Consider the following 144,179-nt stretch of genomic DNA (forward strand, 5'->3'; position numbering starts at 1 on the left):
TCCCATGGTGGAAAGTGCGCATGGTGACTGTTGTATTCAATCCCGATGCAATTTCTGTGTTTCATCAACACTCTGATAGTCCACAGTTTACAGAATGCCTCCAGATGTGCATCTGAAACTATTACTGGTCTTCCAGGGAACGATCAAAGCGTAGACTGTTTGAGACATTACTCCCATGGAGGAAAGTGCGCATGGTGGCTGTTGTATTCAATCTCGATGCAATTTCTGTGTTTCATCCACACTCTGATAGTCCACAGATTACAGAATGGCTCCAGATGTGCATCGCAAACTACTACTGGTCTTCCGGTGAATGATCAAAGCGTAGTCTCTTTGAGACATTACTCCCATGGAGGAAAGTGCGCATGGTGACTGTTGAATTCAATCCCGATGCAATTTCTGTGTTTCATCAACACTTTGCAGGTACACAGATTACAGAATGCCTCCAGATGTCCATCGGAAACTACTAGTGGTCTTCCAGGGAACGATCAAAGCGTAGACAGTTTGAGACATTACTCCCATGGAGGAAAGTGCGCCTTGTGACTGTTGTATTCAATCCAGATGCAATTTCTGTGTTTTATCAACACTCAGACAGTCCACAGATTACGGAATGCCTCCAGATGTGCATCGGAAACTACTACTGGTCTTCCAGGGAACGATCAAACCGTAGTCTCTTTGAGACATTACTCCCATGGAGGAAAGTGCGCATGGTGACTGTTGTATTCAATCCCGATGCAATTTCTGTATTTCATCAACACTCTGATAGTCCACAGACTACATGATGCCTCCAGATGTGCATCGGAAACTACTACTGGTCTTGCAGTTAACGATTAAAGCGTAGACTGTTTAAGACATTACTCCCATGGAGGAAAGTGCGCATGGTGTCTGTTGTATTCAATCCCGATGCAATTTCTGTGTTTCATCAACACTCTGATACACCACACATTACAGAATGCCCCAGATGTGCATCGGAAATTACCACTGGTCTTCCAGGGAACGATCAAAGCGTAGACTGTTTGGGACATTACTCCCATGGACAAAAGTGCGCATTTTGACTGTTGTATTCAATCCCGATGCAATTTCTGTGTTTCATCAACACTTTAAAGGTCCACAGATTACAGAAAGCCTCCAGATGTGCATCGGAAACTACAACTGGTCTTCCAGGAAACGATCAAAGCGTAGACTGTTTGAGACATTACTCCCATGCAGGAAAGTGCGCATGGTGACTGTTGTATTCACTCCCGATACAATTTCTGTGTTTCATCAACACTTTGAAGGTACACAGATTACAGAATGCCTCCAGCTGTGCATCGAGAAACTACTACTGGTCTTCCAGGAAACGATCAAAGCGTAGACTGTTTGAGACATTACTCAAATGGAGGAAAGTGGGCATGGTGTCTGTTGTATTCAATCCCAATGCAATTTCTGTGCTTCATCAACACTCTGATAGTCCACACATTACAGAATGAACCCATATGTGCATCGGAAACTACTACTGGCCTTCCAGGGAACGATCAAAGCGTAAACTGTTTGAGACATTACTCCCATGGAAGAAAGTGCGCATGGTGACTGTTGTAATCAATCCCGATGCAATTTCTGTGCTTCATCAACACTCAGATAGTCCACAGATTACAGAATGCTTCCAGATTAGCATCGGAACCTACTACCGGTCTTGCAGGGAACGATCAAAGCGTAGACTGTTTGAGACATTACTACCATAGACAAAAGTGCGCATGGTGACTGTTGTATTCAATCCCGATGCAATTTCTGTGTTTCATCAACACTTTGAAGGTCCACAGATTACAGAATGCCTCCAGATGTGCATCGGAAAACACTACTGGTCTTCCAGGGAACGATCAAACCGTAGACTGTTTGAGACATTACTCCCATGGACAAAAGAGCGGATTTTGACTGTTGTATTCAATCCCTGTGCAATTTCTGTGTTTCATCAACACTTTGAAGGTCCACGGATTACAGAATGCCTCCAGATGTGCATCGGAAACTAAAACTGGTCTTAAAGGGAACGATCAAAGCGTAGACTGTTTGAGACATTACTCCCATGGAGGAAAGTGCGCATGGTGACTGTTGTATTCAATCCCGATGCAATTTCTGTGTTTCATCAACACTCTGATAGTTCACAGACTACAGAATGCCTCCAGATGTGCATCCGAAACCACTACTGGTCTTGCAGGGAACGATCAAAGCATAGACTGTTTGAGACATTACTCCCATGGAGGAAAATGCGCATGGTGACTTTTGTGTTCAATACCAAGGCAATATCTGTGATTCATCAACACTTTGAAGGTCATCAGATTATAGAATTTTTCCAGATGTGCATCGGAAACTACTACTGGTCTTGCAGGGAACGATCAAAGCTTTGACTGTTTGAGACAATACTCCCATGGAGGAAAGTGCGCATGATGACTGTTGTATTCAATCCCGATGCAATTTCTGTGTTTCATCAACACTTTGAAGGTCCACAGATTACAGAATGCCCCAAGTTGTGCATCGTAAACTACTACTGGCCTTCCAGGGAACGATCAAAGCGTAAACTGTTTGAGACACTACTCCCATCGAGGAAAGTGCGCATGGTGAATGTTGTATTCAATCCCGATGCAATTTCTACGTTTCATCAACATTCTGATGTTCCACAGATTACAGAATACCTCCAGATGTGCATTTGAAACTACTACTGGTCTTCCATCGAACGATCAGAGCGTAGACTGTTTGAGACATTACTCCCATGGAGGAAAGTGGGCATGGTGTCTGTTGTATCAATCACTATGCAATTTCTGTGTTTCATCAACACTCTGATAGTTCACACTGTACAGAATGCCCCCAGATGTGCATCGGAAACTACTACTGGTCTTCCAGGGAACGATCAAAGCGTAGACTGTTTGAGACATTTCTCCCATGGAGGAACGTGCGCATGGTGACTGCTGTATTCAATCCCGATGCAATTTCTGTGTTTCATCAACACTCTGATAGACCACAGACTACAGAATGCCTCCAGATGTGCATCCGAAACTACTACAGGTCTTGCAGGGAACGATCAAAGCGTAGACTGTTTGAGACATTACTCCCATGGAGGGAAGTGGGCATGATGTCAGTTGTATTCAATCCCAATGCAATTTCTGTGTTTCATCAACACTCTGATAGTCCACAGATTACAGAATGCCTCCAGATGTGCATCGGAAACTACTACTGATCTTCCAGGGAACGATCAAAGCGTAGTCTCTTTGAGACATTACTCCCATGGAGGAAAGTGCGCATGGTTACTGTTGAATTCAATCCCGATGCAATTTCTGTGTTTCATCAACACACTGATAGTCCACAGATTACAGAATGGCACCAGATGTGCATCGGAAACTACTACTGGTCTTCGAGGGAACGATCAAATCGTAGGCTGTTTGAGATATTACTCGCATTGAGGAAAGTGCTCATGGTGACTGTTGTATTCAATCCCGATGCGATAACTGTGTTTCATCATCACTCTGATAGTCCACAGATTAGAGAATGCTTCCAGATGTGCATCGGAAACTATTACTGGTCTTCTAGGGAACGATCAAAGGGTAGACTGTTTGAAACATTACTCCCATGGTGGAAAGTGCGCATGGTGACAGTTGTATTCAATCCCGAAGCAATTTCTGTGTTTCATCAACACTCTGATAGTCAACACATTACAGATTGCCTCCAGATGTGCATCGGAAACTACTACTGGTCTTCCAGGGAACGATCAAAGCGTAGACTCTTTGAGACATTACTCCTATGGAGGAATGTGCGCATGGTGACTGTTGTATTCAATCCCGATGCAATTTCTGTGTTTCATCAACACTCTGATAGTCCACAGATTAGAGAATGCTTCCAGATGTGCATCGGAACCTACTAGTGGTGTTCCAGGCGACGATCAAAGGGTAGACTGTTTGAGAAGTTACTCCCATGGTGGAAAGTGCGCATGGTGACTGTTGTATTCAATCCCGATGCAATTTCTGTGTTTCATCAACACTCTGATAGTCCACAGTTTACAGAATGGCTCCAGATGTGCATCGCAAACTACTACTGGTCTTCCAGGGAAGGATCAAAGCGTAGACTGTTTGAGACATTACTCCTTTGGAGGAAAGTGTGCATGGTGACTGTTGTATTCAATCCCGAAGCAATTTCTGTGTTTCATCAACAGTCTGATGCTCCAGAGATTACTGAATGCCTCCAGATGTGCATCGGAAACTACTACTGGTCTTCCGGTGAATGATCAAAGCGTAGTCTCTTTGAGACATTACTCCCATGGAGGAAAGTGCGCATGGTGACTGTTGAATTCAATCCCGATGCAATTTCTGTGTTGCATCAACACTTTGCAGGTACACAGATTACAGAATGCCTCCAGATGCCCATCGGAAACTACTAGTGGTCTTCCAGGGAACGATCAAAGCGTAGACAGTTTGAGACATTACTCCCATGGAGGAAAGTGAGCCTTGTGACTGTTGTACTCAATCCAGATGCAATTTCTGTGTTTTATCAACACTCAGACAGTCCACAGATTACGGAATGCCTCCAGATGTGCATCGGAAACTACTACTGGTCTTCCAGGGAACGATCAAAGCGTAGTCTCTTTGAGACATTACTCCCATGGAGGAAAGTGCGCATGGTGACTGTTGTATTCAATCCCGATGCAATTTCTGTGTTTCATCAACACTCTGATAGTCCACAGACTACATGATGCCTCCGGATGTGCATCGGAAACTACTACTGGTCTTGCAGGGAACGATTAAAGCGTAGACTGTTTAAGACATTACTCCCATGGAGGAAAGTGCGCATGGTGTCTGTTGTATTCAATCCCGATGCAATTTCTGTGTTTCATCAACACTCTGATACACCACACATTACAGAATGCCCCAGATGTGCATCGGAAATTACCACTGGTCTTCCAGGGAACGATCAAAGCGTAGACTGTTTGGGACATTACTCCCATGGGCAAAAGTGCGCATTTTGACTGTTGTATTCAATCCCGATGCAATTTCTGTGTTTCATCAACACTTTAAAGGTCCACAGGTTACAGAAAACCTCCAAATGTGCATCGGAAACTACAACTGGTCTTCCAGGGAACGATCAAAGCGTAAACTGTTTGAGACATTACTCCCATGGAGGAAAGTGCGCATGGTGACTGCTGTATTCAATCCATATCCAATTTCTGTGTTTCATCAGCACATTGAAGGAAAACAGATTACAGAATGCCTCCAGATGTGCATCGGAATCTACTACTTGTCTTGCAGGGAACGATCAAAGCGTTGACTGTTTGAGACATTACTCCCACGGAGAAAAGTGCGGATGGTGACTGTTGTATTCAATCACGATGCAATTTCTGTGTTTCATCAACACTCTGATAGTCCACACATTACACATTGCCCCCAGAAGTGCATCGGAAACTACTACTGGTCTTCCAGGGAAAGATCAAAGCGTAATTTGTTTGAGACATTACTCCAATGTAGGAAAGTGCGCATGGTGACTGTTGTATTCAATCCCGATGCAATTTCTATGTTTCATCAACATTCTGATAGTCCACAGATTACAGCATGACATCAGATGGGCATCAGTCTTCCCGGGAACGATCAAAGCGTAGACTGTTTGAGACATTACTCTCATGGAGAAAAGTGCGCATGGTGACTGTTGTATTCACTCCCGATGTAATTTCTGTGTTTCATCAACACTTTGAAGGTACACAGATTACAGAATGCCTCCAGCTGTGCATCGAGAAACTACTACTGGTCTTCCATTAAACGATCAAAGCGTAGACTGTTTGAGACATTACTCCCATGGAGGAAAGTGCGCATGGTGACTGTTGTATTCACTCCCGATGCGATTTCTGTGTTTCATCAACACTTTGAAGGTACACAGATTACAGAATGCCTCCAGCTGTGCATCGAGAAACTACTACTGGTCTTAAAGGAAACGATCAAAGCGTAGACTGTTTGAGACATTACTCCCATGCAGGAAAGTGCGCATGGTGACTGTTATAATCAATCCCGATGCAATTTCTGTGTTTGAACAACACTCTGATAGTTTACAGATTACAGAATGCCTCCAGATTTGCGTCGGAAACTACTGCTGGTCTTTCAGGGAACGATCAAAGCGTAGACAGTTTAAGACATTACTCCCATGGAGGAAAGTGCGCATGCTGACTGTTGTATTCAATCACGAAGCAATTTCTGGGTTTCATCAACACTTTGAAGATCCACAGATTACAGAATGCCTTTAGATGTGCATCGGAAACTACTACTGGTCTTGCAGGGAACGATGAAAGCGTAGACTATTTGAGACATTACTACCATGGAGGAAAGTGCGCATGGTGGCTGTTGTATTCAATCCCGATGCAATTTCTGTGTTTCATCAACACTCTGATAGCCCACACATTACAGAATGCCCCCAGATGTGCATCGTGAACTACTACTGGCCTTCCAGGGAACGATCAAAGCGTAAACTGTTTGAGACACTACTCATACGGAGGAAAGTTCGCATGGTGAATGTTGTATTCAATCCCGATGCAATTTCTACGTTTCATCAACATTCTGATGTTCCACAGATTACAGAATGCCTCCAGATGTGCATTTGAAACTACTACTGGTCTTCCATCGAACGATCAAAGCGTATACTGTTTGAGACATTACTCCCATGGAGGAACGTGCACATGGTGACTGCTGTATTCAATCCCTATGCAATTTCTGTGTTTCATCAACACTCTGATAGTTCACAGACTATAGAATGCCTCCAGATGTGCATCCGAAACTACTACTGGTCTTGCATTGAACGATCAAAGCGTAGACTATATGAGACATTACTCCAATGGAGGAAATTGGGCATGGTTATTGTTGTATCAATCACTATGCAATTTCTGTGTTTCATCAACACTCTGATAGTCCACACTTTACAGAATGCCCCCGGATGTGCATCGGAAACTACTACTCGTCTTCCAGGGAACGATCAAAGCGTAGACTGTTTGAGACATTTCTCCTATGGAGGAACGTGCGCATGGTGACTGCTGTATTCAATCCCGATGCAATTTCTGTGTTTCATCAACACTCTGCTAGTCCACAGACTACCGAATGCCTCCAAATGTGCATCCGAAACTACTACAGGTCTTGCAGGGAACGATCAAAGCGTAGACTGTTTGAGACATTACTCCCATGGAGAAAAGTGGGCATGGTGTCTGTTGTATTCAATCCCAATGCAATTTCTGTGTTTCATCAACACTCTGATAGTCCACACATTACAGAATGACCCCAGATGTGCATCGGAAACTACTACTGGCCTTCCAGGGAACGATCAAAGCGTAAACTGTTTGAGACATTACTCCCATGGAAGAAAGTGCGCATGGTGACTGTTGTAATCAATCCCGATGCAATTTCTGTGCTTCATCAACACTCAGATAGTCCACAGATTACAGAATGCTTCCAGATTACCATCGGAAACTACTACCGGTCTTGCAGGGAACGATCAAAGCGTAGACTGTTTGAGACATTACTACCATGGACAAAAGTGCGCATGGTGACTGTTGTATTCAATCCCGATGCAATTTCTGTGTTTCATCAACACTTTGAAGGTCCACAGATTACAGAATGCCTCCAGATGTGCATCGGAAAACACTACTGGTCTTCCAGGGAACGAAAAAAACGTAGACTGTTTGAGCCATTACTCCCATGGACAAAAGAGCGGATTTTGACTGTTGTATTCAATCCCTGTGCAATTTCTGTGTTTCATCAACACTTTGAAGGTCCACGGATTACAGAATGCCTCCAGATGTGCATCGGAAACTAAAACTGGTCTTAAAGGGAACGATCAAAGCGTAGACTGTTTGAGACATTACTCCCATGGAGGAAAGTGCGCATGGTGACTGTTGTATTCAATCCCGATGCAATTTCTGTGTTTCATCAACACTCTGATAGTTCACAGACTACAGAATGCCTCCAGATGTTCATCCGAAACCACTACTGGTCTTGCAGGGAACGATCAAAGCGTAGACTGTTTGAGACATTACTCCCATGGAGGAAAATGCGCATGGTGACTTTTGTGTTCAATACCAAGGCAATATCTGTGATTTATCAACACTTTGAAGGTCATCAGATTATAGAATTTTTCCAGATGTGCATCGGAAATTACTACTGGTCTTGCAGGGAACGATCAAAGCTTTGACTGTTTGAGACAATACTCCCATGGAGGAAAGTGCGCATGATGACTGTTGTATTCACTCCCGATGCAATTTCTGTGTTTCATCAACACTTTGAAGGTCCACAGATTACAGAATGCCCCAAGTTGTGCATCGTAAACTGCTACTGGCCTTCCAGGGAACGATCGAAGCGTAAACTGTTTGAGACACTACTGCCATCGAGGAAAGTGCGCATGGTGAATGTTGTATTCAATCCCGATGCAATTTCTACGTTTCATCAACATTCTGATGTTCCACAGATTACAGAATGCCTCCAGATGTGCATTTGAAACTACTACTGGTCTTCCATCGAACGATCAAAGCGTAAACTGTTTGAGACATTACTCCCATGGAGGAAAGTGGGCATGGTGTCTGTTGTATCAATCACTATGCAATTTCTGTGTTTCATCAACACTCTGATAATCCACACTTTACAGAATGCCCCCAGATGTGCATCGGAAACTACTACTGGTCTTCCAGGGAACGATCAAAGGGTAGACTGTTTGAGACATTTCTCCCATGGAGGAACGTGCGCATGGTGACTGCTGTATTCAATCCCGATGCAATTTCTGTGTTTCATCAACACTCTGATAGTCCACAGACTACAGAATGCCTCCAGATGTGCATCCGAAACTACTACAGGTCTTGCAGGGAACGATCAAAGCGTAGACTGTTTGAGACATTACTCCCATGGAGGAATGTGGGCATGGTGTCTGTTGTATCAATCACTATGCAATTTCTGTGTTTCATCAACACTCTGATAGTCCACACTTTACAGAATGCCCCCAGATGTGCATCGGAAACTACTACTGGTCTTCCAGGGAACGATCAAAGCGTAGACTGTTTGAGACATTTCTCCCATGGAGGAACGTGCGCATGGTGACTGCTGTATTCAATCCCGATGCAATTTCTGTGTTTCATCAACACTCTGATAGTCCACAGACTACAGAATGCCTCCAGATGTGCATCCGAAACTACTACAGGTCTTGCAGGGAACGATCAAAGCGTAGACTGTTTGAGACATTACTCCCATGGAGGAAAGTGGGCATGGTGTCTGTTGTATTCAATCCCAATGCAATTTCTGTGTTTCATCAACACTCTGATAGTCCACACATTACAGAATGACCCCAGATGTGCATCGGAAACTACTACTGGCCTTCCAGGGAACGATCAAAGCGAAAACTGTTTGAGACATTACTCCCATGGAGGAAAGTGCTCATGGTGACTGTTGTAATCAATCCCGATGCAATTTCTGTGTTTCATCAACACTCAGATAGACCACAGATTACAGAATGCCTCCAGATTAGCATGGGAAACTACTACCGGTCTTGCAGGGAACGATCAAAGCGTAGACTGTTTGAGACATTACTACCATGGACAAAAGTGCGCATGGTGACTGTTGTATTCAATCCCGATGCAATTTCTGTGTTTCATCAACACTTTGAAGGTCCACAGATTACAGAATGCCTCCAGATGTGCATCGGAAAACACTACTGGTCTTCCAGGGAACGATCAAATCGTAGACTGTTTGAGACATTACTCCCATGGACAAAAGAGCGGATTTTGACTGTTGTACTCAATCCCTGTGCAATTTCTGTGTTTCATCAACACTTTGAAGGTCCACGGATTACAGAATGCCTCCAGATGTGCATCGGAAACTAAAACTGGTCTTAAAGGGAACGATCAAAGCGTAGACTGTTTGAGACATTACTCCCATGGAGGAAAGTGCGCATGGTGACTGTTGTATTCAATCCCGATGCAATTTCTGTGTTTCATCAACACTCTGATAGTTCACAGACTACAGAATGCCTCCAGATGTGCATCCGAAACCACTACTGGTCTTGCAGGGAACGATCAAAGCGTAGACTGTTTGAGACATTACTCCCATGGATAAAAATGCGCATGGTGACTTTTGTGTTCAATACCAAGGCAATATCTGTGATTCATCAGCTCTTTGAAGGTCATCAGATTATAGAATTTTTCCAGATGTCCATCGGAAACTACTACTGGTCTTGCAGGGAACGATCAAAGCTTTGACTGTTTGAGACAATACTCCCATGGAGGAAAGTGCGCATGATGACTGTGGTATTCACTCCCGATGCAATTTCTGTGTTTCATCAACACTTTGAAGGTCCACAGATTACAGAATGCCCCAAGTTGTGCATCGTAAACTACTACTGGCCTTCCAGGGAACGATCAAAGCGTAAACTGTTTGAGACACTACTCCCATCGAGGAAAGTGCGCATGGTGAATGTTGTATTCAATCCCGATGCAATTTCTACGTTTCATCAACATTCTGATGTTCCACAGATTACAGAATGCCTCCAGATGTGCGTTTGAAACTACTACTGGTCTTCCATCGAACGATCAAAGCGTAGACTGTTTGAGACATTACTCCCATGGAGGAAAGTGGGCATGGTGTCTGTTGTATCAATCACTATGCAATTTCTGTGTTTCATCAACACTCTGATAGTCCACACTTTACAGAATGCCCCCAGATGTGCATCGGAAACTACTACTGGTCTTCCAGGGAACGATCAAAGCGTAGACTGTTTGAGACATTTCTCCCATGGAGGAACGTGCGCATGGTGACTGCTGTATTCAATCCCGATGCAAATTCTGTGTTTCATCAACACTCTGATAGTCCACAGACTACAGAATGCCTCCAGATGTGCATCCGAAACTACTACAGGTCTTGCAGGGAACGATCAAAGCGTAGACTGTTTGAGACATTACTCCCATGGAGGAAAGTGGGCATGGTGTCTGTTGTATTCAATCCCAATGCAATTTCTGTGTTTCATCAACACTCTGATAGTCCACACATTACAGAATGACCCCAGATGTGCATCGGAAACTACTACTGGCCTTCCAGGGAACGATCAAAGCGAAAACTGTTTGAGACATTACTCCCATGGAGGAAAGTGCTCATGGTGACTGTTGTAATCAATCCGGATGCAATTTCTGTGTTTCATCAACACTCAGATAGTCCACAGATTACAGAATGCCTCCAGATTAGCATGGGAAACTACTACCGGTCTTGCAGGGAACGATCAAAGCGTAGACTGTTTGAGACATTACTACCATGGACAAAAGTGCGCATGGTGACTGTTGTATTCAATCCCGATGCAATTTCTGTGTTTCATCAACACTTTGAAGGTCCACAGATTACAGAATGCCTCCAGATGTGCATCGGAAACTACAACTGGTCTTAAAGGGAACGATCAAAGCGTAGACTGTTTGAGACATACTCCCATGGAGGAAAGTGCGCATGGTGACTGTTGTATTCAATCCGGATGCAATTTCTGTGTTTCATCAACACTCAGATAGTCCACAGATTACAGAATGCCTCCAGATTAGCATGGGAAACTACTACCGGTCTTGCAGGGAACGATCAAAGCGTAGACTGTTTGAGACATTACTCCCATGGACAAAAGAGCGGATTTTGACTGTTGTATTCAATCCCTGTGCAATTTCTGTGTTTCATCAACACTTTGAAGGTCCACGGATTACAAAATGCCTCCAGATGTGCATCGGAAACTACAACTGGTCTTAAAGGGAACGATCAAAGCGTAGACTGTTTGAGACATACTCCCATGGAGGAAAGTGCGCATGGTGACTGTTGTATTCAATCCCGATGCAATTTCTGTGTTTCATCAACACTCTGATAGTTCACAAACTACAGAATGCCTCCAGATGTGCATCCGAAACCACTACTGGTCTTGCAGGGAACGATCAAAGCGTAGACTGTTTGAGACATTACTCCCATGGAGGAAAATGCGCCTGGTGACTTTTGTGTTCAATACCAAGGCAATTTCTGTGATTCATCAACACTTTGAAGGTCCACAGATTATAGAATTTTTCCAGATGTGCTTCGGAAACCACTACTGGTCTTGCAGGGAACGATCAAAGCGTAGACTATTTGAGACATTACTCCCATGAAGGAAAGTGGGCATGGTGACTGTTGTATTCAATCCCGATGCAATTTCTGTGTTTCATCAACACTCTGATAGTCCACAGATTACAGATTGACACCAGATGTGCATCGAAAACTACTACTGGTCTTCCAGGGAACGATCAAAGCGTAGACTGTTTGAGACATTACTCCCATGAAGGAAAGTGGGCATGGTGACTGTTGTATTCACTCCCGATGCAATTTCTGTGTTTCATCAACACTTTGAAGGTACACAGATTACAGAATGCCTCCAGCTGTGCATCGAGAAACTACTACTGGCCTTCCAGGAAACGATCAAAGCGTAGACTGTTTGAGACATTACTCCCATGGAGGAAAGTGCGCATGGTGACTGTTGTATTCAATCCCGATGCAATTTCTGTGTTTCATTAACACTCTGATAGTCCACACATTACAGAATGCCAACAGATGTGCATCGGGAACTACAACTTGTCTTCCAGGGAACGATCAAAGCGTAAACTGATTAGGACATTACTCCCATGAAGGTAAGTGCGTATGTTGACTGTTGTATTCAATCCCGTAGCAATTTCTGTGTTTCATCAACACTCTGATAGTCCACAGATTACAGAATGACACCAGATGTGCATCGGAAACTACTACTGGTCTTCCAGGAAAAGATCAAACCGTATACTTTTGAGACATTACTCCCATGGAGGAAAGTGCGCATGGTGACTGTTGTACTCAATCCCGATGCAATTTCTGTGTTTCATCAACACTTTGAAGATCCACAGATTACAGAATGCCTTTAGATGTGCATCGGAAACTACTACTGGTCTTGCAGGGAACGATCAAAGCGTAGAATGTTTGAGACATTACTCCCATGGAGGAAAGTGTGCATGGTGACTGTTGTATTCAATCCCTATGCAATTTCTGTGTTTCATTAACATTTTGAAGGTCCACAGATTACAGAATGCCTCCAGATTTTCATCGGAAACTACTACTGGTCTTCCAGGGAACGATCAAAGCGTATACTGTTTGAGGCATTACTCCCATGGAGGGAAGTGCGCATTGTGACTATTGTATTCAATCCCGATGCAATTTCTGTGTTTGAAATACACTCTGATAGTTTACAGATTACAGAATGCATCCAGATGTGCATCAGAAGCTACTACCGGTATTGCAGGGAACGATTAAATCGTAGACTGTTTGAGACATTACTCCCATGTATGAAAATGAGCATGATTACTGTTCTATTCAATCCCGAGGATATATCTGCGTTACATCAACACTTTGAAGGTCCACAGATTACAGAATGCCTACAGATGTGCATCGGAAACTACTACTGGTCTTCCAGGGAACGCTCTAAGCGTAAACTGTTTGAGACATTACTTCCATGGAGGAAAGTGCGCATGGTGACTCTCGTATTCAATCCCGATGCAATATCTGTGTTTCATCAACACTCGGACAGTCCACACATTACACAATGCCCCCAGATGTGCATGGGAAACTACTAATAGTCTTCCAATGAACGATCAAAGCGTAAACAGTTTGAGACATTACTCCTATGTCGGAAAGTGCGCATGGTGATTGTTATATTCAATCCCGATGCAATTTCTGTGTTTGAACAACACTCTGATAGTTTACAGATTACAGAATGTCTCCAGATTTGCATCGGAAACTACTGCTGGTCTTCCAGGGAACGATCAAAGCGTTGACAGTTTAAGACATTACTCCCATGGAGGAAAGTGCGCATGCTGACTGTTGTATTCATCCACGAAGCAATTTCTGGGATTCATCTACACTTTGAAGATCCACAGATTACAGAATGCCTATAGATGTGCATCGGAAACTACTACTGGTCTTGCAGGGAACGATCAAAGCGTAGACTATTTGAGACATTACTACCATGGAGGGAAATGCGCATGGTGGCTGTTCTATTCAATCCCGACGCAATTTCTGTGTTTCAACAACACTCTGATAGCCCACACATTACAGAATGCCACCAGATGTGCATCGTAAACTACTACTGGTCTTCCATCGAACGATCAAAGCGTAGACTGTTTGAGACATTACTCCCATGGAGGAACGTGCGCATGGTGACTGCTGTATTCAATCCCGATGCAATTTCTGTGTTTCATCAACACTCTGATAGTTCACAGACTATAGGATGCCTCCAGATGTGCATCCGAAACTACTACTGGTCTTGCAGGGAACGATCAAAGCGTAGACTATTTGAGACAGTACTCCCATGAAGGAAAGTGGGCATGGTGACTGTTGTATTCAATCCCGATGCAATTTCTGTGTTTCATCAACACTCTGATAGTCCACAGATTACAGCATGACATCAGATGTGCATCGGTCTTCCCGTGAACGATCAAAGCGTAGACTGTTTGAGACATTACTCCCATGGAGGAAAGTGCGCATGGTGACTGCTGTATTCAATCCCTATGCAATTTCTGTGTTTCATCAACACTCTGATAGTTCACAGACTATAGAATGCCTCCAGATGTGCATCGGAAACTACTACTGGTCTTCCAGGGAACGATCAAAACGTAAACTGTTTGAGACAGTACTCCCGTGGAGGAAAGTGCGCATGGTGAATGTTGTATTCAATCCCGATGCAATATCTGTGTTTGAACAACACTCTGATAGTTTACAGATTACAGAATGCCTCCAGATGTGCATCGGAAACTACTACTGGTCTTCCAGGGAACGATCAAAGGGTAGACCGTTTGAGACATTACTCCTATGGAGGAAAGTGCGCATGGTGACAGTTGTATTCAATCCCGATGCAATTTCTGTGTTTCATCAACACTCTGATAGCCAACACATTACAGAATGCCCCCAGATGTGCATCGTAAACTACTACTGGACTTCCAGGGAACGATCAAAGCGTAAATTGTATGAGACACTACTCCCATGGAGGAAAGTGCGCATGGTGAATGTTGTATTCAATCCCGATGCAATTTCTGTGTTTCATCAACATTCTGATGTACCACAGATTACAGAATGGCTCCAGATGTGCATCGGAAACTACTACTCGTCTTCCAGGAAACGATCAAATCGTTGACTGTTTGAGACATTTCTCCCATGGAGGAACGTGCGCATGGTACTGCTGTAATCAATCCCGATGCAATTTCTGTGTTTCATCAACATTCTGATGTTCCACAGACTACAGAATGCCTCCAGATGTGCATCCGAAACTACTACAGGTCTTGCAGGGAACGATCAAAGCGTAGACTGTTTGAGACATTACTCCTATGGAGGAAAGTGGGCATGGTGTCTGTTGTATTCAATCCCAATGAAATTTCTGTGTTTCATCAACACTCTTATAGTCCACACATTACAGAATGCCTCAAGATGTCCATCAGAAAACGCAACTGGTCTTCCAGGTAACGATCAAAGCGTAGACTGTTTGAGACATTACTCCCATGGGCAAAAGAGCGGATTTAGACTGTTGTATTCAATCCCGGTGCAATTTCTGTGTTTCATCAACACTCTGATAGTTCACAGACTACAGAATGCCTCCAGATGTGCATCCGAAACCACTACTGGTCTTGCAGGGAACGATCAAAGCGTAGACTGTTTGAGACATGACTCCCATCTAGGAAAATGCGCATGGTGACTTTTGTGTTCAATACCAAGGCAATTTCTGTGATTCATCAACACTTTGAAGGTGCACAGATTATAGAATTTTTCCAGATGTGCATCGGAAACTACTACTGGTCTTGCAGGGAACGATCAAAGCGTTGACTGTTTGAGACAATACTCCCATGGAGGAAAGTGCGCATGATGACTGTTCTATTCACTCCCGATGCAATTTCTGTGTTTCATCAACACTTTGAAGGTCCACAGATTACAGAATGCCCCCAGATGTGCATCGTAAACTACTACTGGCCTTCCAGGCAACGATCAAAGCGTAAACTGCTTGAGACATTACTCCCATGGAGGAAAGTGCGCATAGTGACTGTTGTACTCAATGCCGATGCAATTTCTGTGTTTCATCAACACTCAGATAGTCCACAGATTACAGAATGCCACCAGATTAGCATCGGAAACTACTACCGGTCTTGCAGGGAACAATCAAATCGTAGACTGTTTGAGACATTACTACCATGGACAAAAGTGCGCATGGTGACTGTTGTATTCAATCCCGATGCAATTTCTGTGTTTCATCAACACTTTGAAGGTCCACAGAATACAGAATGCCTCCAGATGTGCATCGAAAAACACTACTGGTCTTCCAGGGAACGATCAAAGCGTAGACTGTTTGATACTTTACTCCCCTGGACAAAAGAGCGCATTTTGACTGTTGTATTCAATCCCGGTGCAATTTCTGTGTTTCATCAACACTTTGAAGGTCCACGGATTACACAATGCCTCCAGATGTGAATCGGAAACTACAACTGGTCTTCAAGGGAACGATCAAAGTGTAGACTTTTTGAGACATTACTCCCATGGAGGAAAGTGCGCATGGTGACTGTTGTATTCAATCCCGATGCAATTTCTGTGTTTCATCAACACTCTGATAGTTCACAGACTACAAAATGCCTCCAGATGTGCATCCGAAACTACTACTTTTCTTCCAGGAAACGATCAAAGCGATAACAGTTTGAGACATGACTTCCATGCAGGAAAGTGCGCATGTAGACTGTTGTATTCAATCACGATGCATTTTCTGTGTTTCAACAACACTCTGATAGTCCACAGATTACAGATAGCCACCAGAAGAGAATCGGGAACTACTACTGGTCTTCCTGGGAACGAACAAATCGTAGACTGTTTGAGACATTACTCCCATGGAGGAAAGCGCGCATGGTGACTGTTGTATTCAATCCCGATGCAATTTCTGTGTTTCGTCAACACTCTGATAGGTTACAGATTACAGAATGCCTCCAGATGTGCATCGGAAACTACTACTGGTCTTCCAGGGAACGATCAAAGCGTAAACTGTTTGAGACATTACTCCCATGGAGGAAAGTGCGCATGGTGACTGTTGTATTCAATCCCGATGCAATTTCTGTGTTTGAACAACACTCTGATAGTTTACAGATTACAGAATGCCTCCAGATGAGCATCGGAAACTACTACTGGTCTTCCAGGGAACGATCAAAGCGTAAACTGTTTGAGACATTACTCCCACGGAGGAAAGTGCTCCTGGTGACTGTTGTATTCAATCCCGAGGCAATTTCTGTGTTTCATCAACACTCAGATAGTCCACAGATTACAGAATGCCTCCAGATGTGCATCGGAAAGTACTACCGGTCTTGCAGGGAACGATCAAAGCGTAGACTGTTTGAGATATTACTCCCATGGACAAAAGTGCGCATGGTAACTGTTGTATTCAATCCCGATGCAATTTCTATGTTTCATCAACACATTAAAGTTCCACATATTACAGAATGTCTCCAGATGTGCATCGGAAACTACTACTGGTCTTGCAGGGAAGGATCAAAGCGTAGACTGTTTGGGACATTACTCCCATGGACAAAAGTGCCCATTTTGACTGTCGTATTCAATCCCGATGCAATTTCTGTGTTTCATCAACACTTTTAAGGTCCACAGATTACAGAAAGCCTCCAGATGTGCATCGGAAACTACAACTGGTCCTCCAGGGAACGATCAAAGCGTAGACTGTTTGAGACATTACTCCCATGGAGAAAAGTGCGCATGGTGACTGTTGTATTCAATTCCGATGCAATTTCTGTGTTTCATCAACACTCTGATACACCACACATTACGGAATGCCCCAGATGTGCATCGGAAACTACTACTGGCCTTCCAGGAAACGATCAAAGCGTAGACTGTTTCAGACATTACTTCCATGGAGGCAAATGCGCATGGTGACTTTTGTATTCAATCCCGAGGCAATTTCTGTGTTTCATCAACACTTTGAAGGTCCACAGATTATAGAATTTCTCCAGATGTGCATCGGAAACTACTACTTGTCTTGCAGGGAACGATCAAAGCATTGACTGTTTGAGACATTACTCCCATGGAGAAAAGTGCGGATGGTGACTGTTGTATTCAATCCCGATGCAATTTCTGTGTTTCATCAACACTCTGATAGTCCACACATTACACAATGCCCCCAGAAGTGCATCGGAAACTACTACTGGTCTTCCAGGGAAAGATCAAAGCGTAATCTGTTTGAGACATTACTCCCAAGTAGGAAAGTGCGCATGGTGACTGTTGTATTCAATCCCGATGCAATTTCTATGTTTCATCAACATTCTGATAGTCCACAGATTACAGCATGACATCAGATGTGCATCGGTCTTCCCGGGAACGATCAAAGCGTAGACTGTTTGAGACATTACTCCCATGAGGAAAAGTGCGCATGGTGACTGTTGTATTCACTCCCGATGCAATTTATGTGTTTCATCAACACTTTGAAGGTACACAGATTACAGAATGCCTCCAGCTGTGCATCGGAAACTACTACTGGTCTTCCAGGAAACGATCAAAGCGTAGACTGTTTGAGACATTACTACCATGGAGGAAAGTGCGCATGGTGACTGTTGTATTCACTCCCGATGCAATTTCTGTGTTTCATCAACACTCTGATAGTCCACACATTACAGAATGCCAACAGATGTGCATCAGGAACTACTACTGGTCTTCCAGGGAACGATCAAGGCGTAAACTGATTAGGACATTACTCCCAAGAAGGAAAGTGTGTATGGTGACTGTTGTATTCAATCCCGATGCAATTTCTATGTTTCATCAACACTCTGATAGTCCACAGATTACAGAATGACACCAGAAGTGCATCGGAAACTACTACTGGTCTTAAAGGAAACGATCAAACCGTAGACTTTTTGAGACATTACTCCCATGGAGGAAAGTGCGTATGGTGACTGTTGTATTCAATCCCGATGCAATTTCTGTGTTTCATTAACATTTTGAAGGTCCACAGATTACAGAATGCCTCCAGATGTGCATCGGAAACTACCACTGGCCTTCCAGGGAACGATCAAAGCGTATACTGTTTGAGACATTACTACCATGGAGGTAAGTGCGCATTGTGACTGTTGTATTCAATACCGATGCAATTTCTGTGTTTGAACCACACTCTGATAGTTTACAGATTACAGAATGCCTCCTGATGTGCATCAGAAACAACTACCGGTATTGCAGGGAACGATTAAATCGTAGACTGTTTGAGACATTACTCCTATGTAGGAAAATGAGCATGATTACTGTTCTATTCAATCCCGAGGCTATATCTGCGTTACATCAACACTTTGAAGGTCCACAGATTAAAGAATGCCTCCAGATGTGCATCGGAAACTACTACTGGTTTTCCAGGGAACGATCAAAGCGTAGACTGTTTGAGACGTTACTCCCATGGAGGAAAGTGCGCATGGTGACTCTTGTATTCAATCCCGATGCAATTTCTGTGTTTCATCAACACTCGGACAGTCCACACATTACACAATGCCCCCAGATGTGCATGGGAAACTACTAATAGTCTTCCAATGAACGATCAAAGTGTAAACTGTTTGAGACATTACTCCCATGTCGGAAAGTGCGCATGGTGACTGTTATATTCAATCCCGATGCAATTTCTGAGTTTGAATAACACTCTGATAGTTTACAGATTACAGAATGCCTCCAGATGTGCGTCGGAAACTGCTACTGGTCTTCCAGGGAACGATCAAAGCGTAGACCGTTTGAGACATTACTCCCATGGAGGAAAGTGCGCATGGTGACAGTTGTATTCAATCCCGAGCCAATTTCTGTGTTTCATTAACACTTAGAAGGTCCACAGATTACACAATGACTCCAGATTTGCATCGGAAACTAGTACTGGTCTTGCTGGGAACGATCAAAGCGTAAACTGTATGAGACATTACTCCCATGGAGGAAAGTGCGCATGGTGGCTGTTGTATTCAATCCCGATGCAATTTCTGTGTTTCATCAACACTCTGATACCCCACACATTACAGAATGCCCCCAGATGTGCATCGTAAACTACTACTGGTCTTCCAGGGAACGATCAAAGCGTAAACTGTATGAGACACTACTCCCATGGAGGAAAGTGCGCATGTTGAATGTTGTATTCAATCCCGATGCAATTTCTGTGTTTCATCAACATTCTGATGTTCCACAGATTACAGAATGGCTCCAGATGTGCATCGGAAATTACTACTGGCCTTCCAGGAAACGATCAAAGCGTAGACTGTTTGAGACATTTCTCCCATGGAGGAACGTGCGCATAGTGACTGCTGTATTCAATCCCGATGCAATTTCTGTGTTTCATCAACACTCTGATAGTCCACAGACTACAGAATTCCTCCAGATGTGCATCCGAAACTACTACAGGTCTTGCAGGGAACGATCAAAGCGTAGAAGGTTTGAGACATTACTCAAATGGAGGAAAGTGGCATGGTGTCTGTTGTATTCAATCCCAATGCAATTTCTGTGTTTCATCAACACTCTGATAGTGCACACATTACAGAATGCCTCCAGATGTTCATCGGAAACTACTACTGGTCGTGCAGGAAACGATTAAAGCGTAGACTATTTTAGACATTACTCCCATGGAGGAAAGTGCGCATGGTGTCTGTTGTATTCAATCCCGATGCAATTTCTGTGTTTCATCAACACTCTGATACACAACACATTACAGAATGCCCCCAGATGTGCATCGGAAACTACTACTGGTCTTCCAGTGAACGATCAAAGCGTAAACTGTTTGAGACATTACTCCCATGGAGGAATGTGCGCATAGTGACTCCTGTATTCAATCCCGAGGCAATATCTGTGTTTCATCAACACTTTGAAGGTCCACAGATTATAGAATTTCTCCAGATGTGCATCGGAAACTACTACTTGTCTTGCAGGGAACGATCAAAGCGTTGACTGTTTGAGACATTACCCCCATGGAAGAAAGAGCGCATGGTGACTGTTGTATTCAATCCCGATGCAATCTCTGTGTTTCAACAACACTCTGATAGTCCACACATTACACAATGCCCCCACAAGTGCATCGGAAACTACTACTGGTCTTCCAGGGAACGATCAAAGCGTAGACTGTTTGAGACATTACTCCCATGGAGGAAAGTGCGCATGGTGACTGTTGTATTCAATCCCGATGCAATTTCTGTGTTTCATCAACACTCTGATAGTTCACAGACTACAGAATGCCTCCAGATGTGCATCCGAAACTACTACTGGTCTTGCAGGGAACGATCAAAGCGTAGACTGTTTGAGACATTACACCCATGGAGGAAAATGCGCATGGTGACTTTTGTGTTCAATACCAAGGCAATTTCTGTGATTCATTAACACTTTGAAGGTCCACAGATTATAGAATTTTTCGAGATGTGCATCGGAAACTACTACTGGTCTTGCAGGGAACGATCAAAGCGTTGACTGTTTGCGACATTACTCCCATGGAGGAAAGTGCCCATGGTGACTGTTGTATGCAATCCCGATGAAATTTCTGTGTTTCATCAACACTCTGATAGTCCACACATTACAGAATGCCCCCAGAAGTGCATCGGAGACTACTACTGGTCTTCCAGGAAACGATCAAAGCGTAGACTGTTTGAGACACCTCTCCCTTGGAGGAAAGTGCGCATGGTGACTGTTGTATTCAATCCCGATGCAATTTCTGTGTTTCATCAACACTCAGATAGTCCACAGATTACAGAATGACACCAGATGTGCATCGGAAACTACTACTGGTCTTCCATGGAACGATCAAAGCGTAGACTGTTTGAGATAACACTCCCATGGAGGAAAGTGCGCATGGAGATTGTTGTATTCAATCCCGATGCAATTTCTGTGTTTCATCAACACTTTGAAGGTCCACAGATTACAGAATGCCTCCAGATGTGCATCGGAAACTACTATTGGTCTACCAGGGAACGATCAAAGCGATAACAGTTTGAGACATGACTTCCATGCAGGAAAGTGTGCATGGTTTCCGTTGTATTCAATACCGATGCAATTTCTGTGTTTCATCAACACTCGGACAGTCCACACATTACACAATGCCCCCAGATGTGCATGGGAAACTACTAATAGTCTTCCAATGAACGATCAAAGTGTAAACTGTTTTAAGACATTACTCCCATGTCGGAAAGTGCGCATGGTGACTGTTATATTCAATCCCGATGCAATTTCTGAGTTTGAACAACACTCTGATAGTTTACAGATTACAGAATGCCTCCAGATGTGCGTCGGAAACTGCTACTGGTCTTCCAGGGAACGATCAAAGCGTAGACCGTTTGAGACATTACTCCCATGGAGGAAAGTGCGCATGGTGACAGTTGTATTCAATCCCGAGCCAATTTCTGTGTTTCATTAACACTTAGAAGGTCCACAGATTACACAATGACTCCAGATTTGCATCGGAAACTAGTACTGGTCTTGCTGGGAACGATCAAAGCGTAAACTGTATGAGACATTACTCCCATGGAGGAAAGTGCGCATGGTGACTGTTGTATTCAATCCCGATGCAATTTCTGTGTTTCATCAACACACTGATAGTCAACAGATTACAGAATGCCTCCAGATGTGCATCGGAAACTACTACTGGTCTTCCAGGGAACGATCAAAGTGTAGATTGTTTGAGACATTACTCCCAAGGAGGAAAGTGCGCATTGTGACTGTTGTATTCAATCCGGATGCTATTTCTGTGCTTCATCACCACTCTGATAGTCCACAGTTTACGGAAAGCCTCCAGATGTGCATCGGGAAGTACTACTGGTCTTCCAGGGAACGATCAAAGCGTAGACCGTTAGAGACATTACTCCCATGGAGGAAAGTGCGCATGGTGACTGTTGTATTCAATCCCGATGCAATTTCTGTATTTCATCAACACTCTGATAGTCCACAGATTACAGAATAACCTCCAGATGTGCATCGGAAACTACTACTGGTCTTCCAGGGAACGATCAAAGCGTAAACTCTTTGAGACATTACTCCCATGGAGGGAAGTGCGCATGGTGACTGTTGTATTCAATCCCGATGCAATTTCTGTGTTTCATCAACACTCTGATAGTCCACATATTACAGAGTGCCTTCAGATGTGGATCGGAAACTACTACTGGTCTTCCAGGGAACGATCAAAGCGTAGACTGTTTGAGACATTACTCCCATGGAGGGAATTGCGCATGGTGACTGTTGTATTCAATTCCGATTCAATTTCTGTGTTTCATCAACACTCTGATACCCCACACATTACAGAATGCCCCCAGATGTGCATCGTAAACTACTACTGGTCTTCCAGGGAACGATCAAAGCGTAAACTGTATGAGACACTACCCCCATGGAGGAAAGTGCGCATGTTGAATGTTGTATTCAATCCCGATGCAATTTCTGTGTTTCATCAACATTCTGATGTTCCACAGATTACAGAATGGCTCCAGATGTGCATCGGAAATTACTACTGGCCTTCCAGGAAACGATCAAAGCGTAGACTGTTTGAGACATTTCTCCCATGGAGGAACGTGCGCATAGTGACTGCTGTATTCAATCCCGATGCAATTTCTGTGTTTCATCAACACTCTGATAGTCCACAGACTACAGAATTCCTCCAGATGTGCATCCGAAACTACTACAGGTCTCGCAGGGAACGATCAAAGCGTAGAAGGTTTGAGACATTACTCAAATGGAGGAAAGTGGCATGGTGTCTGTTGTATTCAATCCCAATGCAATTTCTGTGTTTCATCAACACTCTGATAGTGCACACATTACAGAATGCCTCCAGATGTTCATCGGAAACTACTACTGGTCGTGCAGGAAACGATTAAAGCGTAGACTATTTGAGACATTACTCCCATGGAGGAAAGTGCGCATGGTGTCTGTTGTATTCAATCCCGATGCAATTTCTGTGTTTCATCAACACTCTGATACACAACACATTACAGAATGCCCCCAGATGTGCATCGGAAACTACTACTGGTCTTCCAGTGAACGATCAAAGCGTAAACTGTTTGAGACATTACTCCCATGGAGGAATGTGCGCATAGTGACTCCTGTATTCAATCCCGAGGCAATATCTGTGTTTCATCAACACTTTGAAGGTCCACAGATTATAGAATTTCTCCAGATGTGCATCGGAAACTACTACTTGTCTTGCAGGGAACGATCAAAGCGTTGACTGTTTGAGACATTACCCCCATGGAGGAAAGAGCGCATGGTGACTGTTGTATTCAATCCCGATGCAATCTCTGTGTTTCAACAACACTCTGGTAGTCCACACATTACACAATGCCCCCACAAGTGCATCGGAAACTACTACTGGTCTTCCAGGGAACGATCAAAGCGTAGACTGTTTGAGACATTACTCCCATGGAGGAAAGTGCGCATGGTGACTGTTGTATTCAATCCCGATGCAATTTCTGTGTTTCATCAACACTCTGATAGTTCACAGACTACAGAATGCCTCCAGATGTGCATCCGAAACTACTACTGGTCTTGCAGGGAACGATCAAAGCGTAGACTGTTTGAGACATTACACCCATGGAGGAAAATGCGCATGGTGACTTTTGTGTTCAATACCAAGGCAATCTCTGTGATTCATTAACACTTTGAAGGTCCACAGATTATAGAATTTTTCGAGATGTGCATCGGAAACTACTACTGGTCTTGCAGGGAACGATCAAAGCGTTGACTGTTTGCGACATTACTCCCATGGAGGAAAGTGCCCATGGTGACTGTTGTATGCAATCCCGATGAAATTTCTGTGTTTCATCAACACTCTGATAGTCCACACATTACAGAATGCCCCCAGAAGTGCATCGGAGACTACTACTGGTCTTCCAGGAAACGATCAAAGCGTAGACTGTTTGAGACACCTCTCCCTTGGAGGAAAGTGCGCATGGTGACTGTTGTATTCAATCCCGATGCAATTTCTGTGTTTCATCAACACTCAGATAGTCCACAGATTACAGAATGACACCAGATGTGCATCGGAAACTACTACTGGTCTTCCATGGAACGATCAAAGCGTAGACTGTTTGAGATAACACTCCCATGGAGGAAAGTGCGCATGGAGATTGTTGTATTCAATCCCGATGCAATTTCTGTGTTTCATCAACACTTTGAAGGTCCACAGATTACAGAATGCCTCCAGATGTGCATCGGAAACTACTATTGGTCTACCAGGGAACGATCAAAGCGATAACAGTTTGAGACATGACTTCCATGCAGGAAAGTGTGCATGGTTTCCGTTGTATTCAATACCGATGCAATTTCTGTGTTTAATCAACACTCTGATAGTCCACAGATTACAGAATCCAACCAGACGAGCATCGGAAACTACTACTGGTCTTCCAGAAACGATCAAAGCGTAGACTGTTTGAGACATTACTCCCATGGAGGAAAGTGCGCATGGTGACTGTTGTATTCAATTACGACTCAATTTCTGTGTTTCATCAACACTCTGATGGACCACAGATTACACAAAGCATCCAGATGTGCATCGGAAACTACTACTTGTCTTCCAGGGAACGATCAAAGCGTAGGCTGTTAGAGACATTACTCCCATGGAGGAAAGTGCGCATGGTGACTGTTGTATTCAATCCTGATGCAATATCTTTGTTTCATCAACACTCTGATAGTCTACAGATTACGGAATGCCACCAGATGTGCATCGGAAACTACTACTGGTCTTCCAGGGAACGATCAAAGCGTAGACTGTTTGAGACATTACTCTCATGTAGGAAACTGCGCATGGAGACTTTTGTATTCAATCCCGATGCAATTTCTGTGTTTCATCAACACTCTGATAGTCCACAGATTACAGAAAGTATCCAGATGTGCATCGGAAACTACTACTGGTTCTCCAGGGACCGATCAAAGCGTAGACTGTTTGAGACATTACTCCCATGGAGGATAGTGCATATGGTGACTGTTGTATTCCATTCCGATTCAATTTCTGTGTTTCATCAACACTCTGATAGACCACAGATTACAGAAAGCATCCAGATGTGCATCGGAAACTACTACTTGTCTTCCAGGGAACGATCAAAGCGTAGGCTGTTAGAGACATTACTCCTATGAAGGAAAGTGCGCATGGTGACTGTTGTATTCAATCCCGATGCAATATCTTTGTTTCATCAACACTCTGATAGTCTACATATTACGGAATGCCACCAGATGTGCATCGGAAACTACTACTGGTCTTCCAGGGAACGATCAAAGCGTAGACTGTTTGAGACATTACTCTCATGTAGGAAACTGTGCATGGAGACTTTTGTATTCAATCCCGATGCAATTTCTGTGTTTCATCAACACTCTGATAGTCCACAGATTACAGAAAGTATCCAGATGTGCATCGGAAACTACTACTGGTTTTCCAGGGACCGATCAAAGCGTAGACTGTTTGAGACATTACTCCCATGGAGGAAAGTGCATATGGTGACTGTTGTATTCCATTCCGATTCAATTTCTGTGTTTCATCAACACTCTGATAGACCACAGATTACAGAAAGCATCCAGATGTGCATCGGAAACTAGTACTGGTCTTCCAGGGAACGATCAAATCGTAAACTCTTAGAGACATTACTCACATGGAGGAAAGTGCTCATGGTGACTGTTGTATTCAATCCCGATGCAATTTCTGTGTTTCATCAACACTCTGATAGTCCACAGATTACAGAATGCCTTCAGATGTGCATCCGAAACTACTACTGGTCTTCCTAGGAACGATCAAAGCGTAGACTGTGTGAGACATTACTCCCAAGTAGGAAAGTGCGCATGGTGACTGTTGTATTCAATTCCGATTCAATTTCTGTGTTTCATCAACACTCTGATTGTCAACAGATTACAGAATGCCACCAGATGTGCATCGGAAACTACTACTGGTCTTCCAGGGACCGATCAAAGCGTAGATTGTTTGAGACATTACTCCCATGGAGGAAAGTGCGCAAGGTGACTGTTGTATTCCATTCCGATTCAATTTCTGTGATTCATCAACACTCTGATAGACCACAGATTACAGAATGCCAGCAGATGTGCATCGGAAACTACTACTGGTCTTCCAGGGAACGATCAAAGCGTAGACTGTTTGAGACATTACTCCCATGGAGCAAAGTGCGCATGGTGAATGTTGTATTCCATTCCGATTCAATTTCTGTGTTACATCAACACTCTGATAGACCACAGATTACAGAATGCCACCAGATGTGCATCGGAAACTACTACTGGTCTTCCAGGGAACGTTCAAAGCGTAGACTGTTATAGACATTATTCCCATGAAGGAAAGTGCGCATGCTGACTGTTGTATTCTATCCCGATTCAATTTCTATGTTTCATGAACACTCTGATAGTCCACAGATTACAGAATGCCACCAGATGTGCATCGGAAACTACTACTGGTCTTCCAGGGAACGATAAAATCGTAGACGGTTTGAAAATTACACCTATGGAGGAAAGTGCGCATGGTGACTGTTGTATTCAATCGGATGCAATTTCTGTGTTTCGTCAACACTCATTTAGTCCACAATTATCAGAATGCCTCCAGATGTGCACCGGAAACTACTACTGGTCTTCCAGGGAACGATCAAAGCGTAGACTGTTTGAGACATTACTCCCACGGAGGAAAGTGCGCATGGTGACTGTTGTATTCAATCCCGATGCACTTTCTGTGTTTCATCAACCCTCTGATAGTCCACAGATTACAGAATGCAAGCAGATGTGGATCGGAAACTACTACTGATCTTCCAGGGAACGATCGAAGCGTAGACTGTTAGAGACATTACTCCCATGGAGGAAAGTGTGCATGGTGACTGTTGTATTCAATCCCGATTCAATTTCTGTGTTTCATCAACACTCTGATAGTCCACAGATTACAGAAAGTATCCAGATGTCCATTGGAAACTACTACTGGTCTTCCAGGGAACGATCAAAGCGTAGACTGTTTGAGACATTACTCTCATGTAGGAAACTGCGCATGGAGACTTTTGTATTCAATCCCGATGCAATTTCTGTGTTTCATCAACACTCTGATAGTCCACAGATTACAGAATGCCACCAGATGTGCATCGGAAACTACTACTGGTCTTCCAGGGAACGATCAAAGCGTAGACTGAGACATTATTCCCATGAAGGAAAGTGCGCATGGTGACTGTTGTATACAATCCCGATGCAATATCTGTGTTTCATCAACACTGTGATAGTCTACAGATTACAGAATGCCACCAGATGTCCACCGGAAACTACTACTGGTTTTCCAGGGAACGATCAAAGCGTAGACTGTTTGAGACATTACACCCATGGAGGAAAATGCGCATGGTGACTTTTGTGTTCAATACCAAGGCAATTTCTGTGATTCATTAACACTTTGAAGGTCCACAGATTATACAATTTTTCGAGATGTGCATCGGAAACTACTACTGGTCTTGCAGTTAACGATCAAAGCGTTGACTGTTTGCGACATTACTCCCATGGAGGAAAGTGCCCATGGTGACTGTTGTATGCAGTCCCGATGAAATTTCTGTGTTTGAACCACACTCTGATAGTTTACAGATTACAGAGTGCCTCCTGATGTGCATCAGAAACAACTACCGGTATTGCAGGGAACGATTAAATCGTAGACTGTTTGAGACATTACTCCTATGTAGGAAAATGAGCATGATTACTGTTCTATTCAATCCCGAGGCTATATCTGCGTTACATCAACACTTTGAAGGTTCACAGATTAAAGAATGCCTCCAGATGTGCATCGGAAACTACTACTGGTTTTCCAGGGAACGATCACAGCGTAGACTGTTTGAGACGTTACTCCCATGGAGGAAAGTGCGCATGGTGACTCTTGTATTCAATCCCGATGCAATTTCTGTGTTTCATCAACACTCGGACAGTCCACACACTACACAATGCCCCCAGATGTGCATGGGAAACTACTAATAGTCTTCCAATGAACGATCAAAGTGTAAACTGTTTGAGACATTACTCCCATGTCGGAAAGTGCGCATGGTGACTGTTATATTCAATCCCGATGCAATTTCTGAGTTTGAACAACACTCTGATAGTTTACAGATTACAGAATGCCTCCAGATGTGCATCGGAAACTACTACTGGGCTTCCAGGGAACGATCAAAGCGTAGACTGTTTGAGACATTACTCCCATGGAGGAAAGTGCGCATGCTGACTGTTGTATTCAATCACGAAGCAATTTCTGTGTTTCATCAACACTTTGAAGATCCACAGACTACTGAATGCTTTTAGATGTGCATCGGAAACTACTACTGGTTTTGCAGGGATCGATCAAAGCGTAGACTGTTTGAGACACTACTCCCATGGAGGAAAGTGCGCATGGTGAATGTTGTATTCATCCCGATGCAATTTTTACGTTTCATCAACATTCTGATGTTCCACAGATTACAGAATGCCTCCAGATGTGCATTTGAAACTACTACTGGTCTTCCATCGAACGATCAAAGCGTAGACAGTTTGAGACATTACTCCCATGGAGGAAAGTTTGCATGGTGTCTGTTGTATCAATCTCAATGCAATTTCTGTGTTTCATCAACACTCTGATAGTCCACACTTTACAGAATGCCCCCAGATGTGCATCGGAAACTACTACTGGTCTTCCAGGGAACGATCAAAGCGTAGACCGTTTGAGACATTACTCCCATGGAGGAAAGTGCGCATGGTGACAGTTGTATTCAATCCCGAGCCAATTTCTGTGTTTCATTAACACTTAGAAGGTCCACAGATTACAGAATGACTTCAGATGTGCATCGGAAACTATTACTGGTCTTGCTGGGAACGATCAAAGCGTAAACTGTATGAGACATTACTCCCATGGAGGAAAGTGCGCATGGTGGCTGTTGTATTCAATCCCGATGCAATTTCTGTGTTTCATCAACACTCTGATACCCCACACATTACAGAATGCCCCCAGATGTGCATCGTAAACTACTACTGGTCTTCCAGGGAACGATCAAAGCGTAAACTGTATGAGACACTACTCCCATGGAGGAAAGTGCGCATGTTGAATGTTGTATTCAATCCCGATGCAATTTCTGTGTTTCATCAACACTCGGACAGTCCACACACTACACAATGCCCCCAGATGTGCATGGGAAACTACTAATAGTCTTCCAATGAACGATCAAAGTGTAAACTGTTTGAGACATTACTCCCATGTCGGAAAGTGCGCATGGTGACTGTTATATTCAACCCCGATGCAATTTCTGAGTTTGAACAACACTCTGATAGTTTACAGATTACAGAATGCCTCCAGATGTGCATCGGAAACTACTACTGGGCTTCCAGGGAACGATCAAAGCGTAGACTGTTTGAGACATTACTCCCATGGAGGAAAGTGCGCATGCTGACTGTTGTATTCAATCACGAAGCAATTTCTGTGTTTCATCAACACTTTGAAGATCCACAGACTACTGAATGCTTTTAGATGTGCATCGGAAACTACTACTGGTTTTGCAGGGATCGATCAAAGCGTAGACTGTTTGAGACACTACTCCCATGGAGGAAAGTGCGCATGGTGAATGTTGTATTCATCCCGATGCAATTTTTACGTTTCATCAACATTCTGATGTTCCACAGATTACAGAATGCCTCCAGATGTGCATTTGAAACTACTACTGGTCTTCCATCGAACGATCAAAGCGTAGACAGTTTGAGACATTACTCCCATGGAGGAAAGTTTGCATGGTGTCTGTTGTATCAATCTCAATGCAATTTCTGTGTTTCATCAACACTCTGATAGTCCACACTTTACAGAATGCCCCCAGATGTGCATCGGAAACTACTACTGGTCTTCCAGGGAACGATCAAAGCGTAGACCGTTTGAGACATTACTCCCATGGAGGAAAGTGCGCATGGTGACAGTTGTATTCAATCCCGAGCCAATTTCTGTGTTTCATTAACACTTAGAAGGTCCACAGATTACAGAATGACTTCAGATGTGCATCGGAAACTATTACTGGTCTTGCTGGGAACGATCAAAGCGTAAACTGTTTGAGACATTTCTCCCATGGAGGAACGTGCGCATAGTGACTGCTGTATTCAATCCCGATGCAATTTCTGTGTTTCATCAACACTCTGATAGTCCACAGACTACAGAATGCCTCCAGATGTGCATCCGAAACTACTACAGGTCTTGCAGGGAACGATCAAAGCGTAGACTGTTTGAGACATTACTCAAATGCAGGAAAGTGGCATGGTGTCTGTTGTATTCAATCCCAATGCAATTTCTGTGTTTCATCAACACTCTGATAGTGCACACATTACAGAATGCCTCCAGATGTTCATCGGAAACTACTACTGGTCGTGCAGGAAACGATTAAAGCGTAGACTATTTGAGACATTACTCCCATGGAGGAAAGTGCGCATGGTGTCTGTTGTATTCAATCCCGATGCAATTTCTGTGTTTCATCAACACTCTGATACACAACACATTACAGAATGCCCCCAGATGTGCATCGGAAACTACTACTGGTCTTCCAGGGAACGATCAAAGCGTAAACTGTTTGAGACATTACTCCCATGGAGGAATGTGCGCATAGTGACTCCTGTATTCAATCCCGATGCAATATCTGTGTTTCATCAACACATTGAAGGTAAACAGATTACAGAATGACTCCAGATGTGCATCGGAAACTACTTCTGGCCTTCCAGGAAACGATCAAAGCGTAGACTGTTTGAGACATTACTCCCATGGAGGAAAATGCGCATGGTGACTTTTGTATTCAATCCCGAGGCAATATCTGTGTTTCATCAACACTTTGAAGGTCCACAGATTATAGAATTTCTCCAGATGTGCATCGGAAACTACTACTTGTCTTGCAGGGAACGATCAAAGCGTTGACTGTTTGAGACATTACTCCCATGGAGGAAAGAGCGCATGGTGACTGTTGTATTCAATCCCGATGCAATCTCTGTGTTTCATCAACACTCTGATAGTCCACACATTACACAATGCCCCCAGAAGTGCATCGGAAACTACTACTGGTCTTCCAGGGAACGATCAAAGCGTAGACTGTTTGAGACATTACTCCCATGGAGGAAAGTGCGCATGGTGACTGTTGTATTCAATCCCGATGCAATTTCTGTGTTTCATCAACACTCTGATAGTTCACAGACTACAGAATGCCTCCAGATGTGCATCCGAAACTACTACTGGTCTTGCAGGGAACGATCAAAGCGTAGACTGTTTGAGACATTACACCCATGGAGGAAAATGCGCATGGTGACTTTTGTGTTCAATACCAAGGCAATTTCTGTGATTCATTAACACTTTGAAGGTCCACAGATTATAGAATTTTTCGAGATGTGCATCGGAAACTACTACTGGTCTTGCAGGGAACGATCAAAGCGTTGACTGTTTGCGACATTACTCCCATGGAGGAAAGTGCCCATGGTGACTGTTGTATGCAATCCCGATGAAATTTCTGTGTTTCATCAACACTCTGATAGTCCACACATTACAGAATGCCCCCAGAAGTGCATCGGAGACTACTACTGGTCTTCCAGGAAACGATCAAAGCGTAGACTGTTTGAGACACCACTCCCTTGGAGGAAAGTGCGCATGGTGACTGTTGTATTCAATCCCGATGCAATTTCTGTGTTTCATCAACACTCAGATAGTCCACAGATTACAGAATGACACCAGATGTGCATCGGAAACTACTACTGGTCTTCCAGGGAACGATCAAAGCGTAGACTGTTTGAGATAACACTCCCATGGAGGAAAGTGTGCATGGAGATTGTTGTATTCAATCCCGATGCAATTTCTGTGTTTCATCAACACTTTGAAGGTCCACAGATTACAGAATGCCTCCAGATGTGCATCGGAAACTACTATTGGTCTACCAGGGAACGATCAAAGCGATAACAGTTTGAGACATGACTTCCATGCAGGAAAGTGTGCATGGTTTCTGTTGCATTCAATCCCGATGCAATTTCTGTGTTTAATCAACACTCTGATAGTCCACAGATTACAGAATCCAACCAGGCGTGCATCGGAAACTACTACTGGTCTTCCAGAAACGATCAAAGCGTAGACTGTTTGAGACATTACTCCCGTGTAGGAAAGTGCGCATGGTTACTGTTGTATTCAATCCCGATGCAATTTCTGTGTTTAATCAACACTCTGATACTCCACAGATTACAGAATGACACCAGATGTGGATCGAAAACTACTACTGGTCTTCCAGGGAACGATCAAAGCGTAGACTGTGTGAGACATTACTCCCGTGGAGGAAAGTGCGCATGGTGACTGTTGTATTCAATCCCGATGCAATATCTTTGTTTCATCAACACTCTGATAGTCTACAGATTACGGAATGCCACCAGATGTGCATCGGAAAATACTACTGGTCTTCCAGGGAACGATCAAAACGTAGACTGTTTGAGACATTACTCTCATGTAGGAAACTGTGCATGGAGACTTTTGTATTCAATCCCGATGCAATTTCTGTGTTTCATCAACACTCTGATAGTCCACAGATTACAGAAAGTATCCAGATGTGCATCGGAAACTACTACTGGTCTTCCAGGGACCGATCAAAGCGTAGACTGTTTGAGACATTACTCCCATGGAGGAAAGTGCATATGGTGACTGTTGTATTCCATTCCGATTTAATTTCTGTGTTTCATCAACACTCTGATAGACCACAGATTACAGAAAGCATCCAGATGTGCATCGGAAACTACTTCTTGTCTTCCAGGGAACGATCAAAGCGTAGACTGTTTGAGACATTACTCTCATGGAGGAAACTGCGCATGGAGACTGTTGTATTCAATCCCGATGCAATTTCTGTGTTTCATCAACACTCTGATAGACCACAGATTACAGAAGGCATCCAGATGTGCATCGGAAACTAGTACTGGTCTTCCAGGGAACGATCAAATCGTAAACTCTTAGAGACATTACTCACATGGAGGAAAGTGCTCATGGTGACTGTTGTATTCAATCCCGATGCAATTTCTGTGTTTCATCAACACTCTGATAGTCCACAGATTACAGAATGCCTTCAGATGTGCATCCGAAACTACTACTGGTCTTCCTAGGAACGATCAAAGCGTAGACTGTTTGAGACATTATTCCCATGAAGGAAAGTGCGCATGGTGACTGTTCTATTCAATCCCGAGGCAATTTCTGTGTTTCATCAACACTCTGATAGTCCACAAATTACAGAATCCAACCAGACGTGCATCGAAAAATACTACTGGTCTTCCAGAAACGATCAAGGCGTAGACTGTTTTAGACATTACTCCCGTGGAAGAAAGTGCGCATGGTGACTGTTGTATTCAATCCCGATGCAATTTCTGAGTTTAATCAACACTCTGATAGTCCACAGATTACAGAATCCAACCAGACGTGCATCGGAAACTACTACTGGTCTTCCAGAAACGATCAAGGCGTAGACTTTTTGAGACATTACTCCCGTGGAGGAAAGTGCGCATGGTGACTGTTGAATTCAATCCCGATGCAATTTCTGTGTTTAATCAACACTGTCATACTCCACAGATTACAGAATGACACCAGGTGTGCATCGAAAACTACTACTGGTCTTCCAGGGAACGATCAAAGCGTAGACTGTGTGAGACGTTACTCCCAAGGAGGAAAGTGCGCATGGTGACTGTTGTATTCAATTCCGATTCAATTTCTGTGTTTCATCAACACTCTGATTGTCAACAGATTACAGAATGCCACCAGATGTGCATCGGAAACTACTACTGGTCTTCCAGGGACCGATCAAAGCGTAGATTGTTTGAGACATTACTCCCATGGAGGAAAGTGCGCAAGGTGACTGTTGTATTCCATTCCGATTCAATTTCTGTGATTCATCAACACTCTGATAGACCACAGATTACAGAATGCCAGCAGATGTGCATCGGAAACTACTACTGGTCTTCCAGGGAACGATCAAAGCGTAGACTGTTTGAGACATTACTCCCATGGAGCAAAGAGCGCATGGTGAATGTTGTATTCCATTCCGATTCAATTTCTGTGTTACACCAACACTCTGATAGACCACAGATTACAGAATGCCACCAGATGTGCATCGGAAACTACTACTGGTCTTCCAGGGAACGTTCAAAGCGTAGACTGTTATAGACATTATTCCCATGAAGGAAAGTGCGCATGCTGACTGTTGTATTCTATCCCGAGGCAATTTCTATGTTTCATGAACACTCTGATAGTCCACAGATTACAGAATGCCACCAGATGTGCATCGGAAACTACTACTGGTCTTCCAGGGAACGATCAAAGCGTAGACGGTTTGAAAATTACACCCATGGAGGAAAGTGCGCATGGTGACTGTTGTATTCAATCCCGATGCAATTTCTGTGTTTCGTCAACACTCATTTAGTCCACAATTATCAGAATGCCTCCAGATGTGCACCAGAAACTACTACTGGTCTTCCAGGGAACGATCAAAGCGTAGACTGTTTGAGACATTACTCCCACGGAGGAAAGTGCGCATGGTGACTGTTGTATTCAGTCCCGATGCAATTTCTGTGTTTCATCAACACTCTTATAGTCCACAGATTACAGAAAGAATCCAGATGTGCATCGGAAACTTCTACTGGTCTTCTAGGGAACAATCAAATCGTAGACTGTTAGAGACATTACTCCCATGGAGGAAAGTGCGCATGGTGACTGTTGTATTCAATCCCTATGCAATTTCTATGTTTCATCAACACTCTGATAATCCACATATTACAGAATGCCACCAGATGTGCATCGGAAACTACTACTGGTCTTCCAGGGAACGATCAAAGCGTAGACGGTTGGTGAATTACACCTGTGGAGGAAAGTGCGCATGGTGACTGTTGTATTCAATCCCGATGCAATTTCTGTGTTTCGTCAACACTCAGTTAGTCCACAGATATCAGAATGCCTCCAGATGTGCATCGGAAACTACTACTGGTCTTCCAGGGAACGATCAAAGCGTAGACTGTTTGAGACATTACTCCCACGGAGGAAAGTGCGCATGGTGACTGTTGTATTCAGTCCCGATGCAATTTCTGTGTTTCATCAACACTCTTATAGTCCACAGATTACAGAAAGAATCCAGATGTGCATCGGAAACTTCTACTGGTCTTCTAGGGAACAATCAAATCGTAGACTGTTAGAGACATTACTCCAATGGAGGAAAGTGCGCATGGTGACTGTTGTATTCAATGCCGATGCAATTTCAGTGTTTCATCAACCCTCTGATAGTCCACAGATTACAGAATGCAAGCAGATGTGGATCGGAAACTACTACTGATCTTCCAGGGAACGATCGAAGCGTAGACTGTTAGAGACATTACTCCCATGGAGGAAAGTGTGCATGGTGACTGTTGTATTCAATCCCGATTCAATTTCTGTGTTTCATCAACACTCTGATAGTCCACAGATTACAGAAAGCATCCAGATGTCCAATGGAAACTACTACTGGTCTTCCAGGGAACGATCAAAGCGTAGACTGTTTGAGACATTACTCTCATGTAGGAAACTGCGCATGGAGACTTTTGTATTCAATCCCGATGCAATTTCTGTGTTTCAGCAACACTCTGATAGTCCACAGATTACAGAATGCCACCAGATGTGCATCGGAAACTACTACTGGTCTTCCAGGGAACGATCAAAGCGTAGACTGAGACATTATTCCCATGAAGGAAAGTGCGCATGGTGACTGTTGTATTCAATCCCGATGCAATATCTGTGTTTCATCAACACTGTGATAGTCTACAGATTACAGAATGCCACCAGATGTCCATCGGAAACTACTACTGGTTTTCCAGGGAACGATCAAAGCGTAGACTGTTTGAGACATTACTCACGTGGAGGAAAGTGCGCATGGTGACTGTTGTATGCAATCCCGATGCAATATCTGTGTTTCATCAACACTCTGATAGTCCACAGATCACAGAATGCCACCAGATGTGCATCGGAAACTACTACTGGTCTTCCAGGGAACGATCAAAACGTAGACTGTATGAGACATTACTTTTATGGAGGAAAGTGCTCATAGTGACTGTCGTATTCAATCCCGATTCAATTTCTGTGTTTCACCAACACTCTGATAGTCCACAGATTACAGAATGCCTCCAAATGTGCATCGGAAACTACTACTGGTCTTCCAGGGAAGATCAAATCGTAGACTGTTTCAGACATTCCTCCCATAGAGGAAACTGCTCATGGAGACTGTTGTATTCAATCCCGATGCAATTTCTGTGTTTCATCAACACTCTGATAGTCCACAGATTACAGAAAGCATCCAGATGTGCATCGGAAACTACTACTTGTCTTCCAGGGAACGATCAAAGCGTAGGCTGTTAGAGACATTACTCCCATGGAGGAAAGTGCGCATGATGACTGTTGTATTCAATCCCGATGCAATATCTTTGTTTCATGAACACTCTGATAGTCTACAGATTACAGAATGCCACCAGATGTGCATCGGAAACTACTACTGGTCTTCCTAGGAACGATCAAAGCGTAGACTGTTTGAGACATTATTCCCATGAAGGAAAGTGCGCATGGTGACTGTTGTATTCAATCCCGAGGCAATTTCTGTGTTTCATCAATACTCTGATAGTCCACAGATTACAGAATCCAACCAGACGTGCATCGGAAACTACTACTGGTCTTCCAGAAACGATCAAGGCGTAGACTGTATGAGACATTACTCCGTGGAGGAAAGTGCGCATGGTGACTGTTGTATTCAATCCCGATGCAATTTCTGTGTTTAATCAACACTCTGATAGTCCACAGATTACAGAATCCAACCAGACGTGCATCGGAAACTACTACTGGTCTTCCAGAAACAATCAAGGCGTAGACTGTTTGAGACAATACTCCCGTGGAGGAAAGTGCGCATGGTGACTGTTGTATTCAATCCCGATGCAATTTCTGTGTTTAATCAACACTCTGATACTCCACAGATTACAGAATGACACCAGATGTGCATCGAAAGCAACTACTTGTCTTCCAGGGAACGATCAAAGCGTAGACTGTGTGAGACATTACTCCCTTGGAGGAAAGTGCGCATGGTGACTGTTGTATTCAATTCCGATTCAATTTCTGTGTTTCGTCTACACTCAGTTAGTCCACAGATATCAAAATGCCTCCAGATGTGCATCGAAAACTACTACTGGTCTTCCAGGGAATGATCAAAGCGTTGACTGTTTGAGACATTACTCCCATGGAGGAAATTGCGCATGGTGACTGTTGTATTTAATCCCGATGCTATTTCTGTGTTTCATCAACACTCTTATAGTCCACAGATTACAGAAAGAATCCAGATGTGCATCGGAAACTACTACTGGTCTTCTAGGGAACGATCAAAGCGTAGACTGTTTGAGACATTACTCCCATGGAGGAAAGTGCGCATGGTGATTGTTGTATTCAATCCCGATGCAATTTCTGTGTTTCATCAATATTCAGATAGTCCACAGATTACAGAATGCCTTCAGATGTGCATCCGAAACTACTACTGATCTTCCTAGGAACGATCAAAGCGTAGACTGTTTGAGACATTATTCCCATTAAGGAAGGTGCGCATGGTGACTGTTGTATTCAATCCCGAGGCATTTTCTGTGTTTCATCAACACTCTGATAGCCCACAGATTACAGAAAGCATCCAGATGTGCATCGGAAACTAGTACTGGTCTTCCAGGGAACGATCAAAGCGTAGACTCTTAGAGACATTACTCATATGGAGGAAAGTGCTCATGGTGACTGTTGTATTCAATCCCGATGCAATTTCTGTGTTTCATCAACACTCTGATAGTCCACAGATTACAGAATCCAACCAGACGTGCATCGGAAACTACTACTGTTCTATCAGAAACGATCAAGGCGTAGACTGTTTGAGAAATTACTCCCGTGGAGGAAAGTGCGCATGGTGACTGTTGTATTCAATCCCGATGCAATTTCTGTGTTTAATCAACACTCTGATACTCCACAAATTACAGAATGACAACAGATGTACATCGAAAACTACTACTGGTCTTCCAGGGAACGATCAAAGCGTAGACTGTGTGAGACATTACTCCCGTGGAGGAAAGTGAGCATGGTGACTGTTGTATTCAATTCCGATTCAATTTCTGTGTTTCATCAACACTCTGATTGTCAACAGATTACAGAATGCCACCAGATGTGCATCGGAAACTACTACTGGTCTTCCAGGGACCGATCAAAGCGTAGACTGTTTGAGACATTACTCTCATGGAGGAAAGTGCGCATGGTGACTGTTGTATTCAATTACGACTCAATTTCTGTGTTTCATCAACACTCTGATGGACCACATATTACACAAAGCATCCAGATGTGCATCGGAAACTACTACTTGTCTTCCAGGGAACGATCAAAGCGTAGGCTGTTAGAGACATTACTCCCATGGAGGAAAGTGCGCATGGTGACTGTTGTATTCAATTCCGATGCAATATCTTTGTTTCATCAACACTCTGATAGTCTACAGATTACGGAATGCCAGCAGATGTGCATCGGAAACTACTACTGGTCTTCCAGGGAACGATAAAAGCGTAGACTGTTTGAGACATTACTCTCATGTAGGAAACTGCGCATGGAGACTTTTGTATTCAATCCCGATGCAATTTCTGTGTTTCATCAACACTCTGATAGTCCACAGATTACGGAAAGTATCCAGATGTGCATCGGAAACTAATACTGGTCCTCCAGGGACCGATCAAAGCGTAGACTGTTTGAGACATTACTCCCATGGAGGAAAGTGCATATGGTGACTGTTGTATTCCATTCCGATTCAATTTCTGAATTTCTGTGTTTCATCAACACTCTGATAGACCACAGATTACAGAAAGCATCCAGATGTGCATCGGGAACTACTACTTGTCTTCCAGGGAACGATCAAAGCGTAGACTGTTTGAGACATTACTCTCATGTAGGAAACTGCGCATGGAGACAGTTGTATTCAATCCCGATGCAATTTCTGTGTTTCACTAACACTCTGATAGCCCACAGATTACAGAAAGCATCCAGATGTGCATCGGAAGCTAGTACTGGTCTTCCAGGGAACGATCAAAGCGTAGACTCTTAGAGACATTACTCACATGGAGGAAAGTGCTCATGGTGACTGTTGTATTCAATCCCGATGCAATTTCTGTGTTTCATCAACACTCTGATAGTCCACAGATTACAGAATGCCTTCAGATGTGCATCAGAAACTACTACTGGTCTTCCTAGGAACGATCAAAGCGTAGACTCTTTGAGACATTATTCCCATGAAGGAAAGTGCGCATGGTGACTGTTCTATTCAATCCCGAGGCAATTTCTGTGGTTCATCAACACTCTGATAGTCCACAGATTACAGAATCCAACCAGACGTGCATCGAAAATTACTACTGGTCTTCCAGAAACGATCAAGGCGTAGACTGTTTGGGACATTACTCCCGTGGAAGAAAGTGCGCATGGTGACTGTAGTATTCAATCCCGATGCCATTTCTGTGTTTAATCAACACTCTGATAGTCCACAGATTACAGAATCCAACCAGACGTGCATCAGAAACTACTACTGGTCTTCCAGAAACGATCAAGGCGTAGACTTTTTGAGACATTACTCCCGTGGAGGAAAGTGCGCATGGTGACTGTTGAATTCAATCCCGATGCAATTTCTGTGTTTAATCAACACTCTGATACTCCACAGATTACAGAATGACACCAGATGTGCATCGAAAACTACAACTGGTCTTCCAGGGAACGATCAAAGCGTAGACTGTGTGAGACATTACTCCCGTGGAGGAAAGTGCGCATGGTGACTGTTGTATTCAATTCCGATTCAATTTCTGTGTTTCATCAACACTCTGATTGTCAACAGATTACAGAATGCCACCAGATGTGCATCGGAAACTACTACTGGTCTTCCAGGGACCGATCAAAGCGTTGATTGTTTGAGACATTACTCCCATGGAGGAAAGTGCGCAAGGTGACTGTTGTATTCCATTCCGATTCAATTTCTGTGATTCATCAACACTCTGATAGACCACAGATTACAGAATGCCAGCAGATGTGCATCGGAAAATACTACTGGTCTTCCAGGGAACGATCAAAGCGTAGACTGTTTGAGACATTACTCCCATGGAGCAAAGTACGCATGGTGAATGTTGTATTCCATTCCGATTCAATTTCTGTGTTACATCAACACTCTGATAGACCACAGATTACAGAATGCCACCAGTTGTGCATCGGAAACTACTACTGGTCTTCCAGGGAACGATCAGAGCGTAGACTGTTTGAGACATTATTCCCATGAAGGAAAGTGCGCATGCTGACTGTTGTATTCTATCCCGAGGCAATTTCTATGTTTCATGAACACTCTGATAGTCCACAGATTACATAATGCCACCAGATGTGCATCGGAAACTACTACTGGTCTTCCAGGGAACGATCAAATCGTAGACGGTTTGAGAATTACACCCATGGAGGAAAGTGCGCATGGTGACCGTTGTATTCAATCCCGATGCAATTTCTGTGTTTCGTCAACACTCAGTTAGTCCACAATTATCAGAATGCCTCCAGATGTGCATCGGAAACTACTACTGGTCTTCCAGGGAACGATCAAAGCGTAGACTGTTTGAGACATTACTCCCACGGAGGAAAGTGCGCATGGTGACTGTTGTATTCAATCCCGATGCAATTTCTGTGTTTCATCAACACTCTTAGAGTCCACAGATTACAGAAAGAATCCAGATGTGCATCGGAAACTTCTACTGGTCTTCTAGGGAACAATCATAGCGTAGACTGTTAGAGACATTACTCCCATGGAGGAAAGTGCGCATGGTGACTGTTGTGTTCAATCCCGATGCAATTTCTGTGTTTCATCAACCCTCTGATAGTCAACAGATTACAGAATGCCAGCAGATGTGGATCGGAAACTACTACTGATCTTCCAGGGAACGATCGAAGCGTAGACTGTTAGAGACATTACTCCCATGGAGGAAAGTGCGCAAGGTGACTGTTGTATTCCATTCCGATTCAATTTCTGTGATTCATCAACACTCTGATAGACCACAGATTACAGAATGCCAGCAGATGTGCATCGGAAACTACTACTGGTCTTCCAGGGAACGATCAAAGCGTAGACTGTTTGAGACATTACTCCCATGGAGCAAAGTACGCATGGTGAATGTTGTATTCAATCCCGATTCAATTTCTGTGTTTCATCAACACTCTGATAGTCCACAGATTACAGAAAGCATCCAGATGTGGATCGGAAACTACTACTGGTCTTCCAGGTAACGATCAAAGCGTAGACTGTTTGAGACATTACTCTCATGTAGGAAACTGCGCATGGAAACTTTTGTATTCAATCCCGATGCAATTTCTGTGTTTCATCAACACTCTGATAGTCCACAGATTACAGAAAGTATCCAGATGTGCATCGGAAACTACTACTGGTCTTCCAGGGACCGATCAAAGCGTAGACTGTTTGAGACATAACTCCCATGGAGGAAAGTGCATATGGTGACTGTTGTATTCCATTCCGATTCAATTTCTGTGTTTCATCAACACTCTGATAGACCACACATTACAGAAAGCATCCAGATGTGCATCGGAAACTACTACTTGTCTTCCAGGGAACGATCAAAGCGTAGACTGTTTGAGACATTACTCTCATGGAGGAAACTGCGCATGGAGACTGTTGTATTCAATCCCGATGCAATTTCTGTGTTTCATCAACACTCTGATAGTCCACAGATTACAGAATGCCTTCAGATGTGCATCCGAAACTACTACTGGTCTTCCTAGGAACGATCAAAGCGTAGACTCTTTGAGACATTATTCCCATGAAGGAAAGTGCGCATGGTGACTGTTCTATTCAATCCCGAGGCAATTTCTGTGTTTCATCAACACTCTGATAGTCCACAGATTACAGAATCCAACCAGACGAGCATTGTAAACTACTACTGGTCTTCCAAAAACGATCAAGGCGTAGACTGTTTGAGACATTACTCCCGTGGAAGAAAGTGCGCATGGTGACTGTTGTATTCAATCCCGATGCAATTTCTGTGTTTAATCAACACTCTGATAGTCCACAGATTACAGAATCCAACCAGACGTGCATCGGAAACTACTACTGGTCTTCCAGAAACAATCAAGGCGTAGAATTTTTGAGACATTACTCCCGTGGAGGAATGTGCGCATGGTGACTGTTGAATTCAATCCCGATGCAATTTCTGTGTTTAATCAACACTCTGATACTCCACAGATTACAGAATGACACCAGATGTGCATCGAAAACTACTACTGGTCTTGTAGGGAACGATCAAAGCGTAGACTGTGTGAGACATTACTCCCGTGGAGGAAAGTGCGCATGGTGACTGTTGTATTCAATTCCGATTCAATTTCTGTGTTTCATCAACACTCTGATTGTCAACAGATTACAGAATGCCACCAGATGTGCATCGGAAACTACTAATGGCCTTCCAGGGACCGATCAAAGCGTAGACTGTTTGAGACATTACTCCCATGGAGGAAAGTGCGCAAGGTGACTGTTGTATTCCATTCCGATTCAATTTCTGTGTTTCATCAACACTCTGATAGACAACAGATTACAGAATGCCACCAGATGTGCATCGGAAACTACTACTGGTCTACCAGGGAACGATCAAAGCGTAGACTGTTTGAGAAATTATTCCCATGAAGGATAGTGCGCATGGTGACTGTTGTATTCAATCCCGAGGCAATTTCTATGTTTCATCAAAACTGTGATAGTCCACAGATTACAGAATGCCACCAGATGTGCATCGGAAACTACTACTGGTCTTCCAGGGAACGATCAAAGCGTAGACGGTTTGAGAATTACACCCATGGAGGAAAGTGCGCATGGTGACTGTTGTATTCAATCCCGATGCAATTTCTGTGTTTCGTCAACACTCAGTTAGTCCACAGATATCAGAATGCCTCCAGATGTGCATCGGAAACTACTACTGGTCTTCCAGGGAACGATCAAAGCGTAGACTGTTTGAGACATTACTTCCACGGAGGAAAGTGCGCATGGTGACTGTTGTATTCAATCCCGATGCAATTTCTGTGTTTCATCAACACTCTTATAGTCCACAGATTGCAGAAAGAATCCAGACGTGCATCGGAAACTTCTACTGGTCTTCTAGGGAACAATCAAAGCGTAAACTCTTTGAGACATTACTCCCATGGAGGGAAGTGTGCATGGTTACTGTTGTATTCAATCCCGATGCAATTTCTGTGTTTCATCAACACTCTGCTTGTCCACAGATTACAGAGTGCCTTCAGATGTGCAACGGAAACTACTACTGCTCTTCCTAGGAACAATCAAAGCGTAGACTAATTGAGACATTATTCCCATGAAGAAAAGTGATCATGGTGACTGTTGTATTCAATCCCGAGGCAATTTCTGTGTTTCATCAACACTCTGATAGTCCGCAGATTACAGAATCCAACCAGACGTGCATCGGAAACTACTACTGGTCTTCAAGGAACGATCAAAGCATAGACTGTTTGAGACATTACTCCCGTGGAGGAAAGTGCGCATGGTGACTGTTGTAATAAATCCCGATGCAATTTCTGTGTTTAATCAACACTCTGATACTCCGCAGATTACAGAATGACACCAGATGTGCATCGGAAACTACTACTGGTCTTCCAGGGAACGATCAAAGCGTCGACTGTATGAGACATTACACCCGTGGAGGAAAGTGCGCATGGTGACTGTTGTATTCAATTCCGATACAATTTCTGTGTTTCATCAACACTCTGATTGCCAACAGATTACAGAATGCCACCAGATGTGCATCGGAAACTACTACTGGTCTTCCAGGGACCGATCAAAGCGCAGACTCTTTGAGACATTACTCCCATGGAGGAAAGTGCGCATGGTGACTGTTGTATTCTCTCCCGATGCAATTTCTGTGTTTCATCAACACTCAGATAGTCCACAGATTACAGAATGCCACCATATGTGCATCGGCAACTACTACTGGTCATCCAGGGAACGATCAAAGCGTAGACTGTTTGAGACATTACACCCATGGAGAAAAGTGCGTATGGTGACTGTTGTACTCCATTCCGATTCAATTTCTGTGTTTCATCAACACTCTGATAGACCACAGATTACAGAATGCCACCAGATGTGCATCGGAAACTACTACTAGTCTTCCAGGGAACGATCAAAGCGTAGCCTGTTTGAGACATTATTCCCATGAAGGAAAGTGCGCATGGTGACTGTTGTATTCAATCCCGAGGCAATGTCTGTGTTTCATCAACACTCAAATAGTCCACAGATTACAGAATGCCACCAGATGTCCATCGGAAACTACTACTGGTCTTCCAGGGAACGATCAAAGCGTAGACGGTTTGAGAATTACACCCGTGGAGGAAAGTGCGCATGGTGACTGTTGTATTCAATCCCAATGCAATTTCTGTGTTTCGTCAACACTCAGTTAGTCCACAGATATTAGAATGCCTCCAGATGTGCATCGGAAACTACTACTGGTCTTCCAGGGAACTATCAAAGCGTAGACTGTTTGAGATATTACTCCCATGGAGGAAAGTGCGAATGGTGACTGTTGTATTCAATCCCGATGCAATTTCTGTGTTTCATCAACACCCTGATAGTCCACAGATTACAGTAAGAATCCAGATGTGCATCGGAAACTACTACTGGTCTTCCAGGGACGATCAAAGGGTAGACTGTTACAGACATTACTCCAATGGAGGAAAGTGCGCATGGTGACTGTTGTATTCAATCCCGATGCAATTTCTGTTTTTCATCAACCCTCTGATAGTCCACAGATTACAGAATGCCAGCAGATGTGGATCGGGGACTACTACTGATCTTCCAGGGAACGATCGAAGCGTAGACTGTTAGAGACATTACTCCCATGGAGGAAAGTGTGCATGGTGACTGTTGTATTCAATCCCGATTCAATTTCTGTGTTTCATCAACACTCTGATAGTCCACAGATTACAGAAAGCATCCAGATGTGCATCGGAAACTACTACTGGTCTTCCAGGGAACGATTAAAGCGTAGACTCTTAGTGACATTACTACCATGGAGGAAAGTGCTCATGGTGACTGTTGTATTCAATCCCGATGCAATTTCTGTGTTTCATCAACACTCTGATAGTACACAGATTACAGAATGCTACCAGATGTGCATCGGAAACTACTGCTGGTCTTCCAGGCAACGATCAAAGCGTTGACTGTTTGAGAATTACTCCCTTGGAGGAAAGTTCGCATGGTGACTGTTGTATTCAATCCCGATGCAATTTCTGTGTTTCATCAACACTCTGATAGTCCACAGATTACAGAATGCCACCAGATGTGCATCGGAAACTACTACTGGTCTTCCAGGGACGATCAAAGGGTAGACTGTTAGAGATATTACTCCAATGGAGGAAAGTGCGCATGGTGACTGTTGTATTCAATCCCGATGCAATTTCTGTTTTTCATCAACCCTCTGATAGTCCACAGATTACAGAATGCCAGCAGATGTGGATCGGGGACTACTACTGATCTTCCAGGGAACGATCGAAGCGTAGACTGTTAGAGACATTACTCCCATGGAGGAAAGTGTGCATGGTGACTGTTGTATTCAATCCCGATTCAATTTCTGTGTTTCATCAACACTCTGATAGTCCACAGACTACAGAAAGCATCCAGATGTGCATCGGAAACTACTACTGGTCTTCCAGGGAACGATTAAAGCGTAGACTCTTAGTGACATTACTACCATGGAGGAAAGTGCTCATGGTGACTGTTGTATTCAATCCCGATGCAATTTCTGTGTTTCATCAACACTCTGATAGTACACAGATTACAGAATGCTACCAGATGTGCATCGGAAACTACTACTGGTCTTCCAGGCAACGATCAAAGCGTAGACTGTTTGAGAATTACTCCCTTGGAGGAAAGTTCGCATGGTGACTGTTGTATTCAATCCCGATGCAATTTCTGTGTTTCATCAACACTCTGATAGTCCACAGATTACAGAATGCCACCAGATGTGCATCGGAAACTACTACTGGTCTTCCAGGGAACGATCAAAGCGTAGACGGTTTGAGAATTACACCCATGGAGGAAAGTGCGCATGGTGACTGTTGTATTCAATCCCGATGCAATTTCTGTGTTTCGTCAACACTCAGTTAGTCCACAGATATCAGAATGCCTCCAGATGTGCATCGGAAACTACAACTGGTCTTCCAGGGAACGATCAAAGCGTAGACTGTTTGAGACATTACTCCCACGGAGGAAAGTGGGCATGGTGACTGTTGTATTCAATCCCGATGCAATTTCTGTGTTTCATCAACACTCTTATAGTCCACAGATTACAGAAAGAATCCAGATGTGCATCGGAAACTTCTACTGGTCGTCTAGGGAACAATCAAAGCGTAGACTGTTAGAGACATTACTCCCATGGAGGAAAGCGCGCATGGTGACTGTTGTATTCAATCCCTATGCAATTTCTGTGTTTCATCAACACTCTGATAATCCACATATTACAGAATGCCACCAGATGTGCATCGGAAACTATTACTGGTCTTCCAGGGAACGATCAAAGCGTAAACTCTTTGAGACATTACTCCCATGGAGGGAAGTGCGCATGGTGACTGTTGTATTCAATCCCGATGCAATTTCTGTGTTTCATCAACACTCTGCTTGTCCACAGATTACAGAGGGCCTTCAGATGTGCAACGGAAACTACTACTGTTCTTCCTAGGAACGATCAAAGCGTAGACTGTTTGAGACATTATTCCCATGAAGAAAAGTGATCATGGTGACTGTTGTATTCAATCCCGAGGCAATTTCTGTGTTTCATCAACACTCTGATACTCCACAGATTACAGAATGACACCAGATGTGCATCGGAAACTACTACTGGTCTTCCAGGGAACGATCAAAGCGTCGACTGTTTGAGACATTACTCCCGTGGAGGAAAGTGCGCATGGTGACTGTTGTATTCAATTCCGATTCAATTTCTGTGTTTCATCAACACTCTGATTGTCAACAGATTACAGAATGCCACCAGATGTGCATCGGAAACTACTACTGGTCTTCCAGGGACCGATCAAAGCGTAGACTGTTTGAGACATTACTCCCATGGAGGAAAGTGCGCATGGTGACTGTTGTATTCAATTCCGATGCAATTTCTATGTTTCATCAACACTCTGATAGACCACAGATTACAGAATGCCACCATATGTGCATCGGCAACTACTACTGGTCTTCCAGGGAACGATCAAAGGGTAGACTGGTTGAGTCATTATTCCCATGAAGGAAACTGCGCATTGTGACTGTTGTATTCAATCCCGAGGCAATTTCTGTGTTTCATCAACACTCAGATAGTCCACAGATTACAGAATGCCACCAGATGTCCATCGGAAACTACTACTGGTCTTCCAGGGAACGATCAAAGCGTAGACGGTTTGAGAATTACACCCGTGGAGGAAAGTGCGCATGGTGACTGTTGTATTCAATCCCGATGCAATTTCTGTGTTTCGGCAACACTCAGTTAGTCCACAGATATCAGAATGCTTCCAGATGTGCATCGGAAACTACTACTGGTCTTCCAGGGAGCGATCAAAGGGTAGACTGTTAGAGACATTACTCCCTTGGAGGAAAGTGCACATGGTGACTGTTGTATTAAATCCCGATGCAATTTCTGTGTTTCATCAACCCTCTGATAGTCCACAGATTACAGAATGCCAGCAGATGTGCATCGGAAACTACTACTGATCTTCCAGGGAACGATTGAAGCGTAGACTGTTAGAGACATTACTCCCATGGAGGAAAGTGTGCATGGTGACTGTTGTATTCAATCCCGATTCAATTTCTGTGTTTCATCAACACTCTGATAGTCCACAGATTACAGAAAGCATCCAGATGTGCATCGGAAACTACTACTGGTCTTCCAGGGAACGATTAAAGCGTAGACTCTTAGTGACATTACTACCATGGAGGAAAGTGCTCATGGTGACTGTTGTATTCAATCCCGATGCAATTTCTGTGTATCATCAACAATCTGATAGTACACAGATTACAGAATGCTACCAGATGTGCATCGGAAACTACTACTGGTCTTCCAGGCAACGATCAAAGCGTAGACTGTTTGAGAATTACTCCCTTGGAGGAAAGTTCGCATGGTGACTGTTGTATTCAATCCCGATGCCATTTCTGTGTTTCATCAACACTCTGATACTCCACAGATTACAGAATGCCACCAGATGTTTATCGGAAACTACTACTGGTCTTCCAGGGAACGATCAAAGCGTAGACGGTTTGAGAATTACACCCATGGAGGAAAGTGCGCATGGTGACTGTTGTATTCAATCCCGATGCAATTTCTGTGTTTCGTCAACACACAGTTAGTCCACAGATATCAGAATGCCTCCAGATGTGCATCGGAAACTACAACTGGTCTTCCAGGGAACGATCAAAGCGTAGACTGTTTGAGACATTACTCCCACGGAGGAAAGTGGGCATGGTGACTGTTGTATTCAATCCCGATGCAATTTCTGTGTTTCATCAACACTCTTATAGTCCACAGATTACAGAAAGAATCCAGATGTGCATCGGAAACTTCTACTGGTCTTCTAGGGAACAATCAAAGCGTAGACTGTTAGAGACATTACTCCCATGGAGGAAAGCGCGCATGGTGACTGTTGTATTCAATCCCTATGCAATTTCTGTGTTTCATCAACACTCTGATAATCCACATATTACAGAATGCCACCAGATGTGCATCGGAAACTATTACTGGTCTTCCAGGGAACGATCAAAGCGTAAACTTTTTGAGACATTACTCCCATGGAGGGAAGTGCGCATGGTGACTGTTGTATTCAATCCCGATGCAATTTCTGTGTTTCATCAACACTCTGCTTGTCCACAGATTACAGAGGGCCTTCAGATGTGCAACGGAAACTACTACTGTTCTTCCTAGGAACGATCAAAGCGTAGACTGTTTGAGACATTATTCCCATGAAGAAAAGTGATCATGGTGACTGTTGTATTCAATCCCGAGGCAATTTCTGTGTTTCATCAACACTCTGATAGTCCAAAGATTACAGAATCCAACCAGACGTGCATCGGAAACTACTACTGGTCTTCAAGGAACGATCAAAGCATAGACTGTTTGAGACATTACTCCCGTGGAGGAAAGTGCGCATGGTGACTGTTGTATTCAATCCCGATGCAATTTCTGTGTTTAATCAACACTCTGATACTCCACAGATTACAGAATGACACCAGATGTGCATCGGAAACTACTACTGGTCTTCCAGGGAACGATCAAAGCGTCGACTGTTTGAGACATTACTCCCGTGGAGGAAAGTGCGCATGGTGACTGTTGTATTCAATTCCGATTCAATTTCTGTGTTTCATCAACACTCTGATTGTCAACAGATTACAGAATGCCACCAGATGTGCATCGGAAACTACTACTGGTCTTCCAGGGACCGATCAAAGCGTAGACTGTTTGAGACATTACTCCCATGGAGGAAAGTGCGCATGGTGACTGTTGTATTCAATTCCGATGCAATTTCTATGTTTCATCAACACTCTGATAGACCACAGATTACAGAATGCCACCATATGTGCATCGGCAACTACTACTGGTCTTCCAGGGAACGATCAAAGGGTAGACTGGTTGAGTCATTATTCCCATGAAGGAAACTGCGCATTGTGACTGTTGTATTCAATCCCGAGGCAATTTCTGTGTTTCATCAACACTCAGATAGTCCACAGATTACAGAATGCCACCAGATGTCCATCGGAAACTACTACTGGTCTTCCAGGGAACGATCAAAGCGTAGACGGTTTGAGAATTACACCCGTGGAGGAAAGTGCGCATGGTGACTGTTGTATTCAATCCCGATGCAATTTCTGTGTTTCGGCAACACTCAGTTAGTCCACAGATATCAGAATGCTTCCAGATGTGCATCGGAAACTACTACTGGTCTTCCAGGGAGCGATCAAAGGGTAGAGACATTACTCCCTTGGAGGAAAGTGCACATGGTGACTGTTGTATTAAATCCCGATGCAATTTCTGTGTTTCATCAACCCTCTGATAGTCCACAGATTACAGAATGCCAGCAGATGTGCATCGGAAACTACTACTGATCTTCCAGGGAACGATTGAAGCGTAGACTGTTAGAGACATTACTCCCATGGAGGAAAGTGTGCATGGTGACTGTTGTATTCAATCCCGATTCAATTTCTGTGTTTCATCAACACTCTGATAGTCCACAGATTACAGAAAGCATCCAGATGTGCATCGGAAACTACTACTGGTCTTCCAGGGAACGATTAAAGCGTAGACTCTTAGTGACATTACTACCATGGAGGAAAGTGCTCATGGTGACTGTTGTATTCAATCCCGATGCAATTTCTGTGTATCATCAACAATCTGATAGTACACAGATTACAGAATGCTACCAGATGTGCATCGGAAACTACTACTGGTCTTCCAGGCAACGATCAAAGCGTAGACTGTTTGAGAATTACTCCCTTGGAGGAAAGTTCGCATGGTGACTGTTGTATTCAATCCCGATGCCATTTCTGTGTTTCATCAACACTCTGATACTCCACAGATTACAGAATGCCACCAGATGTTTATCGGAAACTACTACTGGTCTTCCAGGGAACGATCAAAGCGTAGACTGTTAGAGACATTACTCCCATATAGGAAAGTGCGCATGGTGACTGTTGTATTCAATCCCGATGCAAATTCTGTGTTTCATCAACACTCTGATAGTCCACAGATTATAGAAAGCATCCAGATGTGCATCGGAAACTACTACTGGTCTTCCAGGCAACGATCAAAACGTAGACTCTTAGAGACATTACTACCCTGGAGGAAAGTGCTCATGGTGACTGTTGTATTCAATCCCGATGCAATTTCTGTATTTCATCAACAACTCTGATAGTCCACAGATTACTGAATGCCTCCAGATGTGCACCGGAAACTACTACTGGTCTTCCAGGGAACGATCAAAGCGTAGAGTGTTTGAGACATTACTCCCATGAAGGAAAGGGAGCATGGTGACTGTTGTATTCAATCCCGATGCAAGTTCTGTGTTTCATCAACTTTCTGATAGTCCACAGATTACAGAATGCTTCCAGATGTGCATCGGAAACCACTACTGGTCTTCCAGGGAACGATCAAAGCGTAGACTGTTTGAGACATTATCATATGGACGAAAGAGGGCATGGTGACAGTTGTATTCAATCCCGATGCAATTTCTGTGTTTCATCAACTCTCTGATAGTCCACAAATTAAGGAAAGCCTCCATATGTGCATCGAAACTACTACTGGTCTTCCAGGGAACGATCAAAGCGTAGACTGTTAGAGACATTACTCCCATATAGGAATGTGCGCATGGTGACTGTTGTATTCAATCCCGATGCAATTTCTGTGTTTCATCAACACTCTGATAGTCCACTGATTACAGAATGCCACCAGATGTGCATGGGAAACTACTACTGGTCTTCCAGGGAACAATCAAAGCGTAGACTGTTTGAGACATTACTCCCATGGAGGAAAGTGCGCAAGGTGACTGTTGTATTCAATCCCGATGCAATGTCTGTGTTTCATTAACACTCTGAAGTCAACAGATTATAGAATGCCTCAAGATGTGCATCGGAAACTACTACTGGTCTTCCAGGGAACGATCAAAGCGTAGACTGTTTGAGACATTACTCCCATGGAGGAAAGTGAGCATGGTGACTGTTGTATTCAATCCCGATGCAATTTCTGGGCTTCATCACCACTCTGATAGTCCACAGTTTACGGAAAGCCTCCAGAAGTGCATCGGGAAGTCCTACTGGTCTTCCAGTTAACGATCAAAGCGTAGACTGTTAGAGACATTACTCCCGTGGAGGAAAGTGCGCATGGTGACTGTTGTATTCAATCCCGATGCAATTTCTGTATTTCATCAACACTCTGATAGTCCACAGATTACAGTATGCCTCCAGATATATATCGGAAACTACTACTGGTCTTCCATTGAATGATCAAAGCGTAGACTGTTAGAGACATTACTCCTATGGAGGAAAGTGCGCATGGTGACTGTTGTATTCAATCCCGATACAATTTCTGTGTTTCATCAACACTCTGATAGTCCACAGATAACAGAATGCTACCAGATGTGCATCGGAAACTACTACTGGTCTTCCAGGGAACGATTAAAGCGTAGACTCTTAGTGACATTACTACCATGGAGGAAAGTGCGCATGGTGACTGTTGTATTCAATCCCGATGCAATTTCTGTATTTCATCAACACTCTGATAGTCCACAGATAACAGAATGCCACCAGATGTGCATCGGAAACTGCTACTTGTCTTCCAGGGAACAATCAAAGCGTAGACTGTTTCAGACCTTACTCCCATGGAGGAAAGATCGGATGGTGACTGTTGTATTCAACCCGATGCAATTTCTGTGTTTCATCAACACTCTGATAGTCCACAGATTACAGAGTGCCACCAGATGTGCATCGGAATCTACTACTGGTCTTCCAGGGAACGATCAAAGCGTAGACGGTTTGAGAATTACACCCATGGAGGAGAGTGCGCATGGTGACTGTTGTATTCAATCCCGATGCAATTTCTGCGTTTCGTCAACACTCAGTTAGTCCACAGATATCAGAATGCCTCCAGATGTGCATCGGAAACTACTACTGGTCTTCCAGGGAACGATCAAAGCGTAGACTGTTTGAGACATTACTCCCATTAAGGAAAGTGCGCATGGTGACTGTTGAATTCAATTCCGATGCAATTTCTATGTTTCATCAACACTCTGATAGACCACAGATTACAGAATGCCACCATATGTGCATCGGCAACTACTACTGGTCTTCCAGGGAACGATCAAAGCGTAGACTGTTTGAGACATTATTCCCATGAAGGAAAGTGCGCATGGTGACTGTTGTATTCAATCCCGATGCAATTTCTGTGTTTCATCAACACTCTTATAGTCCACAGATTACAGAAAGAATCCAGATGTGCATCGGAAACTACTACTGGTCTTCTAGGGAACGATCAAAGCGTAGACTGTTAGAGACATTACTCCCATGGAGGAAAGTGCGCATGGTGACTGTTGTATTCAATCCCGATTCAATTTCTGTGTTTCATCAAGACTCTGATAATCCACAGATTACAGAATGCCACCAGATGTGCACCGGAAACTACTACTGGTCTTCCAGGGAACGATCAAAGCGTAGATTGTTAGAGACATTACTCCCATGGAGGAAAGTGCGCATGGTGACTGTTGTATTCAATCCCGATGCAATTTCTGTGTTTCATCGACACTCTGATAGTCTACAGATTACAGAATGCCACCAGATGTCCATCGGAAACTACTACTGGTCTTCCAGGGAACGATCAAAGCGTAGACTTTTAGAGACATTACTCCCATGGAGGAAAGTGCGCATGGAGACTGTTGTATTCAATCCCGAAGCAATATCTTTTTTTCATCAACTCTCTGATAGTCTACAGATTACAGAGTGCCACCAGATGTGCATCGGAAACTACTACTGGTTTTCCAAGGAACGATCAAAGCGTAGAGTGTTTGAGACATTACTCCCATTGAGGAAAGTGTGCATGGTGACTGTTGTATTCAATCCCGATGAAATTTCTGTGCTTCATCAACACTCTGATAGTCCACAGTTTACGGAAAGCCTCCAGATGTGCATCGGGAAGTACTACTGGTCTTCCAGGGAACGATCAAAGCGTTGACTGTTAGAGACATTACTCCCATTGAGGAAAGTGCGCAAGGTGACTGTTGTATTCAATCCCGATGCAATTTCTGTGTTTCATCAACAATCTAATAATCCACAGATTACAGAATGCCTCCAGATGTGCATCGGAAACTACTACTGGTCTTCCAGGGAACGATCAAAGCGTAAACTCTTTGAGACTTTACTCCCATGGTGGGAAGTGCGCATCGTGACTGTTGTATCCAATCCCGATGCAATTTCTGTGTTTCATCAACACTCTGCTTGTCCACAGATTACAGAATGCCTTCAGATGTGCAACGGAAACTACTACTGGTCTTCCTAGGAGGAATCAAAGCGTAGACTGTTTGAGACATTATTCCCATGAAGAAAAGTGATCATGGTGACTGTTGTATTCAATCCCGAGGCAATTTCTGTGTTTCATCAACACTCTGATAGTCCACAGATTACAGAATCCAACCAGACATGCATCGGAAACTCCTACTGGTCTTCCACGAACGATCAAACCATAGACTGTTTGAGACATTACTCCCGTGGAGGAAAGTGCGCATGGTGACTGTTGTATTCAATTCCGATTCAATTTCTGTGTTTCATCAACACTCTGATTGTCAACATATTACAGAATGCCACCAGATGTGCATCGGAAACTACTACAGGTCTTCCAGGGACCGATCAAAGCGTAGACTGTTTGAGACAGTACTTCCATGGAGGAAAGTGCGCATGGTGACTGTTGTATTCAATCCCGATGCAATTTCTGTGTTTCATCAACACTCTGATAGTCCACAGATTACAGAATGCCACCAGATGTGCATCGGAAACTACTACTGGTCTTCCAGGGAACGATCAAGGCGTAGACTGTTTGAGACATTACTCCCATGGAGGAAAGTGCGCATGGTGACTGTTGTATTCCATTCCGACACAATTTCTGTGTTTCATCAACACTCTGATAGACCACAGATTACGGAATCCCACCAGATGTGCATCGGAAACTACTACTGGTCTTCCAGGGAACGATTAAAGCGTAGCCTGTTTGAGACATTATTCCCATGAAGGAAAGTGCGCATGGTGACTGTTGTTTTCAATCCCGACGCAATTTCTGTGTTTCGTCAACACTCAGTTAGTCCACAGATATCAGAATGCCTCCAGATGTGCATCGGAAACTACTACTGGTCTTCCAGGGAACAATCAAAGCGTAGACTCTTTGAGATATTACTCCCATGGAGGAAAGTGCGCATGGTGACGGTTGTATTCAATCCCGATGCAATTTCTGTGTTTCATCAACACCCTGATAGTCCACAGATTACAGAAAGAATCCAGATGTGCATCGGAAACTACTACTGGTCTTCTAGGGAACGATCAAAGCGTAGACTGTTAGAGACATTACTCCCATGGAGGAAATTGCGCATGGTGACTGTTGTATTCAATCCCGATTCAATTTCTGTGTTTCATCAAGACTCTGATAATCCACAGATTACAGAATACCACCAGATGTGCACCGGAAACTACTACTGGTCTTCCAGGGAACGATCAAAGCGTAGATTGTTAGAGACATTACTCCCATGGAGGAAAGTGCGCATGGTGACTGTTGTATTCAATCCCGATGCAATTTCTGTGTTTCATCGACACTCTGATAGTCTACAGATTACAGAATGCCACCAGATGTCCATCGGAAACTACTACTGGTCTTCCAGGGAACGATCAAAGCGTAGACTTTTAGAGACATTACTCCCATGGAGGAAAGTGCGCATGGAGACTGTTGTATTCAATCCCGAAGCAATATCTTTTTTTCATCAACTCTCTGATAGTCTACAGATTACAGAGTGCCACCAGATGTGCATCGGAAACTACTACTGGTCTTCCAAGGAACGATCAAAGCGTAGAGTGTTTGAGACATTACTCCCATTGAGGAAAGTGTGCATGGTGACTGTTGTATTCAATCCCGATGAAATTTCTGTGCTTCATCAACACTCTGATAGTCCACAGTTTACGGAAAGCCTCCAGATGTGCATCGGGAAGTACTACTGGTCTTCCAGGGAACGATCAAAGCGTTGACTGTTAGAGACATTACTCCCATTGAGGAAAGTGCGCAAGGTGACTGTTGTATTCAATCCCGATGCAATTTCTGTGTTTCATCAACAATCTAATAATCCACAGATTACAGAATGCCTCCAGATGTGCATCGGAAACTACTACTGGTCTTCCAGGGAACGATCACAGCGTAAACTCTTTGAGACTTTACTCCCATGGTGGGAAGTGCGCATCGTGACTGTTGTATCCAATCCCGATGCAATTTCTGTGTTTCATCAACACTCTGCTTGTCCACAGATTACAGAATGCCTTCAGATGTGCAACGGAAACTACTACTGGTCTTCCTAGGAGGAATCAAAGCGTAGACTGTTTGAGACATTATTCCAATGAAGAAAAGTGATCATGGTGACTGTTGTATTCAATCCCGAGGCAATTTCTGTGTTTCATCAACACTCTGATAGTCCACAGATTACAGAATCCAACCAGACATGCATCGGAAACTCCTACTGGTCTTCCACGAACGATCAAACCATAGACTGTTTGAGACATTACTCCCGTGGAGGAAAGTGCGCATGGTGACTGTTGTATTCAATTCCGATTCAATTTCTGTGTTTCATCAACACTCTGATTGTCAACATATTACAGAATGCCACCAGATGTGCATCGGAAACTACTACAGGTCTTCCAGGGACCGATCAAAGCGTAGACTGTTTGAGACAGTACTTCCATGGAGGAAAGTGCGCATGGTGACTGTTGTATTCAATCCCGATGCAATTTCTGTGTTTCATCAACACTCTGATAGTCCACAGATTACAGAATGCCACCAGATGTGCATCGGAAACTACTACTGGTCTTCCAGGGAACGATCAAGGCGTAGACTGTTTGAGGCATTACTCCCATGGAGGAAAGTGCGCATGGTGACTGTTGTATTCCATTCCGACACAATTTCTGTGTTTCATCAACACTCTGATAGACCACAGATTACGGAATCCCACCAGATGTGCATCGGAAACTACTACTGGTCTTCCAGGGAACGATTAAAGCGTAGCCTGTTTGAGACATTATTCCCATGAAGGAAAGTGCGCATGGTGACTGTTGTTTTCAATCCCGACGCAATTTCTGTGTTTCGTCAACACTCAGTTAGTCCACAGATATCAGAATGCCTCCAGATGTGCATCGGAAACTACTACTGGTCTTCCAGGGAACAATCAAAGCGTAGACTCTTTGAGATATTACTCCCATGGAGGAAAGTGCGCATGGTGACGGTTGTATTCAATCCCGATGCAATTTCTGTGTTTCATCAGCACCCTGATAGTCCACAGATTACAGAAATAATCCAGATGTGCATTGGAAACTACTACTGGTCTTCCAGGGAACGATCAAAGCGTAGACTGTTAGACACATTACTCCCATGGAGGAAAGTGCGCATGGCGACTGTTGTATTCAATCCCAATGCAATTTCTGTGTTTCATCAACACTCTGATAGCCCACAGATTACAGAATGGCACCAGATGAGCATCGGAAACTACTACTGGTCTTCCAGGGAACGATCAAAGCGTAGGCTGTTAGAGACATTACTCCCATGGAGGAAAGTGCGCATGGTGACTGTTGTATTCAACCCCAAGGCAATTTCTGTGTATCATCGACACTCTGGTAGTCCACAGATTACAGAATGCCACCAGATGTGCATCGGATACTATTACCGGTCTTCCAGGGAACGATCAAATCGTAGACGGTTTGAGAATTACACCCATGGAGGAATGTACGCATGGTGACTGTTGTATTCAATCCCGACGCAATTTCTGTGTTTCGTCAACACTCAGTTAGTCCACAGATATCAGAATCCCACCAGTTGTGCATCGGAAACTACTACTGGTCTTCTAGGGAACGATCAAAGCGTAGTCTGTTAGAGACAATACTCCCATGGAGGAAAGTGCTCATGGTGACTGTTGTATTCAATCCCGATGCAATTTCTGTGTTTCATCAACACTCTGATAGTCTACAGATTACAGAATGCCACCAGATGTCCATCGGAAACTACTACTGGTCTTCCAGGGAACGATCAAAGCGTAGACTGTTAGAGACATTACTCCCATGGAGGAAAGTGCGCATGGTGACTGTTGTATTCAATCCCGAAGCAATATCTTTTTTTCATCAACTCTCTGATAGTCTACAGATTACAGAATGCCACCAGATGTGCATCGGAAACTACTACTGGTCTTCCAAGGAACGATCAAAGCGTAGAGTGTTTGAGACATTACTCCCATGGAGGAAAGTGTGCATGGTGACTGTTGTATTCAATCCCGATGCAATTTCTGTGCTTCATCAACACTCTGATAGTCCACAGTTTACGGAAAGCCTCCAGATGTGCATCGGGAAGTACTACTGGTCTTCCAGGGAACAATCAAAGGGTAGACTGTTAGAGACATTACTCCCATTGAGGAAAGTGCGCAAGGTGACTTTTGTATTCAATCCCGATGCAATTTCTGTGTTTCATCAACAATCTAATAATCCACAGATTACAAGATGCCTCCAGATGTGCATCGGAAACTACTACTGGTCTTCCAGGGAACGATCAAAGCGTAAACTCTTTGAGACATTACTCCCATGGAGGGAAGTGCGCATCGTGACTGTTGTATTCAATCCCGATGCAATTTCTGTGTTTCATCAACACTCTGCTTGTCCACAGATTACAGAATGCCTTCAGATGTGCAACGGAAACTACTACTGGTCTTCCAGGGAACGATCAAAGCGTAGACGGTTTGAGAATTACACCCATGGAGGAAAGTGCGCATGGTGACTGTTGTATTCAATCCCGATGCAATTTCTGCGTGTCGTCAACACTCAGTTAGTCCACAGATATCAGAATGCCTCCAGATGTGCATCGGAAACTATTACTGGTCTTCCAGGGAACGATCAAAGCGTAGACTGTTTGAGACATTACTCCTATGGAGGAAAGTGCGCATGGTGACTGTTGTATTCAATCCCGACATAATCTCTGTGTTTCATCAACACTCTGATAGTCCACAGATAACAGAATGCCACCAGATGTGCATCGGAAACTACTACTGGTCTTCCAGGGAACGATCAAAGCGTAGACTGTTTCAGACCTTACTCCCATGGAGGAAAGTGCGGATGGTGACTGTTGTATTCAATCCCGATGCAATTTCTGTGTTTCATCAACACTCTGATAGTCCACAGATTACAGAATGCCACCAGATGTGCATCGGAATCTACTACTTGTCTTCCAGGAACGATCAAAGCGTAGACGGTTTGAGAATTACACCCGTGGTGGAAAGTGCGCATGGTGACTGTTGTATTCAATCCCGATGCAAACTCTGTGTTTCGTCAACACTCAGTTAGTCCACTGATATCAGAATGCCTCCAGATGTGCATCGGAAACTACTACTGGTCTTCCAGGGAACGATCAAAGCGTAGACAGTTTGAGACATTACTCCCATGGAGGAAAGTGCGCATGGTGACTGTTTTATTCAATCCCGATGCAATTTCTGTGTTTCATCAACACTATTATAGTCCACAGATTACAGAAAGAATCCAGATGTGCATCGGAAACTACTACTGGTCTTCTAGGGAATGATCAAAGCGTAGACTGTTAGAGACATTACTCCCATGGAGGAAAGTGCGCATGGTGACTGTTGTATTCAATCCCGATGCAATTTCTGTGTTTCATCAACACTCTGATAGTCTACAGATTACAGAATGGCACCAGATGTGCATCGGAAACTACTACTGGTCTTCCAGGGAACGATCAAAGCGTAGATTGTTAGAGACATTACTCCCATTGAGGAAAGTGCGCATGGTGACTGTTGTATTCAATCCCGATGCAATTTCTGTGTTTCATCAACACTCTGATAGTCTACAGATTACAGAATGCCACCAGATGTCCATCGGAAACTACTACTGGTCTTCCAGGGAACGATCAAAGCGTAGCCTGTTAGAGACATTACTCCCATGGAGGAAAGTGCGCATGGTGACTGTTGTATTCAATCCCGAGGCAATATCTTTTTTTCATCAACTCTCTGATAGTCTACAGATTACAGAATGCCACCAGATGTGCATCGGGAACTACTACTGGTCTTCCAGGGAACGATCAAAGCGTAGAGTTTTTGAGACATTACTCCCATGGAGGAAAGTGTGCATGGTGACTGTTGTATTCAATCCTGATGCAATTTCTGTGCTTCATCAACACTCTGATAGTCCACAGTTTACGGAAAGCCTCCAGAAGTGCATCATGAAGTACTACTGGTCTTCCAGGGAACGATCAAAGCGTAGCCTGTTAGAGACATTACTCCCATTGAGGAAAGTGCGCAAGGTGACTGTTGTATTCAATCCCGATGCAATTTCTGTGTTTCATCAACAATCTGATACTCCACAGATTACAGAATGCCTCCAGATATGCATCGGAAACTACTACTGGTCTTCCAGGGAACGATCAAGGCGTAGACTGTTTGAGACATTACTCCCAAGGAGGAAAGTGCGCATGATGACTGTTGTATTCCATTCCGACTCAATTTCTGTGTTTCATCAACACTCTGATAGACCACAGATTACAGAATCCCACCAGATGTGCATCGGAAACTACTACTGGTCTTCCAGGGAACGATTAAAGCGTAGGCTGTTAGAGACATTACTCCCATGGAGGAAAGTGCGCATGGTGACTGTTGTATTCAATCCCGATGCAATTTCTGTGTTTCATCAACACCCTGATAGTCCACAGCTTACAGAAAGAATCCAGATGTGCATTGGAAACTACTACTCGTCTTCCAGGGAACGATCAAAGCGTAGACTGTTAGAGACATTACTCCCATGGAGGAAAGTGCGCATGGTGACTGTTGTATTCAATCCCAATGCAATTTCTGTGTTTCATCAACACTCTGATAGTCCACAGATTACAGAATGCCACCAGATGAGCATCGGAAACTACAACTGGTCTTCCAGGGAACGGTCAAAGCGTAGGCTGTTAGAGACATTACTCCCATGAAGGAAAGTGCGCATGGTGACTGTTGTATTCAACCCCGAGGCAATTTCTGTGTATCATCGACACTCTGATAGTCCACAGATTACAGAATGCCACCAGATGTGCATCGGAAACTACTACTGGTCTTCCAGGGAACGATCAAAGCGTAGACGGTTTGAGAATTACATCCATGGAGGAATGTGCGCATGGTGACTGTTGTATTCAATCCCGACGCAATTTCTGTGTTTCGTCAACACTCAGTTAGTCCACAGATATCAGAATCCCACCAGATGTGCATCGGAAACTACTACTGGTCTTCCAGGGAACGATCAAATCGTAGACTGTTTGAGACATTACTCCCATGGAGGAAAGTGCGCATGGTGACTGTTGTATTCCATTCCGACTCAATTTCTGTGTTTCATCAACACTCTGATAGTCTACAGATTACAGAATCCCACCAGATGTGCATCGGAAACTACTACTGGTCTTCCAGGGAACGATTAAAGCGTAGGCTGTTAGAGACATTTCTCCCATGGTTGAAAGTGCGGATGGTGACTGTTGTATTCAATCCCGAAGCAATATCTTTGTTTCATCAACACCCTGATAGTCTACAGATTACAGAATGCCACCAGATGTGCATCGGAAACTACTATTAGTCTTCCAGGGAACGATCAAAGCGTAGACTGTTTGAGACATTACTCACATGGAGGAAACTGCGCATGGATACTGTTGTATTCAATCCCGATGCAATTTCTGTGTTTCATCAAAACTCTGATAGTTCACAGATTACAGAAAGCATCCAGATGTGCATCGGAAACTACTACTGGTCTTCCAGGGAACGATTAAAGCGTAGACTCTTAGAGACACTACTACCATCGAGGAAAGTGCTCATGGTGACTCTTGTATTCAATCCCGATGCAATTTCTGTGTTTCATCAACACTCTGATAGTACACACATTACAGAATGCCACCAAATGTGCATCGGAAACTACTACTGGTCTTCCAGGGAACGATCAAAGCGTAGACTGTTTGAGAATTACTCCCATCGAGGAAAGTTCGCATGGTGACTGTTGTATTCAATCCCGATGCCATTTCTGTGTTTCATCAACACTCTGATACTCCACAGATTAGAGAATGTCTCCAGATGTGCATCGGAACTACTACTGGTCTTCCAGGGAACGATCAAATCGTAGACTGTTTGAGACATTACTCCCATGGAATAAAGTACGCATGGTGACAGTTGTATTCAATCCCGATGCAGTTTCTGTGTTTCATCAACACTCTGATAGTCCACAGTTTACAGAATGCCTCCACATCTGCATCGAAAACTACTACTGGTCTTACAGGGAACGATCAAAGCGTAGAGTGTTTGAGACATTACTCCCATGAAGGAAAGGGAGCATGGTGACTGTTGTATTCAATCCCGATGCAATTTCTGTGTTTCATCAACACTCTGATAGTCCACAGATTACAGAATGCTTCCAGATGTGCATCGGAAACCACTACTGGTCTTCCAGGGAACGATCGAAGCGTAGACTGTTTGAGACATTATCATATGGACGAAAGAGGGCATGGTGACAGTTGTATTCAATCCCGATGCAATTTCTGTTGTTTCATCAACACTCTGATAGTCCACAAATTAAGGAAAGCCTCCATATGTGCATCGAAACTACTACTGGTCTTGCAGGGAACGATCAAAGCGTAGACTGTTAGAGACATTACATCCATATAGGAAGGTGCGCATGGTGACTGTTGTATTCAAGCCCGATGCAATTTCTGTGTTTTATCAACACTCTGATAGTCCACAGATTACAGAATGCCACCAGATGTGCATCGAAAACTACTACTGGTCTTCCAGGGAACGATCAAAACGTAGAGTGTTTGAGACATTACTCCCATGAAGGAATGTGCGCATGGTGACTGTTGTATTCAATCCCGATGCAATTTCAGTGTTTCATCAACACTCTGATAGTCAACAGATTATACAATGCCTCCAGATGTGAATCGGAAACTACTACTGGTCCCTCAGGGAACGATCAAAGAGTAGACTGTTTGAGACATTACCCCCATGGAGGAAAGTGAGCATGGTGACTGTTGTATTCAATCCCGATGCAATTTCTGTGCTTCATCAACACTCTGATAGTCCACAGTTTACGGAAAACCTCCAGATGTGCATCGGAAAGTACTGCTGGTCTTCCAGGTAACGATTAAAACGTAGACTGTTATAGACTTTACTCCCATATAGGAAAGTGCGCATGGTGACTGTTGTATTCAATCCCGATGCAATTTCTGTGTTTCATCAACTCTCTGATAGTCCACAGATTACAGAATGCTACCAGATGTGCATCGGAAACTACTACTGGTCTTCCAGGGAAGGATCAAAGCGTAGGCTGTTTGAGACATTATTCCCATGAAGGAAAGTGCGCATGGTGACTGTTGTATTCAATCCCGAGGCAATTTCTGTTTTTCATTAACACTCTGATAGGCCACAGATTACGGAATCCAACCAGACGTGCATCGGAAACTACTACTGGTCTTCCAGGAACGATCAAAGCGTAGACTGTTTGAGACATTACTCCCGTGGAGGAAAGTGCATATGGTGACTGTTGTATTCAATTACGATTCAATTTCTGTGTTTCATCAACACTCTGATAGTCCACAGATTACACAAAGAATCCAGATGTGCATCGGAAACTACTACTGGTCTTCCAGGGAACGATCAAAGCGTAGACTGTTAGAGACATTACTCCCATGGAGGAAAGTGCGCATGTTGACTGTTGTATTTAATCCCGATGCAATTTCTGTGTTTCATCAACACTCTGATAGTCCACAGATTACAGAATGCCACCAGATATGCATCGGAAACTACTACTGGTCTTCCAGGGAACGATCAAAGCGTAGACTGTTAGAGACATTACTCCCATGGAGGAAAGAGCGCATGGTGACTGTTGTATTCAATCCCGATGCAATTTTTGTGTTTCATCAACAATCTGATAGTCCACAGTTTACGGAAAGCCTCCAGATGTTCATCGGGAAGTACTACTGGTCTTCCAGGGAACGATCAAAGCGTAGCCTGTTAGAGACATTACTCCCATTGAGGAAAGTGCGCAAGGTGACTGTTGTATTCAATCCCGATGCAATTTCTGTGTTTCATCAACAATCTGATACTCCACAGATTACAGAATGCCTCCAGATATGCATCGGAAACTACTACTGGTCTTCCAGGGAACGATCAAGGCGTAGACTGTTTGAGACATTACTCCCAAGGAGGAAAGTGCGCATGGTGACTGTTGTATTCCATTCCGACTCAATTTCTGTGTTTCATCAACACTCTGATAGACCACAGATTACAGAATCCCACCAGATGTGCATCGGAAACTACTACTGGTCTTCCAGGGAACGATTAAAGCGTAGGCTGTTAGAGACATTACTCCCATGGAGGAAAGTGCGCATGGTGACTGTTGTATTCAATCCCGATGCAATTTCTGTGTTTCATCAACACCCTGATAGTCCACAGCTTACAGAAAGAATCCAGATGTGCATTGGAAACTACTACTGGTCTTCCAGGGAACGATCAAAGCGTAGACTGTTAGAGACATTACTCCCATGGAGGAAAGTGCGCATGGTGACTGTTGTATTCAATCCCAATGCAATTTCTGTGTTTCATCAACACTCTGATAGTCCACAGATTACAGAATGCCACCAGATGAGCATCGGAAACTACAACTGGTCTTCCAGGGAACGGTCAAAGCGTAGGCTGTTAGAGACATTACTCCCATGAAGGAAAGTGCGCATGGTGACTGTTGTATTCAACCCCGAGGCAATTTCTGTGTATCATCGACACTCTGATAGTCCACAAATTACAGAATGCCACCAGATGTGCATCGGAAACTACTACTGGTCTTCCAGGGAACGATCAAAGCGTAGACGGTTTGAGAATTACATCCATGGAGGAATGTGCGCATGGTGACTGTTGTATTCAATCCCGACGCAATTTCTGTGTTTCGTCAACACTCAGTTAGTCCACAGATATCAGAATCCCACCAGATGTGCATCGGAAACTACTACTGGTCTTCCAGGGAACGATCAAATCGTAGACTGTTTGAGACATTACTCCCATGGAGGAAAGTGCGCATGGTGACTGTTGTATTCCATTCCGACTCAATTTCTGTGTTTCATCAACACTCTGATAGTCTACAGATTACAGAATCCCACCAGATGTGCATCGGAAACTACTACTGGTCTTCCAGGGAACGATTAAAGCGTAGGCTGTTAGAGACATTTCTCCCATGGTTGAAAGTGCGGATGGTGACTGTTGTATTCAATCCCGAAGCAATATCTTTGTTTCATCAACACCCTGATAGTCTACAGATTACAGAATGCCACCAGATGTGCATCGGAAACTACTATTAGTCTTCCAGGGAACGATCAAAGCGTAGACTGTTTGAGACATTACTCACATGGAGGAAACTGCGCATGGATACTGTTGTATTCAATCCCGATGCAATTTCTGTGTTTCATCAAAACTCTGATAGTTCACAGATTACAGAAAGCATCCAGATGTGCATCGGAAACTACTACTGGTCTTCCAGGGAACGATTAAAGCGTAGACTCTTAGAGACACTACTACCATCGAGGAAAGTGCTCATGGTGACTCTTGTATTCAATCCCGATGCAATTTCTGTGTTTCATCAACACTCTGATAGTACACACATTACAGAATGCCACCAGATGTGCATCGGAAACTACTACTGGTCTTCCAGGGAACGATCAAAGCGTAGACTGTTTGAGAATTACTCCCATCGAGGAAAGTTCGCATGGTGACTGTTGTATTCAATCCCGATGCCATTTCTGTGTTTCATCAACACTCTGATACTCCACAGATTAGAGAATGTCTCCAGATGTGCATCGGAACTACTACTGGTCTTCCAGGGAACGATCAAATCGTAGACTGTTTGAGACATTACTCCCATGGAATAAAGTACGCATGGTGACAGTTGTATTCAATCCCGATGCAGTTTCTGTGTTTCATCAACACTCTGATAGTCCACAGATTACAGAATGCCTCCACATCTGCATCGGAAACTACTACTGGTCTTCCAGGGAACGATCAAAGCGTAGAGTGTTTGAGACATTACTCCCATGAAGGAAAGGGAGCATGGTGACTGTTGTATTCAATCCCGATGCAATTTCTGTGTTTCATCAACACTCTGATAGTCCACAGATTACAGAATGCTTCCAGATGTGCATCGGAAACCACTACTGGTCTTCCAGGGAACGATCAAAGCGTAGACTGTTTGAGACATTATCATATGGACGAAAGAGGGCATGGTGACAGTTGTATTCAATCCCGATGCAATTTCTGTGTTTCATCAACACTCTGATAGTCCACAAATTAAGGAAAGCCTCCATATGTGCACCGAAACTACTACTGGTCTTGCAGGGAACGATCAAAGCGTAGACTGTTAGAGACATTACACCCATATAGGAAGGTGCGCATGGTGACTGTTGTATTCAAGCCCGATGCAATTTCTGTGTTTTATCAACACTCTGATAGTCCACAGATTACAGAATGCCACCAGATGTGCATCGGAAACTACTACTGGTCTTCCAGGGAACGATCAAAACGTAGAGTGTTTGAGACATTACTCCCATGAAGGAATGTGCGCATGGTGACTGTTGTATTCAATCCCGATGCAATTTTTGTGTTTCATCAACACTGTGATAGTCTACAGATTACAGAATGCCACCAGATGTCCATCGGAAACTACTACTGGTTTTCCAGGGAACGATCAAAGCGTAGACTGTTTGAGACATTACTCACGTGCAGGAAAGTGCGCATGGTGACTGTTGTATTCAATTCCGATTCCATTTCTGTGTTTCATCAACACTCTGATTGTCAACAGATTACAGAATGCCACCAAATGTGCATCGGAAACTACTACAGGTATTCCAGTGACCGATCAAAGCGTAGACTGTTTGAGACAGTACTCCCATGGAGGAAAGTGCGCATGGTGACTGTTGTATTCAATCCCGATGCAATTTCTGTGTTTCATCAACACTCTGATAGACCACAGATTACAGAATGCCACCAGATGTGCATCGGAAACTACTACTTGTCTTCCAGGGAACGACCAAAGCGTAGCCTGTTTGAGACATTATTGCCATGAAGGAAAGTTCGTATGGTGACTGTTGTTTTCAATCCCGACGCAATTTCTGTGTTTCGTCAACACGCAGGTAGTCCACAGATATCAGAATGCCTCCAGAAGTGCATCGGAAACTACTACTGGTCTTCCAGGGAACAATCGAAGCGTAGACTGTTTGAGATATTACTCCCATGGAGGAAAGTGCGCATGGTGACTGTTGTATTCAATCCCGATGCAATTTCTGTGTTTCATCAACACCCTGATAGGCCACAGATTACAGAAAGAATCCAGATGTGCATTGATAACTACTACTGGTCTTCCAGGGAACGATCAAAGCGTTGACTGTTAGAGACATTACTCCCATGGAGGAAAGTGCGCATGGTGACTGTTGTATTCAATCCCAATGTAATTTCTGTGTTTCATCAACACTCTGATAGTCCACAGATTACAGAATGCCACCAGATGAGCATCGGAAACTACTACTGGTCTTCCAGGGAACGATCAAAGCGTAGGCTGTTAGAGACATTACTCCCATGGAGGAAAGTGCGCATGGTGACTGTTGTATTCAAACCCGAGGCAATTTCTGTGTATCATCAACACTCTGATAGTCCACAGATTACAGAATGCCACCAGATGTGCATCGGAAACTACGACTGGTCTTCCAGGGAACGATCAAAGCGTAGACGGTTTCAGAATTACACCCATGGAGGAAAGTGGGCATGGTGACTGTTGTATTCAATCCCGAAGCAATTACTGTGTTTCGTCAACACTCAGTTAGTCCACAGATATCAGAATCCCACCAGATGTGCATCGGAAACTACTACTGGTCTTCCAGGGAACGATCAAAGCGTAGACTGTCTGAGACATACCTCCCATGGAGGTAAGTGCGGATGGTGACTGTTGTATTCAATCCCGGAGCAATATCTTTGTTTCATCAACACTCTGATAGTCTACAGATTACAGAATGCCATCAGATGTGCATCGGAAACTACTATTGGTGTTCCAGGGAACGATCAAAGCGTAGACTGTTTGAGACATTACTCACATGGAGGAAACAGCGCATGGATACTGTTGTATTCAATCCCGATGCAATTTCTGTGTTTCATCAAAACTCTGATACTCCACAGATTACAGAAAGCATCCAGATGTGCATCTGAAACTACTACTGGTCTTCCAGGGAACGATTAAAGCGTAGACTCTTAGAGACACTACTACCATCGAGGAAAGTGCTCATGGTGACTCTTGTATTCAATCCCGATGCAATTTCTGTGTTTCATCAACACTCTGATAGTACACAGATTACAGAATGCCACCAGATGTGCATCGGAAACTACTACTGGTCTTCCAGGGAACGATCAAAGCGTAGACTGTTTGAGAATTACTCCCATGGAGGAAAGTTCGCATGGTGACTGTTGTATTCAATCCCGATGCAATTTCTGTGTTTCATCAACACTCTGATACTCCACAGATCACAGAATGCCTCCAGATGTGCATCGGAACTACTACTGGTCTTCCAGGGAACGATCAAATCGTAGACTGTTTGAGGCATTACTCCCATGGAATAAAGTGCGCATGGTGACTGTTGTATTCAATGCCGATGCAGTTTCTGTGTTTCATCAATACTCTGATAGTCCACAGATTACAGAATGCCTCCAGATGTGCATCGGAAACTACTACTGGTCTTCCAGGGAACGATCAAAACGTAGACTGTTAGAGACATTTCTCCCATGGTTGAAAGTGCGGATGGTGACTGTTGTATTCAATCCCGAAGCAATATCTTTGTTTCATCAACACCCTGATAGTCTACAGATTACAGAATGCCACCAGATGTGCATCTGAAACTACTATTAGTCTTCCAGGGAACGATCAAAGCGTAGACTGTTTGAGACATTACTCACATGGAGGAAACTGCGCATGGATACTGTTGTATTCAATCCCGATGCAATTTCTGTGTTTCATCAAAACTCTGATAGTTCACAGATTACAGAAAGCATCCAGATGTGCATCGGAAACTACTACTGGTCTTCCAGGGAACGATTAAACCGTAGACTCTTAGAGACACTACTACCATCGAGGAAAGTGCTCATGGTGACTCTTGTATTCAATCCCGATGCAATTTCTGTGTTTCATCAACACTCTGATAGTACACAGATTACAGAATGCCACCAGATGTGCATCGGAAACTACTACTGGTCTTCCAGGGAACGATCAAAGCGTAGAATGTTTGAGAATTACTCCCATCGAGGAAAGTTCGCATGGTGACTGTTGTATTCAATCCCGATGCCATTTCTGTGTTTCATCAACACTCTGATACTCCACAGATTTGAGAATGTCTCCAGATGTGCATCGGAACTACTACTGGTCTTCCAGGGAACGATCAAATCGTAGACTGTTTGAGACATTACTCCCATGGAATAAAGTACGCATGGTGACAGTTGTATTCAATCCCGATGCAGTTTCTGTGTTTCATCAACACTCTGATAGTCCACAGATTACAGAATGCCTCCACATCTGCATATGAAACTACTACTGGTCTTCCAGGGAACGATCAAAGCGTAGAGTGTTTGAGACATTACTCCCATGACGGAAAGGGAGCATGGTGACTGTTGTATTCAATCCCGATGCAATTTCTGTGTTTCATCAACACTCTGATAGTCCACAGATTACAGAATGCTTCCAGATGTGCATCGGAAACCACTACTGGTCTTCCAGGGAACGATCAAAGCGTAGACTGTTTGAGACATTATCATATGGACGAAAGAGGGCATGGTGACAGTTGTATTCAATCCCGATGCAATTTCTGTGTTTCATCAACACTCTGATAGTCCACAAATTAAGGAAAGCCTCCATATGTGCATCGAAACTACTACTGGTCTTGCAGGGAACGATCAAAGCGTAGACTGTTAGAGACATTACACCCATATAGGAAGGTGCGCATGGTGACTGTTGTATTCAAGCCCGATGCAATTTCTGTGTTTTATCAACACTCTGATAGTCCACAGATTACAGAATGCCACCAGATGTGCATCGGAAACTACTACTGGTCTTCCAGGGAACGATCAAAACGTAGAGTGTTTGAGACATTACTCCCATGAAGGAATGTGCGCATGGTGACTGTTGTATTCAATCCCGATGCAATTTCAGTGTTTCATCAACACTCTGATAGTCAACAGATTATACAGTGCCTCCAGATGTGAATCGGAAACTACTACTGGTCTCTCAGGGAACGATCAAAGAGTAGACTGTTTGAGACATTACCCCCATGGAGGAAAGTGAGCATGGTGACTGATGTATTCAATCCCGATGCAATTTCTGTGCTTCATCAACACTCTGATAGTCCACAGTTTACGGAAAACCTCCAGATGTGCATCGGAAAGTACTGCTGGTCTTCCAGGTAACGATTAAAACGTAGACTGTTAGAGACATTACTCCCATATAGGAAAGTGCGCATGGTGACTGTTGTATTCAATCCCGATGCAATTTCTGTGTTTCATCAACTCTCTGATAGTCCACAGATTACAGAATGTTACCAGATGTGCATCGGAAACTACTACTGGTCTTCCAGGGAAGGATCAAAGCGTAGGCTGTTTGAGACATTATTCCCATGAAGGAAAGTGCGCATGGTGACTGTTGTATTCAATCCCGAGGCAATTTCTGTTTTTCATTAACACTCTGATAGGCCACAGATTACGGAATCCAACCAGACGTGCATCGGAAACTACTACTGGTCTTCCAGGAACGATCAAAGCGTAGACTGTTTGAGACATTACTCCCGTGGAGGAAAGTGCATATGGTGACTGTTGTATTCAATTACGATTCAATTTCTGTGTTTCATCAACACTCTGATAGTCCACAGATTACACAAAGAATCCAGATGTGCATCGGAAACTACTACTGGTCTTCCAGGGAACGATCAAAGCGTAGACTGTTAGAGACATTACTCCCATGGAGGAAAGTGCGCATGTTGACTGTTGTATTTAATCCCGATGCAATTTCTGTGTTTCATCAACACTCTGATAGTCCACAGATTACAGAATGCCACCAGATATGCATCGGAAACTACTACTGGTCTTCCAGGGAACGATCAAAGCGTAGACTGTTAGAGACATTACTCCCATGGAGGAAAGAGCGCATGGTGACTGTTGTATTCAATCCCGATGCAATTTTTGTGTTTCATCAACACTGTGATAGTCTACAGATTACAGAATGCCACCAGATGTCCATCGGAAACTACTACTGGTTTTCCAGGGAACGATCAAAGCGTAGACTGTTTGAGACATTACTCACGTGCAGGAAAGTGCGCATGGTGACTGTTGTATTCAATTCCGATTCCATTTCTGTGTTTCATCAACACTCTGATTGTCAACAGATTACAGAATGCCACCAAATGTGCATCGGAAACTACTACAGGTCTTCCAGTGACCGATCAAAGCGTAGACTGTTTTAGACAGTACTCCCATGGAGGAAAGTGCGCATGGTGACTGTTGTATTCAATCCCGATGCAATTTCTGTGTTTCATCAACACTCTGATAGAACACAGATTACAGAATGCCACCAGATGTGCATCGGAAACTACTACTGGTCTTCCAGGGAACGACCAAAGCGTAGCCTGTTTGAGACATTATTTCCATGAAGGAAAGTTCGTATGGTGACTGTTGTTTTCAATCCCGACGCAATTTCTGTGTTTCGTCAACACGCAGGTAGTCCACAGATATCAGAATGCCTCCAGATGTGCATCGGAAACTACTACTGGTCTTCCAGGGAACAATCAAAGCGTAGACTGTTTGAGATATTACTCCCATGGAGGAAAGTGCGCATGGTGACTGTTGTATTCAATCCCGATGCAATTTCTGTGTTTCATCAACACCCTGATAGTCCACAGATTACAGAAAGAATCCAGATGTGCATTGATAACTACTACTGGTCTTCCAGGGAACGATCAAAGCGTTGACTGTTAGAGACATTACTCCCATGGAGGAAAGTGCGCATGGTGACTGTTGTATTCAATCCCAATGTAATTTCTGTGTTTCATCAACACTCTGATAGTCCACAGATTACAGAATGCCACCAGATGAGCATCGGAAACTACTACTGGTCTTCCAGGGAACGATCAAAGCGTAGGCTGTTAGAGACATTACTCCCATGGAGGAAAGTGCGCATGGTGACTGTTGTATTCAAACCCGAGGCAATTTCTGTGTATCATCAACACTCTGATAGTCCACAGATTACAGAATGCCACCAGATGTGCATCGGAAACTACTACTGGTCTTCCAGGGAACGATCAAAGCGTAGACGGTTTCAGAATTACACCCATGGAGGAAAGTGGGCATGGTGACTGTTGTATTCAATCCCGTAGCAATTTCTGTGTTTCGTCAACACTCAGTTAGTCCACAGATATCAGAATCCCACCAGATGTGCATCGGAAACTACTACTGGTCTTCCAGGGAACGATCAAAGCGTAGACTGCCTGAGACATTACTCCCATGGAGGTAAGTGCGGATGGTGACTGTTGTAATCAATCCCGGAGCAATATCTTTGTTTCATCAACACTCTGATAGTCTACAGATTACAGAATGCCACCAGATGTGCATCGGAAACTACTATTGGTGTTCCAGGGAACGATCAAAGCGTAGACTGTTTGAGACATTACTCATATGGAGGAAACAGCACATGGATACTGTTGTATTCAATCCCGATGCAATTTCTGTGTTTCATCAAAACTCTGATACTCCACAGATTACAGAAAGCATCCAGATGTGCATCGGAAACTACTACTGGTCTTCCAGGGAACGATTAAAGCGTAGACTCTTAGAGACACTACTACCATCGAGGAAAGTGCTCATGGTGACTCTTGTATTCAATCCCGATGCAATTTCTGTGTTTCATCAACACTCTGATAGTACACAGATTACAGAATGCCACCAGATGTGCATCGGAAACTACTACTGGTCTTCCAGGGAACGATCAAAGCGTAGACTGTTTGAGAATTACTCCCATGGAGGAAACTGCTCATGTAGACTGTTGTATTTAATCCCGATGCAATTTCGGTGTTTCATCGACACTCTGATAGTAGACAGATTACAGAATGCCTACACATGTGCATCGGAAACCACTACTCGTCTTCCAGGGAACGATCAAAGCGTCGACTGCTTGAGACATTACTCTCATGGAGGAAACTGCGCGTGGAGACTGTTGTATTCAATCCCGATGCAATTTCTGTGTTTCATCAACACTCTGATAGCCCACAGATTACAGAAAACATCCAGATGTGCATTGGAAACTAGTACTGGTCTTCCAGGGAACGATCAAAGCGTAGACTCTTAGAGACATTACTCCCTTGGAGGAAAGTGCTCATGGTGACTGTTGTATTCAATCCCGATGCAATATCTTTGTTACATCAACACTCTGTTAGTCTACAGATTACAGAATTCTTAAGATGCGCACCGGAAACTACTACTGGTCTTCCAGGGAACGTTCAAAGCGGAGAGTGTTTGAGACATTACTCCCATGAAGGAAAGTGAGCATGATGATTGTTGTGTTCAATCCCGATGCAATTTCTGTGTTTCATCAACATTCTGATAGTCCAGAGATTACAGAGTGCCTTCAGATGTGGATCGCAAACTACTACTGGTCTTCCAGCGAACGATCAAAGCGTAGACTGTTTGAGACATTACTCCCATGGAGGAAAGTGCGCATGGTGAGTGTTGTATTCAATTCCGATTCAATTTCTGTGTTTCATCAACACTCTGATAGACCACAGATTACAGAATGGCACCAGATGTGCATCGGAAACTACTACTGGTCTTCCAGGGAACGTTCAAGTCATAGACTGTTTGAGAATTACTCCCATGGAGGAAAGTTGGCATGCTGACTGTTGTATTCAATCCCGATGCAATTTCCGTGTTTCATCAACACTCTGATACTCCACAGATTACAGAATGCCTCCAAATGTGCATCGGACGCTACTACTGGTCTTCCGGGGACGATCAAAGCGTAAACTCTTTGAGACATTACTCCCATGGAGGAAAGTGCGCATGGTGACTGTTGTATTCAATCCCGATGCAATTTCTGTGTTTCATCAACAGTCTGATAGTCCACAGATTACAGAATGACTTCAGATGTGCATCGGACACTACTACTGGTCTTCCTGGGAACGATCAAGGCGTAGACTGTTTGAGACATTATTCCCATGAAGGAAAGTGCTCATGGTGACTGTTGTATTCAATCCCGAGGCAATTTCTGTGTTTCATCAACACTCTGATAGTCCGCAGATTACATAATCCAAAAAGACGTGCATCGGAAACTACTACTGGTCTTCCAGGAACGATCAAAGCGTGGACTGTTTGAGACATTACTCCCGTGGAGGAAAGTGCGCATAGTGACTGTTGTATTCAATCCCGATGCAATTTCTGTGTTTAATCACCACTCTGATACTCCACAGATTACAGAATGACACCAGATGTGCATCGGGAATTACTACTGGTCTTTCAGGGAACTATTAAAGCATAGACTCTTTGAGACGTTATTCCCATGGAGGAAAGTGCGCATGGTGACTCTTGTATTCAATCCCGATGCAATTTCTGTGTTTCATCAACACTCCGATAGTCCACAGATTACAGAATGACCCAGATGTGCATCGGAAACTACTACTTGTCTTCCAGGGAACGATCAAAGCGTTGACTGTTTAAGACATTACTCCATGGAGGAAAGTGAGCGTGGTGACTGTTGTATTCAACACCGATGCAATTTCTGTGTTTCATCAACACTTTGAAGCTGCACAGATTACAGAATGCCTCCAGATGTGAATCGGGAACTACTACTGGTCTTCCAGTGAACGATCAAAGCGTAGACTGTTTGAGACATTACTCCCACGGAGGAAAGTGCGCATGGTGACTGTTGTATTAATCCCCATGGAATTTCTGTATTTCATCAACACTTTGATAGTCCACACATTACAGAATGCCTCCAGATGTGCATCGGACACTACTACTGGTCTTCCAGGAACGATCAAAGCGTGGACTGTTTGAGACATTACTCCCATGGAGGAAAGTGCGCATGGTGACTGTTGTATTCAATCCCGATGCAATTTCTGTGTTTAATCACCACTCTGATAGTCCACAGATTACAGAATGACTTCAGATGTGCATCGGACACTACTACTGGTCTTCCTGGGAACGATCAAAGCGTAGACTGTTTGAGACATTATTCCCATGAAGGAAAGTGCTCTTGGTGACTGTTGTATTCAATCCCGAGGCAAATTCTATGTTTCATCATCACTCTGATAGTATACAGATTACAGAATGCAACCAGACGTGCATCGGAAACTACTACTGGTCTTCCAGGAACGATCAAAGCGTGGACTGTTTGAGACATTACTCCCGTGGAGGAAAGTGCGCATGGTGACTGTTGTATTCAATCCCGATGCAATTTCTGTGTTTCATCAACACTCCGATAGTCCACAGATTACAGAATGACCCCAGATGTGCATCGGAAACTACTACTTGTCTTCCAGGGAACGATCAAAGCGTACACTGTTTGAGACATTACTCCCATTTAGGAAAATTTCGCATGGTGACTGTTGTATTCAATCCCGATGCTGTTTCTGTGTTTCATCAACACTCTGATACACCACAGATTACAGAATGCCTCCAGATGTGCATCGGAAACTACTACTGGTCTTCCTGGGAACGATCAAATCATTGACCGTTTGAGACATTACTCCTATGGAGGAAATTGCGCATGGTGACTGTTGTATTCAGTCCCGCGGCAATTTCTGTGTTTCATCAACACTCTGATAGTCCACAGATTACAGAATCCAACCAGACATGCATCGGAAACTACTACTGGTCTTCCAGGAACGATCAAAGCGTAGACTGTTTGAGACATTACTCCCATGGAGGAAAGTGCGCATAATGACTGTTGTATTCAATCCCGATGCAATATCTGTGTTTATCAACACTCTGATAGTCCACAGATTACAGAATGCCACCAGATATGCATCGGAAACTACTACTGGTCTTCCTGGGAACGATCAAAGCGAAGACTGTTAGAGACATTAGTCCCATGGAGGAAAGAGCGCATGGTGACTGTTGTATTCAATTCCGATGCAATTTCTGTGTTTCATCATCACTGTGATAGTCTACAGATTACAGAATGCCACCATGTCCATCGGAAACTACTACTGGTTTTCCAGGGAACGATCAAAGCGTAGACTGTTTGAGACATTACTCACGTGGAGGAAAGTGCGCATGGTGACTGTTGTATTCAATTCCGATTCAATTTCTGTGTTTCATCAACACTCTGATAGTCCACAGGTTACAGAATGGCACCAGATGTGCATCGGAAACTACTACTGGGCTTCCAGGGCGTGATCAAAGCGTAGACTGTTAGAGACATTACTCCTATGGAGGAAAGTGCGCATGGTGACTGTTGTATTCAAACCCGATACAATTTCTGTGTTTCACCAACACTCGGATAATCCACAGATTACAGAATGCAACCAGATGTGCTTCGGAAACTACTACTGGTCTTCCAGGGAACGTTCAAATCATAGACTGTTTGAGAATTACTCCTATGGAGGAAAGTTCGCATGCTGACTGTTTTATTCAATCCCGATGCAATGTCTTAGTTTCATCAACACTCTGATAGTCCACAGATTACAGAATGCCTCCAGATGTGCATCGGAAACTACTACTGGTCTTCCAGGGAACGATCACAGCGTAGACTGTTTCAGACATTACTACCATGGAGGAAACTGCTCATGTAGACTGTTGTATTTAATCCCGATGCAATTTCTGTGTTTCATCAACACTCTGATAGTCCACAGATTACAGAATGCCTCCACATGTGCATCGGAAACCACTACTGGTCTTCCAGGGAACGATCAAAGCGTAGACTGCTTGAGACATTACTCTCATGGAGGAAACTGCGCGTGGAGACTGTTGTATTCAATCCCGATGCAATTTCTGTGTTTCATCAACACTCTGATAGCCCACAGATTACAGAAAGCATCCAGATGTGCATCGGAAACTAGTACTGGTCTTCCAGGGAACGATCAAAGCGTAGACTCTTAGAGACATTACTCCCATGGAGGAAAGTGCTCATGGTGACTGTTGTATTCAATCCCGATGCAATATCTTTGTTACATCAACACTCTGATAGTCTACAGATTATAGAATTCCTAAAGATGTGCACCGGAAACTACTACTGGTCTTCCAGGGAACGTTCAAAGCGGAGAGTGTTTGAGACATTACTCCCATGAAGGAAAGTTAGCATGGTGATTGTTGTATTCAATCCCGATGCAATTTCTGTGTTTCATCAACACTCTGATAGTCCAGACATTACAGAGTGCCTTCAGATGTGGATCGGAAACTACTACTGGTCTTCCAGGGAACGATCAAAGCGTAGACTGTTTGAGACATTACTCCCATGGAGGAAAGTGCGCATTGTGACTGTTGTATTCAATTCCGATTCAATTTCTGTGTTTCATCAACACGTTGAAGTTCCACAGATTACAGAATGAATCCAGATGTGCATCGGAAAATACTACTGGTCTTCCAGGAATCGATCAAAGCGTAGACTGTTTGAGACATTTCTCCCATGGAGGAAAGTGCGCATAGTGACTGTTGTATTCAATCCCGATGCAATTTCTGTGTTTCATCAACACTCTGATAGTACACAGATTACAGAATGCCTCCAGATGTGCATCGGACACTACTACTGGTCTTCTGGGGACGATCAAAGCGTAAACTCTTTGAAACATTACTCCCATGGGGGAAAGTGCGCATGGTTACTGTTGTATTCAATCCCGATGCAATTTCTGTGTTTCATCAACACTCTGATAGTCCACACATTACAGAATGACTTCAGATGTGCATCGGACACTACTACTGGTCTTCCTGGGAACGATCAAAGCGTAGACTGTTTGAGACATTATTCCCATGAAGGAAAGTGCTAATGGTGACTGTTGTATTCAATCCCGAGGCAATTTCTGTGTTTCATCACCACTCTGATACTCCACAGATTACAGAATGACACCAGATGTGCATCGGGAACTACTACTGGTCTTCCAGGGAACGATTAAAGCATAGCCTCTTTGAGACATTATTCCCATATAGGAAAGTGCGCATGGTGACTGTTGTATTCAATCCGGATGCAATTTCTGTGTTTCATCAACACTCCGATAGTCCACAGATTACAGAATGACCCCAGATGTGCATCGGAAACTACTACTTGTCTTCCAGGGAACGATCAAAGCGTAGACTGTTTATGACATTATTCCATGGAGGAAAGTGCGCGTGGTGACTGTTGTATTCAACCCCGATGCAATTTCTGTGTTTCATCAACACTTTGAAGCTGCACAGATTACAGAATGCCTCCAGATGTGAATCGGGAACTACTACTGGTCTTCCAGTGAACGATCAAAGCGTAGACTGTTTGAGACATTACTCCCACAGAGGAAAGTGCGCATGGTGACTGTTGTATTTAATCCCCATGGAATTTCTGTATTTCATCAACACTTTGATAGTCCACACATTACAGAATGCCCCCAGATGTGCATCGGAAACTACCACTGGTCTTCCAGGGAAAGATCAAAGCGTAAACTGTTTAAGACATTACTCCCTTGGAGGGAAGTGCACATTGTGACTGTTGTATTCAATCCTGATGCAATTTCTGTGTTTCATCAACACTCTGATAGTCCACAGATTACAGAATGCACCAGATGTGCTTCGGAAACTGCTACTGGTCTTCCAGGGAACGTTCAAATCATAGACTGTTTGAGAATTACTCCCATGGAGGAAAGTTCGCATGCTGACTGTTGTATTCAATCCCGATGCAATTTCGGTGTTTCATCAACACTCTGATACTCCACAGATTACAGAATGCCTCCAGATGTGCATCGGACACTACTACTGGTCTTCCCGGGACGATCAAAGCGTAAACTCTGTGAGACATTACTCCCATGGAGGAAAGTGTGCATGGTGACTGTTGTATTCAATCCCGATGCAATTTCTGTGTTTCATCAACACTCTGATAGTCCACAGATTACAGAATGACTTCAGATGTGCACCGGACACTACTACTGGTCTTCCTGGGAACGATCAAAGCGTAGACTGTTTGAGACATTATTCCCATGAAGGAAAGTGCTCATGGTGACTGTTGTATTCAATCCCGAGGCAATTTCTGTGTTTCATCAACACTCTGATAGTATACAGATTACAGAATGCAACCAGACGTGCATCGAAAACTACTACTGGTCTTCCAGGGAAAGATCAAAGCGTAAACTGTTTAAGACATTACTCCCTTGGAGGAAAGTGCGCATGGTGACTGTTGTATTCAATCACGATGCAATTTCTGTGTTTCATCAACACTCTGATAGTCCACAGATTACAGAATGACTTCAGATGTGCACCGGACACTACTACTGGTCTTCCTGGGAACGATCAAAGCGTAGACTGTTTGAGACATTATTCCCATGAAGGAAAGTGCTCATGGTGACTGTTGTATTCAATCCCGAGGCAATTTCTGTGTTTCATCAACACTCTGATAGTATACAGATTACAGAATGCAACCAGACGTGCATCGAAAACTACTTTTGGTCCTCCAGGGAACGATTAAAGCATAGACTCTTTGAGACATTATTCCCATATAGGAAAGTGCGCATGGTGACTGTTGTATTCAATCCGGATGCAATTTCTGTGTTTCATCAACACTCCGATAGTCCACAGATTACAGAATGACCCCAGATTTGCATCGGAAACTACTACTGGTCTTCCAGGGAAAGATCAAAGCGTAAACTGTTTAAGACATTACTCCCTTGGAGGAAAGTGCACATGGTGACTGTTGTATTCAATCCTGATGCAATTTCTGTGTTTCATCAACACTCTGATAGTCCACAGATTACAGAATGCAACCAGATGTGCTTCGGAAACTACTACTGGTCTTCCAGGGAACGTTCAAATCATAGACTGTTTGAGAATTACTCCCATGGAGGAAAGTTCGCATGCTGACTGTTGTATTCAATCCCGATGCAATTTCGGTGTTTCATCAACACTCTGATACTCCACAGATTACAGAATGCCTCCAGATGTGCATCGGACACTACTACTGGTCTTCCGGGGACGATCAAAGCGTAAACTCTTTGAGACATTACTCCAATGGAGGAAAGTGCGCATGGTGACTGTTGTATTCAAACCCGATGCAATTTCTGTGTTTCAACTACACTCTGATAATCCACAGATTACAGATTGACTCCAGATGTGCATGGGAAACTACTACTTTTCTTCCAGGGAACGATCAAAGCGTAGACTGTTTGAGACATTACTCCCATGTAGGAAAGTGCGCATGGTGACTGTTGTATTCAATCCCGATGCAATTTCTGTGTTTTAACAACACTCTGATAGTCCACAGATTACAGAATGCCTCCAGATGTGCTTCGGAAACTACTACTTGTCTTCCAGGGAACGATCACAGCGTAGACTGTTTGAGACATAACTCCAATTTAGGAAAATTTCGCATGGTGACTGTTGTATTCAATCCCGATGCAGTTTCTGTGTTTCATCAACACTCTGATACACCACAGATTACAGAATGCCTCCAGATGTGCATCGGAAACTACTACTGGTCTTCCGGGGACGATCAAAGCGTAAACTCTTTGAGACATTACTACCATGGAGGAAAGTGCGCATGGTGACTGTTGTATTCAATCCCGATGCAATTTCTGTGTTTCATCAACACTCTGATGGTCCACAGATTACAGAATGACTTCAGATGTGCACCGGACACTACTACTGGTCTTCCTGGGAACGATCAAAGCGTAGACTGTTTGAGACATTATTCCCATGAAGGAAAGTGCTCATGGTGACTGTTGAATTCAATCCCGAGGCAATTTCTGTGTTTCATCAACACTCTGATAGTATACAGATTACAGAATGCAACCAGACGTGCATCGGAAACTACTACTGGTCTTCCAGGAACGATCAAAGCGTGGACTGTTTGAGATATTACTCCCGTGGAGGAAAGTGCGCATGGTGACTGTTGTATTCAATCCCGATGCAATTTCTGTGTTTAATCACCACTCTGATACTCCACAGATTACAGAATGACACCAGATGTGCATCGGGAACTACTACTGGTCCTCCAGGGAACGATTAAAGCATAGACTCTTTGAGACATTATTCCCATATAGGAAAGTGCGCATGGTGACTGTTGTATTTAATCCGGATGCAATTTCTGTGTTTCATCAACACTCCAATAGTCCACAGATTACAGAATGACCCCAGATTTGCATCGGAAACTACTACTTGTCTTCCAGGGAACGATCAAAGCGTAGACTGTTTAAGACATTACTCCATGGAGGAAAGTGCGCGTGGTGACTGTTGTATTCAACCCCGATGCAATTTCTGTGTTTCATCAACACTTTGAAGCTGCACAGATTACAGAATGCCTCCAGATGTGAATCGGGAACTACTACTGGTCTTCCAGGGAAAGATCAAAGCGTAAACTGTTTAAGACATTACTCCCTTGGAGGAAAGTGCACATGGTGACAGTTGTATTCAATCCTGATGCAATTTCTGTGTTTCATCAACACTCTGATAGTCCACAGATTACAGAATGCAACCAGATGTTCTTCGGAAACTACTACTGGTCTTCCAGGGAACGTTCAAATCATAGACTGTTTGAGAATTACTCCCATGGAGGAAAGTTCGCATGGTGACTGTTGTATTCAATCCCGATGCAATTTCTGTGTTTCATCAACATTTTGATAGTCCACACATTACAGAATGCCCCCAGATGTGCATCGGAAACTACTACTGGTCTTCCAGGGAAAGATCAAAGCGTAAACTGTTTACGACATTACTCCCTTGGAGGAAAGTGCACATGGTGACTGTTGTATTCAATCCTGATGCAATTTCTGTGTTTCATCAACACTCTGATAGTCCACAGATTACAGAATGCAACCAGATGTGCTTCGGAAACTACTACTGGTCTTCCAGGAACGATCAAAGCGTGGACTGTTTGAGACATTACTCCCGTGGAGGAAAGTGCGCATGGTGACTGTTGTATTCAATCCCGATGCAATTTCTGTGTTTAATCACCACTCTGATACTCCACAGATTACAGAATGACACCAGATGTGCATCGGGAACTACTACTGGTCTTCCAGGGAACGATTAAAGCATAGACTCTTTGAGACATTATTCCCATATAGGAAAGTGCGCATGGTGACTGTTGTATTCAATCCCGAGGCAATTTCTGTGTTTCATCAACACTCTGATAGTATACAGATTACAGAATGCAACCAGACGTGCATCGAAAACTACTACTGGTCTTCCAGGAACGATCAAAGCGTGGACTGTTTGAGACATTACTCCCGTGGAGGAAAGTGCGCATGGTGACTGTTGTATTCAATCACGATGCAATTTCTGTGTTTAATCACCACTCTGATACTCCACAGATTACAGAATGACACCAGATGTGCATCCGGAACTACTACTGGTCTTCCAGGGAACGATTAAAGCCTAGACTCTTTGAGACATTATTCCCATATAGGAAAGTGCGCATGGTGACTGTTGTATTCAATCCGGATGCAATTTCTGTGTTTCATCAACACTCCGATAGTCCACAGATTACAGAATGACCCCAGATTTGCATCGGAAACTACTACTGGTCTTCCAGGGAAAGATCAAAGCGTAAACTGTTTAAGACATTACTCCCTTGGAGGAAAGTGCACATGGTGACTGTTGTATTCAATCCTGATGCAATTTCTGTGTTTCATCAACACTCTGATAGTCCACAGATTACAGAATGCAACCAGATGTGCTTCGGAAACTACTACTGGTCTTCCAGGGAACGTTCAAATCATAGACTGTTTGAGAATTACTCCCATGGAGGAAAGTTCGCATGCTGACTGTTGTATTCAATCCCGATGCAATTTCGGTGTTTCATCAACACAATGATACTCCACAGATTACAGAATGCCTCCAGATGTGCATCGGACACTACTACTGGTCTTCCGGGGACGATCAAAGCGTAAACTCTTTGAGACATTACTCCAATGGAGGAAAGTGCGCATGGTGACTGTTGTATTCAATCCCGATGCAATTTCTGTGTTTCAACTACACTCTGATAATCCACAGATTACAGATTGACTCCAGATGTGCATCGGAAACTACTACTTTTCTTCCAGGGAACGATCAAAGCGTAGACTGTTTGAGACATTACTCCCATGTAGGAAAGTGCGCATGGTGACTGTTGTATTCAATCCCGATGCAATTTCTGTGTTTTAACAACACTCTGATAGTCCACAGATTACAGAATGCCTCCAGATGTGCTTCGGAAACTACTACTTGTCTTCCAGGGAACGATCACAGCGTAGACTGTTTGAGACATAACTCCAATTTAGGAAAATTTCGCATGGTGACTGTTGTATTCAATCCCGATGCAGTTTCTGTGTTTCATCAACACTCTGATACACCACAGATTACAGAATGCCTCCAGATGTGCATCGGAAACTACTACTGGTCTTCCGGGGACGATCAAAGCGTAAACTCTTTGAGACATTACTACCATGGAGGAAAGTGCGCATGGTGACTGTTGTATTCAATCCCGATGCAATTTCTGTGTTTCATCAACACTCTGATGGTCCACAGATTACAGAATGACTTCAGATGTGCACCGGACACTACTACTGGTCTTCCTGGGAACGATCAAAGCGTAGACTGTTTGAGACATTATTCCCATGAAGGAAAGTGCTCATGGTGACTGTTGAATTCAATCCCGAGGCAATTTCTGTGTTTCATCAACACTCTGATAGTATACAGATTACAGAATGCAACCAGACGTGCATCGGAAACTACTACTGGTCTTCCAGGAACGATCAAAGCGTGGACTGTTTGAGATATTACTCCCGTGGAGGAAAGTGCGCATGGTGACTGTTGTATTCAATCCCGATGCAATTTCTGTGTTTAATCACCACTCTGATACTCCACAGATTACAGAATGACACCAGATGTGCATCGGGAACTACTACTGGTCCTCCAGGGAACGATTAAAGCATAGACTCTTTGAGACATTATTCCCATATAGGAAAGTGCGCATGGTGACTGTTGTATTTAATCCGGATGCAATTTCTGTGTTTCATCAACACTCCAATAGTCCACAGATTACAGAATGACCCCAGATTTGCATCGGAAACTACTACTTGTCTTCCAGGGAACGATCAAAGCGTAGACTGTTTAAGACATTACTCCATGGAGGAAAGTGCGCGTGGTGACTGTTGTATTCAACCCCGATGCAATTTCTGTGTTTCATCAACACTTTGAAGCTGCACAGATTACAGAATGCCTCCAGATGTGAATCGGGAACTACTACTGGTCTTCCAGGGAAAGATCAAAGCGTAAACTGTTTAAGACATTACTCCCTTGGAGGAAAGTGCACATGGTGACAGTTGTATTCAATCCTGATGCAATTTCTGTGTTTCATCAACACTCTGATAGTCCACAGATTACAGAATGCAACCATATGTTCTTCGGAAACTACTACTGGTCTTCCAGGGAACGTTCAAATCATAGACTGTTTGAGAATTACTCCCATGGAGGAAAGTTCGCATGCTGACTGTTGTATTCAATCCCGATGCAATTTCTGTGTTTCATCAACATTTTGATAGTCTACACATTACAGAATGCCCCCAGATGTGCATCGGAAACTACTACTGGTCTTCCAGGGAAAGATCAAAGCGTAAACTGTTTACGACATTACTCCCTTGGAGGAAAGTGCACATGGTGACTGTTGTATTCAATCCTGATGCAATTTCTGTGTTTCATTAACACTCTGATAGTCCACAGATTACAGAATGCAACCAGATGTGCTTCGGAAACTACTACTGGTCTTCCAGGGAACGTTCAAATCATAGACTGTTTGAGAATTACTCCCATGGAGGAAAGTTCGCATGCTGACTGTTGTATTCAATCGCGATGCAATTTCGGTGTTTCATCAACACTCTGATACTCCACAGATTACATAATGCCTCCAGATGTGCATCGGACACTACTACTGGTCTTCTGGGGACGATCAAAGCGTAAACTCTTTGAGACATTACTCCCATGGAGGAAAGTGCGCATGGTAACTGTTGTATTCAATCCCGATGCAATTTCTGTGTTTCAACTACACTCTGATAATCCACAGATTACAGATTGACTCCAGATGTGCATCGGAAACTACTACTTTTCTTCCAGGGAACGATCAAAGCGTAGACTGTTTGAGACATTACTCCCATGGAGGAAAGTGCGCATGGTGACTGTTGTACTCAATCCCGATGCAATTTCTGTGTTTTAACAACACTCTGATAGTCCACAGATTACAGAATGCCTCAGGATGTGCTTCGGAAACTACTACTTGTCTTCCAGGGAACGATCACAGCGTAGACTGTTTGAGACATTAGTCCAATTTAGGAAAATTTCGCATGGTGACTGTTGTATTCAATCCCGATGCAGTTTCTGTGTTTCATCAACACTCTGATACACCACAGATTACAGAATGCCTCCAGATGTGCATCGGAAAATACTACTGGTCTTCCGGGGACGATCAAAGCGTAAACTCTTTGAGACATTACTCCCATGGAGGAAAGTGCGCATGGTGACTGTTGTATTCAATCCCGATGCAATTTCTGTGTTTCATCAACACTTTGAAGCTGCACAGATTACACAATGCCTCCAGATGTGAATCGGGAACTACTACTGGTCTTCCAGTGAACGATCAAAGCGTAGACTGTTTGAGACATTACTCCCACGGAGGAAAGTGCGCATGGTGACTGTTGTATTTAATCCCCATGGAATTTCTGTGTTTTAACAACACTCTGATAGTCCACAGATTACAGAATGACTTCAGATGTGCACCGGACACTACTACTTTTCTTCCAGGGAACGATCAAAGCGTAGACTGTTTGAGACATTACTCCCATGGAGGAAAGTGCGTATGGTGACTGTTGTATTCAATCCCGATGCAATTTCTGTGTTTTAACAACACTGTGATAGTCCACAGATTACAGAATGCCTCCAGATGTGCTTCGGAAACTACTACTTGTCTTCCAGGGAACGGTCACAGCGTAGACTGTTTGAGACATTACTCCCATTTAGGAAAATTTCGCATGGTGACTGTTGTATTCAATCCCGATGCAGTTTCTGTGTTTCATCAACACTCTGATACACCACAGATTACAGAATGCCTCCAGATGTGCATCGGAAACTACTACTGGTCTTCCGGGGACGATCAAAGCGTAAACTCTTTGAGACATTACTACCATGGAGGAAAGTGCGCATGGTGACTGTTGTATTCAATCCCGATGCAATTTCTGTGTTTCATCAACACTCTGATAGTCCACAGATTCCAGAATGACTTCAAATGTGCACCGGACACTACTACTGGTCTTCCTGGGAACGATCTAAGCGTAGACTGTTTGAGACATTATTCCCATGAAGGAAGGTGCTCATGGTGACTGTTGTATTCAATCCCGAGGCAATTTCTGTGTTTCATCAACACTCTGATAGTATACAGATTACAGAATGCAACCAGACGTGCATCGGAAACCACTACTGGTCTTCCAGGAACGATCAAAGCGTGGACTGTTTGAGAATTACTCCCATGGAGGAAAGATCGCATGCTGACTGTTGTATTCAATCCCGATGCAATTTCGGTGTTTCATCAACACTCTGATACTCCACAGATTACAGAATGCCTCCAAATGTGCATCGGACACTACTACTGGTCTTCTGGGGACGTTCAAAGCGTAAACTCTTTGAGACATTACTCCCATGGAGGAAAGTGCGCATGGTGACTGTTGTATTCAATCCCGATGCAATTTCTGTGTTTCAACTACACTCTGATAATCCACAGATTACAGATTGACTCCAGATGTGCATCGGAAACTACTACTTTTCTTGCAGAGAACGATCAAAGCGTAGACTGTTTGAGACATTACTCCCATGGAGGAAAGTGCGCATGGTGACTGTTGTATTCATTCCCGATGCAATTTCTGTGTTTTAACAACACTCTGATCGTCCACAGATTACAGAATGCCTCCAGATGTGCTTCGGAAACTACTACTTGTCTTCCAGGGAACGCTCACAGCGTAGACTGTTTGAGACATTACTCCCATTTAGGAAAATTTCGCATGGTGTCTGTTGTATTCAATCCCGATGCAGTTTCTGTGTTTCATCAACACTCTGATACACCACAGATTACAGAATGCCCCCAGATGTGCATCGGAAACTACTACTGGTCTTCCGGGGACGATCAAAGCGTAAACTCTTTGAGACATTACTCCCATGGAGGAAAGTGCGCATGGTAACTGTTGTATTCAATCCCGATGCAATTTCTGTGTTTCATCAACACTCTGATAGTATACAGATTACAGAATGCAACCAGACGTGATCGGAAACTACTACTGGTCTTCCAGGAACGATCAAAGCGTGGACTGTTTGAGACATTACTCCCGTGGAGGAAAGTGCGCATGGTGACTGTTGTATTCAATCCCGATGCAATTTCTGTGTTTAATCACCACTCTGATACTCCACAGATTACAGAATGAAACCAGATGTGCATCGGGAACTACTACTGGTCTTCCAGGGAACGATTAATGCAATGACTCTTTGAGACATTATTCCCACGGAGGAAGGTGCGCATGGTGACTGTTGTATTCAATCCGGATGCAATTTCTGTGTTTCATCAACACTCCGATAGTCCACAGATTACAGAATGACCCCAGATGTGCATCGGAAACTACTACTTGTCTTCCAGGGAACGATCAAAGCGTAGACTGTTTAAGACATTACTCCATGGAGGAAAGTGCGCGTGGTGACTGTTGTATTCAACCCCGATGCAATTTCTGTGTTTCATCAACACTTTGAAGCTGCACAGATTACAGAATGCCTCCAGATGTGAATCGGGAACTACTACTGGTCTTCCAGTGAACGATCAAAGCGTAGACTGTTTGAGACATTACTCCCACGGAGGAAAGTGCGCATGGTGACTGTTGTATTTTATCCCCATGGAATTTCTGTGTTTTAACAACACTCTGATAGTCCACAGATTACAGAATGACTTCAGATGTGCACCGGACACTACTACTTTTCTTCCAGGGAACGATCAAAGCGTTGACTGTTTGAGACATTACTCCCATGGAGGAAAGTGCGCATGGTGACTGTTGTATTCAATCCCGATGCAATTTCTGTGTTTTAACAAAACTGTGATAGTCCACAGATTACAGAATGCCTCCAGATGTGCTTCGGAAACTACTACTTGTCTTCCAGGGAACGATCACAGCGTAGACTGTTTGAGACATTACTCCCATTTAGGAAAATTTCGCATGGTGACTGTTGTATTCAATCCCGATGCAGTTTCTCTGTTTCATCAACACTCTGATACACCACAGATTACAGAATGCCTCCAGATATGCATCGCAAACTACTACTGGTCTTCCGGGGACGATCAAAGCGTAAACTCTTTGAGACATTACTACCATGGAGGAAAGTGCGCATGGTGACTGTTGTATTCAATCCCGAGGCAATTTCTGTGTTTCATCAACACTCTGATAGTATACAGATTACAGAATGCAACCAGACGTGCATCGGAAACCACTACTGGTCTTCCAGGAACGATGAAAGCGTGGACTGTTTGAGACATTACTCCCGTGGAGGAAAGTGCGCATGGTGACTGTTGTATTCAATCCCGATGCAATTTCTGTGTTTAATCACCACTCTGATACTCCACTGATTACAGAATGACACCAGATGTGCATCGGGAACTACTACTGGTCTTCCAGGGAACGATTAAAGCATAGACTCTTTGAGACATTATTCCCATATAGGAAAGTGCGCATGGTGACTGTTGTATTCAATCCCGATGCAATTTCTGTGTTTCATCAACACTCCGATAGTCCACAGATTACAGAATGACCCCAGATTTGCATCGAAAACTACTACTTGTCTTCCAGGGAACGATCAAAGCGTAGACTGTTTAAGACATTACTCCATGGAGGAAAGTGCGCGTGGTGACTGTTGTATTAAACCCCGATGCAATTTCTGTGTTTCATCAACACTTTGAAGCTGCACAGATTACAGAATGCCTCTAGATGTGAATCGGGAACTACTACTGGTCTTCCAGTGAACGATCAAAGCGTAGACTGTTTGAGACATTACTCCCACGGAGGAAAGTGCGCATGGTGACTGTTGCATTTAATCCCCATGGAATTTCTGTATTTCATCAACACTTTGATAGTCCACACATTACAGAATGCCCCCAGATGTGCATCGGAAACTACTACTGGTCTTCCAGGGAAAGATCAAAGCGTAAACTGTTTAAGACATTACTCCCTTGGAGGAAAGTGCACATGGTGACTGTTGTATTCAATCCTGATGCAATTTCTGTGTTTCATCAACACTCTGATAGTCCACAGATTACAGAATGCAACCAGATGTGCTTCGGATACTACTACTGGTCTTCCAGGGAACGTTCAAATCATAGACTGTTTGAGAATTACTCCCATGGAGGAAAGTTCGCATGCTGACTGTTGTATTCAATCCCGATGCAATTTCTGTGTTTCATCAACACTTTGAAGCTGCACAGATTACAGAATGCCTCCAGATGTGAATCGGGAACTACTACTGGTCTTCCAGTGAACGATCAAAGCGTAGATTGTTTGAGACATTACTCACACGGAGGAAAGTGCGCATGGTGACTGTTGTATTTAATCCCCATGGAATTTCTGTATTTCATCAACACTTTGATAGTCCACACATTACAGAATGCCCCCAGATGTGCATCGGAAACTACTACTGGTCTTCCAGGGAAAGATCAAAGCGTAAACTGTTTAAGACATTACTCCCTTGGAGGAAAGTGCACATGGTGACTGTTGTATTCAATCCTGATGCAATTTCTGTGTTTCATCAACTCTCTGATAGTCCACAGATTACAGAATGCAACCAGATGTGCTTCGGAAACTACTACTGGTCTTCCAGGGAACGTTCAAATCATAGACTGTTTGAGAATTACTCCCATGGAGGAAAGATCGCATGCTGACTGTTGTATTCAATCCCGATGCAATTTCGGTGTTTCATCAACACTCTGATACTCCACAGATTACAGAATGCCTCCAGATGTGCATCGGACACTACTACTGGTCTTCTGGGGACGTTCAAAGCGTAAACTCTTTGAGACATTACTCCCATGGAGGAAAGTGCGCATGGTGACTGTTGTATTCAATCCCGATGCAATTTCTGTGTTTCAACTACACTCTGATAATCCACAGATTACAGATTGACTCCAGATGTGCATCGGAAACTACTACTTTTCTTGCAGGGAACGATCAAAGCGTAGACTGTTTGAGACATTACTCCCATGGAGGAAAGTGCGCATGGTGACTGTTGTATTCAATCCCGATGCAATTTCTGTGTTTTAACAACACTCTGATCGTCCACAGATTACAGAATGCCTCCAGATGTGCTTCGGAAACTACTACTTGTCTTCCAGGGAACGCTCACAGCGTAGACTGTTTGAGACATTACTCCCATTTAGGAAAATTTCGCATGGTGACTGTTGTATTCAATCCCGATGCAGTTTCTGTGTTTCATCAACACTCTGATACACCACAGATTACAGAATGCCCCCAGATGTGCATCGGAAACTACTACTGGTCTTCCGGGGACGATCAAAGCGTAAACTCTTTGAGACATTACTCCCATGGAGGAAAGTGCGCATGGTGACTGTTGTATTCAATCCCGATGCAATTTCTGTGTTTCATCAACACTCTGATAGTATACAGATTACAGAATGCAACCAGACGTGATCGGAAACTACTACTGGTCTTCCAGGAACGATCAAAGCGTGGACTGTTTGAGACATTACTCCCGTGGAGGAAAGTGCGCATGGTGACTGTTGTATTCAATCCCGATGCAATTTCTGTGTTTAATCACCACTCTGATACTCCACAGATTACAGAATGAAACCAGATGTGCATCGGGAACTACTACTGGTCTTCCAGGGAACGATTAAAGCAAAGACTCTTTGAGACACTATTCCCACGGAGGAAGGTGCGCATGGTGACTGTTGTATTCAATCCCGATGCAATTTCTGTGTTTCATCAACACTCCGATAGTCCACAGATTACAGAATGGCCCCAGATGTGCATCGGAAACTACTACTTGTCTTCCAGGGAACGATCAAAGCGTAGACTGTTTAAGACATTACTCCATGGAGGAAAGTGCGCGTGGTGACTGTTGTATTCAACCCCGATGCAATTTCTGTGTTTCATCAACACTTTGAAGCTGCACAGATTACAGAATGCCTCCAGATGTGAATCGGGAACTACTACTGGTCTTCCAGTGAACGATCAAAGCGTAGACTGTTTGAGACATTACTCCCACGGAGGAAAGTGCGCATGGTGACTGTTGTATTTAATCCCCATGGAATTTCTGTATTTCATCAACACTTTGATAGTCCACACATTACAGAATGCCCCCAGATGTGCATCGGAAACTACTACTGGTCTTCCAGGGAAAGATCAAAGCGAAAACTGTTTAAGACATTACTCCCTTGGAGGAAAGTGCGCATGGTGACTGTTGTATTCAATCCCGATGCAATTTCTGTGTTTCATTAACACTCTGATAGTCCACAGATTACAGAATGCCTCCAGATGTGCATCGGAAACTACTACTGATCTTCCAGGGAACGATCAAAGCGTAGACTGTTTCAGACATTACTCCCATGGAGGAAACTGCTCATGTAGACTGTTGTATTTAATCCCGATGCAGTTTCTGTGTTTCATCAACACTCTGATAGTCCACAGATTACAGAATGCCTCCACATGTGCATCGGAAACCACTACTGGTCTTCCAGGGAACGATCAAAGCGTAGACTGCTTGAGACATTACTCTCATGGAGGAAACAGCGCGTGGAGACTGTTGAATTCAATCCCGATGCAATTTCTGTGTTTCATCAACACTCTGATAGCCCACAGATTACAGAAAACATCCAGATGTGCATCGGAAACTAGTACTGGTCTTCCAGGGAACGATCAAAGCGTAGACTCTTAGAGACATTACTCCCATGGAGGAAAGTGCTCATGGTGACTGTTGTATTCAATCCCGATGCAATATCTTTGTTACATCAACGCTCTGATAGTCTACAGATTACAGAATTCCTAAAGATGTGCACTGGAAACTACTACTGGTCTTCCAGGGAACGTTCAAAGCGGAGAGTGTTTGAGACATTACTCCCATGAAGGAAAGTGAGCATGGTGATTGTTGTATTCAATCCCGATGCAATTTCTGTGTTTCATCAACACTCTGATAGTCCAGAGATTACAGAGTGCCTTCAGATGTGGATCGGAAACTACTACTGGTCTTCCAGGGAACGATCAAAGCGTAGACTGTTTGAGACAGTACTCCCATGGAGGAAAGTGCGCATGGTGGCTGTTGTATTCAATTCCGATTCAATTTCTGTGTTTCATCAACACTCTGATAGACCACAGATTACAGAATGGCACCAGATGTGCATCGGAAACTACTACTGGTCTTCCAGGGCATGATCAAAGCGTAGACTGTTAGAGACATTACTCCTATGGAGAAAAGTGCGCATGGTGACTCTTGTATTCAATCCCGATACAATTTCTGTGTTTCACCAACACTCGGATAATCCACAGATTACAGAATGCAACCAGATGTGCTTCGGAAACTACTACTGGTCTTCCAGGGAACGTTCAAATCATAGAGTGTTTGAGAATTACTCCCATGGAGGAAGATTCGCATGCTGACTGTTGTATTCAATCCCGATGCAATTTCGGTGTTTCATCAACACTCTGATACTCCACAGATTACAGAATGCCTTCAGATGTGCATGGGACACTACTACTGGTCTTCTGGGGACGATCAAAGCGTAAACTCTTTGAGACATTACTCCCATGGAGGAAAGTGCGCATGGTTACTGTTGTATTCAATCCCGATGCAATTTCTGTGTTTCATCAACACTCTGATAGTCCACAGATTACAGAATGACCCCAGATGTGAATCGGGAACTACTACTGGTCTTCCAGTGAACGATCAAAGCGTAGACTGTTTGAGACATTACTCCCACGGAGGAAAGTGCGCATGGTTACTGTTGTATTTAATCCCCATGGAATATCTGTATTTCATCAACACTTTGATAGTCCACACATTACAGAATGCCCCCAGATGTGCATCGGAAACTACTACTGGTCCTCCAGGGAAAGATCAAAGCGTAAACTGTTTAAGACATTACTCCCTTGGAGGAAAGTGCACATGGTGACTGTTGTATTCAATCCTGATGCAATTTCTGTGTTTCATCAACACTCTGATAGTCCACACATTACAGAATGCCCCCAGATGTGCATCGGGAACTACTACTGGTCTTCCAGGGAACGATCAAAGCGTAATCTGTTTGAGACATTACTCCCATGGAGGAAAGTGCGCATCGTGACTGTTGTATTCAATCCCGATGCAATTTCTGTGTTTCATCAACAGTCTGATAGTCCACAGATTACAGAATTACTCCAGATGTGCATGGGAAACTACTACTGGTCTTCCAGAAAACGATCAAATCGTAGACAGTTTGAGACATTAGTCCCATGGAGGAACGTGCGAATGGTGACTGTTGTATTCAATCCCGATGCAATTTCTGTGTTTCAACTACACTCTTATATTCCACAGATTACAGATTGACTCCAGATGTGCATCGGAAACTACTACTTTTCTTCCAGGGAACGATCAAAGCGTAGACTGTTTGAGACATTACTCCCATGGAGTAAAGTGCGCATGGTGACTGTTGTATTCAATCCCGATGCAATTTCTGTGTTTTAACAGCACTCTGATAGTCCATAGATTACAGAATGCCTCCAGATGTGCATCGGAAACTACTACTGGTCTTGCAGGGAACCATCAAGGCGTAGACAGTTTGAGACACTACTCCCATGGAGGAAAGTGTGCATGGTGACTGTTGTATTCAATCCCGATGCAATTTCTGTGTTTCATCAACACTCTGATAGTCCACAGATTACGGAATGACCCCAGATGTGCAACGGAAACTACTACTGGTCCTCCAGGGAACGATCAAAGCGTAGACTGTTTGTGGCATTACTCCCAATGAGGAAAAAGCGCATGGTGACTGTTGTATTCAATCCCGATGCAATATCTGTGTTTCATCAACACTCTGATAGTCCACACATTACAGAATGCCCACAGATGTGCATCGGAAACTGCTACTGGTCTTCCAGGGAACGATCAAAGCGTAGACAGTTTCAGACATTACTCCCATGGAGGAAAGTGCGTATGGTGACTGTTGTATTCAATCCCGATTCAATTTCTGTGTTTGAACAACACACTGATAGTCCACAGATTACAGAATGCCTCCAGATGTGCATCGGAAACTACTACTGGTCTTCCAGGGAACGATCAAAGCGTAGACTGTTTGAGACATTACTCCCAAGGAGGAAAGTGCGCATGGTGACTGTTGTATTCAAACCCGATGCAATATCTGTGTTTCATCAACACTCTGATAGTCCACACATTACAGAATGCCCACAGACATTCATCGGAAACTGCTACTGGTCTTCCAGGGAACGATCAAAGCGTAAACTGTTTGAAACATTACTCCCATGGAGAAAAGTGTGCATGGTGAATGTTGTACGCATTCCTGATGCAATTTCTGTGTTTCATCAACACTCTGATAGACCACACATTACAGAAGGCCGCCAGATGTGCTTCGGAAACTACTACTGGACTTGCAGGCAAAGATCAAAGCATAGACTCTTTGAGACATTACTCCCATGGAGGAATGTGCGCATGGTTATTGTTGTATTCAATCCCGATGCAATGTCTGTGTTTCATCAACACTCTGATAGTCCACACATTACAGAATGCCCCCAGATGTGCATCGGAAACTACTACTGGTCTTCCAGGGAACGATGAAAACGTAAACTCTTTGAGACATTACTCCCATGCAGGAAAGTGCGCATGGTGACTGTTGTATTCAATCCTGATGCAATTTCGGTGTTTCAGCAACACTCTGATAGTCAACACATTACAGAATGCCACCAGATGTGCATCGGAGACTACTACTGGTCTTCCAGGGAACGATAAAAACCTAATCTGTTTGAAACATTACTCCAATGGAGGGAAGTGCGCATGGTGACTGTTGTATTCAATCCCGATGCTATTTCTGTGTTTCATCAACACTCTGATAGTCCACACATTACAGAATGCCCCCCAGATGTGCATCGGAATCTACTACTGGTCTTCCAGGAAACGATCAAACCGTAGACTGTTTGAGACATTACTCCCATGGAGGAAAGTGCACATGGTGACTGTTGTATTCAATCCTGATGCAATTTCTGTGTTTCATCAACACTCTGATAGTCCACACATTACAGAATGCCCCCAGATGTGCATCGGGAACTACTACTGGTCTTCCAGGGAACGATCAAAGCGTAAACTGTTTGAGACACTACTCCCATGGAGGAAAGTGCGCATGGTGACTGTTGTATTCAATCCCGATGCAATTTCTGTGTTACATCAACAGTCTGATAGTCCACAGATTACAGAATTACTCCAGATGTGCATCGGAAACTACTACTGGTCTTCCCGAAAACGATCAAATCGTAGACAGTTTGAGACATTAGTCCCATGGAGGAAAGTGCGCATGGTGACTGTTGTATTCAATCCCGATGCAATTTCTAATTTTCATCAACACTCTGATAGTCCACAGTTTACAGAATGTCCCCAGATGTGCATCGGAAACTACTACTTGTCTTCCAGGGAAGGATCAAAGCGTAGACGGTTTGAGACATTACTCTCATGGTGGAAAGTGCGCGTGGTGAATGTTGTATTCATTCCCGATGCAATTTCTGTGTTTCATCAACACTTTGAAGGTCCACAAATTACAGAATGCCTCGAGATGTGCATCGGAAACTACTACTGGTCTTCCAGGAAACGATCAAAGCGTAGAGTGTTTGATACATTACTCCCATGGAGGAAAGTGCGCATGGTGACTGTTGTATTCAATCCCGATGCAATTTCAGTGTATAATCAACACTCTGATATTCCACACATTACAGAATGCCCATATATGTGCATCGGAAACTACTACTGGTCTTCCAGGGAACGATCAAAGCGTAGACTGTTTGAGACATTACTCCCATGGAGGAAAGTGCGCAAGGTGACTGTTTTATTCAATCCCGCGGCAATTTCTGTGTTTCATCAACACTCTGATAGTCCAAAGATTACAGAATTACTCCAGATGTGCATCGAGAAACTACTACTGGTCTTCCAGAAAACGATCAAATCGTAGACATTTTGAGACATTACTCCCATGGCGAAAAGTGGGCATGGTGACTGTTGTATTCAATCCCGATATAATTTCTGTGTTTCATCTACACTCTGAAGGTCCACAGATTACAGAATGCCTCCAGATGTGCATCGAAAACTACTACTGGTCCTCCAGGAACGAACAAAGCGTAGACTGTTTGAGACATGACTCCCTTGGAGGAAAGTGCGCATGGTGACTGTTTTATTCAATCCCGCGGCAATTTCTGTGTTTCATCAACAATTTGATGGTCCACAGATTACAGAATGCCTCCAGACGTGCATCGGAAACTACTACTGGTCTTGCAGGGAACGATCAAAGCGTAGACTGTTTGAGACATTACTCCCACGGAGGAAAGTGTGAATGGTGACTGTTGTATTTAATACCCATGGAATTTCTGTATTTCATCAACACTTTGATAGTCCACACATTACAGAATGCCCCCAGATGTGCATCGGAAACTACTACTGGTCTCCCAGGGAACGATCAAAGCGTAAACTGTTTAAGACATTACTCCCATGGAGGAAAGTCCACATGGTGACTGTTGTATTCAATCCTGATGCAATTTCTGTGTTTCATCAAGACTCTGATAGTCCACACATTACAGAATGCCCCCAGATGTGCATCGGGAACTACTACTGGTCTTCCAGGGAACGATCAAACCGTAAACAGTTTGACACATTAGTCCCATGGAGGAAAGTGCGAATGGTGACTGTTGTATTCAATCACGATGCAATTTCTGTGTTTCGACAACACTCTGATAGTCCACAGAATACAGATTGCCTCCAGATGTGCAACGGAAACTACTACTGGTCTTCCAGGGAACGATCACAGCATAGACTGTTTGAGACATTACTCCCGTTTAGGAAAATTGCGCATGGTGACTGTTGTATTCAATCCCGATGCAGTTTCTGTGTTTGAACAACACTCTGATAGTCCACACATTACAGAATGAACACAGATGTTCATCGGAAACAACTACTGGTCTTCCAGGGAACGATCAAAGCGTAAACTGTTTGAGACGTTACTCCCATGGAGGAAAGTGCGCATGGTGACTGTTGTATTCAATCCCGATGCAATTTCTGTGTTTCAACAACACTCTAATAGTCCACAGAATACAGATTGCCTCCAGTTGTGCAACGGAAACTACTACTGGTCTTCCAGGGAACGATCACAGCATAGACTGTTTGAGACATTACTCCCGTTTAGGAAAATTGCGCATGGTGACTGTTGTATTCAATCCCGATGCAGTTTCTGTGTTTGAACAACACTCTGATAGTCCACACATTACAGAATGAACACAGATGTTCATCGGAAACAACTACTGGTCTTCCAGGGAACGATCAAAGCGTAAACTGTTTGAGACATTACTCCCATGGAGGAAAGTGCGCATGGTGACTGTTGTATTCAATACCGATGCAATTTCTGTGTTTCAACAACACTCTAATAGTCCACACATTACAGAATGAACACAGATGTGCATCGGAAACTACTACTGGTCTTCCAGGGAACGATCAAAGCGTAAACTGTTTGAGACATTCCTCCCATGGAGTAAAGTGCGCATGGTGACTGTTGTATTCAATACCGATGCAATATCTGTGTTTCATCAACACTCTGATATTCCACAGATTACAGGATGCCTCCTGATGTGCATCGGAAACTACTACTGGTCTTCCAGGGAACGATCAAAGCGTAGACTGTTTGAGACAATACTCCCATGGAGGAAAGAGCGCATGGTGACTGTTGTGCTCAATACCGTTGCAATTTCTGTGTATGAATAACACTCTGATAGTTTACAGATTACAGAATGCCCCCAGATGTGCATCAGAAACTACTACTGGTCTTCCAGTGAACGATCAAAGCGTAGACTGTTTGAGACAGTACTCCCATGGAGGAATATGCGCATGATGACGGTTGTATTCAATCCCGAGGCTATTTCTGTATTACATCAACACTTTGAAGGTCCACAGATTACAGAAGCCTCCAGATGGGCATCGGAAACTACTACTGGTCTTCCAGGGAACGATCAAAGCGTAGACTATTTGAGAAATTACTCCCATGGAGGAAAGTGCGCATGGTGATTATTGTATTCAATCCCGATGCAATTTCTCTGTTTCATCAACACTCCGATAGTCCACACATTACAGAATGCCCCCAGATGTGCATCGGAAACTACTACTCGTCTTCCAGGGAACGATAAAAGCGTAAACTGTTTGAGACATTACTCCCATGGAGGAAAGTGCGCAGGGTGACTGTTGTATCTAATCCCGATGCAATTTCTGTGTTTCATCAACTCTCTGATAGACCACACATTACAGAATGCCCCGAGATATGCATCGGAAACTACTACTGGTCTTCCAGGGAACGATCAAAGCGTAGACTGTTTGAGACATTACTCCTATGGAGGAAAGTGCGCATGGTGACGGTTGTATTCAATCCCGATGCAATTTCTGTGTTTCATCAACACTTTGAAGGTCCACAGATTACAGAATGCCTCCAGATGTGCATCGGAAACTACTACTGGTCTTGCAGGGAACGATCAAAGCGTAGACTGTTTGAGACGCTACTCCCATGAAGGAAAGTGTGCATGGTGACAGTTGTATTCAATCCCGATGCAATTTCTGTGTTTCATCAACACTCTGATAGTCCACAGATTACAGAATGACACCAGATGTGCATCGGAAACTACTACTAGTCTTCCAACGAACGATCAAAGCGTAGACTCTTTGAGACATTACTCCCATGGAGGAATATTAGCATGATGACTGTTTTATTCAATCCCGAGGCAATTTCTGTATTACATCAACACTTTGAAGGTCCACAGATTACAGAAGGCCTCCAGATGTGCATCGGAAACTACTACTGGTCTTCCAGGGAACGATCAAAGCGTAGACTGTTTGAGACATTACTCCCATGGAGGAAAGTGCGCATGGCGACTATTGTATTCAATCCCGATGCAATTTCTCTGTTTCATCAACACCCTGATAGTCCACACATTACAGAATGCCCCCAGATGTGCATCGGAAACTACTACTCGTCTTACATTGAACGATAAAAGGGTAAACTGTTTGAGACATTACTCCCATGGAGGAAAGTGCGCATGGTGACTGTTGTATCTAATCCCGATGCAATTTCTGTGTTTCATCAACTCTCTGATAGACCACACGTTACAGAATGCCTCCAGATATGCATCGGAAACTACTACTGCTCTTCCAGGAAACGATCAAAGCGTATAGTGTTTGATACATTACTCTCATGGAGGTAAGTGCGCATGTTGACTGTTGTATTCAATACCTATGCAATTTCTGTGTTTCATCAACTCTCTGATAGACCACACATTACAGGATGCCCCTAGATGTGCATCGGAAACTACTACTGGTCTTCCAGGGAACGATCACAGCATAGACTGTTTGAGACATTACTCCCGTTTAGGAAAATTGCGCATGGTGACTGTTGTATTCAATCCCGATGCAGTTTCTGTGTTTGAACAACACTCTGATAGTCCACACATTACAGAATGAACACAGATGTTCATCGGAAACAACTACTGGTCTTCCAGGGAACGATAAAATCGTAAACTGTTTGAGACATTACTCCCATGGAGGAAAGTGCGCATGGTGACTGTTGTATTCAATCCCGATGCAATTTCTGTGTTTCAACAACACTCTAATAGTCCACACATTACAGAATGAACACAGATGTGCATCGGAAACTACTACTGGTCTTCCAGGGAACGATCAAAGCGTAAACTGTTTGAGACATTCCTCCCTTGGAGTAAAGTGCGCATGGTGACGGTTGTATTCAATCCCGATGCAATTTCTGTGTTTCATCAACATTTTGAAGGTCCACAGATTACAGAATGCCTCCACATGTGCATCGGAAACTACTACTGGTGTTGCAGGGAACGATCAAAGCGTAGACTGTTTGAGACACTACTCCCATGGATGAAAGTGTGCATGGTGACTGTTGTATTCAATCCCAATGCAATTTCTGTGTTTCATCAACACTCTGATAGTCCACAGATTACAGAATGACACCAGATGTGCATCGGAAACTACCTCTTGTCTTCCAGGGAACGATCAAAGCGTAGATTGTTTGAGACATTACTCTCATGGAGGTAAGTGCACGTGGTGACTCTTTTATTCATTCCCGATGCAATTTCTGTGTTTCATCAACACTTTGAAGGTCCACAGATTATAGAATGCCGCCAGATGTGCATCGTAATCTACTACTGGTCTTCCAGGAAACTATCAAAGCGTAGAGTGTTTGATACATTACTCCCGTGGAGGAAAGTGCGCATGGTGACTGTTGTATACAATCCCGCTACAATTTCTTTGTTTCGTCAACTCTTTGAAGGTCCACAGATTACAGAATGCCTCCAGATGTGCATCGGAAACTACTACTGGTCTTCCAGGGAACGATCAAAGCGTAGACTGATTCAGACGTTACCCCCATGGAGGAAAGTGTGCATGGTGACTGTTGTATTCAATCCCGATGCAATTTCTGTGTTTCATCAACACTCTGATAGTCACACATTACATAATGCCCCCAGATGTGCATCGGAAACTACTACTGGTCTTCCAGGGAACGATAAAAGCGTAAACTGTTTGAGACATTACTCCCATGGGGTAAAGTGCGCATGGTGACTGTTGTATCTAATCCCGATGCAATATCTGTGTTTCATCAACACTCTGATAGTCCACACATTACATAATGCCCCCAGATGTGCATCGGAAACTACTACTGGTCTTCCAGGGAACGATAAAAGCGTAAACTGTTTGAGACATTACTCCCATGGAGGAAAGTGCGCATGGTGACTGTTGTATTCAATCCCGATGCCATTTCTGTGTTTCATCAACACTCTGATAGTCCACAGATTTCAGAATGCCTCCATATTTGCATCGGAAACTACTACTGGTCTTAGAGGGAACGATCAAAGCGTAGACTGCTTGAGACATGACTCCTATGAAGGAAAGTGCGCATGGTGACTGTTGTATTCAATCCCGATGCAATTTCTGTGTCTGATCACTAATCTGATAGTACACAGTTTACAGAATGCCTCCAGATGTGCATCTGAAACTACTACTGGTCTTCCAGGGAACGATCAAAGCGTAGACTGTTTGAGACAATACTCCCATCGGTGAAAGAGCGCATGGTGACTGTTGTATTCAATCCCGATGCAATTCTGTGTTTCATCAACACTTTGAATGTCCACAGATTACAGAATGCCTCGAGATGTGCATCGGAAACTACTACTGGTCTTCCAGGAAAAGATCAAATCGTAGATTGTTTGAGACATTACTCCCATGAAGGAAAATGCCCATGGTGACTGTTGTATTCAATCCCTAGGCAATTTCTGTGTTTCATCAACTCTCTGATAGACCACACATTACAGAATGCCTCCAGATATGCATCGGAAACTACTACTGCTCTTCCAGGAAACGATCAAAGCGTAGAGTGTTTGATACATTACTCCCATTGAGGTAAGTGCACATGGTGACTGTCGTATTCAATCCTGATGCAATTTCTGTGTTTCATCAACACTCTGATAGTCCACACATTACAGAATGCCCCCAGATGTGCATCGGGAACTACTACTGGTCTTCCAGGGAATGATCAAAGCGTAAACTGTTTGAGACATTACTCCCATGGAGGAAAGTGCGCATGGTGACTGTTGTATTCAATCCCCATGCCATTTCTGTGTTTCATCAACACTCAGATAGTCCACAGATTACAGAATTACTCCAGATGTGCATCGGAAACTACTACTGGTCTTCCAGAAAACGATCAAATCGTAAACAGTTTGAGACATTAGTCCCATGGAGAAAAGTGCGAATGGTGACTGTTGTATTCAATCCCGATGCAATTTCTGTGTTTCAACAACACTCTGATAGTCCACAGAATACAGATTGCCTCCAGATGTGCAACGGAAACTACTACTGGTCTTCCAGGGAACGATCACAGCATAGACTGTTTGAGACATTGCTCCGGTTTAGGAAAATTGCGCATGGTGACTGTTGTATTCAATCCCGATGCAGTTTCTGTGTTTGAACAACACTCTGATTGTCCACACATTACAGAATGAACACAAATGTTCATCGGAAACAACTACTGGTTCCAGGGAACGATCAAAGCGTAAACTGTCTGAGACATTACTCCCATGGAGGAAAGTGCGCATGGTGACTGTTGTATTAAATCCCGATGCAATTTCTGTGTTTCAACAACACTCTAATAGTCCACACATTACAGAATGAACACAGATGTGCATCGGAAACTACTACTGGTCTTCCAGGGAACGATCAAAGCGTAAACTGTTTGAGACATTCCTCCCATGGAGTAAAGTGCGCATGGTGACTGTTGTATTCAATACCGATGCAATATCTGTGTTTCATCAACACTCTGATAGTCCACAGATTACAGGATGCCTACAGATGTGCATCGGAAACTACTACTGGTCTTCCAGGGAACGATCAAAGCGTAGACTGTTTGAGACAATACTCCCATGGAGGAAAGAGCGCATGGTGACTGTTGTGCTCAATTCGAATGCAATTTCTGTGTATGAATAACACTCTGATAGTTTACAGATTACAGAAGCCTCCAGATGTGCATCGGAAACTCTTACTGGTCTTCCAGGGAACGATCAAACCGTAGACTATTTGAGACATTACTCCCATGGAGGAAAGTGCGCATGGTGATTATTTTATTCAATCCCGATGCAATTTCTCTGTTTCATCAACACTCCGATAGTCCACACATTACAGAATGCCCCCAGATGTGCATCGGAAACTACTACTCGTCTTCCAGGGAACGATAAAAGCGTAAACTGTTTGAGACATTACTCCCATGGAGGAAAGTGCGCATGGTGACTGTTGTATCTAATCCCGATGCAATTTCTGTGTTTCATCAACTCTCTGATAGACCACACATTACAGAATGCCCCGAGATATGCATCGGAAACTACTACTGGTCTTCCAGGGAACGATCAAAGCGTAGACTGTTTGAGACATTACTCCTATGGAGGAAAGTGCGCATGGTGACGGTTGTATTCAATCCCGATGCAATTTCTGTGTTTCATCAACACTTTGAAGGTCCACAGATTACAGAATGCCTCCAGATGTGCATTAGAAACTACTACTGGTCTTGCAGGGAACGATCAAAGAGTAGACTCTTTGAGACATTACTCCCATGGAGGAATATGAGCATGATGACGGTTGTATTCAATCCCGAGGCAATTTCTGTATTACATCAACACTTTGAAGGTCCACAGATTACAGAATGCCTCCAGATGTGCATCGGAAACTACTACTGGTCTTCCAGGGAACGATCAAAGCGTAGACTGTTTGAGACACTACTCCCATGGAGGAAAGTTTGCATGGTGACTGTTGTATTCAATCCCGATGCAATTTCTGTGTTTCATCAACACTCTGATAGTTCACACATTACAGAATGAATCCAGATATGCATCGGAAACTACTACTGCTCTTCCAGGAAACGATCAAAGCGTAGAGTGTTTGATACATTACTCCCATGGAGGTAAGTGCGCATGTTGACTGTTGTATTCAATACCTATGCAATTTCTGTGTTTCATCAACTCGCTGATAGACCACACATTACAGGATGCCCCCAGATGTGCATCGGAAACTACTACTGGTCTTCCAGGGAACGATCAAAGCGTAGACTGTTTGAGAAATTACTCCCATGGAGGTTAGTGCGCATGGTGACTGTTGTATTCAATCCTGATGCAATTTCTGTGTTTCATCAACATTTTGAAGGTCCACAGATTACAGAATGCCTCCACATGTGCATCGGAAACTACTACTGGTGTTGCAGGGAACGATCAAAGCGTAGACTGTTAGAGACACTACTCCCATGGATGAAAGTGTGCATGGTGACTGTTGTATTCAATCCCAATGCAGTTTCTGTGTTTCATCAACACTCTGTTAGTCCACAGATTACAGAATGACACCAGATGTGCATCGGAAACTACCTCTTGTCTTCCAGGGAACGATCAAAGCGTTGATTGTTTGAGACATTACTCTCATGGAGGTAAGTGCACGTGGTGTCTGTTTTATTCATTCCCGATGCAATTTCTGAGTTTCGTCAACACTTTGAAGGTCCACAGATTACAGAATGCCGCCAGCTGTGCATCGTAAACTACTACTGGTGTTCCAGGAAACTATCAAAGCGTAGAGAGTTTGATACATTACTCCCATGGAGGAAAGTGCGCATGGTGACTGTTGTATACAATCCCGCTACAATTTCTTTGTTTCGTCAACTCTTTGAAGGTCCACAGATTACAGAATGATTCCAGATGTGCATCGGAAACTACTACTGGTCTTCCAGGGAACGATAAAAGCGTAAACTGTTTGAGACATTACTCCCATGGGGGAAAGTGCGCATGGTGACTGTTGTATCTAATCCCGATGCAATATCTGTGTTTCATCAACACTCTGATAGTCCACACATTACAGAATGCCACCAGATGTGCATCGGAAACTACTACTGGTGCTCCAGGGAACGATCAAAGCGTAAACTGTTTGAGACATTACTCCCATGGAGGAAAGTGCGCATGGTGACTGTTGTATTCAATCCCGATGCAATTTCTGTGTTTCATCAACACTCTGATAGTCCACACATTACATAATGCCCCCAGATGTGCATCGGAAACTACTACTGGTCTTCCAGGGAACGATAAAAGCGTAAACTGTTTGAGACATTACTCCCATGGGGGAAAGTGCGCATGGTGACTGTTGTATCTAATCCCGATGCAATATCTGTGTTTCATCAACACTCTGATAGTCCACACATTACAGAATGCCACCAGATGTGCATCGGAAACTACTACTGGTCTTCCAGGGAACGATCAAAGCGTAGACTGTTTGAGACAATACTCCCATCGAGGAAAGTGCGCATGGTGACTGTTGTATTCAATCCCGATGCAATTTCTGTGTTTCATCAACACTTTGAATGTCCACAGATTACAGAATGCCTCGAGATGTGCATCGGAAACTACTACTGGTCTTCCAAGAAAAGATCAAATCGTAGATTGTTTGAGACATTACTCCCATGGAGGAAAATGCCCATGGTGACTGTTGTATTCAATCCCTAGGCAATTTCTGTGTTTTATCAACACTCTGATAGTCCTCAGATTACAGAATGACTCCAGACGTGCATCGGAAACTACTACTGGTCTTCCAGAAAACGATCAAATCGTAGACAGTTTCAGACATTAGTTCCATGGAGGAAAGTGCGAATGGTGACTGTTGTATTCAATCCCGATGCAATTTCTGTGTTTCAACAACACTCTGATAGTCCACAGAATACAGAATGCCTCCAGATGTGCATCGGAAACTACTACTGGTCTCCAGGGAACGATCAAAGCTTAGACTGTTTGAGACACTACTCTCATGGAGGAAAGTGCGCGTGGTGACTGTTGTATTCATTGCCGATGCAATTTCTGTGTTTCATCAACACTTTGAAGGTCCTCAGATTTCAGAATGCCTCCAGATGTGCATCGTAAACTACTACTGGTCTTCCAGGAAACGATCAAAGAGTTGAGTGTTTGATACATTACTCCCATGGAGGAAAGTGCGCATGGTGACTGTTGTATTCAATCCCGATGCAATTTCTGTGTTTAATCAACACTCTGATAGTCCTCAGATTACAGAATGACTCCAGACGTGCATCGGAAACTACTACTGGTCTTCCAGAAAACGATCAAATCATAGACAGTTTCAGACATTAGTTCCATGGAGGAAAGTGCGCATGGTGACTATTGTATTCAATCCCGATGCAATTTCTCTGTTTCATCAACACTCTGATAGTCCACACATTACAGAATGCCCCCAGATGTGCATCGGAAACTACTACTCGTCTTCCAGGGAACGATAAAAGCGTAAACTGTTTGAGTCATTACTCCCATGGAGGAAAGTGCGCATGGTGACTGTTGTATCTAATCCCGATGCAATTTCTGTGTTTCATCAACACTCTGATAGTCCACACATTACAGAATGCCCCCAGATGTGCATCGGAAACTACTACTGGTCATCCAGGGAACGATCAAAGCGTAAACTCTTTGAGACATTACTCCCATGGAGGTAAGTGCGCATGGTGACTGTTGTATTCAATACCTATGCCATTTCTGTGTTTCATCAACTCTCTGATAGACCACACATTACAGAATGCCCCCAGATGAGCATCGGAAACTACTACTGGTCTTCCAGGGAACGATCAAATCGTAAACTGTTTGAGACATTACTCCCGTGGAGGAAAGTGCCAATGGTGACTGTTGTATTCAATCCCGATGCCATTTCTGTGTTTCATCAACACTCTGATATTCCACACATTACAGAATGCCCCCAGATGTGCATCGGAAACTAATACTGCTCCTCCATTGAACGATCAAAGCGTAAACTGTTTGAGACATTACTCCCATGGGGGAAAGTGCGCATGGTGACTGTTGTATACAATCCCGATGCAATTTCTGTGTTTTATCACCACTCTGATAGTCCACAGATTTCAGAATTCCTCCAGATGTGCATCGGAAACTACTACTGGTCTTCCAGGGAACGATCAAAGCGTAGACTGTTTCAGACACTACTCCCATGGAGGAATGTGTGCATGGTGACTGTTGTATTCAATCCCGATGCAATTTCTGTGTTTCATCAACACTCTGATAGTCCACACATTACAGAATGACACCCGATGTGCATCGGAAACTACTACTTGCCTTCCAGGGAACGATCAAAGCATAGATTGTTTGAGACATTACTCTCATGAAGGTAAGTGCATGTGGTGACTGTTGTATTCATTCCCGATGCAATTTCTGTGTTTCATCAACACTTTGAAGGTCCACAGATTACAGAATGCCTCCAGATGTGCATCGGAAACTACTACTGGTCTTTCAGGAAACGATCTAGCCGTAGAGTGTTTGATACATAACTCCCATGGAGGAAAGTGCGCATGGTGACTGTTGTATACAATCCCGCTATAATTTCTGTGTTTCATCAACACACTTATAGTCCACACATTACAGTATGCCCCCAGATGTGCATCGGAAACTACTACCGGTCTTCCAGGGAACGATCAAAGTGTAAACTGTTTGAGACATTACTTCCATGGAGGGAAGTGCGCATGGTAACTGTTGTATTCAATACCTATGCCATTTCTGTGTTTCGTCAACTCTCTGATAGACCACACATTTCAGAATGCCCCCAGAAGCGCATCGGAAACAACTAATGATCTTCCAGGAAACGATCAAATCGTGAACTGTTTGAGACATTACTCCCATGGAGGAAAGTGCGCATGGTGACTGTTGTATTCAATCCCGATGCCATTTCTGTGTTTCATCAACACTCCGATACTCCACACATTACAGAATGCCCCCAGATGTGCATCGGAAACTACTACTGCTCCTCCATTGAACGATCAAAGCGTAAACTGTTTGAGACATTACTCCCATGGAGGAAAGTGCGCATGGTGACTGTTGTATACAATCCCGATGCAATTTCTGTGTTTTATCAACACTCTGATAGTCCACAGATTTCAGAATGACTCCAGATGTGCATCGGAAACTACTTCTGGTCTACCAGGGAACGATCAAAGCGTAGACTGATTCAGACACTACTCCCATGGAGGAAAATCTGCATGGTGACTGTTGTATTCAATCCCGATGCAATTTCTGTGTTTCATCAACACTCTGATAGTCCACAGATTACAGAATGACACCAGATGTGCATCGGAAACTACTACTTGTCTTCCAGGGAACGATCAAAGCGTAGATTGTTTGAGACATTACTCTCATGGAGGTAAGTGCATGAGGTGACTGTTGTATTCATTCCCGATGCAATTTCTGTGTTTCATCAACACTTTGAAGCCCCACAGATTACAGAATGCCTCCAGATGTGCATCGGAAACTACTACTGGTCTTCCAGGAAACGATCTAACCTTAGAGTGTTTGATACATTACTCCCATGGAGGAAAGTGCGCATGTAGACTGTTGTATACAGTCCCGCTACAATTTCTGTGTATCATCAACACTCTTATAGTCCACACATTACATAATGCCCACAGATGTGCATCGGAAAGTACTACCGGTCTTCCAGGGAACGATAAAAGCGTAAACTGTTTGAGACAATACTCCCATGGAGGAAAGAGCGCATGGTGACTGTTGTGCTCAATACCAATGCAATTTCTGTGTATGAACAACACTCTGATAGTTTACAGATTACAGAATGCCTCCAGATGTGCATCAGAAACTACTACTGGTCTTCCAGTGAACGATCAAAGCGTAGACTGTTTGAGACATTACTCCCATGGAGGAATATGCGCATGATGACGGTTGTATTCAATCCCGAGGCAATTTCTGTATTACATCAACACTTTGAAGGTCAACAGATTACTGAATGCCTCCAGATGTGCATCGAAAACTACTAATGGCCTTGCAGGGAACGATCAAAGCGTAGACTGTTTGAGACACTACTCCCATGGAGGAAAGTGTGCATGGTTACTGTTGTATTCAATCCCGATGCAATTTCTGTGTTTCAGCAACACTCTGGTAGTCCACAGATTACAGAATGACACCAGATGTGCATCGGAAACTACTACTTGTCTTCCAGGGAACGATCAAATCGTAGACTGTTTGAGACATTACTCTCATGGAGGAAAGTGCGTATGGTGACTGTTGTATACAATCCCGTTACAATTTCTGTGTTTCATCAACACTCTTATAGTCCACACATTACAGAATGCCCCCAGATGTGCATCGGAAGCTGCTACTGGTCTTCCAGAGAACGATCAAACCGTAGATTGTTTGTGACATTACTCTCATGGAGGTAAGTGCATGTGGTGACTGTTGTATTCAATCCCGATGCCATTTCTGTGTATCATCAACACTCTGATATTCCACACATTACAGAATACCCCAGATGTGCATCGGAAACTACTAGTGGTCTTCCAGGGAACTATCAAAGCGTTAACTGTTTGAGACATTACTCCCATTGCGTAAAGTGCGCATGGTGACTATTGTATTCAATCCCGATGCAATATCTCTGTTTCATCAACACTCTGATAGTCCACACATTACAGAATGCCCCCAGATGTGCATCGGAAACTACTTCTCGTCTTCCAGGGAACGATGAAAGCGTAAACTGTTTGAGTCATTAGTCCCATGGAGGAAAGTGCGCATGGTGACTGTTGTATCTAATCCCGATGCAATTTCTGTGTTTCATCAACACTCTGATAGTCCACACATTACAGAATGCCCCCAGATGTGCATCGGAAACTACTAGTGGTCATCCAGGGAACGATCAAAGCGTAAACTGTTTGAGACATTACTCCCATGGACGTAAGTGCGCATGGTGACTGTTGTATTCAATACCTATGCCATTTCTGTGTTTCATCAACTCTCTAATAGACCACACATTATAGAATGGCCCCAGATGTGCATCGGAAACTACTACTGGTCTTCCAGGGAACGATCAAATCGTAAACTGTTTGAGACATTACTCCCATGGAGGAAAGTGCGCATGGTGACTGTTGTATTCAATCCCGATGCCATTTCTGTGTTTCATCAACACTCTGATATTCCACACATTACAGAATGCCCCCAGATGTGCATCGGAAACTACAACTGCTCCTCCATTGAACGATCAAAGCGTAAACTGTTTGAGACATTACTCACATGGAGGAAATTGCGCATGGTGACTGTTGTATACAATCCCGATGCAATTTCTGTGTTTTATCAACAGTCTGATAGTCCACAGATTTCAGAATGCCTCCAGATGTGGATCGGAAACTACTACTGGTCTTCCAGGGAACGATCAAAGCGTAGATTGATTGAGACATTACTCTCATGAAGGTAAGTGCATGTGGTGACTGTTGTATTCATTCCCGATGCAATTTCTGTGTTTCATCAACACTCTGATAGTCCACAGATTACAGAATGACACCAGATGTGCATCGGAAACTACTAGTTGTCTTCCAGGGAACGATCAAATCATAGATTGATTGAGACATTACTCTCATGAAGGTAAGTTCATGTGGTGACTGTTGTATTCATTCCCGATGCAATTTCTGTGTTTAATCAACACTTTGAAGGTCCACAGATTACAGAATGCCTGCAGATGTGCATCGGAAACTACTACTGGTCTTCCAGGAAACGATCAAACCGTAGAGTGTTTGATACATAACTACCATGGAGGAAAGTGCATATGGTGACTGTTGTATACAATCCCGCTACAATTTCTGTGTTTCATCAACACTCTTATAGTCCACACATTACAGAATGCCCCCAGATGTGCATCGGAAACTACTACCGGTCTTCCAGGGAACGATAAAAGCGTAAACTGTTTGAGACATTACTCCCATGGAGGAAAGTACGCATGGTGACTGTTGTATCTAATCCCGATGTAATTTCTGTGTTTCATCAACACTCTGATAGTCCACACATTACAGAATGCCCCCAGATGTGCATCGGAAACTACTACTGGTCTTCCAGGGAACGATCAAAGTGTAAACTGTTTGAGACATTACTCCCATGGAGGGATGTGCGCATGGTGACTGTTGTATTCAATACCTATGCCATTTCTGTGTTTCGTCAACTCTCTGATAGACCACACATTACAGAATGCCCCCAGAAGTGCATCGGAAACAACTACTGATCTTCCAGGAAACGATCAAATCGTAAACTGTTTGAGACATTACTCCCATGAAGGAAAGTGCGCATGGTGACTGTTGTATTCAATCCCGATGCCATTTCTGTGTTTCATCAACACTCCGATATTCCACACATTACAGAATGCCCCCAGATGTGCATCGGAAACTACTACTGCTCCTCCATTGAACGATCAAAGCATAAACTGTTTGAGACATTACTCCCATGGAGGAAAGTGCGCATGGTGACTGTTGTATACAATCCCGATGCAATTTCTGTGTTTTATCAACACTCTGATAGTCCACAGATTTCAGAATGACTCCAGATGTGCATCGGAAACTACTACTGGTCTTCCAGGGAACGATCAAAGCGTAGACTGATTCAGACACTACTCCCATGGAGGAAAATCTGCATGGTGACTGTTGTATTCAATCCCGATGCAATTTCTGTGTTTCATCAACACTCTGATAGTCCACAGATTACAGAATGACACCAGATGTGCATCGGAAACTACTAGTTGTCTTCCAGGGAACGATCAAATCATAGATTGATTGAGACATTACTCTCATGAAGGTAAGTGCATGTGGTGACTGTTGTATTCATTCCCGATGCAATTTCTGTGTTTAATCAACACTTTGAAGGTCCACAGATTACAGAATGCCTGCAGATGTGCATCGGAAACTACTACTGGTCTTCCAGGAAACGATCAAACCGTAGAGTGTTTGATACATAACTACCATGGAGGAAAGTGCATATGGTGACTGTTGTATACAATCCCGCTACAATTTCTGTGTTTCATCAACACTCTTATAGTCCACACATTACAGAATGCCCCCAGATGTGCATCGGAAACTACTACCGGTCTTCCAGGGAACGATAAAAGCGTAAACTGTTTGAGACATTACTCCCATGGAGGAAAGTACGCATGGTGACTGTTGTATCTAATCCCGATGTAATTTCTGTGTTTCATCAACACTCTGATAGTCCACACATTACAGAATGCCCCCAGATGTGCATCGGAAACTACTACTGGTCTTCCAGGGAACGATCAAAGTGTAAACTGTTTGAGACATTACTCCCATGGAGGGATGTGCGCATGGTGACTGTTGTATTCAATACCTATGCCATTTCTGTGTTTCGTCAACTCTCTGATAGACCACACATTACAGAATGCCCCCAGAAGTGCATCGGAAACAACTACTGATCTTCCAGGAAACGATCAAATCGTAAACTGTTTGAGACATTACTCCCATGGAGGAAAGTGCGCATGGTGACTGTTGTATTCAATCCCGATGCCATTTCTGTGTTTCATCAACACTCCGATATTCCACACATTACAGAATGCCCCCGGATGTGCATCGGAAACTACTACTGCTCCTCCATTGAACGATCAAAGCGTAAACTGTTTGAGACATTACTCCCATGGAGGAAAGTGCGCATGGTGACTGTTGTATACAATCCCGATGCAATTTCTGTGTTTTATCAACACTCTGATAGTCCACAGATTTCAGAATGACTCCAGATGTGCATCGGAAACTACTACTGGTCTTCCAGGGAACGATCAAAGCGTAGACTGATTCAGACACTACTCCCATGGAGGAAAATCTGCATGGTGACTGTTGTATTCAATACCGATGCAATTTCTGTGTTTCATCAACACTCTGATAGTCCACAGATTACACAATGACACCAGATGTGCATCGGAAACTACTACTTGTCTTCCAGGGAACGATCAAACCGTAGATTGTTTGAGACATTATTCTCATGGAAGTAAGTGCATATGGTGACTGTTGTATACAATCCCGCTACAATTTCTGTGTTTCATCAACTCTCTTATAGTCCACACATTACAGGATGCCCCCAGATGTGCATCGGAAACTACTACCGGTCTTCCAGGGAACGATAAAAGCGTAAACTGTTTGAGACATTACTCCCATGGAGGAAAGTGCGCATGGTGACTGTTGCATTCAATCCCGATGCCATTTCTGTGTATGATCAACACTCTGTTATTCCACACATTACAGAATACCCCAGATGTGCATCGGAAACTACTAGTGGTCATCCAGGGAACGATCAAAGCGTTAACTGTTTGAGACATTACTCCCATTGCGGAAAGTGCGCATGGTGACTATTGTATTCAATCCCGATGCAATTTCTCTGTTTCATCAACACTCTGATAGTCCAACCATTACAGAATGCCCCCAGATGTGCATCGGAAACTACTTCTCGTCTTCCAGGGAACGATAAAAGCGTAAACTGTTTGAGTCATTACTCCCATGGAGGAAAGTGCGCATGGTTAATGTTGTATCTAATCTCGATGCAATTTCTGTGTTTCATCAACACACTGATAGTCCACACATTACAGAATGCCCCCAGATGTGCATCGGAAACTACTAGTGGTCATCCAGGGAACGATCAAAGCGTAAACTGTTTGAGACATTACTCCCATTGCGGAAAGTGCGCATGGTGACTATTGTATTCAATCCCGATGCAATTTCTCTGTTTCATCAACACTCTGATAGTCCACACATTACAGAATGCCCCCAGATGTGCATCGGAAACTACTTCTCGTCTTCCAGGGAACGATAAAAGCGTAAACTGTTTGAGTCATTACTCCCATGGAGGAAAGTGCGCATGGTGACTGTTGTATACAATCCCGATGCAATTTCTGTGTTTTATCAACACTCTGATAGTCCACAGATTTCAGAATGCCTCCAGATGTGCATCGGAAACTACTACTGGTCTTCCAGGGAACGGTCAAAGCGTAGACTGATTCAGACACTACTCCCATGGAGGAAAATCTGCATGGTGACTGTTGTATTCAATCCCGATGCAATTTCTGTGTTTCATCAGCACTCTGATAGTCCACAGATTACAGAATGACACCAGATGTGCATCGGAAACTACTACTTGTCTTCCAGGGAACGATCAAAGCGTAGATTGTTTGAGACATTACTCTCATGGAGGTAAGTGCATGTGGTGACTGTTGTATTCATTCCCGATGCAATTTTTGTGTTTTATCAACACTTTGAAGCTCCACAGATTACAGAATGCCTCCAGATGTGCATCGGAAACTACTACTGGTATTCCAGGAAACGATCTAACCGTAGAGTGTATGATACATTACTCCCATGGAGGAAAGTGCGCATGGTGACTGTTGTATACAGTCCCGCTAAAATTTCTGTGTTTCATCAACACTCTTATAGTCCACACATTACATAATGCCCCCAGATGTGCATCGGAAAGTACTACCGGTCTTCCAGGGAACGATCAAAGCGTAGACAGTTTGAGACATTACTCCCATGGAGGTAAGTGCGCATGGTGACTTTTGTATTCAATACTTATGCCATTTCTGTGTTTCATCAACTCTCTGATAGACCACACATTACAGAATGCCCCCAGATGTGCATGGGAAACTACTACTGGTCTTCCAGGGAACGATCAAATCGTAAACTGTTTGAGACATTACTCCCATGGAGGAAAGTGCGCATGGTGACTGTTGTATTCAATCCCGATGCCATTTCTGTGTATCATCAACACTCTGATATTCCACACATTACAGAATCCCCCCAGATGTGCATCAGAAACTACTACAGCTCCTCCATTGAACGATCAAAGAGTAACTGTTTGAGCCATTACTCCCATGGAGGAAAGTGCGCATGGTGACTGTTGTATACAATCCCGATGCACTTTCTGTGTTTTATCAACACTCTGATAGTCCACAGATTTCAGAATGCCTCCTGCTGTGCATCGGAAACTACTACTGGTCTTCCAGGGAACGATCAAAGCGTAGACTGTTTCAGACACTACTCCCATGGAGGAAAGTGTGCATGATGACTGTTGTATTAAATCCCGATGCAATTTCTGTGTTTCATCAACACCCTGATAGTCCACAGATTACAGAATGACACCAGATGCGCATCGGAAACCACTACTTGTCTTCCAGGGAACGATCAAACCGTAGATTGTTTGAGACATTACTCTCATGGAGGTAAGTGCATATGGTGACTGTTGTATACAATCCCGCTACAATTTCTGTGTTTCATCAACACTCTTATAGTCCACACATTACAGGATACCCCCAGATGTGCATCGGAAACTACTACCGGTCTTCCAGGGAACGATAAAAGCGTAAACTGTTTGAGACATTACTCCCATGGAGGAAAGTGCGCATGGTGACTGTTGTATTCAATCCCGATGCCATTTCTGTGTATGATCAACACTCTGATATTCCACACATTACAGAATACCCCAGATGTGCATCGGAAACTACTAGTGGTCATCCAGGGAACGATCAAAGCGTTAACTGTTTGAGACATTACTCCCATTGCGGAAAGTGCGCATGGTGACTATTGTATTCAATCCCGATGCAATTTCTCTGTTACATCAACACTCTGATAGTCCACACATTACAGAATGCCCCCAGATGTGCATCGGAAACTACTTCTCGTCTTCCAGGGAACGATAAAAGCGCAAACTGTTTGAGTCATTACTCCAATGGAGGAAAGTGCGCATGGTGACTGTTGTATCTAATCCCGATGCAATTTCTGTGTTTCATCAACACACTGATAGTCCACACATTACAGAATGCCCCCAGATGTGCATCGGAAACTACTAGTGGTCTTCCAGGAAACGATCAAAGTGTAAAATGTTTGATACATTACTCCCATGGAGGGAAGTGCGCATGGTGACTGTTTTATTCAATACCTATGCCATTTCTGTGTTTCGTCAACTCTCTGATAGACCACACATTACAGAATGCCCCCAGAAGTGCATCGGAAACAACTACTGATCTTCCAGGAAACGATCAAATCGTAAACTGTTTGAGACATTACTCCCATGGAGGAAGGTGCGCATGGTGACTGTTGTATTCAATCCCGATGCCATTTCTGTGTTTCATCAACACTCCGATATTCCACACATTACAGAATGCCCCCAGATGTGCATCGGAAACTACTACTGCTCCTCCATTGAACGATCAAAGCGTAAACTGTTTGAGACATTACTCCCATGGAGGAAAGTGCGCATGGTGACTGTTGTATACAATCCCGATGCAATTTCTGTGTTTTATCAACACTCTGATAGTCCACAGATTTCAGAATGCCTCCAGATGTGCATCGGAAACTACTACTGGTCTTCCAGGGAACGGTCAAAGCGTAGACTGATTCAGACACTACTGCCATGGAGGAAAATCTGCATGGTGACTGTTGTATTCAATCCCGATGCAATTTCTCTGTTTCATCAACACTTTGAAGCTTCACAGATTACAGAATGCCTCCAGATGTGCATCGGAAACTACTACTAGTCTTCCAGGAAACGATCTAACCGTAGAGTGTTTGATACATTACTCCCATGGAGGAAAGTGCGCATGGTGACTGTTGTATACAGTCCCGCTAAAATTTCTGTGTTTCATCAACACTCTTATAGTCCACACATTACATAATGCCCACAGATGTGCATCGGAAAGTACTACCGGTCTTCCAGGGAACGATAAAATCGTAAACTGTTTGAGACAATACTCCCATGGCGGAAAGAGCGCATGGTGACTGTTGTGCTCAATACCAATGCAATTTCTGTGTATGAACAACACTCTGATAGTTTACAGATTACAGAATGCCTCCAGATGTGCATCAGAAACTACTACTGGTCTTCCAGTGAACGATCAAAGCGTAGACTGTTTGAGACATTACTCCCATGGAGGAATATGCGCATGATGACGGTTGTATTCAATCCCGAGGCAATTTCTGTATTACATCAACACTTTGAAGGTCAACAGATTACTGAATGCCTCCAGATGTGCATCGAAAACTACTAATGGTCTTGCAGGGAACGATCAAAGCGTAGACTGTTTGAGACACTACTCCCATGGAGGAAAGTGTGCATGGTGACTGTTGTATTCAATCCCGATGCAATTTCTGTATTTCATCAACACTCTGATAGTCCACAGATTACAGAATGACACCAGATGTGCATCAGAAACTACTACTTGTCTTCCAGGGAACGATCAAAGCGTAGACTGTTTGAGACATTACTCTCATGGAGGAAAGTGCGCGTGGTGACTGTTGTATTCATTCCCGATGCAATTTCTGTGTTTCATCAACACTTTGAAAGTCCACAGATTACATAATGCCTCCAGATGTGCATCGGAAACTACTACTGGTCTTCCAGGAAACGATCAAAGCGTAGAGTGTTTGATACATTACTCCCATGGAGGAAAGTGCGCATGGTGACTGTTGTATACAATCCCGCGGCATTTTCTGTGTTTCATCAACACTTTGAAGGTCCACAGATTACAGAATGCCTCCAGATGTGCATCGGAAACTACTACTGGTCTTCCAGGGAACGATCAAAGCGTAGACAGTTTGAGACATTACTCCCATGGAGGAAAGTGCGCATGGTGGCTATTGTATTCAATCCCGATGCAATTTCTCTGTTTCATCAACACTCTGATAGTCCCCACCATACAGAATGCCCCCAGATGTGCATCGGAAACTACTACTCGTCTACCAGGGAACGATAAAAGCGTAAACTGTTTGAGTCATTACTCCCATGGAGGAAAGTGCGCATGGTGACTGTTGTATCTAATCCCGATGCAATTTCTGTGTTTCATCAACACTCTGATAGTCCACACATTACAGAATGCCCCCAGATGTGCATCGGAAACTACTACTGGTCATCCAGGGAACGATCAAAACGTAAACTGTTTGAGACATTACTCCCATGGAGGTAAGTGCGCATGGTGACTGTTGTATTCAATACTTATGCCATTTCTGTGTTTCATCAACTCTCTGATAGACCACACATTACAGAATGCCAGCAGATGTGCATCGGAAACTACTACTGGTCTTCCAGGGAACGATCAAATCGTAAACTGTTTGAGACATTACTCCCATATGGGAAAATGCGCATGGTGACTGTTGTATTCAATTCCGATGCCATTTCTGTGTTTCATCAACACTCTGATAGTCCACAGATTTCAGAATGCCTCCGGATGTGCATCGGAAACTACTACTGGTCTTCCAGGGAACGATCAAAGCGTAGACTGTTTCAGACACTACTCCCATGGAGGAAAGTGTGCATGATGACTGTTGTATTAAATCCCGATGCAATTTCTGTGTTTCATCAACAATCTGATAGTCCACAGATTACAGAATGACACCAGATGTGCATCGGAAACTACTACTTGTCTTCCAGGGAACGATCAAACCGTAGATTGTTTGAGACATTACTCTCATGGAGGTAAGTGCATATGGTGACTGTTGTATTCATTCCCGATGCAATTTCTGTGTTTCATCAACACTTTGAAGGTCCACAGATTACAGAATGCCTCCAGATGTGCATCGGAAACTACTACTGGTCTTCCAGGAAACGATCTACCCGTAGAGTGTTTGATACATTACTGCCATGGAGGAAAGTGCGCATGGTGACTGTTGTATTCAATCCCGATGCCATTTCTGTGTTTCATCAACACTCTGATATTCCACACATTACAGAATGCCCCCAGATGTGCATCTGAAACTACAACTGCTCCTCCATTGAACGATCAAAGCGTCAACTGTTTGAGACATTACTCCCATGGAGGAAAGTGCGCATGGTGACTTTTGTATACACTACCGATGCAATTTCTGTGTTTTATCAACAGTCTGATAGTCCACAGATTTCAGAATGCCTCCAGATGTGCTTCGGAAACTACTACTGGTCTTCCATGGGAACGATCAAAGCGTAGATTGTTTCAGACACTACACCCATGGAGGAAAGTGTGCATGGTGACTGTTGTATTCAATCCCGATGCAATTTCTGTGTTTCATCAACACTCTCATAGTCCACATATTACAGAATGTCACCAGATGTGCAACGGAAACTACTACTTGTCTTCCAGGGAACGATCAAAGCGTAGATTGTTTGAGACATTACTCTCATGGAGGTAAGTGCATGTGGCGAGTGTTGTATTCATTCCCGATGCAATTTCTGTGTTTCATCAACACTCTGATAGTCCACACATTACAGAATGCCCCCAGATGTGCATCGGAAACTACTACCGGTCTTCGAGGGAACGACAAAAGCGTAGACTGATTGAGACGTTACCCCCATGGAGGAAAGCGCGCATGGTGACTGTTGTATCTAATCACGATGCAATTTCTGTGTTTCATCAACACGCTGATATTCCACACATTACAGAATGCCCCCAGATGTGCATCGGACACTGCTACTGGTCTTGCAGGGAACGATCAAATCGTAAACTGTTTGAGACGTTACTCCCATGGAGGAAAGTGCGCATGGTGACTATTGTATTCAATCCCGATGCAATTTCTCTGTTTCATCAACTCTCTGATAGTCCACACATTACAGAATGCCGCCAGATGTGCATCGGAAACTACTTCTCGTCTTCCAGGAAACGATCAAAGCGTAAACTGTTTGAGACATTACTCCCATGGAGGTAAGTGGGCATGGTGACTGTTGTATTCAATCCCGATGCAATTTCTGTGATTCATCAACACTCTGATAGTCCACAGATTACAGAATGACACCAGATGTGCATCAGAAACTACTACTTGTCTTCCAGGGAACGATCAAAGCGTAGACTGTTTGAGACATTACTCTCATGGAGGAGAGTGCGCGTGGTGACTGTTGTATTCATTCCCGATGCAATTTCTGTGTTTCATCAACACTTTGAAGGTCCACAGATTACAGAATGCCTCCAGATGTGCATCGGAAACTACTACTGGTCTTCCAGGGAACGATCAAAGCGTAGACAGTTTGAGACATTACTCCCATGGAGGAAAGTGCGGATGGTGACTATTGTATTCAATCCCGATGCAATTTCTCTGTTTCATCAACACTCTGATAGTCCACACCTTACAGAATTCCCCCAGATGTGCATCGGAAACTACTACTCGTCTACCAGGGAACGATAAAACCGTAAACTGTTTGATTCATTACTCCCATGGAGGAAAGTGCGCATGGTGACTGTTGTATCTAATCCCGATGCAATTTCTGTGTTTCATCAACACTCTGATAGTCCACACATTACAGAATGCCCCCAGATGTGCAACGGAAACTACTACTGGTCATCCAGGGAACGATCAAAGCGTAAACTCTTTGAGACATTACTCCCATGGAGGTAAGTGCGCATGGTGACTGTTGTATTCAATACTTATGCCATTTCTGTGTTTTATCAACTCTCTGATAGACCACACATTACAGAATGCCCCCAGATGTGCATCGGAAACTACTACTGGTCTTCCAGGGAACGATCACATCGTAAACTGTTTGAGACATTACTCCCATGGAGGAAAGTGCGCATGGTGACTGTTGTATTCAATCCCGATGCCATTTCTGTGTTTCATCAACACTCTGATATTCCACACATTACAGAATGCCCCCAGATGTGCATCAGAAACTACTACTGCTCCTCCATTGAACGATCAAAGCGTAAACTGTTTGAGACATTACTCCCATGGAAGAAAGTGCGCATGGTGACTGTTGTATACAATCTCGATGCAATTTCTGTGTTTTATCAACACTCTGATAGTCCACAGATTTCAGAATGCCTCCAGATGTGCATCGGAAACTACTACTGGTCTTCCAGGGAACGATCAAAGCGTAGACTGTTTCAGACACTACTCCCATGGAGGAAAGTGTGCATGATGACTGTTGTATTAAATCCCGATGCAATTTCTGGGTTTCATCAACACTCTGATAGTCCACAGATTACAGAACGACACCAGATGTGCATCGGAAACTACTACTTGTCTTCCAGGGAACGATCAAACCGTAGATTGTTTGAGACATTACTCTCATGGAGGTAAGTGCATGTGGTGACTGTTGTATTCATTCCCGATGCAATTTCTGTGTTTCATCAACACTTGGAAGGTTCACAGATTACAGAATGCCTCCAGATGTGCATCGGAAACTACTACTGGTCTTCCACGAAACGATCTAACCGTAGAGTGTTTGATACATTACTCCCATGGAGGAAAGTGCGCATGGTGACTGTTGTATACAATCCCGCTACAATTTCTGTGTTTCATCAACACTCTTATAGTCCACACATTACAGAATGCCCCCAGATGTGCATAGGAAACTACTACCGGTCTTCCAGGGAACGATAAAAGCGTAAACTGTTTGAGACATTACTCCCATGGACGAAAGTGCGCATGGTGACTGTTGTATTCAATCCCGATGCCATTTCTGTGTATCATTAACACTCTGTTATTCCACACATTACAGAATACACCAGATGTGCATCGGAAACTACTAGTGGTCTTCCAGGGAACGATCAAAGCGTTAACTGTTGGAGACATTACTCGTATTGCGGAAAGTGCGCATGGTGACTATTGTATTCAATCCCGATGCAATTTCTCTGTTTCATCAACACTCTGATAGTCCACACATTACAGAATGCCCCCAGATGTGCATCGGAAACTACTTCTCGTCTTCCAGGGAACGATAAAAGCGTAAACTGCTTGAGTCATTACTCCCATGGAGGAAAGTGCGCATGGTGACTGTTGTATCTAATCCCGATGCAATTTCTGTGTTTCATCAACACTCTGATAGTCCACACTTTACAGAATGCCCCAGATGTGCTTCGGAAACTACTAGTAGTCATCCAGGGAACGATCAAAGCGTAAACTGTTTGAGACATTACTCCCATGGAGGAAAGTGCGCATGGTGACTGTTGTATTCAATTACGATGATATTTCTGTGTTTCATCAACACTCTGATATTCCACACATTACAGAATGCCCCCAGATGTGCATCGCAAACAACAACTGCTCCTCCATTGAACGATCAAAGCGTAAACTGTTTGAGACATTACTCCCATGGAGGAAAGTGCGCATGGTGACTGTTGTATTCAATACCTATGCCATTTCTGTGTTTCATCAACTCTCTAATAGACCACACATTACAGAATGGCCCCAGATGTGCATCGGAAACTACTACTGGTCTTCCAGGGAACGATCAAATCGTAAAATGTTTGAGACATTTCTCCCATGGAGGAAAGTGCGCATGGTGACTGCTGTATTCAATTCCGATGATATTTCTGTGTTTCATCAACACTCTGATATTCCACACATTACAGAATGCCCCCAGATGTGCATCGGAAACTACAACTGCTCCTCCATTGAACGATCAAAGCGTAAACTGTTTCAGACATTACTCCAATGGAGGTAAGTGCGCATGGTGACTGTTGTATCTAATCCCGATGCAATTTCTGTGTTTCATCAACACTCTGATAGTCCACACATTACAGAATGCCCTCAGATGTGCATCGGAAAGTACTAGTGGTCATCCTTGGAACGATCAAAGCGTAAACTGTTTGAGACATTACTCCCATGGAGGTAAGTGCGCATGGTGACTGTTATATTCAATACCTATGCCATTTCTGTGTTTCATCAACTCTCTAATAGACCACACATTACAGAATGGCCCCAGATGTGCATCGGAAGCTACTACTGGTCTTCCAGGGAACGATCAAATCGTAAACTGTTTGAGACATTACTCCCATGGAGGAAAGTGCGCATGGTGACTGTTGTATTCAATCCCGATGCCATTTCTGTGTTTCATCAACACTCTGATATTCCACACATTACAGAATGCCCCCAGCTGTGCATCGGAAACTACAACTGCTCCTCCATTGAACGATCAAAACGTAAACAGTTTGAGACATTACTCCCATGGAGGAAAGTGTGCATGGTGACTGTTGTATACAATCCCGATGCAATTTCTGTGTTTTATCAACAGTCTGATAGTCCACAGATTTCAAAATGCCTCCAGATGTGCATCGGAAACTACTACTGGTCTTCCATGGGAACGATCAAAGCGTAGTCTTTGTTTCAGACACTACTCCCATGGAGGAAAATGTGCATGGTGACTGTTGTATTCAATCCTGATGTAATTTCTGTGTTTCATCAACACTCTGATAGTCCACAGATTACAGAATGACACCAGATGTGCTTCGGAAACTACTTCTTGTCTTCCAGGGAACGATCAAAGCGTATATTGTTTGAGACATTACTCTCATGGAGGTAAGTGCATGTGGTGACTGTTGTATTCATTCCCGATGGAATTTCTGTGTTTCATCAACACTTTGATGGTCTACAGATTACAGAATGCCTCCATATGTGATTCGGAAACTACTACTGGTCTTCCAGGAAACGATCTAACCGTAGAGTGTTTGATACATTACTCCCATGGAGGAAAGTGCGCATGGTGACTGTTGTATACAATCCCGCTACAATTTCAGTGTTTCATCAACACTCTGATAGTCCACACATTACAGAATGCCCCTAGATGTGCATCGGAAACTACAACTGCTCCTCCATTGAACGATCAAAGCGTAAACTGTTTGAGACATTACTCCCATGGAGGAAAGTGCGCATGGTGACTGTTGTATACAATCCCGTTGCAATTTCTGTGTTTTATCAACAGTCTGATAGTCCACAGATTTCAGAATGCCTCCAGAGGTGCATCGGAAACTACTACTGTTCTTCCATGGGAACGATCAAAGCGTAGACTGTTTCAGGCACTACACCCATGGAGGAAAGTCTGCATGGTGACTGTTGTATTCAATCCCGATGCAATTTCTGTGTTTCATCAAATCTCTAATAGTCCACAGATTACAGAATGACACCAGATGTGCATCGGAAACTACTAATTGTCTTCCAGGGAACGATCAAAGCGTAGATTGTTTGAGACATTACTCTCATGGAGGTAAGTGCATGTGGTGACTGTTGTATTCATTCCCGATGCAATTTCTGCGTTTCATCAACACTCTGATAGTCCACACATTACAGAATGCCCCCAGATGTGCATCGGAAACTACTACCGGTCTTCGAGGGAACGATAAAAGCGTAAACTGTTTGAGACATTACTCCCATGGAGGAAAGTGCGCTTGGTGACTGTTGTATCTAATCACGATGCAATTTCTGTGTTTCATCAACACTCTGATATTCCACACATTACAGAATGCCCCCAGATGTGCATTGGAAACTGCTACTGGTCTTGCAGGGAACGATCAAAGCGTAAACTGTTTGAGACATTACTCCCATGGAGGAAAGTGCGCATGGTGACTATTGTATTCAATCCCGATGCAATTTCTCTGTTTCATCAACACTCTGATATTCCACACATTACAGAATGCCCCCAGATGTGCATCGGAAACTACAACTGCTCCTCCATTGAACGATCAAAGCGTAAACTGTTTGAGACATTACTCCCATGGAGGAAAGTGCGCATGGTGACTGTTGTATCTATTCCCGATGCAATTTCTGTGTTTCATCAACACTCTGATAGTCCACACATTACAGAATGCCCCCAGATGTGCATCGGAAACTACTTGTGGTCATCCTTGGAACGATCAAAACGTAAACTGTTTGAGACATTACTCCCATGGAGGTAAGTGCGCATGGTGACTGTGGTATTCAATACCTAAGTCATTTCTGTGTATCATCAACTCTCTAATAGACCACACATTACAGAATGGCCCCAGATGTGCATCGGAAGCTACTACTGGTCTTCCAGGGAACGATCAAATCGTAAACTGTTTAAGACATTACTCCCATGGAGGAAAGTGCGCATGGTGACTGTTGTATTCAATCCCGATGCCATTTCTGTGTTTCATCAACACTCTGATATTCCACACATTACAGAATGCCCCCAGATGTGCATCGGAAACTACAACTGCTCCTCCATTGAACGATCAAAACGTAAACTGTTTGAGACATTACTCCCATGGAGGAAAGTGCGCATGGTGACTGTTGTATACAATCCCGATGCAATTTCTGTGTTTTATCAACAGTCTGATAGTCCACAGATTTCAGAATGCCTCCAGATGTGCATCGGAAACTACTACTGGTCTTCCATGGGAACGATCAAAGCGTAGACTGTTTCAGACACTACTCCCATGGAGGAAAGTGTGCATGGTGACTGTTGTATTCAATCCCGATGCAATTTCTGTGTGTCATCAACACTCTGATAGTCCACAGATTTCAGAATGACACCTGATGTGCATCGGAAACTACTACTTGTCTTCCAGGGAACGATCAAAGCGTAGATTGTTTGAGACATTATTCTCATGGAGGTAAGTGCATGTGGTGACTGTTGTATTCATTCCCGACGCAATTTCTGTGTTTCATCAACACTTTGATGGTCTACAGATTACAGAATGCCTTCAGATGTGATTCGGAAACTACTACTGGTCTTCCAGGAAACGATCTAACCATAGCGTGTTTGATACATTACTCCCATGGAGGAAAGTGCGCATGGTGACTGTTGTATACAATCCCGCTACAATTTCTGTGTTTCATCAACACTCTGATAGTCCACACATTACAGAATGCCCCCAGATGTGCATCGGAAACTACTACCGTCTTCCAAGGAACGATAAAAGCGTAAACTGTTTGAGACATTACTCCTATGGAGGAAACTGCGCATGGTGACTGTTGTATCTAATCACGATGCAATTTCTGTGTTTCATCAACACTCTAATAGTGCACACATTACAGAATGCCCCCAGATGTGCATCGGAAACTGCTACTGGTCTTCCAGGGAACGATCAAAGCGTAAACTGTTTGAGACATTACTCCTATGGAGGAAAGTGCGCATGGTGACTGTTGTATTCAATTCCGATGCCATTTCTGTGTATCATCAACACTCTGATATTCCACACATTACAGAATACCCCAGATGTGCATCGGAAACTACTAGTGGTCTTCCAGGGAACGATCAAAGCGTAAACTGTTTGAGACATTACTCCCATTGCGGAAAGTGAGCATGTTGACTGTTGTATACAATCCCGATGCAAATTCCGTGTTTCATCAACACTTTGAATGTCCACAGATTACAGAATGCCTCCAGATGTGCATCGGAAACTAGTACTGGTCTTCCAGGAATCGATCAAAGCGTAGACTGTTTGAGATATGACTGCCATGGAGGGAAGTGCGCATGGTGAATGTTGTATTCAATCCCGATGCAATTTCTGAGTTTCATCAACACTCTGATATTCCACAGATTTCAGAATGCCTCCACATTTGCATCGGAAACTACTACTGGTCTTCCAGGGAACGATCAAAGCGTAGACTGTTTGAGACAATACTCCCATGGAGGAAAGTGCGCATGTTGACGGTTGTATTGAATCCCGAAGCAATTTCTGTGTTTCATCAACACTTTGAAGGACCACAGATTACAGAATGCGTCTAGATGTGCATCGGAAACTACTACTGGTCTTGCAGGGAACGATCAAAGCGTAGACTGTTTGAGACACTACTCCCATGGAGGAAAGTGTGCATGGTGACTAATGTATTCAATCCCGATGCAATTTCTCTGTTTCATCAACACTCTGATAGTCCACACCTTACAGAATGCCCCCAGATGTGCATCGGAAACTACTACTCGCCTACCAGGGAACGATAAAAGCGTAAACTGTTTGAGTCATTACTCCCATGGAGGAGAGTGCGCATGGTGAATGTTGTATCTAATCCCGATGCAATTTCTGTGTTTCATCAACACTCTGATAGTCCACACATTACAGAATGCCCCCAGATGTGCATCGGAAACTACTACAGGTCATCCAGGGAACGATCAAAGCGTAAACTGTTTGAGACATTACTCCCATGGAGGTAAGTGCGGATGGTGACTTTTGTATTCAATACTTATGCCATTTCTGTGTTTCATCAACTCTCTGATAGACCACACATTACAGAATGCCCCCAGATGTGCATCGGAAACTACTACTGGTCTTCCAGGGAACGATCAAATCGTAAACTGTTTGAGACATTACTCCCATGGAGTAAAGTGCGCATAATGACTGTTGTATTCAATCCCGATGCCATTTCTGTGTTTCATCAACACTCTGATATTCCACACATTACAGAATGCCCCCAGATGTGCATCAGAAACTACTACTGCTAATCCATTGAACGATCAAAGAGTAACTGTTTGAGACATTACTCCCATGGAGGAAAGTGCGCATGGTGACTGTTGTATACAATCCCGATGCACTTTCTGTGTTTTATCAACACTCTGATAGTCCACAGATTTCAGAATGCCTCCAGATGTGCATCGGAAACTACTACTGGTCTTCCAGGGAACGATCAAAGCGTAGACTGTTTCAGATACTACTCCCATGGAGGAAAGTGTGCATGATGCCTGTTGTATTAAATCCCGATGCAATTTCTGTGTTTCATCAACACTCTGATAGTCCACAGATTACAGAATGACACCAGATGTGCATCGGAAACTACTACTTGTCTTCCAGGGAACGATCAAACCGTAGATTGTTTGAGACATTTCTCTCATGGAGGTAAGTGCATGTGGTGACTGTTGTATTCATTCCCGATGCAATTTCTGTGTTTCATCAACACTTTGAAGGTCCACAGATTACAGAATGCCCCCAGATGTGCATCGGAAACTACAACTGCTCCTCCATTGAACGATCAAAGCGTAAACTGTTTGAGACATTACTCCAATGGAGGAAAGTGCGCATGGTGACTGTTGTATCTAATCCCGATGCAATTTCTGTGTTTCATCAACACTCTGATAGTCCACACATTACAGAATGCCCCCAGATGTGCATCGGAAAGTACTAGTGGTCATCCTTGGGACGATCAAAGCGTAAACTGTTTGAGACATTACTCCCATGGAGGTAAGTGCGCATGGTGACTGTTGTATTCAATACCTATGCCATTTCTGTGTTTCATCAACTCTCTAATAGACCACACATTACAGAATGGCCCCAGATGTGCATCGGAAGCTACTACTGGTCTTCCAGGGAACGATCAAATCGTAAACTGTTTGAGACATTACTCCCATGGTGGAAAGTGCGCATGGTGACTGTTGTATTCAATCCCGATGCCATTTCTGTGTTTCATCAACACTCTGATATTCCACACATTACAGAATGCCCCCAGCTGTGCATCGGAAACTACAACTGCTCCTCCATTGAACGATCAAAACGTAAACTGTTTGAGACATTACTCCCATGGAGGAAAGTGTGCATGGTGACTGTTGTATACAATCCCGATGCAATTTCTGTGTTTTATCAACAGTCTGATAGTCCACAGATTTCATAATGCCTCCAGATGTGCATCGGAAACTACTACTGGTCTTCCATGGGAACGATCAAAGCGTAGTCTTTGTTTCAGACACTACTCCCATGGAGGAAAATGTGCATGGTGACTGTTGTATTCAATCCCGATGCAATTTCTGTGTTTCATCAACACTCTGATAGTCCACAGATTACAGAATGACACCAGATGTGCTTCGGAAACTACTTCTTGTCTTCCAGGGAACGATCAAAGCGTAGATTGTTTGAGACATTACTCTCATGGAGGTAAGTGCATGTGGTGACTGTTGTATTCATTCCCGATGGAATTTCTGTGTTTCATCAACACTTTGATGGTCTACAGATTACAGAATGCCTCCATATGTGATTCGGAAACTACTACTGGTCTTCCAGGAAACGATCTAACCGTAGAGTGTTTGATACATTACTCCCATGGAGGAAAGTGCGCATGGTGACTGTTGTATACAATCCCGCTACAATTTCAGTGTTTCATCAACACTCTGATAGTCCACACATTACAGAATGCCCCTAGATGTGCATCGGAAACTACAACTGCTCCTCCATTGAACGATCAAAGCGTAAACTGTTTGAGACATTACTCCCATGGAGGAAAGTGCGCATGGTGACTGTTGTATACAATCCCGATGCAATTTCTGTGTTTTATCAACAGTCTGATAGTCCACAGATTTCAGAATGCCTCCAGAGGTGCATCGGAAACTTCTACTGTTCTTCCATGGGAACGATCAAAGCGTAGACTGTTTCAGGCACTACACCCATGGAGGAAAGTCTGCATGGTGACTGTTGTATTCAATCCCGATGCAATTTCTGTGTTTCATCAAATCTCTAATAGTCCACAGATTACAGAATGACACCAGATGTGCATCGGAAACTACTAATTGTCTTCCAGGGAACGATCAAAGCGTAGATTGTTTGAGACATTACTCTCATGGAGGTAAGTGCATGTGGTGACTGTTGTATTCATTCCCGATGCAATTTCTGCGTTTCATCAACACTCTGATAGTCCACACATTACAGAATGCCCCCAGATGTGCATCGGAAACTACTACCGGTCTTCGAGGGAACGATAAAAGGGTAAACTGTTTGAGACATTACTCCCATGGAGGAAAGTGCGCATATTGACTGTTGTATCTAATCACGATGCAATTTCTGTGTTTCATCAACACTCTGATATTCCACACATTACAGAATGCCCCCAGATGTGCATTGGAAACTGCTACTGGTCTTGCAGGGAACGATCGAAGCGTAAACTGTTTGAGACATTACTCCCATGGAGGAAAGTGCGCATGGTGACTATTGTATTCAATCCCGATGCAATTTCTCTGTTTCATCAACACTCTGATATTCCACACATTACAGAATGCCCCCAGATGTGCATCGGAAACTACAACTGCTCCTCCATTGAACGATCAAAGCGTAAACTGTTTGAGACATTACTCCCATGGAGGAAAGTGCGCTTGGTGACTGTTGTATCTAATCCCGATGCAATTTCTGTGTTTCATCAACACTCTGATAGTCCACACATTACAGAATGCCCCCAGATGTGCATCGGAAACTACTTGTGGTCATCCTTGGAACGATCAAAGCGTAAACTGTTTGAGACATTACTCCCATGGAGGTAAGTGCGCATGGTGACTGTGGTATTCAATACCTAAGTCATTTCTGTGTATCATCAACCCTCTAATAGACCACACATTACAGAATGGCCCCAGATGTGCATCGGAAGCTACTACTGGTCTTCCAGGGAACGATCAAATCGTAAACTGTTTGAGACATTACTCCCATGGAGGAAAGTGCGCATGGTGACTGTTGTATTCAATCCCGATGCCATTTCTGTGTTTCATCAACACTCTGAATTTCCACACATTACAGAATGCCCCCAGATGTGCATCGGAAACTACAACTGCTCCTCCATTGAACGATCAAAACGTAAACTGTTTGAGACATTACTCCCATGGAGGAAAGTGCGCATGGTGACTGTTGTATATAATCCCGATGCAATTTCTGTGTTTTATCAACAGTCTGATAGTCCACAGATTTCAGAATGCCTCCAGATGTGCATCGGAAACTACTACTGGTCTTCCATGGGAACGATCAAAGCGTAGACTGTTTCAGACACTACTCCCATGGAGGAAAGTGTGCATGGTGACTGTTGTATTCAATCCCGATGCAATTTCTGTGTTTCATCAACACTCTGATAGTCCACAGATTACAGAATGACACCTGATGTGCATCGGAAACTACTACTTGTCTTCCAGGGAACGATCAAAGCGTAGATTGTTTGAGACATTATTCTCATGGAGGTAAGTGCATGTGGTGACTGTTGTATACAATCCCGCTACAATTTCTGTGTTTCATCAACACTCTGATAGTCCACACATTACAGAATGCCCCCAGATGTGCATCGGAAACTACTACCGTCTTCCAAGGAACGATAAAAGCGTAAACTGTTTGAGACATTACTCCTATGGAGGAAACTGCGCATGTTGACTGTTGTATCTAATCACGATGCAATTTCTGTGTTTCATCAACACTCTAATAGTGCACACATTACAGAATGCCCCCAGATGTGCATCGGAAACTGCTACTGGTCCTTCAATGAACGATCAAAGCGTAAACTGTTTGAGACATTACTCCTATGGAGGAAAGTACGCATGGTGACTGTTGTATTCAATTCCGATGCCATTTCTGTGTATCATCAACACTCTGATATTCCACACATTACAGAATACCCCAGATGTGCATCGGAAACTACTAGTGGTCTTCCAGGGAACGATCAAAGCGTAAACTGTTTGAGACATTACTCCCATTGCGGAAAGTGAGCATGTTGACTGTTGTATACAATCCCGATGCAAATTCCGTGTTTCATCAACACTTTGAATGGTCACAGATTACAGAATGCCTCCAGATGTGCATCGGAAACTAGTACTGGTCTTCCAGGAATCGATCAAAGCGTAGACTGTTTGAGATATGACTGCCATGGAGGGAAGTGCGCATGGTGAATGTTGTATTCAATCCCGATGCAATTTCTGAGTTTCATCAACACTCTGATAGTCCACAGATTTCAGAATGCCTCCACATTTGCATCGGAAACTACTACTGGTCTTCCAGGGAACGATCAAAGCGTAGACTGTTTGAGACAATACTCCCATGGAGGAAAGTGCGCATGTTGACGGTTGTATTGAATCCCGAAGCAATTTCTGTGTTTCATCAACACTTTGAAGGACCACAGATTACAGAATGCGTCCAGATGTGCATCGGAAACTACTACTGGTCTTGCAGGGAACGATCAAAGCGTAGACTGTTTGAGACACTACTCCCATGGAGGAAAGTGTGCATGGTGACTAATGTATTCAATCCCGATGCAATTTCTCTGTTTCATCAACACTCTGATAGTCCACACCTTACAGAATGCCCCCAGATGTGCATCGGAAACTACAACTCGCCTACCAGGGAACGATAAAAGCGTAAACTGATTGAGTCATTACTCCCATGGAGGAAAGTGCGCATGGTGACTGTTGTATCTAATCCCGATGCAATTTCTGTGTTTCATCAACACTCTGATAGTCCACACATTACAGAATGCCCCCAGATGTGCATCGGAAACTACTACAGGTCATCCAGGGAACGATCAAAGCGTAAACTGTTTGAGACATTACTCCCATGGAGGTAAGTGCGGATGGTGACTTTTGTATTCAATACTTATGCCATTTCTGTGTTTCATCAACTCTCTGATAGACCACACATTACAGAATGCCCCCAGATGTGCATCGGAAACTACTACTGGTCTTCCAGGGAACGATCAAATCGTAAACTGTTTGAGACATTACTCCCATGGAGTAAAGTGCGCATAATGACTGTTGTATTCAATCCCGATGCCATTTCTGTGTTTCATCAACACTCTGATATTCCACACATTACAGAATGCCCCCAGATGTGCATCAGAAACTACTACTGCTAATCCATTGAACGATCAAAGAGTAACTGTTTGAGACATTACTCCCATGGAGGAAAGTGCGCATGGTGACTGTTGTATACAATCCCGATGCACTTTCTGTGTTTTATCAACACTCTGATAGTCCACAGATTTCAGAATGCCTCCAGATGTGCATCGGAAACTACTACTGGTCTTCCAGGGAACGATCAAAGCGTAGACTGTTTCAGATACTACTCCCATGGAGGAAAGTGTGCATGATGACTGTTGTATTAAATCCCGATGCAATTTCTGTGTTTCATCAACACTCTGATAGTCCACAGATTACAGAATGACACCAGATGTGCATTGGAAACTACTACTTGTCTTCTAGGGAACGATCAAACCGTAGATTGTTTGAGACATTTCTCTCATGGAGGTAAGTGCATGTGGTGACTGTTGTATTCATTCCCGATGCAATTTCTGTGTTTCATCAACACTTTGAAGGTCCACAGATTACAGAATGCCTCCAGATGTGCATCGGAAACTACTACTGGTCTTCCAGGAAACGATCTAACTGTAGAGTGTTTGTTACATTACTCCCATGGAGGTAAGTGCGCATGGTGACTGTTGTATACAGTCCCGCTACAATTTCTGTGTTTCATCAACACTCTTATAGTCCACACATTACAGGATGCCCCCAGATGTGCATCGGAAACTACTACCGGTCTTCCAGGGAACGATAAAAGCGTAAACTGTTTGAGACATTACTCCCATGGAGGAAAGTGCGCATGGTGACTGTTGTATTCAATCCCGATGCCATTTCTGTGTATCATCAGCACTCTGATATTCCACACATTACAAAATACCCCAGATGTGCATCGGAAACTACTAGTGGTCATCCAGGGAACGATCAAAGCGTTAACTGTTTGAGACATTACTCCCATTGCGGAAAGTGCTCATGGTGACTATTGTATTCAGTCCCGATGCAATTTCTCTGTTTCATCAACACTCTGATAGTCCACACATTACAGAATGCCCCCAGATGAGCATCGGAAACTACTTCTCGTCTTCCAGGGAACGATAAAAGCGTAAACTGTTTGAGTCATTACTCCCATGGAGGAAAGTGCGCATGGTGACTGTTGTATGTAATCCCGATGCAATTTCTGTGTTTCATCAACACTCTGATAGTCCACACATTACAGAATGCCCCCAGATGTGCATCGGAAACTACTAGTGGTCATCCAGGGAACGATCAAAGCGTAAACTGTTTGAGACATTACTCCCATGGAGGTAAGTGTGCATGGTGACTGTTGTATTCAATACCTATGCCATTTCTGTGTTTTATCAACTCTCTAATAGACCACACTTTACAGAATGGCCCCAGATGTGCATCGGAAACTACTACCGGTCTTCCAGGGAACGATAAAAGCGTAAACTGTTTGAGACATTACTCCCATGGAGGAAAGTGCGCATGGTGACTGTTGTATCTAATCCCGATGCAATTTCTGTGTTTCATCAACACTCTGATAGTCCACACATTACAGAATGCCCCCAGATGTACATCGGAAACTACTACTGGTCTTCCAGGGAACGATCAAAAAGTAAACTGTTTGAGACATTACTCCCATGGAGGAAAGTGCGCATGGTGACTGTTGTATTCAATCCCGATGCCATTTCTGTGTTTCATCAACACTCCGATATTCCACACAATACAGAATGCCCCCAGATGTGCATCGGAAACTACTACTGCTCCTCCATTGAACGATCAAAGCGTAAACTGTTTGAGACATTACTCCCATGGAGGAAAGTGCGCATGGTGACTGTTGTATACAATCCCGATGCAATTTCTGTGTTTTATCAACACTCTGATAGTCCAAGATTTCAGAATGCCTCCAGATGTGCATCGGAAACTACTACTGGTCTTCCAGGGAACGGTCAAAGCGTAGACTGATTCAGACACTACTCCCATGGAGGAAAATCTGCATGGTGACTGTTGTATTCAATCCCGATGCAATTTCTGTGTTTCATCAACACTCTGATAGTCCACAGATTACAGAATGACACCAGATGTGCATCGGAAACTACTACTTGTCTTCCAGGGAACAATCAAAGCGTAGATTGTTTGAGACATTACTCTCATGGAGGTAAGTGCATGTGGTGACTGTTGTATTCATTCCCGATGCAATTTCTGTGTTTCATCATCACTTTGAAGCTCCACAGATTACAGAATGCCTCCAGATGTGCATCGGAAACTACTACTGGTCTTCCAGGAAACGATCTAACCGTAGAGTGTTTGATACATTACTCCCATGGAGGAAAGTGCGCATGGTGAATGTTGTATACAGTCCCGCAACAATTTCTGTGTTTCATCAACACTCTTATAGTCCACACATTACATAATGCCCCCAGATGTGCATCGGAAAGTACTACCGGTCTTCCAGGGAACGATAAAAGCGTAAACTGTTTGAGACAATACTCCCATGGAGGAAAGAGCGCATGGTGACTGTTGTGCTCAATACCAATGCAATTTCTGTGTATGAACAACACTCTGATAGTTTACAGATTACAGAATGCCTCCAGATGTGCATCAGAAACTACTACTGGTCTTCCAGTGAACGATCAAAGCGTAGACTGTTTGAGACATTACTCCCATGGAGGAATATGCGCATGATGACGGTTGTATTCAATCCCGAGGCAATTTCTGTATTACAACAACACTTTGAAGGTCAACAGATTACTGAATGCCTCCAGATGTGCATCGAAAACTACTAATGGTCTTGCAGGGAACGATCAAAGCGTAGACTGTTTGAGACACTACTCCCACGGAGGAAAGTGTGCATGGTGACTGTTGTATTCAATCCCGATGCAATTTCTGTGTTTCATCAACACTCTGATAGTCCACAGATTACAGAATGACACCAGATGTGCATCAGAAACTACTACTTGTCTTCCAGGGAACGATCAAAGCGTAGACTGTTTGAGACATTACTCTCATGGAGGAAAGTGCGCGTGGTGACTGTTGTATTCATTCCCGATGCAATTTCTGTGTTTCATCAACACTTTGAAGGTCCACAGGTTACATAATGCCTCCAGATGTGCATCGGAAACTACTACTGGTCTTCCAGGAAACGATCAAAGCGTAGAGTGTTTGATACATTACTCCCATGGAGGAAAGTGCGCATGGTGACTGTTGTATACAATCCCGCGGCATTTTCTGTGTTTTATCAACACTTTGAAGGTCCACAGATTACAGAATGCCTCCAGATGTGGATCGGAAACTACTACTGGTCTTCCAGGGAACGATCAAAGCGTAGACAGTTTGAGACATTACTCCCATGGAGGAAAGTGCGCATGGTTTACTATTGTATTCAATCCCGATGCAATTTCTCTGTTTCATCAACACTCTGATAGTCCACACCTTACAGAATGCCCCCAGATGTGCATCGGAAAGTACTACTCGTCTACCAGGAAACGATAAAAGCGTAAAATGTTTGAGTCATTACTCCCATGGAGGAAAGTGCGCATGGTGACTGTTGTATCTAATCCCGATGCAATTTCTGAGTTTCATCAACACTCTGATAGTCCACACATTACAGAATGCCCCCAGATGTGCATCGGAAACTACTACTGGTCATCCAGGGAACGATCAAAGCGTAAACTGTTTGAGACATTACTCCCATGGAGGTAAGTTTGCATGGTGACTGTTGTATTCAATACTTATGCCAATTCTGTGTTTCATCAACTCTCTGATAGACCACACATTACAGAATGGCCCCAGATGTGCATCGGAAACTACTACTGGTCTTCCAGGGAACGATCAAATCGTAAACTGTTTGAGACATTACTCCCATGGAGGAAAGTGCGCATGGTGACTGTTGTATTCAATCCCGATGCCATTTCTGTGTTTCATCATCACTTTGAAGGTCCACAGATTACAGAATGCCTACAGATGTGCATCGGAAACTACTACTGGTCTTCCAGGAATCGATCAAAGCGTAGACTGTTTGAGACATGACTCCCATGGAGGAAAGTGCGCATGGTGACTGTTGTATACAATCCCGATGCAATTTCTGTGTTTTATCAACACTCTGATAGTCCACAGATTTCAGAATGCCTCCAGATGTGCATCGGAAACTACCACTGGTCTTCCAGGAAACGATCTAACCGTAGAGTGTTTGATACATTACTCCCATGGAGGAAAGTGCGCCTGGTGACTGTTGTATACAATCCCGCTACAATTTCTGTGTTTCATCAACACTCTTATAGTTAACACATTACAGCATGCCCCCAGATGTGCATCGGAAACTACTACCGGTCTTCCAGGGAACGATAAAAGAGTAAACTGTTTGAGACATTACTCCCATGGAGGAAAGTGCGCATGGTGAGTGTTGTATTCAATCCCGATGCCATTTCTGTGTATCATCAACACTCTGATATTCCACACATTACAGATTACCCCAGATGTGCATCGGAAACTACTAGTGGTCTTCCAGGGAACGATCAAAGCGTTAACTGTTTGAGACATTACTCCCATTGCGGAAAGTGCGCATGGTGACTATTGTATTCAATCCAAATGCAATTTCTCTGTTTCATCAACACTCTGATAGTCCACACATTACAGAATGCCCCCAGATGTGCATCCGAAACTACTTCTCGTCTTCCAGGGAACGATAAAAGCGTAAACTGTTTGAGTCATTACTCCCATGGAGGAAAGTGCAAATGGTGACTGTTGTATCTAATCCCGATGCAATTTCTGTGTTTCATCAACACTCTGATAGTCCACACATTACAGAATGCCCCCAGATGTTCATCGGAAACTACTAGTGGTCATCCAGCGAACGATCAAAGCGTAAACTGTTTGAGACATTACTCCCATGGAGGTAAGTGCGCATGGTGACTGTTGTATTCAATACCTATGCCATTTCTGTGTTTCATCAACTCTCTAATAGACCACACATTACAGAATGGCCCCAAATGTGCATCGGAAACTACTACTGGTCTTCCAGGGAACGATCAAATCGTAAACTGTTTGAGACATTACTCCCATGGAGGAAAGTTTGCATGGTGACTGTTGTATTCAATCCCGATGCCATTTCTGTGTTTCATCAACACTCTGATATTCCACACATTACAGAATGCCCCCAGATGTGCATCTGAATCTACAACTGCTCCTCCATTGAACAATCAAAGCGTCAACTGTTTGAGACATTACTCCCATGGAGGAAAGTGCGCATGGTGACTGTTGTGTACAATCCCGATGCAATTTCTGTGTTTTATCAACAGTCTGATAGTCCACAGATTTCAGAATGCCTCCAGATGTGCATCGGAAACTACTCCTGGTCTTCCATGGGAACGATAAAGCGTAGACTGTTTCAGACACTACACCCATGGAGGAAAGTGTGCATGGTGACTGTTGTATTCAATCCCGATGCAATTTCTGTGTTTCATCAACACTCTGATAGTCCACAGATTACAGAATGACACCAGATGTGCATCGGAAACTACTACTTGTCTTCCAGGGAACGATCAAAGCGTAGATTGTTTGAGACATTACTCTCATGGAGGTAAGTGCATGTGGTGACTGTTGTATTCATTCCCGATGCAATTTCTGTGTTTCATCAACACTCTGATAGTCCACACATTACAGAATGCCCCCAGATGTGCATCGGAAACTACTACCGGTCATCGAGGGAACGATAAAAGCGTAAACTGTTTGAGACATTACTCCCATGGAGGAAAGTGCGCATGGTGACTGTTGTATTCAATCCCGATGCCATTTCTGTGTTTCATCAACACTCCGATATTCCACACATTACAGAATGCCCCCAGATGTGCATCGGAAACTACTACTGCTCCTCCATTGAACGATCAAAGCGTAAACTGTTTGAGACATTACTCCCATGGAGGAAAGTGCGCATGGTGACTGTTGTATACAATCCCGATGCAATTTCTGTGTTTTATCAACACTCTGATAGTCCAAGATTTCAGAATGCCTCCAGATGTGCATCGGAAACTACTACTGGTCTTCCAGGGAACGGTCAAAGCGTAGACTGATTCAGACACTACTCCCATGGAGGAAAATCTGCATGGTGACTGTTGTATTCAATCCCGATGCAATTTCTGTGTTTCATCAACACTCTGATAGTCCACAGATTACAGAATGACACCAGATGTGCATCGGAAACTACTACTTGTCTTCCAGGGAACGATCAAAGCGTAGATTGTTTGAGACATTACTCTCATGGAGGTAAGTGCATGTGGTGACTGTTGTATTCATTCCCGATGCAATTTCTGTGTTTCATCAACACTTTGAAGCTCCACAGATTACAGAATGCCTCCAGATGTGCATCGGAAACTACTACTGGTCTTCCAGGAAACGATCTAACCGTAGAGTGTTTGATACATTACTCCCATGGAGGAAAGTGCGCATGGTGACTGTTGTATACAGTCCCGCTACAATTTCTGTGTTTCATCAACACTCTTATAGTCCACACATTACATAATGCCCCCAGAGGTGCATCGGAAAGTACTACCGGTCTTCCAGGGAACGATAAAAGCGTAAACTGTTTGAGACAATACTCCCTTGGAGGAAAGAGCGCATGGTGACTGTTGTGCTCAATACCAATGCAATTTCTGTGTATGAACAACACTCTGATAGTTTACAGATTACAGAATGCCTCCAGATGTGCATCAGAAACTACTACTGGTCTTCCAGTGAACGATCAAAGCGTAGACTGTTTGAGACTTTACTCCCATGGAGGAATATGCGCATGATGACGGTTGTATTCAATCCCGAGGCAATTTCTGTATTACAACAACACTTTGAAGGTCAACAGATTACTGAATGCCTCCAGATGTGCATCGAAAACTACTAATGGTCTTGCAGGGAACGATCAAAGCGTAGACTGTTTGAGACACTACTCCCATGGAGGAAAGTGTGCATGGTGACTGTTGTATTCAATCCCGATGCAATTTCTGTGTTTCATCAACACTCTGATAGTCCACAGATTACAGAATGACACCAGATGTGCATCAGAAACTACTACTTGTCTTCCAGGGAACGATCAAAGCGTAGACTGTTTGAGACATTACTCTCATGGAGGAAAGTGCGCGTGGTGACTGTTGTATTCATTCCCGATGCAATTTCTGTGTTTCATCAACACTTTGAAGGTCCACAGATTACGTAATGCCTCCAGATGTGCATCGGAAACTACTACTGGTCTTCCAGGAAACGATCAAAGCGTAGAGTGTTTGATACATTACTCCCATGGAGGAAAGTGCGCATGGTGACTGTTGTATACAATCCCGCGGCATTTTCTGTGTTTCATCAACACTTTGAAGGTCCATAGATTACAGAATGCCACCAGATGTGCATCGGAAACTACTACTGGTCTTCCAGGGAACGATCAAAGCGTAGACAGTTTGAGACATTACTCCCATGGAGGAAAGTGCGCATGGTTTACTATTGTATTCAATCCCGATGCAATTTCTCTGTTTCATCAACACTCTGATAGTCCACACCTTACAGAATGCCCCCAGATGTGCATCGGAAACTACTACTCGTCTACCAGGAAACGATAAAAGCGTAAACTGTTTGAGTCATTACTCCCATGGAGGAAAGTGCGCATGGTGACTGTTGTATCTAATCCCGATGCAATTTCTGAGTTTCATCAACACTCTGATAGTCCACACATTACAGAATGCCCCCAGATGTGCATCGGAAACTACTACTGGTCATCCAGGGAACGATCAAAGCGTAAACTGTTTGAGACATTACTCAAATGGAGGTAAGTGCGCATGGTGACTTTTGTATTCAATACTTATGCCAATTCTGTGTTTCATCAACTCTCTGATAGACCACACATTACAGAATGCCCCCAGATGTGCATCGGAAACTACTACTGGTCTTCCAGGGAACGATCAAATCATAAACTGTTTGAGACATTACTCCCATGGAGGAAAGTGCGCATGGTGACTGTTGTATTCAATCCCGATGCCATTTCTGTGTTTCATCAACACTCTGATATTCCACACATTACAGAATGCCCCCAGATGTGCATCAGAAACTACTACTGCTCCTCCATTGAACGATCAGAGCGTAAACTGTTTGAGACATTACTCCCATGGAGGAAAGTGCGCATGGTGACTGTTGTATACAATCCCGATGCAATTTCTGTGTTTTATCAACACTCTGATAGTCCACAGATTTCAGAATGCCTCCAGATGTGCATCGGAAACTACTACTGGTCTTCCAGGGAACGATCAAAGCGTAGACTGTTTCAGACACTACTCCCATGGAGGAAAGTGTGCATGATGACTGTTGTATTAAATCCCGATGCAATTTCTGTGCTTCATCAACAATCTGATAGTCCACAGATTACAGAACGACACCAGATGTGCATCGGAAACTACTACTTGTCTTCTAGGGAACGACCAAACCGTAGATTGTTTGAGACATTACTCTCATGGAGGTAAGTGCATATGGTGACTGTTGTATTCATTCCCGATGCAATTTCTGTGTTTCATCAACACTTTGAAGGTCCACAGATTACAGAATGCCTCCAGATGTGCATCGGAAACTACTACTGGTCTTCCAGGAAACGATCTAACCGTAGAGTGTTTGATACATTACTCCCATGGAGGAAAGTGCGCATGGTGACTGTTGTATACAATCCCGCTACAATTTCTGTGTTTCATCAACACTCTTATAGTCTACACATTACAGCATGCCCTCAGATGTGCATCGGAAACTACTACCGGTCTTCCAGGGAACGATAAAAGCGTAAACTGTTTGAGACATTACTCCCATGAAGGAAAGTGCGCATGGTGAGTGTTGTATTCAATCCCGATGCCATTTCTGTGTATCATCAACACTCTGATATTCCACACATTACAGATTACCCCAGATGTGCATCGGAAACTACTAGTGGTCTTCCAAGGAACGATCAAAGCGTTAACTGTTTGAGACATTACTCCCATTGCGGAAAGTGCGCATGGTGACTATTGTATTCAATCCAAATGCAATTTCTCTGTTTCATCAACACTCAGATAGTCCACACATTACAGAATGTCCCCAGATGTGCATCCGAAACTACTTCTCGTCTTCCAGGGAACGATAAAACCGTAAACTGTTTGAGTCATTACTCCCATGGAGGAAAGTGCGCATGGTGACTGTTGTATCAAATCCCGATGCAATTTCTGTGTTTCATCAACACTCTGATAGTCCACACATTACAGAATGCCCCCAGATGTGCATCGGAAACTACTAGTGGTCATCCAGCGAACGATCAAAGCGTAAACTGTTTGAGACATTACTCCCATGGAGGTAAGTGCGCATGGTGACTGTTGTATTCAATACCTATGCCATTTCTGTGTTTCATCAACTCTCTAATAGACCACACATTACAGAATGGCCCCAAATGTGCATCGGAAACTACTACTGGTCTTCCAGGGAACGATCAAATCGTAAACTGTTTGAGACATTACTCCCATGGAGGAAAGTTTGCATGGTGACTGTTGTATTCAATCCCGATGCCATTTCTGTGTTTCATCAACACTCTGATATTCCACACATTACAGAATGCCCCCAGATGTGCATCTGAAACTACAACTGCTCCTCCATTGAACAATCAAAGCGTCAACTGTTTGAGACATTACTCCCATGGAGGAAAGTGCGCATGGTGACTGTTGTGTACAATCCCGATGCAATTTCTGTGTTTTATCAACAGTCTGATAGTCCACAGATTTCAGAATGCCTCCAGATGTGCATCGGAAACTACTACTGGTCTTCCATGGGAACGATCAAAGCGTAGACTGTTTCAGACACTACACCCATGGAAGAAAGTGTGCATGGTGACTGTTGTGTTCAATCCCGATGCAAATTCTGTGTTTCATCAACACTCTGATAGTCCACAGATTACAGAATGACACCAGATGTGCATGGGAAACTACTACTTGTCTTCCAGGGAACGATCAAAGCGTAGATTGTTTGAGACAATACTCTCATGGAGGTAAGTGCATGTGGTGACTGTTGTATTCATTCCCGATGCAATTTCTGTGTTTCATCAACACTCTGATAGTCCACACATTACAGAATGCCCCCAGATGTGCATCGGAAACTACTACCGGTCATCGAGGGAACGATAAAAGCGTAAACTGTTTGAGACATTACTCCCATGGAGGAAAGTGCGCATGGTGACTGTTGTATCTAATCACGATGCAATTTCTGTGTTTCATCAACACGCTGATATTCCACACATTACAGAATGCCCCCAGGTGTGCATCGGAAACTGCTACTGGTCTTGCAGGGAACGATCAAATCGTAAACTGTTTGAGACATTACTCCCATGGAGGAAAGTGCGCATGGTGACTATTGTATTCAATCCCGATGCAATTTCTCTGTTTCATCAACTCTCTCATAGTCCACACATTACAGAATGCCCCCAGATGTGCATCGGAAACTACTTCTCGTCTTCCAGGGAACGATCAAAGCGTAAACTGTTTGAGACATTTCTCCCATGGCGGTAAGTGCGCATGGTGACTGTTGTACTCAATCCCGATGCAATTTCTGTGTTTCATCAACACTCTGGTAGTCCACAGATTACAGAATGACACCAGATGTGCATCAGAAACTACTACTTGTCTTCCAGGGAACGATCAAAGCGTAGACTGTTTGAGACATTACTCTCATGGAGGAAAGTGCGCGTGGTGACTTTTGTATTCATTCCCGATGCAATTTCTGTGTTTCATCAACACTTTGAAGGTCCACAGATTACAGAATGCCTCCAGATGTGCATCGGAAACTTCTACTGGTCTTCCAGGAAACGATCAAAGCGTAGAGTGTTTGATACATTACTCCCGTGGAGGAAAGTGCGCATGGTGACTGTTGTATACAATCCCGCGGCATTTTCTGTGTTTCATCAACACTTTGAAGGTCCACAGATTACAGAATGCCTCCAGATGTGCATCGGAAACTACTACTGGTCTTCCAGGGAACGATCAAAGCGTAGACAGTTTGAGACATTACTCCCATGGAGGAAAGTGCGCATGGTGACTGTTGTATCTAATCCCGATGCAATTTCTGTGTTTCATCAACACTCTGATAGTCCACACATTACAGAATGGAACCAGATGTGCATCGGAAACTACTACTGGTCATCTAGGGAACGACAAAGCGTAAACTGTTTGAGACATTACTCCCATGGAGGTGAGTGCGTATGGTGACTGT

Source organism: Schistocerca gregaria, chromosome 1 (assembly GCF_023897955.1).
Source record: "Schistocerca gregaria isolate iqSchGreg1 chromosome 1, iqSchGreg1.2, whole genome shotgun sequence".
In the NCBI taxonomy this organism is placed as follows: domain Eukaryota; kingdom Metazoa; phylum Arthropoda; class Insecta; order Orthoptera; family Acrididae; genus Schistocerca; species Schistocerca gregaria.